At 48.9% G+C, this 138,893-nt stretch overlaps 5 protein-coding genes across 13 annotated transcripts in view; 4 read left to right on the forward strand and 1 right to left on the reverse strand.

The window, feature by feature from the left end:
- The window catches only part of HDAC7 (histone deacetylase 7), a 36,445-nt gene extending 22,263 nt beyond the window's left edge, over window positions 1-14,182 (forward strand). For 3 of the 4 annotated variants that reach the window (XM_046658046.1, XM_046658027.1, XM_046658036.1), the window contains exons 8-25: window positions 1-36; window positions 175-355; window positions 569-765; window positions 1,014-1,184; window positions 2,359-2,578; window positions 3,956-4,089; window positions 4,256-4,376; window positions 4,641-4,690; window positions 5,958-6,065; window positions 7,088-7,143; window positions 7,321-7,408; window positions 8,531-8,650; window positions 8,885-8,982; window positions 10,174-10,292; window positions 11,014-11,147; window positions 11,460-11,544; window positions 12,744-12,882; window positions 13,054-14,182. The exon at window positions 1-36 is cut by the window's left edge and continues 75 nt beyond it. In XM_046658046.1, the coding sequence (XP_046514002.1) occupies window positions 1-36; window positions 175-355; window positions 569-765; window positions 1,014-1,184; window positions 2,359-2,578; window positions 3,956-4,089; window positions 4,256-4,376; window positions 4,641-4,690; window positions 5,958-6,065; window positions 7,088-7,143; window positions 7,321-7,408; window positions 8,531-8,650; window positions 8,885-8,982; window positions 10,174-10,292; window positions 11,014-11,147; window positions 11,460-11,544; window positions 12,744-12,882; window positions 13,054-13,099 (2,103 nt within the window). In that variant the 3' untranslated portion in view covers window positions 13,100-14,182. The remainder of the gene's footprint in view (window positions 37-174; window positions 356-568; window positions 766-1,013; window positions 1,185-2,358; window positions 2,579-3,955; window positions 4,090-4,255; window positions 4,377-4,640; window positions 4,691-5,957; window positions 6,066-7,087; window positions 7,144-7,320; window positions 7,409-8,530; window positions 8,651-8,884; window positions 8,983-10,173; window positions 10,293-11,013; window positions 11,148-11,459; window positions 11,545-12,743; window positions 12,883-13,053) is intronic. The other variant, XM_046658054.1, reaches the window with a different exon arrangement.
- Window positions 14,183-15,195: 1,013 nt separating this feature from the next.
- SLC48A1 (solute carrier family 48 member 1) lies at window positions 15,196-22,967 on the reverse strand. The gene is made up of 3 exons (XM_046658066.1): window positions 22,758-22,967; window positions 17,067-17,234; window positions 15,196-16,474 (listed from the first exon to the last, which is right to left on the reverse strand). Exons 1-3 carry the CDS (start codon window positions 22,891-22,893, stop codon window positions 16,338-16,340), a joined length of 441 nt encoding a protein of 146 aa, XP_046514022.1. The 5' UTR covers window positions 22,894-22,967; the 3' UTR covers window positions 15,196-16,337.
- Window positions 22,968-34,451: 11,484 nt separating this feature from the next.
- On the forward strand, window positions 34,452-57,556 carry RAPGEF3 (Rap guanine nucleotide exchange factor 3). Of its 3 annotated transcripts, none has more exons than XM_046638762.1 (28): window positions 34,452-34,771; window positions 36,162-36,374; window positions 41,857-41,910; window positions 42,000-42,106; window positions 42,311-42,432; window positions 42,585-42,753; window positions 43,344-43,428; window positions 43,747-43,807; window positions 43,915-43,991; window positions 44,182-44,328; window positions 44,852-44,964; window positions 45,256-45,344; window positions 45,640-45,718; window positions 45,919-46,069; window positions 46,154-46,236; window positions 47,077-47,116; window positions 49,814-49,895; window positions 50,223-50,369; window positions 52,270-52,367; window positions 52,843-52,968; window positions 53,059-53,240; window positions 53,516-53,606; window positions 53,749-53,799; window positions 54,750-54,837; window positions 55,210-55,274; window positions 55,985-56,039; window positions 56,143-56,214; window positions 57,122-57,556. In XM_046638762.1, exons 2-28 carry the CDS (start codon window positions 36,282-36,284, stop codon window positions 57,238-57,240), a joined length of 2,646 nt encoding a protein of 881 aa, XP_046494718.1. In that variant the 5' UTR covers window positions 34,452-34,771; window positions 36,162-36,281; the 3' UTR covers window positions 57,241-57,556. The 3 variants fall into 3 exon arrangements, with proteins under 3 accessions (XP_046494718.1, XP_046494711.1, XP_046494727.1); XM_046638755.1 differs by lacking the exon at window positions 34,452-34,771 and adding an exon at window positions 34,814-35,703; XM_046638771.1 differs by lacking the exon at window positions 34,452-34,771 and adding an exon at window positions 35,813-35,848.
- A 1,437-nt stretch (window positions 57,557-58,993) lies between these two features.
- On the forward strand, window positions 58,994-84,060 carry ENDOU (endonuclease, poly(U) specific). 2 transcript variants are annotated; one of them, XM_046638794.1, is made up of 11 exons: window positions 58,994-59,130; window positions 65,242-65,321; window positions 73,200-73,322; window positions 75,784-75,855; window positions 76,366-76,500; window positions 76,924-77,095; window positions 77,476-77,675; window positions 80,514-80,627; window positions 81,267-81,373; window positions 82,121-82,263; window positions 82,910-84,060. In XM_046638794.1, exons 3-11 carry the CDS (start codon window positions 73,205-73,207, stop codon window positions 83,028-83,030), a joined length of 1,182 nt encoding a protein of 393 aa, XP_046494750.1. In that variant the 5' UTR covers window positions 58,994-59,130; window positions 65,242-65,321; window positions 73,200-73,204; the 3' UTR covers window positions 83,031-84,060. The 2 variants fall into 2 exon arrangements, with proteins under 2 accessions (XP_046494750.1, XP_046494740.1); XM_046638784.1 differs by lacking the exons at window positions 58,994-59,130; window positions 65,242-65,321 and adding an exon at window positions 67,780-68,624.
- A 4,019-nt stretch (window positions 84,061-88,079) lies between these two features.
- RPAP3 (RNA polymerase II associated protein 3) lies at window positions 88,080-119,518 on the forward strand. Of its 3 annotated transcripts, none has more exons than XM_046682072.1 (17): window positions 88,080-88,155; window positions 90,686-90,844; window positions 91,599-91,739; window positions 95,412-95,534; window positions 96,364-96,491; window positions 99,578-99,699; window positions 100,427-100,497; window positions 101,495-101,617; window positions 102,604-102,731; window positions 107,170-107,291; window positions 108,789-108,859; window positions 108,973-109,074; window positions 111,696-111,937; window positions 113,204-113,390; window positions 114,198-114,295; window positions 114,774-114,874; window positions 117,568-119,518. In XM_046682072.1, the coding sequence occupies exons 2-17, from the start codon at window positions 90,692-90,694 to the stop codon at window positions 117,651-117,653; spliced, it is 1,998 nt and encodes a 665-aa protein (XP_046538028.1). In that variant the 5' UTR covers window positions 88,080-88,155; window positions 90,686-90,691; the 3' UTR covers window positions 117,654-119,518. The 3 variants fall into 3 exon arrangements, with proteins under 3 accessions (XP_046538028.1, XP_046538038.1, XP_046538034.1); XM_046682082.1 differs by having other exon boundaries at window positions 114,234-114,295; XM_046682078.1 differs by having other exon boundaries at window positions 88,122-88,155; window positions 90,661-90,844.
- The last annotated feature ends 19,375 nt before the right edge of the window (window positions 119,519-138,893 follow it).

The raw sequence follows: 138,893 nt of genomic DNA on the forward strand, positions 1-138,893 counted from the left end.
CCCGCAATCACGCTGGGGCTGCCCGCCCCTGCCAGGGTGAGTGGCTGAGGCGCCCTCCCCCACTCCGAGCTCCCGGCTTCTTTTGCCCTCTTCTCCTACAGCCTCACCCCATCACCTTCATGTTCTCTCTGCCCGAATCTTCTCCCCTGTGACTTCTCCCCACCTCTCCCCCAGGCGGATGGTGACCACAGGACCCATCTAACTCTGGGCCCTCGGGGGCCAGTCCTGGGGAGCCCCCATGCTCCCCTCTTCCTGCCCCATGGCCTGGAGCCTGAGGCTGGGGGCCCCTTGCCCTCTCGCCTGCAGCCCATTCTCCTCCTGGATCCCTCAGCCCCTCACGCACCCCTGCTGACTGGTGAGTCCCACTGCTTCTCCAGGGGAGGAGTTGGACCCTGCCTCCTGCTGAGGGTCCAGCTTGGGAAGGGTCCCGTGCTTCCTGCCCCCTCCCTCTGCAGCCCCCCATCCAGTGCATCTCCCTGCTGAGTCCCTGCCCCCCACCCCACACCCCTGCTTCCTCTCATTCCTCCCTCTGGTTCCTTCCTTATGCCCCACCAACCATTCTTTCCAGTGCCCGGGCTTGGGCCCCTGCCCTTCCACTTTGCCCAGTCCTTCCTGACCACCGAACGGCTCTCCGGGTCAGGCCTCCACAGGCCGCTGAGCCGGACCCGCTCAGAGCCCCTGCCCCCAAGCGCCACCGCCCCCCCACCGCTGGGCCCCCTGCAGCCCCGCCTGGAGCGACTCAAACCTCACATCCAGCTGACCAAGGTGAGGAGAACGGGGGAAGGAGGTGGGGAGGAGCTGCGGAACTGGGGCCCTGGGGACCGAAAGAAGAGAGGAGGCTTAGGACGGGCAGGGACCTAGAGGGCTAGAGAGAGGGTGTGGCTCCTGGAGGCCAAGAGCTGCATGGCCACTGGAGTCCCACCAAGATGAGCGGCCACCCCGCCAAGCCCACATGTCCCAGCCCACAGCCTGCACACCAGCATGGCTTCTCAGCGGGCATCTCCCCTCCCCAGAGGCCAGCCAAGAGTGAGAAGCCCCGACTGCGGCAGATTCCCTCGGCTGAGGACCTAGAGACGGATGGTGGGGGAGTGGGGCCGGTGGGGGATGACGGCCTGGAACACAGGGAGTCGAGCCATGGGCACCATGAGGCCAGGGGCCCTGTTCCTCTCCAGCAGCACCAACAGGTATGGCAGTGCCCAGGTGTCTCTTGGAAGGCATGGTCAGGAGACTGTGGGGCCTGGCACAAATGGAGAGGAGGGAGATAGGCTATCAGTACAGGGGACAGCTTTGAGACCCATGGTTGCCTTCTAGATCCACACGTAGGCGCATGCATACATGCACACGCACACACATACATGTACATTCCAGCAGCCTGCCAGCCTCGGGGTGAAGCCACGTCCATTGTCCAGCAGTGAGGCTGGCCTTTCACAGGGCCACACACATGTCTGTCCTAGTACTTCTGCCCTGTGAGTGGCCGTGCTGTCTCCAGGCAGGTGGTGAGGGCAGGAAGTGGAGCAGAACCACGTTCCCTCGGAGCGCTCTCCGCGTGTGAGTCAGGCCATGGGAATTGATTCGCTAGGGCTGCTGTGACAAGCACCACAGACTAGGCGGCTGAAACGACAGAAACTTGTCTCACAGCTGTGGAGGCTAGACGTCTGAAGTCTAGGTGTTGTCAGGGTTGGTTCCTTCTGAGGGCTGTGAGGGAAGGAGCTGTTCCAGGCTCTCTTCTTGGCTTGTAGATGGCCGCCTTCTCCGTGTGTCTTCACCTGTCTTCCTTTTGTCCACATCTGTGTTCACATTTCCCCTTTTTTATAAGGACAAGAGTTGTATTGCATTAAGGCTCACCCTCATGACCTCATTTTAACTTGGTTACCTCTATAAAGACCCTATCTTCAAATAGGGTCACATGCTGAGGTACTGGAGGTTAGGATTTCCTTCATCAATATGCAGTGGGAGGGGGACGCATTTCAGCCCATAACATGTGGTAGCAGACAACCCACGTGCAGTGACTCCCCCAGGTCCCCATGTCCTTGGGCAGTCCAATAGTCCTCGGAGACGAGGAGACCCTGGTCAGAGCTGGGCTCAAGGCCCTTCACCTGGGTTCTGGCTTTGGAGTCCCGTGGGCCCAGGGAGCTCTGGTGGAATGGGGTGGTCAGTCTGGGGTGCAGACCTTGGGGGAGCTGGTGGGACAAGGGGCTCAGATAGTCAAAGGCCAGAGTCCTGCTGGGAGGCAAGGCTAGATGCATCCTGGAATCTCTCCAAAAAGGGGCCTGCCTAGAGGTTCCCAAGACCTTGGGCAGAAGCAGAGGGCAGAGGATCCTGAGCACCTGGGGACTGAGGGCCCCCTGTGTCCCTCAGGTGTTCCTCTGGGACCATCAGCGACTGGCTGGGCGGCTCCCCCGGGGCAGCACTGGGGACTCTGTGCTGCTTCCCCTGGCCCAGGGCAGTCACCGGCCCCTGTCCAGGGCTCAGTCGTCCCCAGCTGCGCCTGCCTCACTGCCAACCCCAGAGCCTGCCAGCCAGGCCCGCGTCCTGCCCAGCTCAGAGACCCCCGCCAGGACCCTGCCCTTCACCACAGGTAAGAACCAGACAAGCATCGGGTGGGATGATGGGGCTGGGGGCACACGGAGGCTCGGGGCATGTGTCCAGGTCTGTGTTGCGGTGTCAGGACATTTTTTCGAGCCACAGAGCACTCTCTTGGTCTTGTTAGATCCACACAGCGTCCCATGAAGCAGGTGATGATTCTCATTTCACAGGTGAGGAGACCCAGGCTCAGGAAATCTAAGGCGACAAGCTCCTGGTCACATAGCAAGCTGGCATGGGGCCAGGCAAAGAATTTGGCTCTCTTGACAGCTAGTTCAGCCTTTCAAAAATGATGTTTATTATTGTTGTTCTGTTGTCAAAAGAACTCAAAAGCATTTTAGAAGTTTTGAAAAATACAGAAAAGCATAAGAATATCATAAAAATCACCAACCAGTATCTCACCGCCCAGAGGCAGCCGCTATCAAATGCTGCTCTCTTTCATCAGTCTTTGTTCTAGCCATAGGTACACGTACGAATACCCTAAACACGTGGACTACGTTTTGTCCCCTGCCTGATTCAGTGAACATATTATGAACACATGGTGATATAATTAATCTTTAAAAATGAGATTTTTATAGTATTTCATCATGGTATTTTATTTTTACTTAAAGATTTCTTCTTGGTTGGGCAGTCAGATGATTGCTCGTTTCCCCTCATTTGGATTTTTATTGTACATAAATCTTCACTCATCACTGGGATTGCTTCCCAAGGGTCACTTAAGGAGTGGCCTCCCTGGGTCAAATGGTGTGAGGGTTTTGAAGATCCCTGATATCCGAGACGGGCTGAAAGGGACCCTCCCTCCGGCAGAATGCAGGGCCCTCCTCTGGGCGTCCCGCTGGTCAGGCTGAAACAGTCACTTCCCCAAAGCTGCGTCTGTCTTGTCACATGGGGCCCAGTGTCACTGTGGACTTGCCAGCGCCCAGTTTGGGAGTTTCTGAGGGATTCTTTCTCCTCTCACTCCCCCTTGCTAGCCTAATTGGGTTGTTACATCCAGGGTGAGACCCTGACAGCAGGCCTCCCTTTGTTAGGCTCTGAGCTCTTGAGGTCATGGTAGACGTATTGGGCCTCGTGAGGAGGTCAGTGTGTCGGGAAGGCAGTGGCCATGTGGCAGTCGTGTTGTCTGGGGCTGTGTTGGGGTGTGTGTGAGGTGCCTGAGGCTGCCTGGGTAAGCGGCTGGGGGTGTGCGTACGGGTGTGAAGGGGCACGATGGGGTATGCGGGACTGTGCGGGTGTAGGGGGGTTGCCAGGCCTGGCTCCATGTGGGCGCTGGCTGTGGGGTACTGGCATGTGCTCCGTCTGCAGCCCATGGCCCAGAGGGGAAGGGTGGAGGAGATCCCTCTGCAATCTGGGCCCTGACCCCTGCTCCCGGCAGGGCTGGTCTATGACTCCGTAATGCTGAAGCACCAGTGTTCCTGCGGAGACAACAGCAGGCACCCAGAGCATGCTGGCCGCATCCAGAGCATCTGGTCCCGGCTGCAGGAGCGGGGGCTGCGGAGCCAGTGTGAGGTGAGGAGGCAGGATGTGGGCTTCGGAATCGGGAATCGGAAGAGGGGAGAGTGAGGGCAGGGAGGGGGTGGGAGGCCCTGGAGCCAGCATGAGATGAGGGGCCAGGCGGGTGGCGGTCGTGCAGGCAAGGGGCTGAGCGGGGCTGAGCTCTGTGGGCCTTCCCCAGTGTCTCCGGGGCCGGAAGGCCTCCCTGGAGGAGCTGCAGTCTGTGCATTCCGAGCGGCATGTGCTCCTCTATGGCACCAACCCGCTCAGCCGCCTCAAACTGGACAACGGGAAGCTGGCAGGTAGGGGCCCAATGGCGTCTGGGGCCCCCCACCATACCTCCCCAGGCTCACCCAGTCCGCCCACTCCCTGTGCGCTTGTGTCCCAGCTCTGCCCAGCCTGTCCCTCCAGCATCCCGGACATCCCCAATCCTCTCCTAGGCCCCTGCTGCCCAGCCCCACCCCGCCCTGCGTGCCCGCCCTGGCCCTCCCTGCAGGGCCTCCCTGCTGCCACCAGGCAGGGGCCTGAGAGGGCTCAGCTCACACTCACTGGGCCTCTCCCCGCAGGGCTCCTGGCACAGCGGATGTTTGTGATGCTCCCCTGTGGTGGGGTTGGGGTAAGTGTGCCCGGGGGTCTCAAGCAGGCATTGCCACGGGCTCTCGGATCTCCTCCCTTCCGTTCTCCCAGGCCCAGCCCCTGCCAGCTTGTTCTTGTGCTTCTGCCAGAGCCTGTGGGCCAGGGGCTGTCCCCTAATGCCCCTCTGCTGGCTAGAAGCTCCTTGTGGACAGGTGTGTCCTTGACCCATCAGTGTCTCCTGAATGAGGAGCCCTGTGTCTCGCACTTAGAAGGTGTTTGGTAAATGTTGAGTGAGGCTCAAGAGCAGGGCCAAGATGGGGGCTCAGGGTCATCTCCTGTCGTAAGATCCCGGTGGTCACATGGGCCATTCCACGCTGCCGCCTCCGGGCAGAGTCGGGGTGCCTGAGCCGGGTCGGTGAGGGTGCCTCCAGTGTCCTTGGTGACGCAGGCACTTCCCTCCCATTCCCCAGCTTTCCTCCCTCCCTCCTCACCCTGCTTGGGGGCTTCCTGCCTCCTCTGGCAGTGCTCTCCTCTCCTGGAAAGGCCCCCGCAGTGGTTTCCCGGCCAGGTGTGTGGAGGCAGGGCTGGAGGCCCCGTTCTGGAGGGAAATGGGAGCTGTAGCTGGGGGGCTGTTGGGAGCCAGTCAGCGCCCCATTCACAACTTCCCATTTCTTGCCACTTTCTGATTTTTCCAACTATTGTTGCTTCTGTTTTCTCCTCCCACCTCTCCCTCTCTGTCTCTCTCTCTCTCTCTTTCTCCAGCCTCTTGCGACTCTCTCTGCCTTCCTCGCCTCTCTTGGTCCGCCTCGCCCTCCCCATCTCCCCATCATGCCCCCCGGCCCCTCCCTAGCCTTGAGGCCCAGGGACTGGGTTTGGGGGGCCCCCCAGCCTGGGCTAGGGGCCCTGAGTGGAAGACAGTGGTGCAGACGGCCCCTCGAGCTCCGACCGTCCCGCAGGGCCTGAGCAGAGTCAGCTGGGGCTTAAAACCCCCTCCCGGCCCAAACCCCAAGTCCCGCCCAGGTAACGCCATGCCCCCTCCTCTGACCGGGGAGGCAGGCACGATGCTGCCTGCAGAGTGCTGGCCAGAAACAGGCCAGTGATGTGGACTGAAGCTGGGAAGGAGAAGTCATGCTGGGATTGGGGGACACAGGAGGCCTTGCCTTTGGGCGGTGGGGCACTGGGGAGGCAGCGCTGTCTGCCCAGCTCCCTGCCCCTGGGGTCTTGGCCGTGGGATGGGCACCACCCCATGGGCCCTGGCTCCTGTGGGAAGCCTTGGATGATGCGGGCCCTGACTCTGGCCCCCACAGGTGGATACTGACACCATCTGGAATGAGCTGCACTCCTCCAATGCAGCCCGCTGGGCCGCCGGCAGCGTCACTGACCTTGCCTTCAAAGTGGCTTCCCGCGAACTAAAGGTAGGAGGTTTGGATTGAAGATGGGCAAGCCATGGAGGAGGCAGCAGGATGGGGCAGCAGGGAAGGCCAGACCCAGAACCCCAGGCATCTCATTCCTCTTGTATATCACCGCAAAGTTTTAGAAGGGAAACCAAGAGCTTTGGCGACAAGATGAGATTTGAACCCTTGGCTCATGTTACTCGGTGAGAGTCAAGCCACTGTGACCCTGGACTTTTGCTCTCTAAGACCCACAGGGTCGTGATCATCCAGGATCATTTAACACAGACCTGCTGTGTGACTGTAGGCAAGTCACAGGGTGTCTCTGGGCCTCCATGCATTGGCACATTGGTTCTTTGCAGTGCTGAGGTTACATAGATTAGGTTGGTGCCCGTGTTCGTTTGCTCTGGCCTGGGCACCTGACGGGGCTTGTCCTGAGGTCCACATACCCATTGTTTAGGAGCTCATAGCCCAAGGCCGTTGCGGTGTCCTCCGTATTGTAGCTTCTCGGTGGGGCTTTGCAGTTAAGGGCAGAGCCCTGGGTTTAAAATCCTGGCCCCACCATTTTTACATTTACAGCCAAGCAACTGCACAAGTTGCTTAATCCACCAAAGCTCCAGATTTCCCCTCGTCTGTAAACTAGAGCTAATGATACTGTTTATTTGATGGAGATATGAGGGTTGGATAACATTTACCTCCAAGACAGGTGGTGAGGAGGAAGTCCAGTGGTTATAAAGTGCTTAGCATAGTGCCAGGCTTGTAGTTTGGGCCCAACACACAGTAGCTGTTGTTATTACAAAGTGACAGCAGCCAGGACGCACCGCAGTGGGGGGTTTGTCTTCAAATCCAGTCTAAGAGCAGAGGATGCCCAGCCTGCGGGCCGAGCACCCAGGCACCTCAGATCTGGCCCAGCCGCAGTCCAACACAATGGCAGCTGTTCTCTGTGGCTCCTTCTAGAGGCAGGAGCCTGGGGCTGGGGGGAGGTTCATGGAGATGTGGGTCAGAGGGCTGGCCATTTGGTTGACAAGCATTCTTTCTGTTTCTAGAACGGTTTTGCTGTGGTTCGGCCTCCAGGACACCATGCAGACCATTCCACTGCCATGTAAGGCCTGGGTGGGGGGAGGGGCAGGCCCCTAGGGCCTTCCCATTAGAACATTCCCCCTCCTTGCCCTGAGCCTTCTGAGGCTGGGCCAGCCAGGGGTCAGGGGAGAGAAGAGGCTGGAGAGGTGGAGGCGCGGGGAGGGGACAGGCTGGCAGGACCTCTCTCCCCTCCTCCCAGGGGCTTCTGCTTCTTCAACTCAGTGGCCATCGCCTGCCGACAGCTGCAACAACAGGGCAAGGCCAGCAAGATCCTCATTGTGGACTGGGTAGGTCCCTCTTCCTAGCCCCTTCAGATCCACGAGCCCTGTGGGAAGAGCCCTGACGCCGGCGTCAGAAGACGTGGCTTTATGGCCTAGTTCTGCTTAGTCTTCCCAGCCTCAGTTTCCCCTGTGTAAAATGCAGGTGATAGTAACACCCACATCACAAGGCTGTTGGGAGGCCCAGAGGAGGTGGTGCATGGGAAGGCCCTGGTCCATAACAACCTCCCACAGTGGGAGGAGCCACTTGAGTGTTGTTTTTTGTCCTCTATTGGCTTCTTTCTGCAGATCTCATCATTTCTGCATTTCCCCTACAGGTAGCGATAATACCAATAATAGCAGATAACATCAGCACACCACTAATCGCATGCAGACACTGATGGTTTTACATATGATGTATTTAATCCTGACAATAACCTAGTTTACAGCTGAGGAAAGTGAGCACAGAGAGGCTAAGTAACTTTCACACAGCCACACAGCTCGTAAGCCCTGAGACTAGGATTCGAACCCAGGCCGGTACATGCATCTAACAACTAAGCTGTACCACTCTGTGCTGACATCTGTGATTCCCACTCAGAAGCTGAGGAAGGTGGAGGCACTTTCCACTCTAGCGCCTGTACACGGTCTGGGGGTCACCAAGTGTAGGGCCATAGCTCTTCCCAGGAGGGGCGGCACTGGGGCTCACGTACCTGCCCCTCTGTAATGGAGCTTGGTCTCTGATGTCCTGCGTCACTCTGTGACCTTGGGCAAGACACAGAGGCGAGGGTTCCTGACACCTGTGAGCCAGGACTCTTCCCTCTCCTACCGAGAAGCCATCCTACATGCTTACTCTCTCCGGCTGGCTGTCCTGCCCATGGCACGCCTCCTCCCCTTCGGGGTCTCATATGATAGCCACTCCCATCCAGCATGTTATGTACATATCTATACATACGTGGGGAGACTGAGGCTCAGAGTGGGCCAGTGGATTTCTTGGGGCCACTCAACAGTTTAGCTCTAGTTTCCTGACTCCAAGTCTAGGGTCCTGACCTTCACAATGGTCACTGACCTCAAAACCCTTCCCACCAGTCCCGGTCTCCATCTCTCTGCTTTCAGACCTTCCCTGACCCACTGCCCATCTATCTCCCTGCACAGGATGTTCACCACGGCAACGGCACCCAGCAAACCTTCTACCAGGACCCCAGCGTACTCTACATCTCCCTGCATCGCCATGACGATGGCAACTTCTTCCCAGGCAGTGGGGCTGTGGATGAGGTAACCCCATGTCCAGTCCATCCCTTCCAGCCCCATTGACTCTCCCTCGCTGCCCTTCCTCTGCCTCTGTCACAGCTAGCTGTGTGATCCTGGGCAGATCATTTAGCCTCTCTGATCCTCAGTTCTCCACCTGCAAGTGAAGAGGCTGGATGAGCTGGTCTTGCTGCACTGACATCCTGGGCTTCCTCTCCTGGGACTGCTCTCCTCATGTCTCTCCTGCTTCCTGTTTTCCAGGTGGGAGCTGGCAGCGGTGAGGGCTTCAATGTCAACGTGGCCTGGGCCGGAGGTCTGGACCCCCCAATGGGGGATCCTGAGTACCTGGCCGCCTTCAGGTAAGTGTTCTGGGGGCCAGAGAAGGCCTGGCCCAGCAAGGCCACTCTCTCCTGCCCCTTTCCCAGCAGCACCACGTTGGAGGTGATCAGCTGGCTTGTCAGCCTGTCATCCAACGACTAGACATTATAAGTGAGCCCCGGGCTTGGCCTTATGGACTGAGACAAACAAAAGGAAAGGCACTGTGACTGGCATCTGGGCCTGCAGTCCTGATGGGAAGTCAGGAAGCACAGAATGAAAAAGTCAAAGGATGCTTTATAAAGTCACGCATTACCAAGAGCCTCTGCTGAACTGAGCACTGGCAGATGGGCAGGGGGGACTGAGCAGAGCTGCCTCATTCAGTCAAACAAGGCTGCCTGGAGGAGGTGGGCTTTTCACAAGAGATGAGAAACTTAAAAAAGCTGTGGAGAAAGAGCGAGAGCAGGTGATGTCCATGGAGGGGGGGAGGGGTTGCTGAGGAAAAGTCATTCTAGAAGAGGGGCTTTGGGCTCTGGCAGGAGCCCTTACGGATTTCACTCTGGGGTCCCCGAACACCATTTGGGAAAAAAGAACCCTGGAAGTAGGTCTCCAAGTGCTTTTCTGGAGATATTCTCCGTGAGAGCTAATTCTGTAGGAGCCCTGGACTGGAGTTCCTGGTGTCTGCGTGCCCAGAGCTCAGGACTTGAAAGACACCAAAGTGGACCCCAGAGTTGGGCCAAGGATGGCGGGAGGCAGCTGTGGGGAGCTGGCAGGGGCAGAGGATGAGAGAATGGATCTGGGTGGCCCAGGACCTCAGAGGGTCTAGTCGCCCTGGTCAGCTCTCAGGAGAGTGTTGAGGGGTGGTGCACGTAGTCCGAAATGAGTGGCAGCTACGTACAGAGTGTTTCCAGTCCCCAGGGCTTAGTGACCCGCCCCTCCTGTGGCCCTGCCCCCTGTGCCCCACAAACATACATGCACATTCACTCCTTTCATTGCCTCTGTTGCCCCATCCTTGGCTCCTTCCTGCCTCTCGCCAGTTAAGAGCCCTGGGCGGCTGAGTCCTTGGGCTGTGCAAGGACGTGGACAGCCAGCAAGGTCAAGGAAGTCGGAGGGATCCCCTAATCCTGCTGGGAGATGGGGTGCCTCACAGTAACATTGGCGGGGGAGGGCTGGCCCCTCCTCTGCCCCCGGCCCCCTGCAGGTGTGGTGAGCCCCCTCTCCCCGTACCCTCACAGGATCGTCGTGATGCCTGTTGCCCGAGAGTTCTCTCCAGACCTGGTCCTGGTGTCAGCTGGGTTTGATGCTGCCGAGGGTCACCCCGCCCCGCTGGGTGGCTACCATGTTTCCGCCAAATGTAAGGAGGGCCCAGCCCAGGGAGTGGTGTAGAGAATGAGGGCCAGTCTGGGCAGGGAGGATGGTCTGAGTCAAGGGCAGTGGCCGGCCCAGGCTGTGAGTGTGCGGACTGGGGTATGGCAGTGCTATGTTCTTGTCCAGTCCTGTGGCTGGAATCCCCTGGGCTCTCCTAGCCAGGCACAGCCCAGGGCCCTTTCTCTGATCAGGTGACCAGTCGGTTCACCATGGAAGGCTTAAGTCACACCCTGGGGACTTAAGTCCTATAGACAGGAAGCTCAGCCAGAGGACTTCCTCCCCGGATTGTGTCATTCTTGGCTGCTGGGCGGGCAGCTTCTTCTGAGGGAGATCAGGGAGGAGCAGTGTTCTCAGAGCAGGGAGCCCACTCAGTGGGCCGTGGGGCCTGGAGAACAGAAAGGTAAGACAGTGTAGCCCAGTGAAAAACACGCAGGCTGGAGTCGATGCCCTGGGTTCAAGTCCTAGCCCTGTCACTTACCAGCTGTGGGGCCTTGGGCAAGTCCCTCCACCGCTCTGAGCCTTGAGTGAGGCATACTAATAGTTTTTACATGGGGTTCCATGTGAACGCACCTGGAAAGCAGCAATTTATACATCTGAGTCATTATTTGTAAGGAGGAAGTGAGCAGGGAATTAACAGAGGTAGAGAGGTAGGGCAGGTCCACCTCTCCTCCACCCCGCCCCCCATGCCTCCCCACCCGCCCGTCTAGGTTTTGGGTACATGACGCAGCAGCTGATGAGCTTGGCAGGAGGTGCCGTGGTGCTGGCCTTGGAGGGCGGCCATGACCTCACCGCCATCTGTGACGCCTCCGAGGCCTGTGTGGCTGCTCTTCTGGGCAACAAGGTGAGCTGCCTGCCCCCCATCCATGCCTCTGGGGAACAGGGAGCCCGGTTCTCCCAGGACTGCCCCAAAGAGCAGGCAGATGGGGCGTCTCCCTGAGGGCTCGAAAATAGGGTGGGGGTGGCCAGGCCTGGAAGGAGGGGGAGAGAATGGATGCCTTCCTCAGGTCAGCTCTTGGGCCAGCATCTCCTGGCCAAGGCGGAGCCAGGAATACATGCCTGTTTGTGCCTGGAAAGCCAGGGCCCTTGCGGTGGGAGAGAGCTGGGCCTGTGGGTCCCTGAAGACTGCTGGCTGAGGTACTGTTTTCTTCTGTAGGTGGATCCCCTCTCAGAAGAAGGCTGGAAACAGAAACCCAACCTCAACGCCATCCGTTCTCTGGAAGCTGTGATCCGGGTGCACAGTGAGTGTGGAGAGAGGACACCCCCTGACCCTAGACTGGGGAGACTCGGGGGTCTTGCCCCCAGCGTCCAGGGCCCTTGGGCTTCCAACGCCAGGCAGGCCAGAGGCTCTATTGCTGGTCTGGAGTTGGCTTCCTGTAAATCACCCCAGCAGTAATGGTGGGACAGCCCCCATGAGTGGATACCCTCGGAGCTCTCCAGATGGACCCCATGGGAATACCAGATGGTGGCCTCCTCAAGGCAGGACTGGCTTCCCATCTCCAGCCACAGCCCCAGGCCAGGGCCAGGCCAACAGCAATGCTCAGACCTTGTTGGCCAAAGGGACTGACTGGTTCCCACCTTGACCCTCAGTCCTGGCTGCAGGGTCTTGAGAGCTCTGCCTGCTTTATGGTCTGGGTCTTAGAATAACCCCACACTTGGAAAGCACTTTAAATTTTCAACTTCAACTCAGCATCTGTGGAGCACTTTATGTAAAGACCGAGGAGCTATGCTAGGGATACAAACATGAATAAAATAGATTTCCCCACATCCAGGGCTCAGCAGGGGAAGCGTGCATGCCAGTCAACATGCTGCTGCATTTTGAATGGAACCCTCACATGGGCCAGGCTCTGGGCTGGGTGTGTGCCATGGATGTGTTTTCTCACCACAGTAGGCAGTATGGCCATGGCCATGGTCTAGGTCGGGCAGTGGAAGCCCAGGGTGGGTAAGTGGCCTGCTGATGGCCAAGCAGAGCAGCCGTGGTGACGGTAAGCTCTCCCGGCGCTGTGTCCTTCCCACCTCCCACACGCCCCTGTCCTGTGTGCGGGGCTGAGCAGTGCTGGGGGCTGCAGATGAGTGGGACCATGTGTTCCAGGAGGCCGGGGACCTGTGAGGTCACTCTGATACACACGCCATCCAGGGGAAAGTGGCCTTTCAGCCAAAGTGGTGGGAGAATGGCTTGGGCACCGGCTGGGCCCCCTGACAGCCACACTGCATCTGCTCTGCTCATTCTGTCAGGGCTTCCGGGGGGCCAAGTTGGGGAAGCTGTTGTGTTGAGGGGGGAGGCAGGTGAGAGAGAGCTGATCTCAAACTGAGAACATGCCTGCTGCTCTCGGGCTCTTGGCCTGAGATGTGCAGCCTCAGTATCAGGCCAGGATGCGTGGTGGGGGCAGAGTGAAGCAGCTTGTTTTCCAACCCCTTCTGACTCGGCTTCTTGCCCCAGGTAAATACTGGGGCTGCATGCAGCGCCTGGCCTCCTGTCCCGACTCCTGGGTGCCCAGGCTGCCAGGAGCCGATGCAGAAGAAGTGGAGGCAGTGACCGCACTGGCATCCCTCTCTGTGGGCATCCTGGCTGAAGAGAGGTAAGGCCAGACGCCTGGCCGATGGCCTCCCCACCCCTCGGACCCTCCCAATTTGAGGACCCCAGATCCCGGCACAGGTACCCCAGCCTTCTCAGGCTTCCTAGGAAGCTGGGCAAAGGCCCTTCTTGCAGTCCCTGGCCCTCGCATCCTCCCCCTTGTCCCTCCTGGCAGGCCCTCAGAGCAGCTGGTGGAGGAGGAAGAACCTATGAATCTCTAAGGCCTCGGAACGGATCTGCCTGCCCACTCTGCCCTTTGGACCTGGTTCTCTGCTAACCTCTGGCAACAGTGCTCATTCCCAGGGTCTTCAGAGATCCTTCGGGCAGGTAGTTGGGGCCAGAGAACAGCCCCTTGGCAGTCACCCCAAGGAGCCTCTCCTGAGAAGGCCCTGGGTCTAGGATAGGGACCAAAGAGGACCCCGAGAGGAGGCAGGCCGGGCAGCCAGCCAGGCCCCAGTAGGGCTCGCCCAAGAACAGAGTCGACCCATCTGGGGTCCAGGCTCCTGGCTGGGCCCCCATTCCTCAGGACTGCGCAGAGGAGGACTGGCCCAGTCGGGCCCACCCATAACCACTATTCTTGGCTCTGTAGACCCCGGTCTTTGCACACAGCCCCAGGCTCCACACAGAAATGTGAACATGGCCTCAGCCAGGGTGGCCCTTCTTAGGATCTGAGGGCTGCACTGGGTTGGGGGGAGTCCCTCCTCTCGCCCACTTCCTCAGATGACTCTGGAAGCTTCCCCCCACCACCACTGGGCAGTGAGACAAAGCTCCCTCCGAGAGCAGTCATGGGCAGCCAGGCCTCCTGTCTGGTCCCTGCTCCTGCCACAGGCCACCCTCCGTCGACCATCTCAGTGCCCTGGGGCAGCGAACAGGTGCTCTTGGAGCTCTGTGCTTCCTGATCCGATGGTGCCAAACCCTTCATCTCCCCTCAGAAGCACAGCACGACCCCAGGGATCCCTCGGTCACTGCCCCCGCCATGAGCCTTCTTTATTTTTGGGGCCCCCCCACCCACGCTCTGACTCTTGCCCCACATAGGACTAGCTTGGCTGAGAGCTAAGGGGGTGGGAGAGTGGTTGCAAGACATGGGGGAGGGGAGGCCGCCCTGACAAAGTCTTCAAGGCTTCTGGGGTCCAGGCCTGGGGCCAAGAAGGAAAGTATTTGTGTGTGTGAGAGAGAGAGAGTGTGTGTGCGAGCGTGCGCGTCTTCCCCAGGACCACCATACCCTGTGTATGTATGCATGTTTTTGTAAAAAAGGAAAAAAACAGAAAAAAAATCTGAACAATAAATGTTTTATTTGCTTTAAAGGTGTGTGTGAAAGGGCCTCCTGGGGATGAGGGGTATGCAGTGGGCCCACAGCTGCACAGCACAGCGTGCGTCTGATTTGATGTGGAGGAGAAGGAACCAGGTTGGGCAGGGTCGGGGTGGGCAGGCCCCCTCCAGCTCCTGGCCCTTCTGTGGCAGCTGCCTGGCAGGAAGCATCCATTCTGAACACACCCTGGCTGTCCCCGCCTGCCTCACCTTGGGGTAACAGAGGTGGCAGCTTTGGGCTGAGTCCATAGACAGAGGGCCCGTTGAGGGGGTGGGGGATACAGATACTCAGACCTGGCTCACTAAGGCATCCCCAGTCATGAATCAGACCTACCCGGGTTCAGGTCCCTGCTGGGAGCTCAGGTAAGTCAGCTCACCTCCTGGGGGCCTCTGTTGATTGGTTAGAAACTCCAGAAATAGACACTGTTTATAGTCCCTTCCTGTTTTAATGCACCGTGACTTCTTAAGCACATATGGAGCCTAGAAGAGAGAATGGGCGAGGCAACAGGCCCAGACAAGCTCATCCAGTCTCAGCAGAGACGAAGGTGCCAGGGCTGCCGGTGCCTGTCTTTACGGTTCTGAGTTCGCCAGGCCGCTCCAGCCAGTGGGAGTAGCCGCCTTGTTACCTCAGACCTGGTCCCAAGCCCTCACAGCCTGGGACAATACGAAGGGGAGCAGGTTCATCCCCTTCCCCTCTGTCCTGGCCTTGTGAGTGACAGGCACTGAATCCCACAGGGGCTGCTGAGGCTGTGCTCATGGGCATCCTCGCCCTGGCTGGGGGGGTGCTGAGAGAGCCCAAGGAGGAGAGCTGAGCTGGTGGGTTCCCCCACACCAAGAGGGACCAGAGGGAGACGGCCTCCAGCCCGAGACACTGACCTCCCCCTGCCCGCCAGGGCACACTGTGAGTGAAGGAAATGGCATAATGAGACAACCAGAGACCACCCACCACCCTTCCTGCCCACAGCCCACCCCTCCAAGGTCCCACCCCACAAGAAACGACCAGAGGCTGTCTGATACAAATGGCCGCTGTATTTCTGCTAAAGTGACAGTGACACAGATAAGGCAAAGAGCTGAGGGGCAGGACATGTCAGGTGGGAAAGGAGTAGACTGTGCAAAATGGCAACCTAACATGGGGACAGATGTCACAAGAGCCCCTTCCCTCCTGAGTCAGGAGAGCAGGCCAGGGGACAGGCAGGAAAGCAGATTTTGTTCCTTCAGAAGGGAGATTATAAAAGATAACAGCTCTAGTGCAGGGGCATGAATGGGGCGGGATTGGGGAAGGTGTCTCCTGGCCTGGGGGGATCTGGGAGCCACGAGGGGTGGGTGTGAGGAGGCGGAGTGGAAATGGAGAGCTGGAGGTGCACTGGCTCAGGCTGGAGGGGTCCTTCCAGCCTATGCCGTGCCGCCCAGTTCCCCAAAGCCCTTCTGGGGGCAGGAGCACCTTCCCCAAGACCCTTAGTCTGGCCTCCTCTGGGGAGCCCTGCTCCGGGGTGTGTGGTGCATGTGGGAGGGAGGATTTGGGGTGTGGTGAAGGAGGTGACAGTCTGGCACACTCACGGCAGACTGGCCCTGGGTGGAACGGGGTAGGAAGAGGGACAGTGAGCTTTCTGCTCAAGTCTCCAGGCATTGGGAAGAGCCAAACGTTGCCATCCTGGGACCAATGAGTTAAGCTACCTGACCCTCGGGGGACAACAGGATGGGGGTGCTGGGTGGGGGTTGAGAGGTCCCTACCGCTTACTTGATCTGACCTCCCCAGGTTCCCACCCCAGCCTGGGGGAGAGCACCTGGGGCAGCAGGGACCAAGCTGCCGCCCACTGCTCCCTGCCCCCAAGTATAGGTCAAGGCCCAAGCTTGCCCTGGCCCTACTGACAGATTCCTCACTGAGTGCTAAGAAAATAGATCCATTTGCAAAGGTCTAAAGCTGCCCTCCAGCCAGGCCAATGAGGAGCAACACGGCAGGACCCCTTTCCACTGCACCCGGGTCTCCCCCAAAGGGGACAGGACAGCTTCCGGGGAGGCTGTAGTCCTTCTGCTGTGTATTTTCTGCTGCAGTTCTGGGGTCCCTAAGGGGTGGGGCAGGCCCACCCGATGTCTCAGAGGCTGAGTCCAGGTCCTGAGGACCCCAAGGGTGCAGAGACCTCACCCCCTGCGTCAGAAATCGCTGAGGATGCTGATGTCGGCAAAGTCAGCCCGGTAGCGGTGGGCGTAGAGGCTGAGCAGGAAGGCCCACTTGAAGGAAATGAAGCTCCAGACGCAGGAGAGGTAGTAGCTGTTGGGGTCTGTGAGGCCTGCAGGGAGAGGAACCCAACAGCGACTTGACCCCAGCCACCATGCCACAAACCCAGGGCCACCCCACTCCATGACTTCCAAGAGAGGCTGAACCAATCCCATGGAGAGATGGACCATGATAGAGCATTCAGGATGTGCGGGCAGGAGGCAGTGAGGAGCAGGAAAGGGCAGGGCTGAGCAATCACAGGTCTATATCATCTGCTCTGCTTTTGCGACTTTTACTCTCGCCATTTCCAGCCTGCTTCAGTATCAGATTCCCCGGCAGGAAGGGCCTTTGGCTACTTGCTGGTTTCAGCCACCAGGGGGCGCTCCCACCCCAGAGCTGGGCGGAGAAACAACGGTGCGGCTAATAACCCACTCCCAGGGGCCGATCTGCAGCATCCACCATGCGCACCACCGCCCAGGCATTAGCCCTTCCAACCCCAGGGCGTGGATACTCTCATTCTGCCCACTTTAACAACGAGAAAATCCCGGCACGGGGAAGTTAAGGGATCTGCCCAGTCCGTTGGACATAAGCTTTGGAAGCAGAACAGGAATCACGGGTCTGCTCCTGCGGCCCTCCCACGCCCTCGCTCCTGGCCCGGCCCTCACTCTGGTGTTGGGTGATGGCCAGCACGAGGAAGGTGCAGAAGGTGGCGACGGAGAGGGCCGAGAAGAGGATGCCCACGAAGAAGAAGCCACGCAGCCCCTTGAGCCAGGTCCTCCAGTAATCCTGCATGTACATCATGTGCGTCACCAGGACCCACAGCGCCAGCACACCTGCCGGGACAGACTCGGTCAGCCAACGATGCTGCAGCTCCCCCCTCCTCTCACCCAGTGACCCCGGGACCCCCAGGCCCTTTAGGTCCGCTAGGCCAGACTTATTTGCACAATAATACTAAGATAATGTTGGCCTTTTCACCCTCCTTCTCTCATGACTGTGGAGTGTTTTCCAGAAGCTGCATGGCCTGGGGTATCACAAGGATTTGAACAGAAAAGCAGATAAGAGAATCTAGCTGCTTTCTATCAAGCAGATATTAAAGAGAATTGCAAAAATATAAAAGCAGGCCATTCTCCGTCATTTTTCGGTTTTGGAAAACATGAATATTTCTCACAAAAAAATGTTACTGATGTTAATGCAGTTATTTTTAATATTACTTTAAGACTTAAAAATACCTTAAGAGCTTAAAAATGTCCTCAGTTTTCATTTCTAGTACGGTACGTATCAATAGATATAACCCACATCAACAAAATTTCCTTGAAGTTTCACTACTTTTCAGGAGTGTAACCAGGTCCTGACATCAGAAAGTTGGAGAACCCTGCAGTCCAGCCTGCTTTGCGCTGGACCAGCCCTGAGGGCCACAGGTGTGGAAAGCGGCTCCCCTATCCTGTTCCTGCTCTACCAGGCCCTCAGAGGCCACAACCTCCTCATCTCTAGGCCCATGGCTGAGCTCCTGGGCCGCGCGCGGGCTCTTCCCAGACTCCAGGCGTCGGTCTTGCGGGATGAGGAGGCCCAGCAGTGAGAACCCCTGGGCCACCCGGTACCCAAGTGGCCTTCTTCTTGCTCTTGCCCAGACTCCATGTCACTCGCTCCAGTTTGCTGAAAGGGCAGGCCAGACACCCCCAGCCTTCCCTAGGCCTGCCCTTTGGGCCTGGCTGGGCACGTCCCCCTTGACGCCGCCTGCCACTCAACCAATACAATGAGTACCCTCTGTGCCAGGCTGTGCCTGCCGGCCCAGACAGAAGAATGGAGCAACTATCAAGCCCACTGGCAAGGGTCTGGAGCAGGGCCCCAGGGTCTCTGCAAGGGAGGAATGAAGAAAGGGGCAGAGCCAGCTGCAAGCTCTCGGCCTGTGTGTGGGCCACACGGGCAGCTGGATCCTAGAGTCAGGAGACTTTTCGAAAAGGAAGGCGCATGCACTACATGCAGAGTACCAAACGTGCACAGGAAAGATAGACATCTGCTCGGGGAGAATGGTTATCTTTGGCAAGCAGGAGAAGGCAGGCAGGCTGACAGGGAGAGGTGGGGTGAGGGCTCTGACCAAGGCTACGATGTTTTATGTCTTAGGCTAGGTGGTGAGTACAAGGAGTTCGTTAAGGTGTCTATCCTTTTTTACATGCCCAAACTATTTCATAATTTTTTTTAAGTCAGGCGGAAAAAACAAGGCAGAGCGGAGCCTCATCACAGGGCTATGCTTTGGTTACCAGCTCAGAAGCTGTCACAATTCATATGGCCTGGCAAGGGACAGAAACCCAGGGACTTCAAGCCAGGAAGCGTGGGGCCTGGCACTGCTGGGCCGCTCGTGACCTCTCAGAGCCCTGGTGCTTCCACGTCTGAAAACAGGTGAGCCCAAAGCTGCCACCAGCCTGGAAACCTGGTGACCACAGGGTTCCACCCTTGTGAGGGCACAGGCCCGCCAGCCCCCGCAGCTTCCCTCCCACTGTCTGACCCACACTTTCCCAGCTCTGCCCCTGCCCACCCATGACTTTCTGCAAGGGGGTGGATCTCTCCCCCGCTGAGATCAGGGTGAGCCAGGACAAGCATCTCTCCATCACTGGAGCAGGCCAGAATGGACAGAATAACAATCCCACAGCTCCAGCTTCCTTCTTATGTGATGGGGATGTGTGCCAGCCACCTTTCCCAGAAGTCTTTCCCAGTCCTCTCTCTTGCATCCTAAGTGTTCATTTGGGGAAGCTGTTTGGTTCCTTAACGGACCCCTTAAAGGGAAAGAGGCTCATTGGCACTGAGTACATTCAACGAACAATCAGATGGCACCTGTCTGGGGCAGCTCCACTCGCCCTCTGTCCCCTCGATATGCCATGGGGGGGTTGGAGTAGATGAGCTCTGATACCCTTTACCACTCAAAGATTCTGGAAGCCAGCTCAGGAGGAAAATGAGGTCAAAGCAATTCCTCTGTGACTCAGCAATTTCTGGGTTAGGCAATGCTGAAATAGGGGCCTGTGGAGATGCCGTCCCTTAGTCCACTGGCCAGGCTCCAGTGGTTCCCCCAAAAAACCCACCTCTACATACCCCCACGCACCAAAAGGGGCTGAGCCGGAGGAAAGGGAAGATGGCCATCTTGGGTGTTCCAGGTCCTGGTTCTTTGTTAATAAGCTGACACAACCTTACCCACCGCTCACTTCCCCTGCACACAGGCCTCGCCTCCAGATAAACACAAGCCAAGTCTAGAAGCAGGCCCATTCCTGCCCACCCTGGCTCCCACCACCGTCCTAGGAAGAGGGACCTCCTCCACCAACTCCACTCAAGGTGGTCAGCGAAGGGAGCCCCCTTCACTGGTCCCCCCACTGGTCCCCTCCCACACCTCAGACAGGAGGCAGCTGTCGCTCAGCCCTGCACACTTCCCTAGGACACTCTGGGTCTCCAGGAAGCCTGGTCTGCACAATTCAGGGCAGAATGGACAGTTCCCAGGCCCACTCGCTGCACACCCATGCCAGCCCCCACCCATCACTCCACCCAAGGAGGGCAGGGCCCCCACTCCACCCCAGGCTCACAGCTGGCAGGCTAAGGGAAAGGAAAGCACATGGTTGGTCAGCGAGTGTACCTCCAGCGGCTGGGTTGGAGCTGAGGCAACAGGAGGAGCCCAGGGGAGCCGAGAGGGCAACACAGATGAGCCTGGGTCTGGGCCAGGGCCCCGCCGTGTCCCTGCACCCCTGCCCGGGGGAAAGAAAGCCCCAGCACCCCAGCACGCCTCCTGCCTACCCTCGGCTCATGAGGGAAGACCACGGAGCTATTTGCACGCAACTTTTCTGTTCTTTTTCTCTTTCCTTGGTCTTTCAGACCCAGAGCAAGAGCCTGTGGGTTTCCCCAGGGTTCCCACAGCAAAACCATTTCTTCTGCAACTGCCCTTCCTCTGAGCCACTTCTTCCCAGACGCCCACCAGAAGTTCACGGGTCTCCACCCATGAACACTCTTCCCACCTATCCCAGGGGCTGTACGGCTGCCCCTGCTCCAGAGACCAGCGCCCCCCTACCAGCCCCTGCCTGGTACAGAGAGAAGGAGCATGCTGGGGCTGCCCACCGGTGACTCAGCAGTTTCTGGGCTGGAAAATGCCAAGTCAGAAGTGGGATGCTCACAAGTCAGTAAATCCGCTGACCCTTCACCCCTAAAAGGGGAAGAAGGCTGACTGGGTACAGACTCCCTCGGAACCCATTCAGGGTGGAGGGGGTGTGTGGCCTTGGCCTGCAACTCCTCCCCCACCCGCCACACCACGGCCGCCACCGCCAGCGCCACCACCAAGCAGCTTTGGCTCTTCGATGGCCACGTCCTGGGTGTTGAAGGTCACTGTCAGGGAGGCACCAGCACCCTGCTCCAGCTGGTTGCCACCCTAGCGCCCCTCCCTGCAGGCAGCTCCACAGCTGGTCTGCCTCAGAGGCCGAGGGAGGCCCGCGAGGAGGGACAGAGGGCAGAGTGTGGGTCAGAGGGAAACCCTGGGACTCCCTGGAGCACAAGCCAGAGGGCCTTCTTCCACTCCAACAGGCAGCTGTGAGACGACAGGTTCAGAGAGGACAGACATGGCAACATTTCAGACCTGGAGGGGGGTCTCAGGGGTCGTCTCTTTCAGCGGCATCTCCTCCCACTCCATACAGATGAGGAAACTGACACCCAGGAGGCCACACGGCTAGGTAGGGCTCACCTCCCCCAGGCCGCCCTCTGACACACCCAGTTCTGATCCCAGGGGTGGCCTCCCTCCTCACCCCCAACCAGCGCCCTCGTCTCAGGTCTCATCGGGGCAGCCACAGGGCCTTGCCTGAAGACACCACCTTCCCATGGGGAGAGCAGGACTGACAGGAAACAGAAAGACTGCAAGGAGAAGATAACCAAGAGAATCATGGGAGGGGGTGGGGTGCAGAGGGGAAGGGCCAGGGTCTGTAGATCCCTGAGCAGAGGTGGGCTGGCTGCCCCCAGGGAGGACAGGAAGCCACAGGCACGAGAGCAGCCCAGCCAGGGTGCCCACCACCCTTCCTTGGTGCCCCCAGTGCTCTGCTGGGCCTTGTGTGGGCTGTGGTCACCTCTGCCCCTCTCATGAGGCAGAAACCCGCCCCCCCTTCCTTCTCTACCCAGGGGTGGCACTCAGTAAGCTCGGGGGCAACAAGTAAATTGAATTATTTTTTAGTTAGTCCATTTAGGGCTCTCTGGTCAGGAGGATTTTAGTAATGGAATAAGACCATCACATGTAAAAGTATTATCCTAACATGTATTTTTTCCAAAGTGCTTTTCCCACACATATTATTTCATGTAGCTGTGTAACTCTGTACAAGCTACTTATTTACTCTAAGCCTCAGTTTAAGCCTTATCTGTAAAATGGGCACAATAATAATGCCTACTTCATATGACTGATGTAAGAATTGAATGAGAGGATAGAAGCAGATTGTTGAACACAGTGCCTGACACACAGAAAATAATAGAAAAAAAATGTTAGCAAGTAGAAATAATGTTTTGTCTTCACACCAATTCTACAACACTGAGAGGTTAATTATGTTCCCAAAGGTGCACAGCAAGTGCCAAGAACTGGTGAGCATGGGGCCTCCACCAGCGCACTGATGTTTTTACACGAGCACTTGCCTCCCCTTCCCTTGAGACACAGGAAGGGCGGCCAGTGGGGTTTAGCAGACCTTGGCAGGGGAGCCAAAGCAGAGGGGTGGCAAAGGGACACCAACGTGGTAGAAAGAAAATGTCCAGTTCCTGTGAGATCCCTAGGATGGTCCTCCAGATCTCCGCTGAGGCCTGTGCTGGGGTGGGGTCCACACTGGCAGGAGGCACATGGGCTTCCCCAGGAACCCCCCCCTCCCCCTTTCCACTTACTCCTTCTCTGCCCTCCCCCAGCCCCCAGGGAAGGGGCGCTGGAGGGGCAGGGATCCCCCAGAACAAGTGTGTGTGTGTTTGCGGGGTCTTCACACCCAGCAGTGTGAAGGGGGTGGGGGGCGAGAGAAGCGGGCGCGCAGGGAGGACGCTGTCCTGGGGCAACTGTCACCGGCGGAGGGGCCGCCGCGCTAACCAGGGCGGCGCGGCGGGCTGTGCCGACGGCAGAGGCGGGACGTCGGCGCCCCGGGAACGCGCCGGGGTTCGGGTAGCATCGGGTCCCGGAGGCACCCGGGGAATGCCCAGGAGCCCGGGCCCGCGCGGGGCCTGCGTGGCCAACGGATGTTTTTGGGTAAACACCCCCCTCCCCCGCTCCCTGGGAAAGCGCCGCCCGCGAGGAGGCTCCCGGAGCGGCTGCCAGCGCCTCCCCGCCGCCGCGCGCCCGGAGCCGGGCCCCAGCGCCCCCGCGCGCCCCGGGGTACCTGCGAGCCCCCCCATGGCCGCAGTCCCCGGCTGCCTGTAGACCACCGTCCAGACGAGGAAGATGGAGAAGCCGGCCACGGAGCTGAGGCCGGAGTAGACGGCGCGGAGGCCGAGCTGCATGCGGGTCGGGGCCATGGGGCTGCGAGCGCCGGGCCGGAGGGCGAGAGCGGCTGGGAGTCACAGGTGCAGGGCCCGGAGCCGGGAGCCGGAGCCGCCGGCCGCCCCGCGCTCCGCCCCCGGCCCGCCCCCCGCGCCGCCGGCACAGCGCCCTCCCCGGCCGGAGGCCGCCCGCGCCCGGAGCCGGCCGCATGGTTTGGCCAAGCCTTTGCCCAGCGAGGTCCTTGGGCCGCCTCATCGTTTGGGGGTGCCTGTAAAAAAGGCAGGTCCCGGCGCTCATCCTCACACCAACCGTATGAGGACACTTGGGCCTTGGCGGGGCTCGGAAATATACATGTATTTGTATACATGTATAAGCCAGCTGCGGTGATTACTTTTAAAATTTAATCTCTGAATGAGGCACATTCTAGTTTAAATTTTGATTCAAATATCTCATTACAAATAAAGATGTAAAAATTAAGAAATACGAAAGTAGACAGTGAATAAGATTCCTTCCACCCTGCGTCTCTCAACCAGGTTCCATCCCCAGACATCTTTATGCACATCTCAGAAGATTCTTCACGCTGAAGTTTGAGAACGCCTGCACCCAGCACCCTCTACCCCCAAACGCCTTACCTTCACTCACAGCTCCTCTTTCCTTTCATCTCCATAGGCCTCAGCCCCCCACCTCAAATACTTACCAAACATCACCCCTGCCCCCAGAATCAGACCATTCTAAAATAGAGACTGGAAGCGAGAGCAGGAGCATATGGAGCTTCCACGTGGGCCCAGCTTCCTGCTGGGAGCTGGGAGGGAAAACCAAACATAATCCAGAGCCGTCAAGTAGTTCTGATCTAGCTGGGGAGGCCCATGACATACTGGACAAAAACGGAGCCAATCTCCCTCCTATTGGTTTTCTTTTGCTGCTATAGCAAACTACCACAAATTTAATGGCTTACGACAACACACATTATCTTATAGTTCTACAGGCCAGGAGTCCAAAAATGGGTCTCCCTGGGCTAAAATTAAGGGGATGGCAGGGCTGCCCTCCTTCAGCAGGCTTGAGTGGAAAATCCATTTCCTTGCCTCTTCCAGCTTCTAGAGCCAGCCACGAGCCTTGACTCATGGCCCTTTTTCTTCATCTTCAAAGCCAACAGTCACGTTATTCTGACCTCTGCTTCTGTTGCCACATCTCCTCCTCTCTCACTGACTCTGCTGCTTTCCTCTTTTCCCCTCTAAGGACCTTTGTGATTAAGAACCTGGATAATCCAAAATAATTTCCCCCGTCTCAAAATCCTTAACTTAATCCCATTAGCAAAATCTCTTTTGCCGTGTAAAGTAACAGTTCCAAATTCTGGGGATTAGGACATAGACGTCTTGTGGGGGGGGTGGGGAGGGGCATTATTCTGCCTACCACACCCCGCAGGATGTAAAGTCTGTGGGCAGGGACTGTACCATTTCATTCACGCCAACCCATAGGAGAGTGCCTGGCACATGATAGCCCTTAGTAAGCATTTCTGAATGGATGAATGTGAGTGGATGGAAGTAAGCCTTAAATAAAGATAAAGGTGGTCATACACAAGAAATCTAGGCAGGGCATGATTAGTTACCAAATGAGTGAGTGATATAAACCAGTGTAAACTACAATTGCCTCATTTCAGAATAGTCTGGGAGCTTCTTTAAAAAAAAAAAAGCCCCCCAGACTCCACCCCTGGCCTATTAAATTTGAATGTTGGGAGTATATTTCTTAATGAGAAATGATTTTAATGTGGTGAGCTCAGCACGCAGCCCTCCTTAGGGAGCCACTGATGGAGAGAGTTAGAGCTGGCCATTTAGAGGAGGGAGTGAGCCCACGGTCCAGAATGCACTGCTGTGGATGGCTTCAGCACCAGGCCGGCTGGGATAACACTGCAGGCGGTGGGAACAGCATGTGTACAGCCCAGAGGAAAGAAATAACATGGCAGGTTCAAGAAACTGTAAGTAGTTTGTGGTCTGTGGGTGGGACTGGTGGGTTTTGAGGTTAGAAATGTTCTGAATGTAAAGGGCTTTGCATGCTCTGCTAGGAAAGCTAGCCCCCTCCCCATGGAGCCAGGGGAGGGAAGTAACCGTTCTGTGTTCTAGAAATGTGGAGGGGAACAGTGTGAGGGTGAACTGCTTACGGAAAGACTAGAAGCAGAGAGATCATTCGGACAAGTCCTTCACGTCTCTGTGCTTTAATTACACCACTAGTAAAATGGGGACAGCAGTGATATCTACTTCAAGTGTTACGTTGAGGAGTCAGTGCTTAGAAGAGTGCCTAGCACACAGTAGGTACTCAATAAATGTCAGCAAGTATGATTAGTAGTAGGAACACGGCTGCCATGTCAGGAGATGAGGAGGGGAATCTGAACAGTGGTTCAGGAGGAGGCAGTGAGAACGGGAAAGAGGGCACTGATTCAAGGCTTAAGCTATTTGAACCTTAAAGGTCAGGTAGGAATTAATGAGCTGGGCAGACAGACGGGAGGAGAGCAAAAATATTATGAGTAGACATATCAGGGGTATTGGAGAGCAGTAAGCAAACTTGTTATGACAGAACCATGAGATTATGCGAGAAAATAATGAGAAGTAACTCTGTAACAGTAGTGTGGGCCCAGGTTGTACAAGAAGGTGAAGAGCAGGCTGAAACTTTCTCGTAATTGCAGAAGCAATATGGAGCTGTTGAAGGATTTTACACTCAGACAGGGTCACCACTTACTGTGTGATCCTGGATAGTTCCCCTAACTCAACAGAACTTTCTGCCAAGAAGAAAATATTCTATATCTGCACTCTCCAAAATGGTAGCTACTAGTCACATGTGGTTATAGAGTATTTGATACGTGGCTAGTGTGACTGAGGAACTGAAATTTTAATTGTATTTCATTTTAGTTTGAAGAGCCACACCTGGCTAGTGGCTACCCTATTGGACAGCACAGGAACCCCTCAGGACCCCTGTTGTGCCATCTATCTAACGGGAATGATGATGACATCCCATAGGCTTGTTATAACGATTGAGATATATTGAGATACTGCAGTTGAAGCACTTGACACAGTAATTCAACAAATTATCATTGCTGTTGTTGAAACTGTCGTTATTGTTATTATTCAACAGGGGTAGCATGACGTAAGCCTTGTCTTAGGAAGATTATCTAGACTGTGATATCCAGGTTAGATTTGACAGGAAGAGAAAATTGTAGAAGAGAAAGCATTCACAAGGCTGTTTCAGTGGTAAGGTGTGGGATAAGTAAGACATTATCTGGAGACAGGTCATGAGAATGGGAAAGAATGGAAGGATTATGGACCTGCAAAGCACATGAGTGTGCACCACACGTCTGTTCTTCCCACATCAGCTTCCTTTCCAAGGTAGTTTCAGAGAGCACGCTCCCATCCCAACGCAAGACAGACACCGCTGCCCCCTCCCCCCAAGACAAACAGCCACTCTCCCTGCCTGCAGCAGAGACCGCTAATGCTCACTATTAGCATCTCTTCTTCTGGCACAGGACCTACTAAATTTGAACTTTGAACACTTTCCAGCTTCTTCGCAGTTAAATTGATGCCATGGGATCGAGTTCTGAGCAATGGAATCAAAACAGAAGCAATGTGTGCCATTTCCAGGCTGGACCCATAAACATCTCCCATGCATCCTCCATTACCTCCTCCCATTCTGTGATGACTTTAGAGGCCACATGTTGAAGACGGCAGCGCCAAAGGATAGAGAAAGCCTGGGACCCTTTAATGAATGAATAGAGCAGAACACCCCCCTCTACCCGCTAGACCCTCATTGGACTGCAATATGAGTGAAAAATACACCTTTGTTGTGCTAAGCCACTGAGATTTGGGGGTTGTTTGTTACAGCTAACATTATTCTGTAACGCCCCATCCCTCATTCCATTTCAGGTCATGCAAGCATATCCTATATGGAAAACCCATCTAAACCATCCATCCCTCTGAAGTCACTTTTGAATTGGGCCCTGCCAATATTAGCAGACTCCTAATTCCCACCCATTAGCAGACATCCTGCCTCCTAAGACATTTCTTCCTCACTCCTCCAGAACAGGCACATTCCAGACATATATCTCCTCCCACAATGCTATGACAAGGATACCCCCACCAAGCTATATTCTAGTTGTTTGATTTTACAGGACTTGTGAGGGCTTCCTCCTCTCTGCTCCTTCTTCCCCACACAGAGGGACCTCTGATGTCCTTTGGGGCATGTTCTTGTTTACTATGGCTCCAGCCCCAAACCTCTGTGTCATTTCTGAGTTCTCCCTTTCCTTCACTCCCTACATCCAATTCATTAGCAGCTACAGTTGGGTCTTCCCTGTCCCTTCTCTCCAACCCCTGCCACCATCCTGGTCCAGCCACCATCATCATCACCTGATTCCGTCCCCCCCCCCCCGCCCCCGCCACTGCAGCAGCCTCCTAATTGGGCTTCCTCTGCTCCTTTTTCCCCACCAGTCCATTCTCCAGCCACAGCTGGCATGATCTTTTAATAGCAAACAGAACATAGTCTTCCCTCCAGTAGCTTCCCATAGCTCTTTGGGTAAACCAATCAGGGCTCGACAACTGCAGCAAGTCTCACCCTGCTCGTTTCACTGCAGGCACACTGGTCTTCTTGCTGTTTCTTGAACGTGCCAAGCTTGTTCCTGCCTCAGGCTCTTTGTACTTTGTATCTGGAACACTCTTCTCTGAGCGCTCCTAAGATTGATCCCCGGTCATTCCAGGCTCAGCTCAAAGGTCGCCTCCTCCGAGAGGCAATGTGTCTTCCCTATCAAAAGTATGATCCTCACTCTATCTTATTTCCTTCACAGCACTTATCACTATGTGACATTGTCTTAAGTATTTGCTTCTCCTTTCCATGCCCATCCCTGCCACCCCATCAGAAAACAACCTCTGTGAGGGCAGGGGCTTATTTGTCAGGTGACACACTCCTCTCAGTTTGCCCCAGACTGTTGTGGTTTTACCACTAAAAGTCTTGAATCCCAGGGCGTCTAGGGCAAACCGTGATGGTTAGTCACCCTACCGCCTGTCTTGATCACTTCTGTATTCTCAGTACCTAGTCTAATGCCAGGTGCAGAGGGAGGAACTCCATAAACATTTGTGCAATAAAGAATGGCTAGCTGTCCACAAAGAATTCTTGGATCCTGGCTCTAGGGGGCAGCCTTCTCCAACCTTGTGCCTTGAGGCCCAGCTTTGCAAAGCTGGGCTAAAATCTCCTGTGCATGAATTTAGGTGGTGAGTTCCACAAGATTCTCCTCAGACCTTACACGATCCCGTTGCCCACCCCCAGCCCTTGTGGAGTTCAAGGCTGAGGACCCTGGTTAACGCACGCTGTGGCTGTGCCTGACACAGAGATGGATCCACTGTCCCCATTCTACCGTGGCTCCCCATCCTGCAGCTTCATCTTCCTCCTGAGGTCAGGCCTGTAGACCACAGAGCAGAAAAGACTGTTCTAGAGAGGGGGAGCAGATGGCTCACTACAGAGAGGAGCTGGCCCCATCACAAGCGTCCCATCAGCCCAGGCTGCAGGAAGGAATCTGGGTTGAGGATTCATATCCAGGCAGTCACCGTGCCCCCCACTCCCAGTGCTGCTCCCCAGCGCTGTGGCTGCCTTCTGCCCCTCGAAAGAGACATCTTCACTTCTCAGGGTTAGAGAGAAACTGGCTTCTCACAGTCTGGCTTCTCAGTGAGATCCCACATCCTCTGCCTGTTCACTGACAGCCTGGAGGTCCATGCAGAGGACAGGATGCTGAGTGAGAAGATGCTGAGCGGAAGCAACAGGTCTTTGAGCTCAAGAGCTAAAAGAGCATCACAGGCAGCGAGCTGGGGAGACGGGGAAGGTATGTGTGCGACCTCCATCTACTGACCTGGACCCCCAGCCACAGGTACCTACTCTAACTCTCTTTCCCTTCCACTGTGGGCTTGTTGTTGTGGGGAGGGGAGAGGTAAAGCCTGCAGTTAACCTCTCCGTGGACTTGCATGTGGTGCTGTGGGGGGTGAGACGATATCAGCTGAGGGCAGGAGGGGAGGGCATTAACTCTTACTAAAGGACAGAGCCTGGCACAAGGATTAGTACATATCTGTCCTTTAGATTTGAATGTGGGCATTGGATTCACTGAATGAGAATGTCCCCAGGGGGCTTGATCAGTACACACAGATCCCCCTCTCATCCAGCTGCAAGGGGCCCAGCTACAGGGACTAGAAATAAGCCTGTCACCTTTGCCTAGTCCAGAGCATGGGGCCCAGGAACAGTATCCTAGGGAGGTTCGAGCAGCCACATCCGAGGGGGCGCTTCCTACAGGAGGAAGGGGACGGACTAGAGATGGACGGAGGCAATGTGAGGAAGGGAGAGTGGTCCAGAACCTGGGTGGAAAGGGACCAGGAAGAAAGATAGATCGGGGGAGCCGTGAGGGAGGTGAAAAGGGCCCACGGCAGGAGAGGGGTAAACTGGCCACCTATTTAATGCAGGGGCCTCTCTTGAGGGCCCCCGTGTCCAAGGCCCCGAATGTGCAAGGCATGTAGCCTTGAGCAACGCAGAGCCAGCTCCTGCTCTCCAGGGGCTTACATTCTCCTGGAGGAGGACTCACTAATAATTAGGCAATGATTGAATTTCGGTTGTGGTGAGTGCCAGGCGTGTGGCAGGGAAATGGGGCTCTGTAGGGGGGGGACCCTGACACAGGCTTGGGCTCTCTGGGGGAGAAGAACCAGGCTAGGGGGTGGCAGCAAGTGAGAAGCTGCTGCTTTGCTGGCATTCAGGACCCAGCAGGCATCCTCAGCTAAGGCCTGAGGAGAACCGAAGATTAGATCAGGATTCAGGCCGCCCACCCGAGGTCTCTGGAGAGTGAGAGAGGAAATGCTGAGTTGGGTGGGAAGTCTGAGGAGCTGGTGGCTGCCTCTCCATCCTGGAGGCCAAGAATGATACCAGGAGGGAGGGTGAGAGCTGCACTGTCTCTCAGGCAGACCTGCAGACTTCCTCTCTCTTTTCTGTTTCTCTCTCTGGACCCCATCTTTGCAGCCTCCCCTGGGCTTTCACTGAGTCTTGTCTGGAGGGAGGAAATGGGCAGTGGGGCTGGTGCCCGGAAGCCTTTGGACTGTTCAGCTTCCTCTCTGGCCCCAGCACTTCCTGAGTGGACTTTGGGGGCAGGATTGGGGTCTGCTCTGATGCTAGGGAGGCGCTTCTCTTCCTGGCCTGCTTGCCTGATTACCCATGTCCTTGCCCCCTCCTTAGCCAGTGCTCTGGACCCAGATAGAACCAGGCATCCCATGGACAGAGGCCAGGGCCCTACTCAGGCTCCTGCAGCAGCCCCTGCCAAGTCGCTAAAATAGGAGGGCAAAGTGGGTACAATTTGAGTCCTGAACAGAGACCATGAGCCCCGGATGGGTTGGAAGATGGGAGCACTTGAGACTAGCATTTCTTGGAAGGCTGGAGATGTTGGGAAGAGGGAAGGAGGAGGTGTGTGTGTTTGTGTGTGTGTGTGTAGTCAGCCCCAGGAGGGGGTGGGTGAGGTGTAAGTTGGGATAAAGACAAGTGCAGCCTGGGAGCTCGGACAGGAGAACAGGAGTTGGGGCAAAGGAGAGATGCTCCAAACCTAAGGGCAAGTGGCCACAACTGGACTGGAGCCACCATTTCAGAACACTGATCACTCCAGGTCAGAGGCAGTGTCTTCTGGGTGTTTGGAACATGCACACACTACCCCCTTGAGAAACAGAAGCTGGAGGGAGAAAGCAGCTACTAATTTATGTGCCTTCATATAACACCAAATCTGCCTGGTAGGCAGGCCTGTTCCCTCCCTTTAGCACAGCTCCAGACCTGCCCCTGCCTTCTCTCCTGCTCTACCAGCCTCTCCTTACCCTCCGGCCACCACCGTCACCACCACAAGCCTGTTCAGTGATTATTTCCTTGCCCCTGTCACACGTGGGTAGCTTGAGCACCAGCCAGAAGAATGTGCCTCCAGGAAAGTGTGGGGTCCCTGCTCTTGCCTTGGTTGGCTCCCCTCTGGTCCACAGCCTTGTCCAGCCCATCTGAACCTCCCTCCAGCCTGTCCACCTCTCCTGCCTTGAGATGGCAGGAGCCCATCTCTGCTCTGCCTGCCCGCTCCACCACTGTAAGCGGCTCATGAGGGACTGGCTGTGACCTGCTAGTCCTGGGAAGCTTTGGCTGGGTGCCCATCAGCGTTCCAGCTCCCTGCCTCTGCCCCCACCCCAGGAATGGGTAGGGAGGAGATGGGGGAACTGAACTGGAACCACCCTTGGGCGAAGGAGACCGGGCAGGCATCAGAGGACCTTCAATCTTCCAGAGCCAGGAGGTAGAGCCCACATGAGGGCATCTGGGTTCTCTTCTCTCCCTCTCCATTGCTGGTCAACCATGGCCATGGTAGAATCTCAGGGGTGCTGAGGGAGGCTGCAGCAGGCCCAGGACCTGGGCACAGCCCAGGCATGTTCTGGTCTCCTTTTCTGGCCCTTTTCTGCAGTCCCACTGGAGGCCAGTTAGTTAAAACTTCCTCCAACTTCCCATTCTCCATCCTATCAACCAACCTCAAATGACACAGCTGAGATTTGTGAGCCATGTTTACAGCACAGGACAGAAGGAGAAAAGAGTAGGGGACAAGGAAGCAGTGAGGATGGAGGGAGATGGCACGAAATGCCCTGAAAATGAACTGGGAAACCAGCCCCTCTCCCTTCCACCCTGCCCTGGGTATAGGCCCTCCGCAGGCACCAGCCGACTTCCCACAGTCTCCATTTCATTTCCACCCAAAATCATTAAGTACCTGCCTTCTTCCAGACTCTGTGCTGGTAGAGAGGCCTGACCAGATTAGTGTGTTAGGGAGAAAAAGGAAATTCCAGCAGACTCTGTGGTCCTAAAGCCCAGTATTTGCTTGGTTTTAGATCTCCAGTTTCTGGCAGAGTTCTGGCACTTAACAATAGATGTTGTTGAATGAATTAAAGATTCTGTGGCGTTGCATAGGAAGGACTGAGGAAGGCAAGGCTGATCAGGGAGGAAGTACAAAATAGTGGTTAAGGGGGTGGACTCTGCAGTCAGACCACCTGAGTCTGGTTTTATCAAACTCAGTCGTGTGACCTTGGGCAAGTTACTTCACCTCTCTCTGCCTCAGTATCCTCACTTGCAAATAGGGATTGTTCTGAGGGTTAAAAGATGATGTCTATAAAATGACAAATACAGTATCCTGCACATAGTGAGTGATAGAAGGAACCATCCTTGGGCTGGAGGATGCAGTGGGGGTAGGGCATAGAGGATGGATGCACCAGATTACTCATTGGTTGAATCAACAAGACTTGGTGGCTGATTGGATGTGGGAGAAGGAGGCACCCAGGTACCAGGTTCCTGCTTAGGCAGTGGTGGGGCTCCTGGAGCAGGGAGCTGAGTGAGGCAGGGCAGGGGGAGGCGCAGGCTGGGGTGGGAAGGGAGTTTTGACTTGTCCAGTGAGAGGCACCTGTGAAGATCCAGGAAGCTGCGGGCTTGACAACTACAGAACTCAGAAAAAAGGACTGGGTGGGAGGAATCCAGCCCAGGTCAAAGCTGGGGGCTGGGAAGCTCTCTCTACCCATTCACCCTCCTCTACTATCGCTTGGGAGTCCCTGCAGTGCCTTGCCACCTGCCTGAAGGGCACGGGGCAGGGTTGGAGGAGGTTCGTGCCTGGCAGGGAGCTCCTTGGATGGGTGGTAGACAGCGTCAAGGGCTCCTGCTGTTCAGCTTCCATCATCTGCCTGTTCCTTCCCTACGTCTGGAGCCTGTGCACCCAGTGTGCGGGAGATGACTCTGGATGTGGGCTTTCCCCTCTTCCCGGGAATGGTCAATATATTTGAGAGGCAGGATTGCAGAGCGGTAAGGCACACAGACCCCTAACCACTTGGGTAGAATCCCTCACTGCTCCACATCTTCCCAGTTGTGGGACCTTGGACTGTGGGTCATTTAAGCTTTTCATGGCAGCTTCCTCATCTGTAAAATGGGATAACAATAATCTCTCTCTTGGGATTGTTGTAATGATTAAATCAGTGAAGGTATATAAACTATCAAGAACAGGGCCTGTGCATGTTAACTACTGTTACTATTATTTGTCTGTCCCAACACACCTGCCAGGCATCTAATGACAATCAGGGGAGGGTGGAGGCTGCACCAGGGCTTGGCATGATTGTCCCCAAGATGACTCGCCGTCTGGCTTGAGATGTCTTCCTCAGACACTCGTCTTGTCCCCTGCTCCCTCCAGGCCTCAGGCTCGATCACATATGAGCCGTCCTTCCACTGGCCTTCCCCATCATCTGCCTTGGCAGGAGGCTGGGGTGGGGGGAGCGGCGAGGGCTTCTTCTGCCAGTGAGACAATGGAAGGTGCAATCCCGCTGGGCCCCGCTGGCTACCAGTGGACAGGTGATCACGCCAGGCCATCTTCTCAGGCTCCCAGGAGAGCGGGAATGAGAAAGAGACAAGAAAGGCAAGGGAGCAGTAGTGTTGAGGGGGACAGAGATAGGGGAACGCGGGTTTGGGACACCTTCATTTTCACTGATTTGAACGACCTTCTTTGGATCCTTGTACTCCCTGCCCCTCCCCCCCTCAATTTCCCTTTCTGCAGCTTCCTCTCTTAGGCATATCATCCAGATTAGAAGGATGAAGACGATGTTTACACGATGCAGTATAGCATGGGGTTAAGTGGAGCCAGGCAACCTGGGTTCAAGGCCCAGCTTCATCATTTACTAGTGGTGTGGTAAGCTACTTCAGACCTCGGAGCCCCCATTTCCCCAGCTGTAGAGTGGGAATAACTGTAGTCCTATTTCCTAGGGCAGTGGTGGAGAGTAAATCCATCTGAAGCCCTTGGAACAGTGCCAGGCACTCAGAGGCTACTGCGACCCATGGGGAGGTCTGTAGGTACCCAGACGTCCTGCCTCACTCCCCTGCTCCTGTCCCACCTGCCCAAAGGAGGGGCAGTGTGAAAAGGAAATGGGAGACCCCTTTTGGACCCCACGGCCAGTCTCTGGAAGCTCCTCTGCAAGAACTTCTAGACTAGGCCACTGGCCCCAGAAACCTAAAACTTCAACTCCCTGCCCCACCCCCACTCCTCAAAGTTCTTCCCCAGGCACAGCTGTGCCCTCAGTGTTATCCTTTCCCACCAATATCCAAGCTCTTCTTCCTCCTTCCAAATTCTCAGAACTTGGGTGGGTGGGTTCGGGCCTGGGCCCAGATTCATTCTCAGGCTCCCCTTCTTCCCTGAAGGGGCATTTCAAACTCCAGCACCCTTTCTCAAAGGGTGGACGCAGCAGATAACCTGAGGGGGTGTCGTTCAAAACACAGATTTTCCATCTCATGCCAATAGGACTGAATCTGAATGCGGGGGGATGGACTTTGCTTTATAAGCTCCTGAGATTTTTTACACACATGAAAATTGAGATTTTAATCAATTAAAATCCACTCCCCCAACTTCAAAAAAATAATCTTCCTTGGAAGATGAAGGCTCCGCGTCCCAGCGCAGGGGAGATGGATTGTCAGCGATGTGTCTTTCCCAATCCTGGCAGGCTCAGCAGCAAAGGGGAAGGGAAGGAGACCGGGCAAAAAGGGAGAGAGTCCTAGAAAGCTGGGGGCGGGGCGCGCGCCTCGTTCCACAATGCTCATCTACGTCCTGGGCCATTCCGGGGCGCCGCGGGAGTCGCTGTCCTGGAGTGACTGTCTCTCCGCCTTCTCAGAAGCCGGAATGGGGCGAAGAGGGCGGCGCTGGGCTACCGGCGCGGCGGTGGCAACAGGCCCGGGGAGGCGACCGGCCTTGGGACAGAGCCCTCATAGGACGCTGGAATCCTAGAGCTCCCTCCACCCGCCTGGTCGCCGCGAAGCGCGCGGCGGGGGGCGTGGCTCTCTAAAACCCACTCCTCTCGAAGCTCAGCCCCACCTCCGACCCGGGTGCGTCCCGAGCGCGGTCTTTCCTCTCCAGCCTCCATTTCCCCATCCGCGCCCAGCGTGTGTGTAGGGCGGGGGGGCAGGGGGTTGAGGGGTGTGTAGGGAGCGCAATGGTGGGAGGCTCGGCGGCGGGATTCCCCGCGGGAAGGCAGCCCAGCCCTCCCCCCGGCAGTCGAGACCCTGAACCGAAACCGGAGGCAGGACGCCCCTGGCCGGGAAGTGGCCCCAGCCCGGATTTCCCTCCCGGGTGGGGCCACAATGACTCACCCCCTCCCCCTTCCCCCGGTTTCCTTGTTTGCATTTCTCCTCCCGGCCACGTGGCGGCCGGCGGAGCCCTGAGCGCCCCTACCCCGCCACCCCGGCCCTGCGGTCCCCGCGCACACTCCAGGGCCGCTTTTGCCCGCTGGGCTTCCCAGGGCTCCGGCTCGTGCCCGCTCCCGATATCCCCGAGCCCGGACTCCACCCCTGCCCGTGCCCGTCTCCTCCCCTACGCCCTCCCCTACCGGGAGGCCGGGCGCCTCCTCCCCGCCCCCTCAGCCCGTCCGGGGAGGGGAAGAGGGCGGGCAGCGCAGGGGGTGTGACAGCTCCCGCCCGGACCGGTGCCAGCTGCAGCTTCGCTTCAGCGCCCGGTGCCAGCTGGCTCTTTCGTCTGGGACGGAGGGGGAGGCTCAGGGCTCCTTGTCCCTGGGGGGGACTCCCCCCCACGCCCCTAGCCCTCCACCCACCGAAGAGGAGCCTCTCCACCCAGCCCTGCCTCTGGCTGACCTGGCAGCTGGTCCAGCTAGGAATTGGCCCTGATCACTGCGCCTGGGACTTAGAGCCCTCACCCCTCCAGGATCCCCCTATTAGAGCTGACTGGGGGCTCTCTGGCGCCCCCACCCCCAGCTTTTTGCTAGAACCTACCCGGCTGTGCAAGCTTGAGAAGGAACATGAAGGTGGGTAAGGTGGGGTCACGGGGGAGGAGGAGCAGGAGGAAGCTGACAGGGTGGGGAGTTCGGGTGGGAGAGAGCGGGTGGGTCAGGGGTGAGGGAGGAGGGGAGAAGAAGGGTTTGAGCTGAAGCTGCATTTCTAGGGGATCCAGTGAGTCTATAGCCTCATACTGGGAAGGTTGGAGATCCCTGCAGGGACATGGGCAGTGGGGTGGGGCAGAAGTCCAAAGAAGACTCGGAAGAAGGGCTCCATCTCCCGTGGGCCAGCTGGAGACCCCTAAGTGCGCCAGACCGGCAGGCCCTAGGGAAGGTCTTCCTGTCCCTCCCCCGGCTCCTGGCAGGCCTGCAGCACCTCCTCCTGACCAGTCCAGCGGACTCTAAGGAAGTGGTTCTGCCTGAGGCAGTCATGCCCTGGTCCAGCTGCCCCAGCCTCATGGCTGTCCACCTTCCTCCCTGCCTCACAGGTTGGCTGGCCAGGTGAGAGCCGCTGGCAGGTGGGCCTGGCTGTGGAGGACGGCCCAGCTCTGGGAGCACCGCCGGTGGGAGGCCTCCCGGACGTGGTGCCGGAGGGAACACTGCTCAACATGGTGCTGAGGAGGATGCACCGGCCCCGAAGCTGTTCCTACCAGCTGCTGCTCGAGCACCAGCGCCCCAGCCGCATCCAGGGGCTTCGCTGGGTGAGTGCCCATTGCCTGCCTGGGCCAGGGCCAGGAACCAGGGCCGGAGTGGGGCCTGGATTAGGAGCACCGGCATCCTGCTGGTAGCCCAGCTTGGTCTGGGGGCATAGAGGGTACTTCCCGGGTGGTCGGTGAGTTGGGCAGCTTGGCTGCAGTGTGCGTGGGTGGCTCACACAGCTGTACCCTTTGTGTGTGTTTGTGTGTGTGTGTGGTGCCCAGGTGCCCCCATTTGGTCATGGGGGGAGAGGAAAGAGATTTGTCATTTACCTGTCACCTGTGTGCCTTGAGTTAGGTGCTTGTGTGTTCTGCAGGTAGAGGAGGGAGGTGTGTGTGAAATACTGGGGGCCAGGTCAAGTGGGGGGTGAGGTAAGCTTGGTTATTGTTCTTGATACATCACCGTGGCAACATTCTCCTTTAGGGAGCGACGGAACTGCACTGATTCTGCTTTTTGATTTTGGGGAGAGGTGGCTTTGGGGAGCTCAGGGAAGGATTCTGAGAACTTTGGAGAGTCTGAGGTGACCGGAGCTCCCGAGTGAAGAACATCTCTGGAGCTGCAAGAATGAAGGAGAGAGCAAGAGAGGGGAAGAATGGGGTGGGGGCAGGGTCTACATCAGCAGGGACCCTCCCCCCAATCAGCTACTCTTACTAGAGTGACTTCACCTGAGGTTCCATGTGTCTTTTCTGTGTGCCCACCGGTGGGGGAAGGGGCGTGGTGCTGGGAGGGCACTTGGTAAAGAGTGGAGGGGAACGCAGGAGCAGGTGACAGACCAGGGAGAGCTCGGCTCTTGTCGGCAAGTCCCACTCAGTAGAATGACTACCACTTTTGCCTCCCTTCTCTGCCGACCGCTGTTCATATTTGCCAAAATATGAGGCCGAGTTGAAAAAACCAAGGCCCAGCAGCAGGAGGGGCTCCTGCTCACAATCAGAATCGGGAGGACAATGTCAGTCCCCAGCCCTCCCCCCAGCCCTCCCTCCCTGGGTCTTCCTGATAAGGGGCCTCTTGGGCCTGGGTCCTGCTCAAGTTGGGGCTCTGGAGGGGCAGGGAGCTGGTCCCTTCTGGGCTTAGCCGTCCCCCTGACCCGCTCTGGGTCACTGGCAGTAGCTACTGCTTGGAGCCAGTGGGCTGGAAACCTCCCTCCCTCCTTCCCTCCCAGGCTATAATTACTTGTGCATTTCCTGTCCCCTTCCCAGCTTGTAGAGGCAAGGTGGGGCGTCAGGGGAAGGTCAGGTGTCAGGACAATGAGGTCACTGGAGGATCCCCTGGGACCCAAAGTCTGGGAGAGGGTGGAGGAGGCCGCCAGGCTGTCTCCTGACTCTCCCAACCCCCCAGAATTGGAGGGCTGGTGTGTGGTGGGGAGGCAGGAAGGGTGGGGGTGAGGGTTGCTGGAATGTAAATGGGGTCAAAGGCACAGAAACAAGGCCCCTCCCCTGCCAGGTGCAGCAGCACATGAGGACGGGAGGTTAGAGGCAACCCAGATTTTTAGGGCGAGGGGCAGGGGCCACACCCTCTCTGATTGCATCTCTGGGCAATGGGGATGGGTGGTTGCAGCCCATTGTGTCTGTGTTTGAGAAGCTCTGGGTACCTGTGAAGCGGCACCTCTCGTCTCTGGCTGATGCCTTTGGCCCATGAAGGGCTCACGTGAGGGAACTGGGCAGGAAGTGTGGACACACAGGGTGAAGGGTGGATGTCGTAAGGGAGTGGAGCCCAGAGTCCTGGGAGGGCAGTGCTGGGAGTTATTCAGCCCATGCCTACCTCTTAGAAACCCATCAACCTCCTGAGGTCTGAGGAGAGTGCTTTCTGTTCCTACTAGACCGGGACAAAAGACAAGGAAATCAGGTTAAAGCAGGAGAGCCTGAGGTTGGATACAGAAAGGACTTACCATCTGTGGCAAAGGGGACGTTGGAATGGGGTAGAAGAACATGTCCTTTGGAAAACATGGGAGGGAGAGGAGACTGTCTGATGCCAACAGAGGGGTCAATCTGTCTAGAGACAGGGGCAAGATGAGGATGGCCTTGGTGCATCCCACATGCTCAGAGAAGCCTGTGATGCTTCTCTTTGAGTGATTGTTTTGAGGGAGGTAGTTCTATTCTTGAACTCAGAAAACAGGCTTTCATCCGGTCTGTCCCAATAGAGCTAATAGTTATCCAGTACCTTTCCTAGGCACTCTTATAAGAGCTTTGCCTCTGTCTTATCAAATAATCTCACAACAGTCCTGTGAGATGGGTACTGATGTCATCATCTCATTTTACACATGAGAAAACAGAGGCACCGAGAGGCTAAGTGACAGGTCCAGGGTTACACAGCTGCAAAAGCACAAAGCTGGGCTTTGGTCCTGGGCAGTCTGGCTGCAGAGTCCAAGTTCATGGTGTACTCTTTCCTGCTGCAGAAAGTAACCCTGACACCCCCAAAGCATCAGCCCACCCCACATGTCCTTTCCCTGTCCCTCCACGCACAGCCTTGGCCCGAGACCCTAGCTGGGGCTCAGGGGAACTGGTCTGACGGGTCCCCACGCGGCTGTTTGGCTCTGTGCCTGTCCCTCAGTCCAGCCCTGACGTTCAGCGACAGGGAGGACAAGTGGGGCAGGCTGGTTCCAGGGAAGCTAGCTAGCACCTCTTCTTCCCCCCCACCCCCAGAGTCCCTCCTGTCCAGGCCTGAGAGGAGGCAGTGGGCCAGGGCCTTCACCCCAACCCATACCAGCCAATTCCTTTCCTCTGAGAACCCCTAAGCTGACACTCAGGGTCATCGGATCAGGGACAGGGTCAGCCGAGGTCCATTTCTTGCTCTGTGTCCACATAATAGGTGTCCATCATGAAATAACAAAGTTTAATTCAATTACTTAACATTTACTAAGCAGTTACCAAAAGCCAGGCCCTGCTCCGAGGGCTTTATGTTATTAACTTGTTTGATCATTACCCTATGGGATATGTATTATTACCATCAACCCCATTTTACAGATGAGGAAACTGAAGCACAGAGAGGTTAATAAGTAGTGCAAGGTCACACAACCAGTTGGTAATGGAAGAACCAGGATTTGAACCCCTGGCTCCGGAGCCCACACACTTGACCCCTGCCCCATCCTGGGAAGTTCCCGGTGCCCAAACTTTGTTTAACCCAATGTTTTCCAAACTTACTTGCTCATGAAGCATTCCAGAAGGCAGAATACCTCTACTATCTCGGCTTCCATGGCACGCAGTTGGGGAAGCACGGGGTGGGCGCCCTGGGCGATGCAGGGCATGGTGGCTAAAAACATGGGCTTTGGAATCAGCACGGTGTCAGTCCTGGCGCCCCTGTTTGCTGGCTCTCAGGGCAGGTTATGTAACCTCTGAGCGTCCCCCTGTCAGCTGCGAAATAGGAGACAAACCCCTACTTCCAGGGGCAGCGCTGGTGGCAGAGTCTTCAATAGAATCTTACATTTCCAAGCAGTCGTGTGACTAGGTAAGTTCCTTCATCGCTCTGGGCTCCTGCTTTCCTTGGCAGAATGGGAGGGTGCCTTCAGGTCCCTTCCTCAGCTCTGATGGGCCAGAGCCCCCGTCCTCTGAGCCTCGTGCTCATCCCCTGGGGCAGGACAGGAAGTGGTTTAAGCAAGGCCTGTAGATCTGGGATCTGGGATCCAGGATCCAGGTCGTGACCAGCCTGGCCGCGTGACCTGGCATCTCCCCTCCTGATGTGCCCTCCAGGGTCAGAATAATACCAGGAAGGGAGTGTGTGCTGGAGCCTGGGTCGTGGGCACCAAAGGGAGTTGCGGCCACCTGGGCTTCTGGACATGAACAACAACAAGTTGTTAGCACTGGGCACTGTTTGTTCCGACACAGGGGGCTGGCTGGGTAGCATTCCTGCCCTTCCTCCTTCTCTGGCTCCTCCTCCTCTTCCTCATTTCCTGTCCCTGAGTCTCCAGGGCTCTGTGTCTGGCACCGGCCTGGGCCCCATGACCCGGGCAGGGATACCCTTGGGACACCTAGTGACTTCCGCACCGTGCTGGTCCAGGCGCCTACTCACGCGAGGCCTCTGGCCTCTGCCTGGCACAGTGGGAAGGTGCCAGGACTGGGGGAGGGAGCTCTGGGTTTCAGCCTGATTGCACGCCCCCCCACAAAAGCCAGGTCCTTCGCAGGGCCCTGAGAGTGGCTGGGAAAGCAGGAGAGAGCGCTGGTGAGGAGGAGGAGGAAGGAGAGGAGACGGGCAGGTGTGGTGGGTGGAGTGAGACCAAGAATGTGAGCACTTGAGGATAGGAACTGAGTTTAACCCTGGCTGTCTGGCTCTCCCAAGTAGGTGTGACTGAGTTACACAGGGCACTTCACTCAAGACTTTTGTTCCTTCATGAGTCAAAGAGGACAGACGATACCTGCTCTGCCTACTTCATACCTGATCACCTTCTCTGTGGGATCAGGGGAAATCATGGCGGTGGTCATGCTGTGTGAACTGTAAAATGCTCTGCCTTTGGGAGGGCGTGGGGAGGGGAGGGCATCCTGTCCAGAGATGTCCACAAACTCCTTTTCTCAGGTGGCAGGAAAAGAAGGGCTGTGAGGGGCTTTTGGGACCCACACCCCAGGACATAAGGGCCCAGGAGTCCCGATGGCTCCATTGATACCCAGGGTAGGGAAACGTTGTTAACCAGTTTCTACATAAACCCATCTTCTGGAGCCAGGCCTGTGTGCTGCCAAGTGTTACTCACTCTTACGGAGTTCTGAGCTAGCGGCAGCATCTCGAAGGAGCAGGGCCGCCCTTTGCCTCACCGATGAGCGCTGACAGCTAACATGTCCATACAACTCCGTGCCAGGCAGTGCCTTAAACATTTGATGTGTATTGACTCACACAATCCTTCTAAAAGCCTGAATTGGCATTATGAGTGTTTCATAGGTTTTACAGACAAGGAGACTGAGGCAGGGAGAGGTTAAGTCCTATATTTGGGATCCCACCGCTATGGAGGCACAGGGATTTGAATCCAGGAGTCTGGCTCTGTGGTTTGTGTTTTTAACTCCCTGGCAGCCCCGAGGCCCACGGTAGGCAGGAGACTTGCCCACAGCTGTGTGGTTGGGGACAGACCCTGGCTGGGGATCAGGAGCAAGTGTTCCAGGCCTCTCAAGCCTCTCACTGCCTGGCCTTTCTCCTTCACATCCTCATGCTCTCCCAGCTCCATCACGCACCACCGCCCCCCGCACCCCCCGCCCCCGAGGTGCAGTTTACCTGGGAGCCTGGGTATACCTGGGACCTGTGTAAGTGGAATGGGGATCTCATCTGTGGGCATGCCGTGCTTGGGTCTGGAAGGAAGACAAGGGTCTGGTGAGAGGGTGGCAGGGTGGGAGGAGGTGAGTGCCTGGCACACGGGGGTGCTCAGTGAATATTTGTTTAGTTGTTGAATGAGTACCTAAATGGATGCATTTGGAGTCGGGATGGGGCGAGGGTGGAGGTGATGGGGGAGGGTCAGGTCCAGGAGCTGGATTTGAAGCTGGGTCCTCATGTGCAGACCCTCCCCTCTGCCCTCAGACGCCACTCACCAACAGCGAGGAGTCCCTGGATTTCAGCGTGAGCCTGGAGCAGGTACGAGCCTGAAGGGTGGAGCTGGTAGGGGGCAGCATGACCTGGGGCTCAGGGCCTGAGCCAGCTGTGCCCCTACTCCCCTCCTCCAGGCATCCACAGAGCGGGTGCTCAGGGCTGGGAAGCAGCTGCATCGACATCTCTTGGCCAACTGCCCGAACCTCATCCGAGACCGAAAGTACCACCTTAGGCTCCATCGGTGAGTGGAGGCCTTGCCTCCTTGCCCACCCTTCTGTTTACTGTCCCTTCACGTCTCTTCCAGCATTGGTCCTAGTCCTCCTCCTAGCAGAACTGAGGCTGGGCCTAGGATAGCACCTTGCAGATGCAGAGTTCCTCCCTCTCCCCTCCACCCTCCTGCCGCTTGATTCTCTTTCCTCTTCCCTGTCCCCTTTACCTCCCATAGGCAATGCTGCTCCGGCCGGGAGCTGGTGGATGGGATCTTGGCCCTGGGGCTTGGGGTCCATTCCCGGAGCCAAGCTGTGGGGATCTGCCAGGTGCTGCTGGATGAAGGTGCCCTCTGCCATGGTGAGCCTGAGCCCAGGGTGGGTCACCGGGGCTGAGCAGTCCTGGGGAGCAGGCATCGGAGGTGAAGAGAGGATGGGCATTGCAGTGGGGGCCTCATACCCACACCGCCTCAATCTCCTCTCTTCTCCCATGCTTGGGCCTCTGCCCCCCAGTGAAACACGACTGGACCTTCCAGGACCGAGATACCCAGTTCTACCGTTTCCCGGGGCCAGAGCCAGAGCCTGCAGGAGTCCATGAGCTGGAAGAGGAGTTGGTTGAAGCTATGGCCCTGCTCTCCCAGCGGGGGCCTGATGCTCTGCTCACGGTGGCGCTTCGAAAGCCGTGAGTTGGGCACCCTGCAACCCCAGGTCCCACATGGTGGTCAGTCTCTGTGGTTCCTTGGTTTTATCTCTGAGGGGTTCCCTTACTCTTCCTGAGGGAAGGGACCCTGGCTGGACCAGAGACTGGAGCTCTGGTCTGCATTCTGCCAGGGACTCATTGTGTGGCCTTGAGTCCTCCCTTCCTCCTTCTCAACCTGTTTCTTCCTCTGTACCTGAGGGGGTGGGGTGGGGCAGACTCCGAAGACCCTGCTCCCTCTGATCTGCAGAGGTGGCTTTTGGCGTCTAGAGGCAGGTCTGGGTTCAAATTCCATTTCCACTGGCTACTAGCTGGATAACCTTGGGCGCCTCCAGGCCAGCTTCCTCTTCTGTCAAAGGAGGATAACAATACCCACGTCGTGGGGTTGTTGTGAGGTCAAAATAAAGCGTGTGCAGTGCTAGCTCGGGGTCTGGTATGTGGTATGCATTCTATAAAGGCTGGCCCATCATTGATCGCAGCCATTGCGGAGGCTGGGGCTCAGGGGGTGAAGTGGCCCCCGCCCGGCCTTGGTCCCACAATTCCTTGTTTGCTTCCCGGCCCTCCTGTGCCCGCAGCCCGGGACAGCGCACGGACGAGGAGCTGGACCTCATCTTTGAGGAGCTGCTGCACATCAAGGCTCTGGCCCATCTCTCCAACTCGGTCAGTCCGCGCGCCGCCCCCCCCCCGTGACGGCCCGGAGCCTCCAGCTGCTGGGCCAGAAGACACTTCCCTCCCCGGCCACCTATGACTTGGACATTTCCCTCTACTTTCCTGCCCCAGCATCCTAGTCTGACTATCCTTTGGCCTCTCTGAACCCGTTTCCTCCCTTGCTTTGCCTCCTGCAAATTCCTGGCCACCTGGCCCAGCCACATATCTGTCCCCCGAGCACTCGTGTCTTTGGACCTGACCCCCTCACCCCTAACCTGGCCCCTCTTTCCTTGGACTCGCCCCTCTGACCCTCTTCTCCCTACCCCACAGGTGAAGCGGGAATTGGCTGCAGTTCTGCTCTTCGAACCACACAGCAAGGCAGGGACCGTGTGTAAGTCAGACGGGACGGGAGGCTGGGCCCCCAGGGCCTGGAAATGGGCAGAGGCCCCCGGGAAGCAGTGGGTGCCTGGGAGCATGTCTGACCTGCACTTCTCTCAGTGTTCAGCCAGGGGGACAAGGGCACCTCGTGGTACATTATCTGGAAAGGATCTGTCAACGTGGTGACCCATGGCAAGGTAGGTGTTCCCTCCCTCCCTGCCCTGGATTATAACCGCTCCCTGGTCCATGTCCTCATAATGGTGCTTTTAATGGACCAAAGGCTGTCTGTCTCCTGGGTCTTCTCCTGCCTGGTGGGTCTCCCACCATGGGTCTGTCCTTGTGAGGGGTGGGGCGCTGAGCTGGGCTCTGACGGAGGCCTGGCTGCAGGGGCTGGTGACCACACTGCACGAGGGAGATGACTTTGGACAGCTGGCTCTGGTGAATGATGCACCCCGGGCAGCCACCATTATCCTGCGAGAAGACAACTGTCATTTTCTCCGCGTGGACAAGCAGGACTTCAACCGTATCATCAAGGTGCTGTGCCTGGGGGTTGGGAGGGCAGGGGACAGGGAGGGACGCTTCTCTGAAGAAGTGATGCGGGGCAAGGAGGAGGGAGCAGAGAAAGCCCGTAAGGAGCAGGGAGAGGGAGGAGATGGAGGAGCTCGGAGAGGATGGCTGGAGGTGGGAGCACAGCCCTGGGTGTGTGAGGAGGTCCAGTGAGCCCCGTGAACTCTGGCCTGGAGTGGGAGACAGGGGTTGGGGGGGTTATGGGGCAGGGGACTAGGGTACATGGGAAGGCAGTGTAACGGAGAGTGGGCTCCGCAGAGGGAGGCCGCAGAGGGATGGGTGGAGGAGGGGCTCAGGCTGTGTGATGAGCAGGAGTGGGAGTGGGGAGCAGATCCAAAGCCGTGGGCATTAAATGGGGTGGGAGAAGGGCTGAGGGTCCTTGTGGGAGCCTTGTTGGGCTCGGTCTAGAATGGGGGAGGTGGGCGGAGAGACCCTAGAATGGTGGAAAGAAGTGGTGTGTGCTGAGCCCTGGGTGTGGCCTCTTCTCCAGGATGTGGAAGCAAAGACCATGAGGCTGGAAGAACATGGCAAAGTGGTGTTGGTTCTGGAGAGAACCTCTCAGGGAGCTGGCCCTTCTCGGCCCCCGACCCCAGGCAGGAACAGGTAACATACCCACCACGCTCCCTCTCCACACCTTCCCTCTTGCCCACCTTTTCTCCTTCTGTTTCTCAGGCTTTACTCAGTTCCTCTGTGTCATACCCCTGCCCACTGGCCCCCTGGGCATGGAGAGTCATCCAGGCACTAAGTTGCATCCCCTGAGTCAGCCTCCCCTCCACCCCAAGGGGGGACCGTGCTGGCAAATAGGGAAGAGAGAGATGATGGGTTATTGATGTCTTCCGGGTTGTGGGAGTGGGGATGGTGGCACAAGTTCTATGGGTTGGCCATTTCTGCCAGATACACAGTGATGTCTGGCACCCCGGAGAAGATCCTAGAACTGCTGTTGGAGGCCATGCGACCCGATTCCAGTGCTCATGACCCAACAGGTAGGGACAAGAGACACCCCACCTGCTCTCTGACTCACTGGGGGTCGGCGTGGTCTGGGGGAAGGCCAGGCACCCTGCACCTGACCTCATCAGGCGCTGGATTGGTCCGTCCAGCCAGCTGGCAGGGAGTCCTCATTCGTGCGCTCTTGGCTTGGGTGGGGTACTATCGCAGGGGCTTGGCATTGCGGGTACCTTGCCCATGATGGACTTGGGGGAACGGACACTCCAGCTGTGCATGAGCTTGTGCTCAGTAGACTTGACCTCTGAAGCCTGTCCCCTTGTCCCTGCCCTACAGAGACTTTCCTCAGCGACTTCCTCCTGACCCACAGTGTCTTCATGCCCAGCGCCCAGCTCTGTGCTGCCCTCCTGCACCAATATCCTTCCAGCCCCAGGGTGATTAGGATGGCATGTGGAGCAGGGAGAAGGAATCCCTCATAGCATGGCTGTGCTGAGCCCTCCCACCTTATGCTGGGCCCAACTTGTCAGCGGGCCCTGGGCATCCTACTCCCCCTTTTGCCTGTGGTGAGGTGGGGAGCCCCTGTTGGATGCTGTGTTTCCCTTGACTGGTACCCACCTTCCACGCGGAGCCTGCGGGAGGCAGCGAGCAGGAGAGCAGCAGCTACATCTGCAACAAGAGGCAGCAGATCCTGCGGCTGGTCAGCCAGTGGGTGGCCCTGTATGGCCCCATGCTCCACAACGACCCCGTGGCCACCAGCTTTCTCCAGGTACCTGGGAGGGAGGCAGGGCTGGAGTGGGCCGCCGGGGTGGACACAGCTATAGCCGTCTCAGTGAATCTTGGCTCCTCCCAGAAACTCTCAGACCTGGTGAGCAGGGACGCCCGGCTCAGCAACCTGCTGCGGGAGCAGTGGCCGGAGAGGCGGCGACACCACAGGTGATGCTTTGACATACAGTTAACCTGTCATAGGCGTGACGGGCGGTGCATCGGGGCCTGAGAGTGCCAACTTTGGACTCAGATGCGGGGCTTTAAATCCAGGCGGCACCACTCACAGCTGGGCCGCCCTGGGCACGCTGTCCCCTCTCTGGGCTTTGCCTCATGATGAGGATGGAATGAGTTATGGTCCCTTAGAGCGCAGGGCACAGCCTTGCACGCGGCGTACACTGCGTGAGGGTGGGCTGCGGTGGCCCGTTTGTCTAGTCCCGCTTATTTCAGTTCCTTGTTCTTACCAGTCCCCTGGCTGTTCACCCTCACATCACGTGATCCTCCATTCTCCTACGTCACACAGTCATTCAGTGTCATTCTCGCACGTCACACAGTCACTCAGTGTCATTCTCACATCCCCGGGTGTGCCTGGATGTTTCTCACTTCCTCCATTCGGGACATATTTATTACCAGGCACTGTCAGTGCCAGTGCCGGCTCTGCCCGGCAAATTTTCTGGAGTTCACCCTGGCCTTCCCAATCGTGGGGCAGCTGAGGTTCGGGGAGCCCCCACCTGCTGCAGCGCCTGCTCCATCTGATGCCCACTCCATTTCCCCCTTGCACTCTTTTCCCTCCCCCGCTGGCCTGGGAGAATCACGGCATCCAGGGCCCGGCTTCAAGCCCCAGCCTTGCTTCTCTGTGGGCCGTATTCCCCGAGTCGTGCTAACCTCAGAGCTGCTGGTGAGGGAGGATGGAATCCAGAGCCCCGGGTGCCTCCCTGCTCCTGACCCTGTGCTGTGCTGCCTGCAGGAGCCCTGGCTCCAGTCTCACTTCCCTCTTCTCTTGCTCCACAGGTTGGAAAATGGCTGTGGGAATGCGTCTCCTCAGATGAAGGTGCCTGCCCCCAGTTGGCTCCTGTCCTCTCCGTTGGGGCCTCAGCTTCTTCCCTCGGTTCCTCCGGGGACCTCACAGCTCCTCCTTCAGCCCCTGACTAAGGGGCTCTGCGTGGGAAGGTTCCCCATGTACAGACGCACCCCTGAGTCTATGATAGGTGTTCACATGGCTGCTGTGGGAACACAGAGGTCTAAGGTCACCCCTCTACCCTCACCCCCAACCCCAGGGGCCTTTGTTCTGTTTAGGAGGTGAGTCCTGCTCCCAGTTAGGGTCAGTTAGCAATTCGTCCTGGGAGATAAGGGATGGGGCCTGAAGGCAGCCTCTGAAGGCCCCTGGTTCCTGGCCGCCAGTGCCGGGAGCAGGCCCCTCCCCAGGCATCAGCCGTGGCCGGTGCCATTCCTGGAAGGGGCCCAGGGGCAGCAGAGGGGGATGGGAAGATGTGACTGGAGCTGAGCTTTGGTGAGGAAGGGTGGGAGAAAGGACTGGAGAGATAGATTGGGGCTGGTTGTAGGGAGTGTTGCATTGCGAATAGAATCCTAATGCCCCACCTAGGCCTGCTGGGCCCCCTGTCCAGCTGCCTCTCCCACCTCATTGCATCCCCTTGCTCCCTGCCGGAGGTTCTCACAGGCTCCTTTTCTTCTATAGGCGAAGCGTGTTCCTACCTCAGGGCCTGGAACTTTCTTTCTCTGGCTCTTTGCCTGCCTCGATCTTTCTTATTGTTCTGATCTCAGCCAAAATGTTGGGTTCCCAGGGAGGCACCCCTCTCTCCCTATCCAGAGCATTGCCCCAGCGCTGCCCTGGCTGCTCTGCTCCAAGGTGTCCTCTCTGATTTCCTTCAAAGCATCATCACCGCATGAAATTATTTTCTTTGTCTACTTGCTTATCGTCTGTTAGTAGCTGTCATGCCTCCCTAGGATGCCTAGAATGAGGGTCCTTGACCTCTTTTTCCCCTCGCTGATGCTCAGGAGCCAGTGCGGACTCGTCCTCCCGTGCAGGGCATTGTGCTCAGTGTTGACAGGGCAGTAGTGGGCTGGGAGAGCCCCCTGGGCCTGCAGGGGCTTACAGTGCAGGGAGGGACAGAGCTGCTGAGCAATCTCATGCTGTATAAGGACAAGGACAGGGGTCTCTGACAGCAGGGAAGGGAAGGGCTGCCCCAGGGTCAGGGAGAGCATCCCCAGGAGGTGACCACTGGAGCTGAGAGCTGCCAGGTGTGAGGTAGAGGGAGAAGGGGCCTGCAGGCAGGTGTGAGGGGGAGGGGCGCCCGCCCATCAGAAGCCCTGGAGGAGGGTGTGAGAGCTAGGGCCAGAGGACGCTGGGCAATGGGCGGAGGCCCGAGCATGCAGCCGGGGGGTTTGGTCTTTGTCCTCACAGCAATGAGAGCCATTGGAGGTGTTTGAGCAGAGGATGGATAAGATCAGATTTGTGTCTTGAATAGGTCAGCTCCTGAGTCTGTACTTTATCCAGCGGACAGTGGTGGCCTTGAAGCCTTTAGGAAGCCTAATCTGGCTCTGGTCAGGCAGATGGGAGGAGGAGGGAGGCAGGCCCCCGAGGGCTGAGGGTGGAGAAGAGCTGGGCCATTGAAGTAGGTGAGGAGTGAGGTGACCTGGCCAGGTGGAACTTGGGGGTTGGCCCGGGCTGGCGAGGGCATGCAGGGAGACCCATTTCAAAGAAAAATCCCCAGAACAAGTGACAAGCTGTGAGGAAATGGGCAGGGGGCGGGGCCTCAGCCCAGAAGAATGGCTGGGAGGAGCGGTCTGGGAGGCAGGCTGAGGGGCCGAGGGAGGTGTGGGTTTGGGCTGAGGGAGCACAGACGTGGACGGATCCAGGAGGTGGTTAAGACCAGGGGTAGGAAGAGGAGTACGCACTGCGGGTGAGGTTTTGAGAGTCTTCTCTGTGCAGGTGGCGCGGGAGGCTGTGGGGAACTCGGAGGAGAGCTCTGAGATTTGGAAATCTGGGGAAGAACCAGGGCCTGAGTTCTGAACCTGATCGCCACAATCAGAGCTGGGAGGAGGAAGAGAGTCAGGACCCGCATTGGCAGAACAGTCGGGATGGGTAGAGGAACCGGGGTAGGGAGGCCTTAGCCCGGCATGGTTTGCTGCATCAGCCCACTGTGGTTGGGGTGCACCGAGAAAGGGTTGTGGGGTTTGACGAGGTGGTGACACAGTTGAGGGTTGGTGGATAAGAGCACAGTGGGAAAGAGGAGCAGGCTAGCATTCCAGCTGGGCCACTTAGCGGCTGTGTTGCCTTGGGAATGTTACTTAACCTTTCTGAGCCTCATTGATCTCATCTGTAAAATGGGAATAATATTTTTGTCAGAGGGCTGTTATGAATATTTAGACACTTAGAATAAGCATGTGCTTAATCTGGTATAAGGCAAATAGCAAACTGGCAAACAGCAGCCAAAGGAGGACGAGAGAGAGAAACCAGAACCACAGCTGAGGTGTGTTCACATCGGAACTCCTTTGGACCCGTTTGGCAGAGGGGCTGACATACCTGGAGAGGGGTTCTTAGCCCTGCTCCATCTTTTCTCCTGGAGCCTCGGCCCCCAGCGCCTTACCTGGCTCAGGTTCATGCAGCAAGCAGAGCCTGCTGGTGGTGTGCATGCTGTGTGGCTCCCATGCCACTGGTAACAAAGGCCCCTCCCAGCCCTGCACTCTCCCCTCTGTGTCATCGGGCCTTACTTTGTCTCCCTCTCAGGCCCGGAACATGCCTGTTTGGCTCCCCAGCCAGGACGAGCCCCTCCCCAGCAGCAACTGTGCCATCCAAGTTGGGGACAAAGGTTGGTGGTCCGAGCCAGCGAGGGCATAGTCGCATCCTGCTGTTGTCACCCTTGACCTTGGTGTGCCTGGTCAAGGGGGGCATGCTGTACTCCTCGGGTCTCTGTTCCAAGCTGTCAGGCAGAGTCGGCCTCCTGTGCCGCCTCCTCGGCTCAGAGCCTCCCACCCGGTCTGCACAGTGTGCTGCCGCCCCCTGATCCCAGGCTTCTCCTTAGTGCCTTGCCCGCCTCCTTGGGACCCCTCCCACTGCTGCAGTTGCTGCCCTCTCCTTCCTGGGGTGGGGAGACCAAGCAGTGGCTCCCCCAGCCCAGCCCGGTCTTCCTCTCCAGTCCCCTATGACATCTGCCGGCCGGACCACTCGGTGCTGACGCTGCAGCTGCCTGTGACGGCCTCAGTGAGGGAGGTGATGGCCGCGCTGGCCCAGGAGGACAGCTGGACAAAGGGGCAGGTGCTGGTAAAGGTCAATTCTGCAGGCGGTGAGTTGAGTCTCTGAGTAGAGTGGCCCCAAGGGAGGGGGCCCCCTCAGGGCCATGCCCAGCTCCCCTGAATTAAGATCTTTATCATCTTTATCATCTTGATCAATGTTAATGATGGTTAACATTTATGGGAGGTTTCCTCCGTCTCTTCAAAGTGCCTTACATGTGGTGCTTGAGAGCATGGACTCTGGAGCCGGCTGCCTGCATTTGATCCTAGCTCTTTACGTCACTGGCTGTGTGTCCCTGGGCAGGACAGTTAATCTTTCTGTGCTGTTTCATCATCTGTAAAATGAGGGTAATACGAGTACCTGCTTCATAGAGGAATTGTGAGGACTCAATGAGCCAGTCTATTCAAGTGTTTAGAATGGTGTCTGGCACATAGTCAGCACTACGTGGGCGTCAGCTGCGACTATTACCATCCTCACGCTTATATATTCATTTAGTCCTAATCACCATCTTATGAGACAGGTACTTCTTATCCTATTTCCAGACAAAGAAACTGAAGCTCAAGGGGATTAAGCAATTTTCCCAAGCTCACATAGTCGGAGTGTAGCTGGCCTTTGACTTTAGGTAGCCTTCATTCATTTAGTCAGTCAGCAAACATCATTGAGGGTCAGTTATGGGCCAGCAATGTGTTAGGAGCTAGAGGTACAACGGCAGGTAAGGCTGAGTGGCTTGATGATTAAGAGCGTAGACTGTAGACTCCCTGACCTGCTGCTTACCAGCTGTGTGATCCTGGGCAAGTTGCTTAACCTCTCTGAGCCTCCGTTTCCTCATCTGTCAAATGAGCACTATAACTGTACCTATCACACAGGACTGCTGCAGCTACTGAAGGAGACGCTGTGTATAAAGCAGTTAGCGTGGGGCAGCGTGAGGATTATGAAGACCTGCCGTCAGGAAGTGCAGGACGTTAAAAACCACTGTTGTCTGTGAAGGACACAGCCCGGGTCTGACAGCAGGAGCCCAGGGTGCACAGGAATTAGGGGCATCCAGAGAATAAGGGCAGGGAGTGGAGGGGAGAACAGCAAAGCCTTCCTCCTCCAGGAAGTGGGGAGAGAGGAATGAGGTCACCTGTGCCTGTGCCTGCTCTGGGAAGCACTGCCCTCTGCTGGCCACCTGGAGAGTTGCACTTGCCCAAAGGTGGTATTTATTGAGACCCTACTCCCGCGCCAGGCGCTGTTGAGAGCTGTGATCTCCACGTGGTTTTGACTGACGCCCATGCATAACCAATATTTCATTACAAACACTCTACTATGTGTATATTTGCTTATAAGTTATATACATATATTCCTACACTAATGTTGTGTAGTTATAAAAGCTATACACAAAATAGAAATGCAAAACAGATGAGAAAAACAAATATAAGTAGAAGAGCGAGTATTTTTTCCTGGACATATGGATGGCTGTGTGTACTTTACTCTGGAGTCCCCTGGTCTAGGGACTGGGAACTCAAACGTGACTCAAAACACAGTCCCCTTCCACAGGAGCTGGTGAAAATCAATGGTAAGTGTTCTGTAAGGCCTTCCCGATTTTCAAAGGGCTTTTCTACGTATCATGTACTTATAGTTACTATTTATATAAATTATTTCATTTGACTTGTGAGGAGTCAGGGCAAGTCTTATTGTCTCTGTTGGACAAAGGAGGAAACTGAGGGTCAGGGAGGTTCCCACCTTGCCCAAGTTCTGCCTGTCACACGAAAAATCCCCTTTCATCCTCCTGGGGCAGTGTGGCTGCGTGGGCAGGTGCACCTGTGCATTTAGAGCACCTGCCCAGGAATGCAACCTTCCCACTGGGAGAAGGGACCTCCCCAGGCTCGCAAACAGGGCCTCCACCCTGCCTCCAGTTGCTCCCTGTCCTCCCTCTCTGTCCCCACCCAGTGCAGCGTCTTCTCTCTTTGCAGATGCCGTTGGCCTGCAGCCAGATGCCCGTGGTGTGGCCACATCCCTGGGGCTCAACGAGCGGCTCTTTGTTGTCAACCCACAGGAAGTGCACGAGCTGGTAGGGACAGGCAGGGCGCCAGGGCCCAGGGAGGAGCTGTGTTTGGGGAGTGATAGGAGTGGGTGCGGGGGACAGTCACAGAGAGAAGGGAGAGGGGCCTGGCTCTGGCTGCTGCTGGGCCTTAGAGGGGAAGAGGAAGGAGTGGGCCTCAGCTGATGGGGGGATTCCAAAGGTTGGCAGAGGGGGAGAGCTGCTTGGGAGTTCTCAAGGAGAAAGAGGAAGATCTACCCTCATTAGGGGTTCCCCAGGGGGCAGGAGCCCTACAAGGAGGGGTCCCAGCATTGGGGAGCTGGCAGGACAATGCTCCTTGGGAGGTCCCATCCTTTAGAGGCCCCTCCACTCGCCGCAGCACCCCTGCCTACCCCAACACTCCTCTGACCACAGGCATAGGATCTTTGCCCCAAACTCTCTCCTCCCACCCTATACCTTTCCCTGGATTCCTCAGGCTCCCCCCTGAGCACTCTCCCACCTGCAGACCCCACACCCCGAGCAGCTGGGGCCCACCGTGGGCTCTGCTGAGGGGCTGGACCTGGTGAGCGCCAAGGACCTGGCAGGCCAGCTGACGGACCACGACTGGAACCTCTTCAACAGTATCCACCAGGTGCAGGGGCAGACCTCGGGAAGGACCTCAGGCAGCGGGGGCGCCCCCCACCCCCAGCACACACTCATCTCTCATGTGCCCTCTGCCCAGGTGGAGCTGATCCACTACGTGCTGGGCCCCCAGCACCTGCGGGACGTCACCACCGCCAACCTGGAGCGCTTCATGCGCCGCTTCAACGAGCTGCAGTACTGGGTGGCCACGGAGCTGTGTCTCTGCCCTGTGCCCGGCCCGCGGGCCCAGCTGCTCAGGAAGTTCATCAAGCTGGCGGCCCAGTGAGTGCCTGTGGGGTGCATGGGGTGGGGGGCAGAGTCCCGAGGCTGCCTTTTCTTTAGCCCCCCGTCCCTGGTCAGTATGTTGCCAACTCTGCCATCCCCTTGATTCCCGGGCCCCCTGGAGCCTCTGCCTCCCTACCCCATCCAGCCCCAGTCCCCGCAGAGGCAGTGCTGGCCTGGCCGGACCCCAGGTCCCAGGCCCGGCTGTGGTCTGGGTGTAGGGCTCTGTGGGTGTAGCTGCTTCCCTTGAGGGTCTCTGGGTCTTCCACTCACAGCCTCAAGGAGCAAAAGAACCTCAATTCCTTCTTTGCCGTCATGTTTGGCCTCAGCAACTCAGCCATCAGCCGCCTGGCCCACACCTGGCAGGTAGGTGCCCTCTGGATGGGGAGCCCAGGCCCTCCCCACCCCCAGTCCTGAGGTCGGGCCCTGTGCCCATCCTGGGAGACCTGGCTGGGGAGGGGGCTCCCATCACAGGGCAGTGACAGCTCCATCTGCCTCTCCTTCGCAGCGGCTGCCCCACAAAGTCCGGAAGCTGTACTCGGCCCTCGAGAGGCTGCTGGTGAGTGCTGGGCCTCGGCTGCTCCCTCCAGGAACCCTGATTCTTGGCTTCCCAGCAGCCCCTCTACCGGTCCTTGGCCACTTCCTGGGTTTCCAACCCTGGTCCAGGGCCTGGTTGCCTTTGGCCTGGGAGTTTGGGGAGCTGGCTGAGGAATGTGGTGTTCAGCATTATGGTGGGGGTGCACAGTGTCTTATATCGCTCAGTGTGTGCCAGGTGTGGGGGGCATTTGCTTTGGCTGTGAAGTCCTGTGTGAAGACCAGGACAGGCCTGGTTACTGGTCCTGGGGTCTGAGGTGCCAGGGGACCATCAGGGGGACACTGACCCACCTCAGGACTCAGGAAACATGTCCTGGCACCAGTACCCATGGTGTGTCAGGGCCTATGAGGGGCCCCTCAGGAGACTCAAGGAGCCTGTGGGCCAGACTAGGCCAAAAGATGAGGCAAGAGTTGGGGAGCTGAACCCTCCACCCCCAGGAAAGGTTTTGACGGCATTCAGGAGAGAACTGGCACAGAAGTGTTTTCATCAGTGTGATTCTGGGAGCTCTTGAGAAAAAAGTTCACCTCGTGGGGCTCAAGAGGTTCACAGGAGTTCACCCACCAGAGAGAGAGAGGCAGGGACAGAGAGAGAGACAGAAACGGAAAAGACAGAGACGGAGAGAGAGTTTTCCACAAAACCTCAGGGCCCCTGTGACTAAGGGCCGTGAAGTTTCCTTGGGGCTAATTGGAGGCTGGGCAGCCACATGCGCACAGACTGGCAGTCGTGCCTTCGGGTTCCCTCCGCCGAGCCTGCCTTGGTGAGATCTGGGCTGAGAGGGAGCTGAACTCCGAGGGGATGGGCGTACGGCCTCTCCTTGGCGGCGCGGGGAGTTTGGCTGTGCTGTGGTATGTGCTATGTGGTGGGTTATGGTGTGCGGGACCCTCCCTCTCTCACTGTGGCTCCCTCCCGCTCAGGACCCCTCATGGAACCACCGAGTATATCGACTGGCCCTCACCAAGCTCTCCCCTCCCGTCATCCCCTTCATGCCCCTTCTTCTCAAAGGTACGAGGACCAGTGCTTACCTTCCTGCCTCCGTCCCATCCTTTCCTGCACCTGTGTGTGTGTCCACCCAACCCTCTCTGAGTGATTCCACTGTGCTGATGCCTTGGGGAGCACAAGCGTGAATTAGGAGGTCGCAGGCGAGAAGCAGAGTTAAGACGTACAGACAAATAGTGGTGACATTAGATGGCCTATGATATGAGGCCTACGAGATACAAGGAGATTGCTCCAGGAGGTCAGAAGGGAGCCAGAGGGAGAGGGCTGTGTGGGGGTGGGACAGGCCTAAGGCTCCCCATTATTAGCCCTTCACCTTTCCAGGGATGCAGGAAGGGGAAGGACTTTGGGGCGCTATGAACAGAACCCGTCTCTTTGCAGACATGACCTTCATCCACGAGGGCAACCACACGCTGGTGGAGAATCTCATCAACTTTGAGAAGATGGTGAGTCCCAGGGGAGTGGGCATCGGCACTAGAGTGGGTTGGGGGATGTCACTGTGGCCTTGGAAGGGAGCCGGGGTGGGAGATGTTCTAGAGTTGTTATTAATAATATAAATATGAATACTTCTGTTAAAATAGCCGCTGCCTAATTCAGAGACAGGAAGTAGGTTAGCGGTTGCTTTGGGCTGGTGGGAGAGACTGGAGAATGACCACCAACGGATACAGGATTTTTTTTTGTGGTGATGAAAATGTTTTAAATTTAGATATGGTGATAGTTACACAATCCTGTGAATATACTAAAAGACCATTAAATTGTATACTTTGAATAGGTGAATTGCATGGTATGTGAATTTTATCTTAATAAAATTGTTTAAAAAAAAAAAAAAGGAGCCCCTGCCTTACTCCTTTGCATACCAGAGGGCCTGGTCTCTGTTAGGGGGTGCTGGGGTGACAGCCTCAAATGCCTCCCTTCAACAAGAGTCCCCTCCAGGGCTCTTCCTCTCTGAGCCCTTCTTGACTTCTGTTCTTCCCACTGCCTGGTCCCCGCTGGGCCTCTGGGTGTGCTGGGGCAAAGCAGACACGCCCCCATCTCTTACAGACCCTAGTCCCTGGGAGCACCTCGCTCAAAGGGAGCTCAGGTTCCCAGCTGCCCCACAGGCCACACCAGGGTCCTGCTCCTCAGGCCCGGTCTCACATCCTTGCCTTGCCTGCAGAGAATGATGGCCAGAGCCGTGCGCATGCTGCATCATTGCCGCAGCCACAGCAGCGGTGAGTGGGCTGGTCCCCCTGGGTGGGAGCCCCCTGAGCAGTGTCCCCTTCACGGTTCCAGCTTGCCCCTGTCTCCCTAACGCCTACCTCTCCCCCGTCCCAGTGCCCCTCTCGCCCCTCAGAAGCCGCGTCTCCCACTTCCACGAGGACGGCCAGGCGGCGAGGATTTCCACGTGTAAGTGGGGGCGGGGGTGGGTGCTGACAAGTTTGTCAGGGCCGGCGTGCACAGGCGCCTGCACATGTGAGGCTGATAACGCCTCCTTCACAGCACGGCTCTGCGGTAGGCAGAATGTCATCCCAGCTTCAGGACGTGCAAACAGGCTGGAGTGTTGAAGGGACTTGTAGAAAGCTGCGCAATTAGTTAGTGGTAGAGCTGGGACTCCTGCACTCTTACTCCAGGCCTGCATTATTTTAAGTGGCCTTCAGTTGAATTAAATGGGATTCATTATAATCCATGGTTCATGCCACACTGTCCTCATTGGCCCTGTATGTCATGTTATGTACGTGTATATTCTGATGACATAATGAGCACCACGGGACCTAAGCCAGGTATGAGCACCCTGACATTAACTTGCAACTCCCTGTGCAGTGTGTCCCTCTCCTGTCCCCTTGCGTCTCCCCACCCAAGGTAACCACTATCCTGAATTTTGAGTTACTCCTTTTCTTGTTTTTTAAAATAGCTTTATCATGTGTATTTACACCCACACATACACCCACACATATATATCTTTAAAATGCCTTGTATTATAATATGTATATTATGACAAGATATTCTTTCGTTTTAGTTGTTTTTGAACTTAGTAAAGGGGTATTATGCTGTATGTAATCTTGGAGACCTGCTTTTTTCAATCTGTGCTCTTCACCCCGGTGCTCTCTAACCCCAGTGCTCTCTGCCCCCCGGGGCCGTGGGGGTGGGGCAGCAGTCTTCTGAACTGGCCAAAGGAAGTGTCGGGGTGGGTGGGGGTGGGTGTCAGAGGGCGGAGGGCCGGAAGGCTGATGTGCTCCTTGGAGGGGGGAGGGGTGGGCTCTACAAAGTGGCATCCGTGACCCGCCCCCCCCCCCCCCAACTCTCCCCCGGCCAGGCTCGGAGCAGTCGCTGAGCACCCGGAGTCCAGCCAGCAGCTGGGCCTATGTCCAGCAGCTGAAGGTCATCGACAACCAGCGGGAACTCTCTCGCCTCTCCCGGGAGCTGGAGCCGTGAGGAGGGAGCTGAGGCTGGAGCAGGCACTTCCCGTCGGGAAAGCCAGGGCGCGCCTGGGCCCAAGAGGCCCACGGGCTGGCCACAGCTGGGCAGGGCTCTCCGTGGAGTGGACTCGAGGCCCTGGAGTGGGCAGTGTGGACGCAGCTGTCCCCTGTGATGACTGGCAGCCAAGGAGGACCTCAGGGTGGAATGAACTGGGGCCCAAGGCCAAGGAATGGGGGACAGAGAGGCCCTGGAGTGGGTGGGAGAGCAGAGCAAGCGCTGGGACTCTGTGTTCAATAGAGAGCTCTCCACACCAGGTTTCTTCCAGACCCTGTGCCTTGTGGCTTTGTTGTCTGGCCATCTCCAGGCCCCTGTGGTTTGTTTTCAGAGTGGACCAAGAGCGTCTGCATGTGTGTGGCATGTGTGTGGCAGGGGTGGGGCTGGTTGCCTGGGGAGGGTAGGGGTGGGATGGGTGGTGACAGTCCTGCTTTTCTTTCCATAGCATATGAGATAAACATTTGGGTGTGGTCAGGGCTGTTTGCAGGGGAATGGTGGTCCCTGAGGAGCCTTATTGTTACTGTCACTTAGCGGAGATGCCTGTGTTCTGAGGCCAGCCTTGCAGGGTGTGGCAGAGAAGAGACAGGAGCTGAGGAGGAGGGATGCCTGCCTCCCGAGTGGACGCAGAGAGGCCGACGGCGCAGCCCCACTCCCGTGCACGGTCTCTGGGATCCAGGCAGGGCTCGGAGATGGCTGACTTCTGTCCACATCTTAATGCCTGGCCATGGACCTGCTGGAGCCTGGAGCCCCTGTCAGTGGCTGGCCAGGGTGACCCTGGGCTCTCCACAGTGGTCTGAGAGGACTCTTACAGCCCAGCTGCAGCTAGCTCCTTCTGCCGCCCCTTCCTGGCTCCGCTTCCAGTCCCTCTGCCTCCAGTGCATCTCAGCCTTTGGCTGGTGCTCATGCTGAGCTGAGGCCTCTGAGAGGTGGCCAGTGACAGAGAGGAAACCGAGGCAGAGGCTTCCAAGGGCAGCCCATGCCTTGCTCATGCCTCGCGGACTTCCCTGGAAGTCAGATTTCTTATCAGTGATGAGCATGGTCCCAGTAAGCTCTGTCAGCATTGAGTCCTCCTTCCCCTGCCCCTGCAGCATGTCCCCTGGGAACCAGTGACTGCGGGGACCCCTCCTGCCAGGCCACTCACTTGAGGAAGCTCCAGGCGGGGCCTCCCTCCTCTCTATTCCCTTGCCAGGAAAGGGGAGGGGCACTGTCTGGCCCTGGAGGGACCTCTGGGCCCTAGGGATGACCCCAGAGTAGGCATTGAGCAGCAGGGCTCCAGGGCACGTGGAGGAGGTGGGCTCATAGCTGGAGGGAGGGGAGGGGCGGGTGTGGCCCTGCCCTTGCTCAGCAGGTGCATGTGTGGGGCTCAGGCTGGATGCACCCCCACCTCCCCTTGTCCCTACACTGCCAGACCTCTCGTCTTGGTGGTCATGGACACACGTGCAGACTGCCTCCAGAAAGGTGGGAGTCCTTGGCAAGAGGTGGCACAACCGGGCTCAGACCTCAGGTTTAAGTGAATCCGAGCAAGTCAACGAACAGTTCTCTGCCTCCATTTCTTCATCTGTAAGATGAGTGTGAGGATCTCAGTCCAGCTCTGAGTGACAAACAAGTCCAACTGTAGCTCTGGTTCCACAGCTGAGGTGACAGCTGTACCAGTCCTGTGTCCCCAGCCTGACAGAGGGGCAGTATCGCTCTGGGGAAGTCAGGCACAACGCACTCTCCCAGGATGATCCTGGGTTGGAGCGGATGGCAGGGGTGATCAAGCCAGTTCCTTTGCCCATGGACTGAGATGGAGGACTACAGGGCACGGAAGCTTCCAGAGCTGAGCAATCATGACATGAGGCCTACGCCTTGGTGAGTCAGGCCTCCCAGGAGCTTTCTTCTCTTCTAAACCCATTGTCTATCGGGTTTCGGCAAGACCCTCACCTGGCCGTGGCCCTCACCATCCTTTCAGACTCAAGGGCGAGACCAGCCCTGCAATAGCAGAAGCCAAGCATGGTGGGGAGGGTGTCTTCCATCAGCGTTTCTTCTTTTCTTCTCTGTGACACCTACGGCCCGACAGAACTTGGGCTACTTTTGAATCTCCCTTCAGCGCTGGACGGCCCTGCAACCTCCCAGCTGCCTGTCTCTTGGGCGGGACACCTTTTGGGCCTGTTGGAAGGGGTCTTGCTGGGAGAACAGTGCCCAGGGTGGCAGGAGGCCACCGACTGGGAGCTGGGGTCCCCGGTGACTAGGCTGGGTCACCACAGAGGGGGAAAGGCTCCAGGTTGTGGTGGCCTCATGCTCTGAGGGCTGTGTCACTTTCTGTTTCCCTGAATACCCAGGTTGGGGGAGGGGGTGCCATCCTCTTGTGTCCTAGCAGCCCAGACTGTCTGCAGGGGGCTCCCAGTTTGTGTCCCAGCTTCAGGACAGCTGTGATGGGAGGAGGAATTTGTGGGACTGCTGAGAGAAAGAAGTATGAGATCAGACCTTAAAAAATCTCTTTTACCTGGAAGGAGGTAAAGCAGAGAGGGAATGAGTGTGTCCTAAGGTGTGTGTCCTAAGAATGGAGGGGTAATTCCTCCTCTCAGATACATACACCCTACCCCTCCCTTAATCCCTTATCCTTAACTTCCTTGAGAAGGCCTGGGGCAGATTAGGGGCCAGGCTGGGACTCTAGCTGTGGGATGCACACCAGGGAGGGTCAGGCCTCTCCAGCAGAGTGAGCACGATCTTGTGCAGGGGTAGGGCAGGCTGGGGAGCCCGACCTCCGGCTGCTCCAGCTTCTCTCCCTGGGAGCCAGTCCTCCCCTCTCCTCAAGCCGCATCCCACAGGACTGACACGGAGCTGGTGATCCAGCCCCCTCCACCCCCACTGCATTCAGCAGAGAGTTTGAGCTCATGGGGGGAGTGGGACAGACCTGCTTCCCGACAGCCTGGGCCAACGGCTACTCTGCTTCCCAAGTGGCAAAGGTTCATCTTCTTACTATTGCTATTATTTACAGTATTTATTGTGCCGATAGAGTCAGATATGAATCGTGGTTTCATCCTTTCCAGCACATCTATTATCTTATTTTTACCCTGGTGATAGGGCAGCTCTTTTTAGCCCTGTTTTACGGTCAAAGAAACTGAGGCACAGGAAGATTTGCCTAAGGTCACATAAGTGGTTAATAACAGAGTGACTGCTGAAGGACCTGGGTGTGTGTCAGCTATGCCTGTGCCACGGGCCAGATGCAATCTCCCTGAACCCCAGCATTTTCTTCTCTTGTAGGAATAGACCCAGGCATATAAATCCCTCCCTCCCTCCTTCATTTGGGAATCCTTCCTGTGGGCCTGGTGGGGGCTTTGTGAACGGGACAGGCTGTCCTGGCCTCCTGGAACAGACCACCCGGCCAGGCAGATGCACACAGAACAAGGCCATCAGATGGGACAACATGCCGCAGAGGACAAGTCCAGAGAGCAGTGGACGCCTCAGGCCACAGGGTCTCTCTGCTCAGCCCCAAGCATTAAGGCCCACAGCTGTTCCCACGTTGGAGTTCACAGCCCCAGCCATCCAGCTCCCTGGAGCCCTGCACACCGGCCTACATAGCTGTGCCCGCCAGGGTTGGGGGTGCTCTCAGCTCATCCCTGGTTCAAGCCACTCAAACATCCTGGGTATCAGGCACGTGTAGTGGCTGATGTTTGGGGCAAAATCTCTGACCTGGCAGTTGTTCTTGATCCCTCTCTCCCTTCCATGGACCTATAGGCCAGAACATAAATGCATTTCCAAAATGTATCCTCCCCCTTGGCCCCATACACGAAGTTCTGGGCTTCTCACCCACCTGCCAGGGCTGTGGGCTAGAACTGGGTAGGTGTCCTCTCAGGTCTGTCCAATTGCCCAGCCAATCCAAGCACCACTCTCTGGGCTTCTGGATGCTCCAAGACCCAAGCCTGTCTCTCCTGCAGCCCAGCCTGACAGGGCACCTGAGGGTGAAGGGGCCTGTGGCCCAGGTGATGGGCTGCTGTCATCTCTCCCAGTGGTGGTGAAACCAGATCCCTCTGAGAAGCAGCTAGGCTGGGAGAGCATCTTCTCTTCCAAGCCTGGGGCCTTCTTGGAGCAGGTGGCCTTGATGGGGCCAGAGGGGGCTGCTGCTGGTGGTGGTAGGTGGAACACTGAGGCAGGAGATGGGCCCACGGATCCCCAGAAGAAGGAATAAGGCTTTTTTTGTGTGGGAAGGTGTGGGATTCTGGTTTGTATGTGTTTAGACTCTGACCAGTGTGGACCCTGGGCCTGAGGGCTGGATACTTAGGGCCTTGCCTGACTCTACCTCCCATGCCCTTGGCCTTGGGGAGCGCTCAGGGCCTCAGTTTTCTCACTGGGGGTGAGTTGTGGGCAGCCAGAGCTGTTCCTGGGCTGCTGAGTGAAGGAGAAGGCGGGTGCTCCTGGCACTCAGGGGACTCAAGCCAGCAGAGGGGTAGAGAGAGGGTGACTTTTTGGCTGGGGCCATGACAGCAGGACATTTTAAGCTCACTCTCCCTTCCAGAAAAGAGCCCTGTAAACCAGAGCTTGGGGCAGCACAGACGGGGGTCAGGGCGTCCTCCCTCGGTGGGTAGTGTGTGGGGCACGAGCAGCCTTGGCCTCAGCAGCTATGTGGCCTTGGGCAAGTCCCTTCCTCTCCCTGGGCCTCAGTTTCATTGTTTATGAACAAGGATTTGGACTAGAAGGTTTGGGGATGTTTTCCTGCTCTTAGTGTCTATGACTTAGGCATCTCAAGGCATCAAAAGGGGCGAAGGAGCACAGATCCCTTTTGGTCATGAGGCTGCAGACCTCTGCAAGCATCTTCCCAGCAGTGGCCTCCAGCCAGACTGCCTGCAATAGGGAGAGCCAGCTGCAAGCACAGTTCTATTAGAAGGTTCTCAGAGAGTTCCCTGCCCCTAATATTGCCTCCTGCAGCTGCCTGAGTGCATGGCTGCTCGTCTCTCCCCCTTAAGTTCGACTTGTCTCTACAAGGGTCCTGTTGTGTAGACACATAACCTGGGAAGAGTCTGATGGTCACTCTCAAGAGAAGATAAGGAAAGGAGGAGCCCAGAGGCAATGGTGTTAGGGCAGTTTTCACACCATGGCGTCAGGGGCATGGTCCAAAGTATTACCTAGGGGAGCGCAGGGCCCCCTGAGTGCAAGTCAGAGGGAGAGGTGGTGGCCAGCTGCCCCAGCTCAGCTTTGCTGGGGCCAGGCCCTGCAGGACAACCTGTGTTGGGAGGGAGAGCCTCCTGCAGGTTCAGGCTGGACCCTCTGGCAGCCCACGGAGGAGGTCAGCCTTTGCTGTCCCTCCTCCCTCTCGGTTCTTGGCTTCTGCAGCAGGCAGCTGTTGGCAATCTCATCAAATAGAGCACAAGGCTCGGGAGGCCAGAGCTGTGCGTTTGTTCCACACTGAGGTGCTCAGAGTCCTGCAGAGAAAACCCCGCTCCCTAGGCTGCAGCCGCACCCCCAGGAAATAGGTGGTCACCTTTGGCAATCAACCCAGATGAGCTAGACAGCGTGTCTCATTAAAGGGTCATCCCCAAGACTCGGAAATACTCAAACTGTACATTTTGACAATATAAATTTATTTTTGAAATTGTAAAAGCAATCACATTATGGAGAGTTTCAATTAGAAAGCCACCACTTTCTCATGCTTCGTGTCTCTGTTTTAGATGTCGTTCTTTCAGGAAGGGCTTCCCTAAGCATCCTATTGAAATTAAGTCTTCTGCGGCCTTATTTTTTTTTAAACACACACTTATCTGGTCTTATTATTTACCAGGCACTGTTCTAAGAGGTTTGCAAGTATTAACTCATTCAATCTTCACGAGAGCCCTGTAAGGTACTCTTACCAGCTCTATTTTACAGTTACAGGGGACCCAAGGCACAGAGAGGTCAGGGAAACTGCCCAGGGTTGCACAGCTGGTGAGTGGCAGAGCTGGGATTTGAACCCAGGCAATCTGGCCTTTGAACCAGTGGCCTCAGCATCGTGTTCTGTCCCCATCATAGCTTTAAATGCACTTCGTCCATCATCTCGCCCCCATTTCAGGTACTGAGCTCCTGACTTTGCATCCACTTTGCTTAGTACAGTCAAGTAAATGAACAAATGAATGAGGAAGGGGAAATTGCTATCATCCAATCACCATAGCACAATAATTATGGTAATTTTGACAGATTGTAGATCTCCAGACCTTGGGTAGGAGTTGCTCCTGCCAGTCTGGTCCACTTCTTTGTGAAGGCAGAACAGCCAGCTGTGCCCACACACTTGGGGCGAGAGTTCCGCCAGATGCCTCGTGGCAGCGCCTGGCTCCTGGCTGGCCTCCGCCCGGCTCCGTCTTGACCTTGCCCTGGCTCACTCTGTGGCTGTCTCTCTGAGCCTCCTTATCGCTGTCTGCGGTCTCATCGGCTCCTCTTTGTTCCCGTCTGTGCCTTCAGACCCTCTCCAAAGCCCCTGGCATTTGAGGATACGAAATAGAAATTTTATTTTGTAATCACTAGTAGGCAGTGTAAAACAAACATTAGCATAGGTGGCAAAAAATGGAGGCAGGTGATTCTTTGGGATCCTAAAAAGCAGGATAAAGTTATCTGTTACATTGTGGATTCAGAAGCTGCTGTAATCTCGGGTTCTGTCTGATCCCCGAGGTGGCTGCCCCTTGCAGTGGTGATGCCAAAGGGTGCTTTGGGGTTTAGGTCTGCCCCAGATTTCCATTAGTCCCAAATAAATGTACAATATAGCCAAAATAGTGTATTTGGTATGAAAACAGAACTACAAAATGAACCCCTACACCTACAGCCCTATACACACTTCCACCTGCTGCCCATGAGCCGCCCCCGTCATGCCTGAACTCTGGAACCTCCAGAGCTCAGGGAGGGATCCATTTGCTCTGCTCTGCTTGTCACCTTCCCCTGAGCCTTTGTAACAAGTGGGGCTGGAAGGCTCAGTTCTCCCATTCATTCATTCATTCATTCATTGCTGGTCCTGGCACATGTTGACAGTTTTCTAACACACGTTGGGTGACAATACAAAGCAGTAGAGGGGACCCATGAGGCAGGGTCCCTGTCTCAGGAATTTTAGAGATGAGCTGAGGAAACAACTTGTATGGATGAGAAGTTAAATGGAAGTTCAGGGGTTAATCTACACTACGTTGGCAGCGACATCTATCAGAGGTGGCTGTGATGTGTCAGAGGCACACAGGACAAATATCAAGAACTGAATCTATAGGCAGGAGGGATCCTGTGGGTTGGGCGGGTGAAGTCAGGCTTTGTGGAAGATGGGGCTCCCCCCTGGAGCTGGAGGGTGAGTAGGAGATGGACAGTCAGTGAGTGGGGGAAGGCGTTCCAGGCAGAGGACTGGCGTGGGGTTGGGCTAGCAGAACCAGAAACACAGCCTGGGACTCTGATGAATGGGCCAGGCAGCATCCCTGACTAATGCATCCAAGGCAGGTGTTGAGCATGATGCTGAATGTCGGGCTTCCCACAAACTTAAGTACCTGGAAACACAAATTTGGTACCCAGCATACCAACCAGTGTGGGAGAAAATCTCACATGGAGCCATTCTAAGACACTTTCAATAAGAGGACACTACGGACTGAGGTGGTTCACGAGTGATGAGATGTGGGCGACCATCTTGGGCCTCTATCCTGGGGTACTCCCTGGCCACAGTGGGATGGAGGCTGGAGATCCAGCATATTCTGGTGCCAGGGTCCCCTTGGGAGGTGACTCCAGGCCACACCTGCACTGGGCCAGCTGCAGGGTCTTTCCAGTCTCTGGTCCTGTGCTAAAGTGACTCAGCCTTAGTTTCATAGAGGACAAGGGTGGTAGGATAGGCTGGCCTGGGCATATGCCCTCTTTAGTAGCTTCCTGCATCAGTCTCTCCCATAGCCTCTTGGTCCTGACATACCCCTGACCACCTTGGTAGTCTAGAGATGAGTGGAGTCTACTTTAAACAGCAGCCTAATGCTGGGGCTTCTCTGTCCTCTGTCCCACCAGAAACCAGTCGGTTCCAAGAACAGTTTTCCAGCCCAACCTGAACGCTGCCAGTTTGAGAACAGCATAGCACCAGGCATATGGTGAGCACTCTAAATATTTGCTGATGGAATTCCCATTCTCCACATCCCGGACTGCTGACTGCCTCCTGGATCCTTGCCCAGGCGGCTTCACCCTCTTCCCCACCCTCTGAGCCTCCACGGAGGCACAGCTGCACCCTCTCCTCACTTCCTCATGCTGAGGAGGCATCTCTGCTGGTGTTCTCATCATGAGTGTCCATCCACCATGCATCTTTCACAACCCTCTCCCTGCCCCAGGCCTCGGGGACCCAGCCTTCTGGGACTCCCAGCTTGCTGGCTGGCCACCATGGTGGCTGCTGGGGAGAGCTGTCATTAAAGGGTGGAAAGTCGATGTGAGGACCTAACTGTGGGAGGACTTGGAAAGAGGAACAGCAGTTTTCTATCTAGACCAGGCCCATTGGAAAGAGAAAGCGGTCTGAAATATAATTTAATGTGTCTATCTCTATAGACATATGTGTGTGCATCTAAGCTTATGAGGCATCTCTGCGTAAATGTAGGGATGGAGGTTCATTTATTGGCTGAATGGAATTTTCCCTACCGTCCTGTCTGCTTTTGTCCACGTCAGCACATCTTAGATTGTGAGGTCCTGGAGGTTGGGAATTGGCTCTGGGAAGGGCGATCCCTGAGCACCAGAGGCTGTCACGTGGAGGCAGGACAACCTCTTAGGATTGTTGAGGGCGTTGCAACATCATTTGAGAAGTGGAACTAGGTGACACTGAGGTCCTTTTAATTCCAGTGAATCTCATTCCAGACCACTTTGCATAGTAACCCAGACAAAATTAAGTGGTCGTTGATGCTTTTTGGAGGTGAGATGTTTGTGGGGCCATGTAGCACCATTGCTCATCAGGATGGCCTCTGGTCAGAGGGATCTGGGTTTGAAGCCCTGCTGTATAACTTAATAATTGTGTGCTCCTGGGCATATCTCCCAACTTTTCTGTGCCTCAGTTTCCCCATCTGTAAAATGAGGATAACAATAGTACCTAGAGGGTTGTAGTGAGAATAAAGGAGATAGCACACAGGAAGCTCTTCATGTGCGACACGTGGTAAGTGCTCCATCAGGGTTGGTGGTTTGTGTCAAGGTTGACATTGTGGTTCTTGTTGGAAGACCCAGTCTGAAACTCTCGGGTCCTTAGATGACCTGTCTGGCTCTACGGGGTCTGTCTCAACCAGCTCCCAGCCTTGCTCCTGACCTAAAATTACCCTGATGGAGGGTAGAGGTCCCACCCTCCAAGCTCCATCCCACAGTCCATTCGGCTGGACATCAGGGCAACTCTGGCCAGACCCCATTCTCACTCTAATGGCTTCGGCCTCAGCCAGGGTCCACCCAGATGGAAGGGACAGACCATCCAGTCCCAAATTCTGGGGCGTCATTGCTTCCTGGCCCAGCCAATGATGCTCTCCTTTATTCCCTAAATCAACTGGAGTTGGAGATATGTTCAACGTGCTGCCAATCCAGGGAGGGTGGATTCTGGCTGGCAGTGGCTCGGCAGCCCGCCTTCAGGTTGTGCAAATGAAACTTGTGCAACAAAGCAGCCATTTCTGCCCCTCCTTCCTTTATCCAGGCTTCCTTCCTGGAGAGCAGGGCCAGGCTCACTCCTCAGTTGTGTTTCTGGTGTGAGTCCCTTACGAGGTGGCTTGCCTAGGCTGTCCTCCCCAGCCGTTACAGCCCATGTCTGGTCTCATCTCCACACAGCAAGGGTTTGTGGGATTCTCCTTAATCCACCGCAACTGCTCAACCTGGGGCCTGGACAGGAAGCCTCAAAATTGAAGTCTGAGAACTTGGAAGGGATGGTCAGATCCAAACCCATCATTTCAAAGATGAGAAAACAGAAGACGAGAGAGAGGAAGAAAGTTCCACTGTTCGAGTAGCCTGGTTGAGAAGGACATGCTCCCCCCACCACTTCTGGAAAAAAGTCCATTATAGAGTGGTCTCAATTGTTCATCAATTTTGCCTGTTTATATGAGACTTTTCTTCTTCTTTTCTTTTCTTGCTGGGAAAGATTCACCCTGAGCTAACATCTGTTGCCAATCTTCTTCTCTTTTTTTTCTCCCCAAAGCCCCAGTACATAGTTGTATATCCTAGCTGTAAGTCCTTCTAGTTCTTCTATGTGAGCTGCCACCATAGCATGGCTACTGACAGGTGAGGGGCGTAGTTCCACTCCTGGGAACTGAACCCGGGCCGCCTAAGTGGAGTGTGCCAAACTTTAACCCTTAGGCCATCAGGGCTGGCTCGAGACCTTTCTTTCTTGAGAGGGCTGAGAATCCCCATGCAGTGCTCTCTCTGGAAAAGACATTTTGCTTAGCAGATATCACCTTTATTAGGAGGGGAAAACGTGGCAACCCCGAGTTGTGGCACCTCTGCTCTTGGACTTGGGAAGAAGGGAATCCTGAGAAGCCTCATCTCTGGGGAGGGGTCCTCAGGGGGGGAGAAGCGTAAGTGGGGATGAAGGGAGGGGGGCCTTGGGCTCCCAGGAGAGGAAGGGTGGACCCTTTGGCTGCCTTTGAGAGGCCTCTTGCCCTTCCCTGGCCTCATAAACCTGGAGCCTGTGAGAGCCTGAAACATATAAAACCTGGGATGCTGACTCAGTGAGTTAGAGGCCCATTTGCAAGATATTTCTAGGGTGGTTTAGCTGTGGTCAGCTTGATGGAAGTAAGAACAGCCCTCATTTCTGTCCTGTGCCTCCTAAATCTCTCCTTCCCATGACCCCAAACCAGCTTGAGCACTTACTGTTGGTCAAATGTGTCACGATCGTCTTATTATGGTCCTCATGGTAAGCACCAGGAATTCAAAGATGAAGCCAGCCTGTAGCCCTTTGGAAAGTCAAGCCTGTGGCTTGCAGGTAAGTGGGTATTTGGAGGGCCTCATCCGAAGATAAGCCCATGGGTGCCCCTAATTTGGACAGGGAACCCCCAAACTAGGACCATCTTCCTACCTGATGCATGACCTATTTTCTAGCTACCAGCAGCTAGCATGACCTGTTCTGGACATCTGGCGTTACCTGCCTGCTTAGTCACCTTCCCTCTGGCTTCAAACAGCTGTAGGGCCCCACCCTCTCTCCACCTCCTAACCACCTGGGATCCTTCCCTCCCCTTTTCCTTCCTGAAAGGATGTGGAGGTACCAGATCCACAAGCTCTGATGTCTTTAAAAGGATCAGCCTGGGAAGTAAGGCTCATTTGAGAGCTGTGGCATTCACCTTGACTCTAGTGAAAGTCCAACAGCCAGTCTCCTTTTGGCCTCCAACTGGGCACCATGAGGGCCTGCGTCCCCCTGATAGTGGCCCTGCTCTGCAGCCTGGCCTGGGCTGGTAAGTTGCTGTCTGGTGGGGATGAAAGGGTCCTGCATAAAGAAGCAGAGAGTCGGGGAACTGGGTAGAGGGTGGGGGTTGTGGGACAAGGGAAGGTCAGCTCTGTCCTAAAGGCATGGAGCACCTTAGACCTGTCCTCATCTGAGGTGCAAGGGTTGCCTCTGGAGGGGAGTGGACTGTGTGAGGGGAGTTGCAGGCTGATGGTCTGATGTCATGGAAGTCCCTTCTTGACATGTTGGAAGACTAGCTGCAAACCTCCCCTAGTCTAATCTGACTCTTGATCTCACACAGGTTTTGTTTTCTGGGGCCGCTGTCTGGTGTAAAGCTGGGGCTGTGGCCTGCTGGGTTTGTGTGGCCTGGGTGCCCTTGGTCACTCCTTCTCCTGCCTGGGGATGGAGCTTGTTTGGGATGGGACCTTTCTGTAGGTAAAACCTTAGAGGATGGGCATGCTCAGGGGAAAAGCGGAAGAGCCCCTGACTGGGCCACGTGCTCTCTGGGGCTGAACGAATAGTCAGAGCAATTGGTCTTTGTCCCGGTGTTAGAGGAACTAAAGTACAGAGGAGGGTCCTGGCCCACAGTTATTAGTGGTGCAGAGGATGACACCGGCAGAAGAACGGGAACACTTTCCTGTTTAGTCGCTGTGCACAGTGCTGACGCTGATGTGTTAATTGGTGGTGAATGGGTGAGTGGGAACGAGTGCCAAGGGAGAGGGCTGGGCTGAGGGGTGTGGGGAGAATCCTCCTCTACTCAGAGGAGAAGGAATCGGAGCTTGATACTCATCCCTCCCAACCCAGGTTGTCTCTCATAGGACTGGTGTAAAGATTAATAAGATAATGTATAAGAAGCACCCTACATGGAGTGAGATCTCAATGAACCGGGGCTTTGATTATGATTATGATTGTAAATATTCCTGGGAGAAACCTACTCTTGGAGTCACTTCCAGTCAGGTTGTGGACAAAGTGACCCCTAATGGGACTCCTAAATGGAAAAAACTTTGGAGGGGAAAGCTGTTCCCAGGCCCCCCAACACTGGATGGGATTGTGCACCTGTATGCTGGCAGCCACTGCGGCGCCACTGGAATCAACTCTGTCTGGGCCCTGGGTGGTGGAGAGACAGTGGCACAGAGGGAGGGAGGGCATGTGTGAGAATGTCTAGCTTAGCGTGCAGGAGTAGCTGCTGGGTAATGACAACCTAGCCTCTGGAGGGGAGGGCAACTTGAGACATTCGGTCCCTGGAGGGACATCCCTGAGGGCAGAGGCAACAGTGCCTTCAGAAGTGCAGGTGGAATCCTGCCCCTGGGGCTGGTGATGGATGGAGGAGTGAGGGTCCAGTGGATGATGCCTCCTTCTTTCCTAAGGTGGGAGGAAAGAGGCTTTGCTCTTGTCCATCCTATTCCAACATCTCAGAACTTAGAAGCAAGACTATGAATCATATGGAGGAGTCATTGGCAACCTCAGGTCCTTGATTGTTTCAAGTGAACTGAGGCAAGAGGCTGGTCCTGGAAATGAATCTTCTTGGTTGACTAAGTCTCCATGGAAACAGCATCTGCGTCCCCCAGAGAGGCACAGCTGTAGGATGCCCCAACTATCAGAGGGGCTGAGTGCTGGCCTAATAGGGACATTGAGGCTTGGGATGAGGCTGTCTTGGTGGGCAGTATGGATAGGAAGTGGGCGTTCTGGTATATTCAAGTCTTGGAAGGTGCAGAGAAATTTAGCATTTCATGGGCGAAGGGAGGCCCTAAGCTCTTCATGGGGAATGGAGGGAGAATCTTAGTCTGAAAGAGGAAAGACCATATGAAGAAAGGCAGCAAGAGAGAGAGAAATGAGGCAGAGGGACAAGGGGCAGATGGTTGCTGGAGCAGTGATTCAGGCACATGGCTGGTGCGAGGGGCAGACATAGAGTGTGTGAATTGGAGGTGCAGGGTTGGGGCACTGGAGGGAAGAGTCAGGGTGACTAGTTGTCTGAGGGTCCCCAGAACAGCACAGCCAGGTGCCTGCAAGGAAAAGTCCCTCCCACTCCTCCCTTCCACCCTCAAATCCCAAGGTCGTCTTGAAGCAGACCAAGTTTACATGGAAGCGTGAAGAACCCCTGGCCCAGGGTTCTTCCTGGGGACAAAGTTGTTGAACAGAGATGAAAAGTCCACTCAGTGAGGGCCAGTGGGGGGTGTTCTCCTGAGCTCCACAAGCTGACTATTCACTTGTAGCCCTTCTCAACTGGCGCCAGCTGCTGGAATGGGTTGAATTCTTTCCTTGGACTCTGCTGATCTGGCCCATTAAAAACGTTGCCCTGATTTGTCTGAATTCTCTCCCTTTGGATTCTGGGTGTACTGCCAGGCTGGCTGAGCAGGCAGCTGATGGCGCATTCCTCCTGGGCGGAGAATTTCTCCTGAAGATCTTTGCATTCGGGTTCCAAGGAAGCATCATTTAAGATTCAAGAGAAGTTCCCCTGGCCCGGAAGGGACAAATGGCCTTGAGTCTAGTCTTTTTTGGGGACAATCCACTGGATCAGAGGCCTGCCTTCCTGGCCACATTGGAGCCCTGTACACAGCGTGAGGTTGCCTCAGGACCTGGGTTAACCTTGACCTGACACCTCTTTGATGTAAAGAACACAGACCCACAGTGATGATGTCAGCTAGGAAACCAGCATAAATGTGCTGACACCCCAGCCCCAAGGATGGCCCAGCTGAAACCCAGGGAGGGAGTCAGCTAGATTAAGTATGTCGACAGCGAGGACTGCTCGAGGCAGTCTGAACACCTGTCACCTTGAAGTCAGGCATGGAATATTGCCACTGCTCATTTACCTAATAAACACTTCCATAGAGCCACTATGTGTCATGCACTGTACAAAGTGCTTTTAAAATATCAACTCATTTAATTATTGTAAATATTCCAGGAGATAAGCTTCACTATCATACTTTTACAGATCAGGAAACTGAGGCACAGAAGGTCAAGTAACTTGCCCAAGATCACATAGCAAGAAAGCAGCAGAACCAGAATTCCAGCCCCAAGCAGTCTGGCGCCAGAGTCAAGTTCTGGATGTCTCTGCTGTGTCACCCTCATTCGCGTTGTATAAACCCTAATCCCAGAATCCACACCAATAATAAACCCATATCCCTAATATTCACCTCCACCCCACTCCAGGCTAAAGTGAGATACTATACCTGTGTGGCATCCCAGTCAGAACCGAATCCCTAATCAAATCCAAGGCACAAACCATCATTTCTCCTCTCCTAATCCTGACACATGCCTCGATACTAGTTTGCTGCTAAACCAACCCCCCATTCCTTAGCCAGACATCAATATGAAATTGTTACTTTATCAGTACTGTAACTCAAGCCCGAATCCTAACTGTAGCTCTTAATCTAAGCCTAAGTAACCCCAACCCCAGCCCAAATTAGGTGTCAGTTTCCTCGTTCATACACACTCTGCTGCTAATGGTAACTCTGACTCTGATCTTGACATTCTCCGTAACCCACAGCCTGACCCCTAAACCCAGCACTCGCTCCATCCAAACCTCAGGAACCGCAAATGGAAACAAAGGCTCTGTTATCACCCTTCAAGCCCAGAGTGGAAGGAAAGGGCCCCAAAGCAGCCGTCATGCTGGCTTTCCCCTCCACTGTCTTGCCTGTGGTGGCCGTGGGGGGCTTGTTTCTCTAGGAGTGGTGGTGGGTTTGTACAGTTTCTTTCAAAAATTTTTTTTGTCTTAAAAATCCCCCTGTGGCCAAAAGCTTGCTTCTACAAGCCCTTTGGCTGGAGTGAGGGATGTGGTCTGTGGTTACGGAACAGACGCTGTTCCAAAGCCCAGTTCTCACTCACACCCGCCTCATTCCCCACCCTGAGCATAAATGAACCCAAATGCATTCCAAAGACGACAAAGAAACAGAAAGATGTGACATGGGGGAAACAGGGTCCCGAGGAGACCAGATGATGGAGAAGGAAGAACAAAGAAGCAGAAGACATGAAAGGGATGGGATGAGAGGCAGGCCGTGGGTCCAGGGGGAGAGGGCAGGTGGGATCACTGAGCAGCAATGACTCACCTTCATCTGTGTGACAGGTGAATGGTGGCCTATGGGCCATGTCCAGCCCACAGACCTCTTTCTTTGTTCTGCCTGAATTTTCTAAAAGCTGGAAAATTTCACATAAAAATTAAGGCTTCTCTTGAAAAACTGGAGGCTCTGGCAACACCGAGCCTGCATCCCAACATGGCAGCAAATGGCTGGAGCTGAGGAGTGGCTGCCAATTTCAGGCAGGGCATGGCTCCCAAGTTTGTCACAGTCCCCACCTCTTCCTTCTGCCTCCCTAATTCTTTACTTGTTTGTGTTACAGGTCAATCCCCGGTGGGCATGTGAGTTTGTGATCCTCGTCTGTATTACGAGCTCTGCACTACTTGGTGGGTGGTGGGGATGAGGCTTATGTTACTCACTGGAGGCCGTGCATGTATTTCTCCTTCGCAGATAGCAATGACCTTCCCTGCCAGGAGGGGCCCCCGCCCCTGTCTGTGAACCCTCCCGCAGGGGGTACCTTGATGAAAATATGATCCCCCTCGAGCTGACTTTGTGACCTTTACTGCCCATAGGAAAAATGGAGTCGTGTGTATCTCGCTGTAATGAGAAATTCACCCGGGGTGCTGCCTGCCAGTGTGACCGCCAGTGTGCCCGGCACGGGGACTGCTGTGAGGACTATGAGGACCTGTGTACCAGTGAGGCTGCTTGTGGGTGAAGGGCCTGGGAGACACGGCAGGCCGGGCCATGTCCGCTGCAGCCTGCCCGAGGGGCCCCTGGCTCGGTCGTCCAGCTGTCCAGAGCAGGGTTCAAGACAAGGATGCTGAGGGGCAGAGCAGGGCTCAGGGATGTGGCTGCCAATTGTCCCAGGTTTTCTAGGATGTCCCCAACTTAAAATACAGTAGAAGTCATTTACCTGGATTACCTGATGTATCAGGATTAATAATATCTTGAAAGTTTAATTCCAAAAAAGCAAAATGATAACAATGATATTTTAGCATGTATTACGTTACCAATTGTTATTTAATACTTTAAATTACAAAAGTATAAAAGTGGCCGTGAACTTTCTCAACTTGCCTGCCACCAGGAAGTCTACATGGCATCACAGTGACAGTCACAATTCACACCACTCTTCCTATAGAGAGTGCACCGAGTGGCCACAACTTCTCTAACCTGTCATTCCCAGTCCAGCAATTAAAATGAGACACACGCTGCCCTCAAAAGCCAATTGTTGGGGCTGGCCCGGTGGCGCAGCGGTTAAGTTTGCACGTTCTGCTTCTCGGTGGCCCGGGGTTTGCCGGTTCGGATCCCGGGTGCAGACATGGCACTGCTTGGCTAAGCCATGCTGTGGTAGGTATCCTACATAGAAAGCAGAGGAAGATGGGCACCAATGTTAGCTCAGGGCCAGTCTTCCTCAGCTAAAAGAGGAGGATTGGCAGCAGCTACCTCAGGGCTAATCTTCCTCAAAAAAAAAAAAAAAAAAAGCCGATTGTTCCTCTGCTACTCCAATGGCAGTTTTAAATGAATCATTTAAAAAAAAAATAATTTTTAATGATCTCCTTGTTTGGATGTTTCCAATGTTTTAAACTCCCAGATGAATGATCTTCTGCTTTGTGACACACAGCCTTGCCGGGTTCACTGTCAAACCATGTGCCCCAACTCCTAGTTTGGAAAACATGGTCATTGATGCCATGGTAGATAATGGCCAGAAAGACCACTACATATGGCTGTACAGGTTGTGCACTGCACAAGGGCACCTGGCTGAGAGGACAAGTTGGACGAAAATCTAACCTGCACTCTTCTCGCTAAGCCATGTGCCTTGGTGCAGAGCTGTGTCTGCCAAGAGAAAGGAGTGCCTTTTCCTTATTTGCCCAAAGACGGTATCTGCTGGCCCAGCCATGTGCCCACAGAGCTGCTTCCACCCAGAAGGAAGCTTCCTTCATTTACACAAAACTACCATATGTTCCAGCAGAGGACCTGATGTTCAGGCCTGGGTGGGGAGACCCAGGCTCCGAGCTCAGTGACAGAAGCAGAGCCTAGCCTTTTCTGCTGCCCACGTGCCCCATTCAGCAGACACAGGAAGGCTTGTTCACCTTGGACCATCAGGTGGCATTTCAAGATAGAGACAATACCCAGCTTAGGAGCCATTTCGTCTGTAAGTCTCTGATTTCCAACTCAGAATCCTTTTCCCATACAAAGAAATATTATAAATGATGGTTAAGACTCCAGATCAGCTCACAAAAGTCTATTTAGCGTAAAATGTGGATGAATTAAGAACCCTGTGGATTGCCAGCACTTAGAACACAGCTTGGTACAAAGTAAGTTACCAGAAGATGTTTACTGATGGAATGAATAACCTGACTTGTGGTTCTGAGGGTAATAACACAGTACCGTCCAGCAGCCTCACTAATAGATTCTGAATCACTTTGTACTAATGTTTCTTTGGGGGGTGTTATTCCACTGTGTGATGAACGAAGAGCTCAGAAATGTGCCTCCGTCCTCCTCCTTCCCCACCGCCACCCCACCCTCCTCTGCCTGGAGCCCAGGCTGCAGTCACCCAGCTTGCAGGTCCAGGGAATGCGGCCTCAATAGGAATGTGCTTTTCTGAGCACGCCCTCGCAGACACAGTCTTTGTGACCGTTGCCAAGTGTTGCGAAGAAAGAAGGGAAGTTGGTATCTCAGGAAACAGTTCTGGTTCCTGGAGGCCTTGGGAGGGGTTCACCCTCGACCCTGACTGGACTTATTATAGGTAAAGGACGTCCCCAAGTGAGGGCCTTGTCATTTGGTCAGCCTATCCATCTATCAACTTTCATTAAAGAAAAGTCATAACCCAAATCAGAGTTTTCAGTCCAGAGGGGACCAACTCCTGCCTCCTCTCCCCATCTCAGGTGAGCAGACAGTAGCAGAGAGGTTAAGTGGTAAGAAGGGTTGTCACGGGGGGAAATCCTTATCACTTTTTATAGCCGTTTTCAATAACTGTCCCTTTCTGGCTCCCATTTCCAGTTTTTCTCCTCCCTCTCTTGGTACTTGTTCGTTGTACCCTAGCCTCAGTTTTGTATTTACTTCCCATGCACACACTTGTCCCTGGGGAGCTGAGACTCAGAGATAAGTGGCAGGAACCCTCAGGATGCTTGGTGACTTTACTTCTCTGACCTACAGCTGAAGAGGACCCCAAAGAGCCAGAGCCATTCCTGGAGCTGGAGGGAGAGACGGAGGAGGCCCCAGCTACCAGTGAGTCTGCCTCTGGGGGTGGGGTGGGAGTGGGGGAGCTTCAGGATAAGGGAGGAGGGATGTGAGAGGGTGACAAGGAGGGGGCAGCCATATCAGCAACACAGGCCCAGGCCGAAGCCAGATGGATCCCAAAGGACCCCTTGGAGGTGGTGAGAGGGGCTGGCTGGACTCTTGGGGCCTGTGGGGGAAGACAGCTGAGGGCCCCAGCAGCCTGGGGGCAGGCAGGAAAGAGATTCTGAGGCCTGTGGAGAGGCCAGAGAGGGAAGTGGAAGAGATTTTATCTTTAGAGTGGGAAGATTATAAAAACAACAGGCCAGAAAGTAGAGTTCGGCATCAGAAAGGACTTCCGGACTGTGAAGGAAGCCTGTTTGTTTAAGCTTGTTTGTTTTCCTGACCTGGAGAATTTAATGGGAAGAGTGAGGGGAACAAGGCCCAAGGGGGGACTGGCCTTGATGTGATGGAGCGACCTCTAGAGGTCTGCCCGGGACATGCCTCCCCCTGTTCTCTCAGACTTGTACTCCGCACCCGACTCCTGTCGGGGCCGCTGCCTCGAAGCCTTCGACAAGCACCACCAGTGCCATTGCAATGCCCGCTGCCGGGACTTTGGGAACTGCTGCGAGGATTTCGAGAGCCTGTGTGACCACGGTCAGTCTCCTGCCCCCTTTAGCATCGCCTCAGAGACAAAGGAACTCTCTAGAGCATGAGTTCTCCGAGTGGGGTCCCTGGACCAGCGGCATCACTCTAGGGCTTCACCCCAGACCTACTGAACCAGAAACTCTGAGGGTGGGACCCACCCATCTGTCTTAACAAGCCCTCCAAGTGCTTCTGAGGCATATCAAAGTTTGAGAACCTTCCTAGAGGAAAGGGACAATGTGGACATTCTGTGGGCAAGGCCATGTGCTGATTTTAAGGATCCTTTAGGCCCTAGGCCCCTGCCCTCCAACCCCTAGGACGCCTAATTGCAGCCCCTCTCCCTCGAAGGTGCCCAGGAGGGGGTGCACATAGACAGCTGCCTCCCCCTGGCCTTCCCTCTGGCTCTGAGACCACCGCTCCCCCAATTCCTCCCAGAGGGCTTCTCCCACAGCAGTGACGCCATAACCAAGGAGGAGCTGCAGAGCATCTCTGAGAAGATCTACAGGGCGGACACCAACAAAGCCCGGAAGGAAGACATCATCATCAACAGCCAGAACTGCATCTCCCCATCGGAGACCAGAGACCAGGTGGACCACTGCCCAGAGCCGTGAGTTCCCTTCCCTCCCCCTCCCCAAAGTCTCTCCCGAAGTTTTGCTCCTTTTCACGCCTCAGCTCTTTTCTCAAGGCAGCAGGATCAAAGGGAGAGAAAAAAATAGGTCTCCAGAGACAAATAAAGCCATCTAGGGAACTGTGGGTATCCAGTGGGAGGGTTTCTGTGTGGGCCAGCCTGAGACTAGAACTAGCCTTCCAAGAGATGAAGTGGCAGAAAAGAGAGACCTCATGCATGGCCTTCAAGAGTATCTGAAGTCCCCCCTCTGCTCCTGAGCCCAGCCCTTGCCTGCCTGCCCCTGGCCCATCTGCCAGTTCCTGGAGGGGGTTCTGCTCCACGTTCAGGCCTCTCAGTGGGCCTCGCTCCACCTCCCCCAGGCTCTTCTCGTACGTCAACGAGGAGCTGTTCTCCAAGCCCACCTACACAGCCTTCATCAACCTCCTCAACAACTACCAGCGGGCGACGGGCCGTGGGGAGCACTTCAGTGCCCAGCAGCTGGCTGAGCAGGATGCCTTCCTCAGAGAGGTCACGAAGACGGCAGTCATGAAGGAGCTCTACAGCTTTCTCCGTGACCAGAGTGAGTGAGCCCTGCCAGGCCCCATGAGGTGGTGCTGAGGACTCAGGTCTGCTTGCTGAGAGCCAGGCACCTCTGGGTGCTCCATGGTGGGGACTATGTGGAGGCCAGTGCACATCTGGGAGGGGGCAGGGAGGGGGCCAGAGAGGTGCCCAGAAGAGATCATGGGCCCAAGTGGGAGCTGAAGAATCCTGTCTGACTTGGAGATTACCCTACCTGTTGACTTGCTTTATCCCCCTACCCCACTGCTCTGGGTTCTCTGCAGGGCAAGCAGCCACCCTACTCCGCCCCAGGGTGCTTCAGCTGGTCCCAGAGTCAGCACCACTTTTCAGGCATGTCGAGTCCCTCAGTGTTCTCCCTCCTCCTGCACTAAGTCCAGGAAGGAGCTCGGCCCACCCCACATTTTTTGCTGGGGAAACGGCAACAGAAAATCAACAAAGGTTCAGAGAGGGAAGTTCTACCGGGAAGGGTTCTGGTTGGAGGGGTTCCAGAGAGAGAGAGACATTCCAAGCAGACCAAAAAAGGTTTAGGCCACAGGACTTCTTGGCACGGGGCTGTGTTTGTTAGTGTCCTCCAGATTCCTCTCCTGACCTCCAGGCCGCTGGGCTCTGTTTCAGGGGCGCTCTGTCCAGGTCTTTCTCCCATGGCTGTGGGATCGCTAATGCTCAGAGCTGCTGCATTCCATCCTCTGGCCTCCCTTTAAGAGTTAGGAACATGCTGTTTTTAGGTAAAGCCAGTGGCACAAAAATAATCCGTGTGAAGAAGACCCAATCCTGCACCGCCCCCTGGTGTTCTCTTTGTAGTAAATAAATGAGAGAATCTTGGAGGTCCAGACGGAGGCCCCCAACATTTCAACTTAGAGAAATAGAGGCCCAGACAGGCTAGGTGACTTGTCTGAGGCCACAGGGGAAGTTGTAAGCAGAGGCAGGACTGGAGCCTAGGGTTCTGATCCCAAGGCCAGGCTGTTCCATTTCTCACCCTGTCTTCACCTCTCTCCTGTCCAGATCCCACATATTCTTAAAGTTCTAGCTTGCATCCCGCCACGCTGATGAAGCTGCTCCTGCCCCAGCTCACAGCTGGCCTTTGGGTCTCTTCAGAGGTGAAGGGTTTGGGGTGTGGCCCAAAATAGCCTTGGGCCAGAGAGACTTGGTTTGAGTCCGGCTCTGCCACTTGCCAGTGTTTCTACCCTGGGCAAATTACCTGCCCTGTGCTGAGCCTCATCTGTGAAATGGGGTCTTGGAGGTTAATGCATGTAGCTCACCCAGTGGAAAGCCTGGCACCTAGTCAGTGGGAGCCATTCAGATTGTGCAACCATTTTCTGTTATTTTGTGTAAATTTAGTCTTATTTTCCAACTGTGTTTTAAGTCCTGGAAAGGAGGAAAGATGTCTGGTATCTCTTTTGTCTCCTCTGCACACAGTTCTGGGCAGTAAACAGTCGATGTTTGATGGCTCCCTAATTTAGATCCCCAGCCGGGAACTTTCCCTGGGGTCCAACTGCCTTTTTGACTTCTCTACTTGGCTGTCTCACTGGCGTCTGCTCAGAGCTCAGTGTAAAGAGAACTCATCATCGCTGCCTCCTTCTGCAGACCGTCCCTTCCTCAGTCTTCCTCGTCTCGAAAATGACACCACAATTCATCCAGCTGTTCAGGCCAAAAGCCCAGGAGTTATATTCAATTCTTCTCTTTACCTCACTGCTCCCCACCCCATCTTCTCCATCCATCAGTAATGTCTGTCACTTCCACCTTCAGAATCTATCTCTGATCTGCCCGCTTCTCGCCCCTCCCGGACAGTTGCCACTGCAGTCTCAGCCGCCACCACTTCTGACCTGGACAAAGTGTTAGTCTCAAAACTGGGCTCTCTGCTTCTGCTCATCTGCCCCATTGATCTTTCTACATACACAACCAGAGTGAGCCTTTAAAAAACAAAGCCCCTAGGACGTAATTCCCCTGCTTAAAACCCTTCAGCGGCTTCCCCACCACCAGGAAGCTATAGAGTGGCTAGGAGATCAGTTTCTGGAGCTAGATCGTACGGGCTCAAGTGCTGTCTCTACCTCTTATTAACTGGGTAGTCCTCGAGCAATGTAACCTTTGTCTGCCTCAGTTTCCTCATCTCTAAATTGGGGATAGTCAATACCAACTTGATAAGAAGATTCAATGTAAGGACTGAGGCACATAGAAGGTACTCAGTAAATCTAAAATATCTTTGTGATTTTTACTGTTTGCCTGAGACCCAGCCTTCTTGCCATGGCTTGCATGATCTCGCCCTGACTACCTCTCGGACCTCCTCTTCTTACACTGCCTCCTCCTGCTCATGATGCTCCAGCCACATTGATTTTCTTTGAACACCAAGTTCCAGTCATCCTGGAGCACTTGCTGCTCCCTCTGTGTGGAAGAATCTTTCCCCAGACATTTGCATGGCCGACTCCCCATCCTTCAGGTCTCTGATTGGTGCTGCCTTCTCAGAGAGGCCTTTCTGAGCTTCCTTTCTGGAAGAGCCCACACCCCCATCCCCACCATTGTCGTCATGGATAATCTGCTTTATTTTCTTCTTAGCACTTGTCTGAAATCATGTTGTTTGTTTATTGTTTATTTGTTTATTATTTGTATCCACTAGAATGTAAACTATAAAGGCTTTGTCCCTGAGGTTCCCTGCTGAATCCTCAGCCTCTAGATCTGGGCCTGGCACAAAACAGGAGCCCCGCAGATAACTGCTAAATGAACAATTGGATATCTTTGTCGGTTGAACCTACGTGTCTCTGGCTGGAGCAGGTGGCCCTTCCTTGCTTCCCAGGATCTGGCCCTGCCTTCCCCTCTCCTAAGTCCTCTGTGTTCCTCTCCCCAGACCGCTACAGCTCGGAACAAGAGTTCGTCAATGATTTGAAGAACATGTGGTTTGGGCTCTATTCAAGAGGCAATGACAAGGGGGATTCAAGTGGCTTTGAACACGTCTTCTCAGGTGGGGTCACTCGACTTGGAAAGAAAGAGTTGGGGGGATAAAGAGAGACAGCATTCCTAAGGAGCAGGGCAGCCTCTGGCTTTGATGAAACAGCAGCCAACCCAGCTAGCAGGGAGAGACATGTCTACTCCCAGGCCAAGAGGGAGGGTCTGAGGAGTCTCTTGTGGAGGCTCTAAGGGAGAAAGAAGACCAGATACTGAGGCTTCCAAGGGGCACATGCAGGAAGGGAGACGTGTTGGGGGGCATGTTGTCTACCTCTGAGGGTCCTCGGCTTCTAGAGCTTGGTCAGCTGCTTCCTAAGAGGGCTGTGTTCTTTCTCCCCACTGCCCCACTCCATAAAGCTCCGCTTAAGTCTGGTTTGCTCCTGGGGAAATGGCTCAGAGGAGTATCTCAGATTGGAACCAGGGTCAGCTGGGAGGAGGAATTCTCCTAAGGGCTTTAGTTGAAAGGTGGGGGGGGGGGGGCACTTCCTGAGGTGAGAGTTAGGGATGAGAGGTACTCTGGGAAGTTGGGGCAAGGAGCTGAGCTGGTGAACATTCTAGGAGTCAGAGACTGGAGAAGGGGGACAGCTTTGGCATGGGGAGGGGAAGGGAGTGGGATGGGAGGCCCAGGTCACCCACCTTGGGCTCTTTATTATAGGTGAAGTCAAAAAAGGCAAGGTCACTGGCTTCCATAACTGGATCCGCTTCTACATGCAGGAGAAGGAGGGCCTGGTTGACTATTACAGTCACATCTATGACGGTCCCGTGAGTACTGAGTGCTGACCCCATGGGCTGGAAAAGCCTCGTTAGTACCCAACTTCCTGCCCTCATTCAGTATTCCAAACAGTCAGGCTTGTCTCTCACACCGACCCTCAACGGCAGCCTAACGGGGATTGTGAATATAGCTTCCCTATCTGCTGGAGAGCAGGTTCAGCCATCCAGGACTCTGAGACTCCCTTCCAGACAGTGAAGGCTCCAGAACTGCAGGAGACAGGAGGCAGAGGGCACCATCTCTGGATGAGAGTCAGGGACGGCGGAGGATTCTCAGAGGGGAGAACCAGAGACACGCAATTACCCACTGCCCAAATTTCCTTAGAATGCTGTGTCAGCTGGAAGTCTCAGCCTGGGTAGTTTGAGTTAAACTCCTTATATTTGATGAAAAAGAAACTTTGCTGCCCTGTGCCAGGCGATAATTTGGGGGCAGTAAACTGTCCTCTTCCACATGTGAGGGCCACAGGGAACAGTTATGCCCGGCTCCCCAGGCATTGGTCATGTGGTGATGCTGACTCTGGCCTCCTTAGGAGATGCGCACTGGCAGCTCCAGACAGTGTCCAAGCAGGGCTTAGACACCTTAGCAGGGCAGACTGTTTCCTCGGTCCATTAAAGAAGCCAGCCTCCCCAGAATGCTCACAAGACCCCTAATGGGCCCTCAACAAATCCATTTGGCACCCCTCGGTCTCACTCCCCTCCATGTCATTCACCACACCCCCTTTGCCACCCTTCTCTCGGCAGTGGGATTCTTACCCCGACGTGTTAGCCGTGCAGTTCAATTGGGACGGCTACTATAAGGAAGTGGGCTCAGCGTTCATTGGCAGCAGCCCTGAGTTTGAGTTTGCGCTCTACTCCCTGTGCTTCATCGCCAGACCGGGCAAAGTGTAAGTACTGGGCCAGCCAGGCCTGGGGAGTAGGCCAGGGCTGTAGGCTGTCCTCATGCAGGATATTCAGGAGCCCTGGCTTAGAGGGCTCGGACAAAGTTTTTTTCACTTGGAAATGAAGCTGTTAGATTAGCTTGATGGGGGCCAAACTTCATCCTAGCAGCAGAACCACCTCCCTTCTTTCTCTCCAAGTGAAATCTTATGCAGGACCTTAACATATTGAAGAGTTAGAAATGGAGTTGTCCTGGGGCTCCAAGCCTCTCGAATTGGCCCCCAAGGCTGCTTAGGGGAACCCTAGAGCCCCAGAGAGTACAGTTTGAAGCTACTGGGTCTCACATTCTCTAACAGTTGAGGACTCTGGGTCCTACTACTTCTGAAACCCTGCGTAGACATTTAATTTCTGGGGGTTTCAGCTCCAGAATCTGGGATTTTAGAATACTTCTCTGGGAAAGATGGGGAGAAGTGTTCTTTAAGGAGATAGAAAATAAGGCATAGATTTTGAAAGGGCTGCTTGCATGTGGGGAGCTGGAGGCGGTGGCTGAAGCAAGCTGTGGAGCCCTTCTGTATGGGTTTGGCTTGATCCTTCCAGCCTGGGAACAGAGGTGGAGTGAAGCAGCCCCTATAGTTTCATGATCTTTCCTCACAGGTGCCAGTTAAGCCTGGGTGGATATCCCTTGGCCATCCAGACCTATACCTGGGACAAGTCCACCTATGGAAATGGCAAGAAGTACATCGCCACAGCCTATGTGGTGTCTTCCACTCAATAAAGTTTGGAGCCAGAAAGGGGCATGAGGGCAGTGAGAGCTCATGCAGGACTGAGGTGCTATCTGCTCCAGGCTGGAGAGGCGACGGAGGAGACTGGGAGGGATTCCCAAATCCAGAAGCACCCATATGGGAAAGAGAGAAAAGATACAAATTAGAAAAATGCAGAGAAACAGGCAAATCTTTGCCCTCCAGCATTTTGGAAAGAGTTCAGAGAAGGTGGGAGCCCTCTATAGCTCTTTGCCCTGATGGGAAGTGGAACCATGAACAAGTCGTTGACCTCTCCAGGCCTCATGTTTCCTTTTAATGTAAAGGGAAGGGGTTTGCCCCCTTTCTTCTTTTGGGGGTTGGTAAGAGGGCAAACCTGATGATATTATTACTGTGAAGGTGTTTTCAATTGTTCTTAGGAAGAACGGCTGATAGAAATTCAAGATTACAATAATGGCTGTTATTGTACACAGCCCTGCAAACTGCAGTTCAGCCCTATGTTGGGGCCTCCAAAGAAATCAGGCCATGGGAATCAAGCAATGGGTATTTGGTCTTTTCTAGGGTTAGATCCTCTCAGAACAGGGTCTGGGAGAGCTCTGATGCTGATGGAGAGGGTAATGGATTAGCACAGTGAGTGGGCTGGAAGGGAGTGGACTTCTCCAGGCCTAAGAGTTTTTGTAGCCAGCTCAATAACTGCATCTAGAAGCTTCCTGCTTATAGATATTTAGTGCAGTTACAGAGCCATATTTGATCCCAAATAGTTTGTGAAAGAGTTCCCTTCCTAGGAGGAAGATTTTGCATCAGAAGAAGAAAGGAACCCAGAGCTTGGTGTCATGAACATAATTATTTTATGTCTTATCCAGCAGCCATAATTTGCATAAACTTTAGAACAGAAGACCAGGGAGTTGGGGGCTCCCTACTTCAACCTCAGTTATGCATTTCTTCCCTGACCCCATTAGGAACCAGATGCTGTCTCACAGAGCCAGGCTTGAACTATGGTTTAGAGGGTTTGAGTCTTCAATTAAAGTCATTTAAGAAAACTTGAAATGTGTCTCTTCTTTGTATATGGCACCCCTCAACTGTCTGTCTCCCTGCCTTTTCCCTGGAACAGAGCTGGGAGTGATGCTTCTGGCTTTAGTGTCTCGTCCGGATGGCTTGAATAATGTGGTATCTCGGTGAAGTCCCTGAGGACTCACCAAGTCTCTCTAGCCAAGAGGGAGAGGCTGGGGCTGGCCCGGTGGCACAGTGGTTATGTTCGCACCTTCCGCTTCGGCGGCCCAAGGTTCGCTGGTTTGGATCCCAGGTGCAGACATGGCACTGCTTGGCAAGCCATGCTGTGGTAGGCGTCCCACATATAAAGTAAAGGAAGATGGGCATGGATGTTAGCTCAGGGCCACTCTTCCTCAGCAAAAAGAGGATTGGCAGCAGATGTTAGCTCAGGGCTAATCCTCCTTAAAAAAAAAAAAAGGGAGAGGAAATTCTTCCTGGTGGACTTGTAATATGAAGAGTGGAAGGAGTGTACTTCTGGCTTCTGGTTCCACATGTAAGGAGCTTGGAAGTCACTACTCCATCCCAACAACAAGTCAAAGACTGAGCAGACTGAAAAATCAACACCACTTCTTGGATCCGTAAGAGAGGGGAGGACACAGGCAACTACTGCCCTCAAGATCGAAGAGATAGGCAAATATAGATCGGAAATAAGAATATAGCTTGGAATAAGACTACAAAGACACGGCTTCCTGGAGCAGAGACTCTCAAGCAGGAAACACTGCAGAAACTAGTGCTGGGGTAGGAAAGCCTGAACCGTGATTGAGGAACTGCTGGACGCTCAATGCAGACTACTCCAGTAGGTGTTTTTATCTTCACCATTTTAATTTTACCTAGACGACTGAGGCTTACATTAAGCCACATTCTCAGCAAGTAGGCAGAATCAGGAATGCAAAATTCTACCTTTGCCTCAGGCTACAGTGAGTCTGGATTTCTATCAGTATCCACTCATTTATTCATTCATTATTCTCTCAAAGAATACTTCTTCAGGCCTGTGATAGAGGTTACTGGTTGCCCCTCAATATCTGCTCTCCTCCTGTTCTTCCTTAATCATTGAATCCCCAGTTTTCAGATGAGCACATGACTACCAAGAGTAAAAACTCTCAATTGAAACAGGTAATCATTGATGATTAGGTAGCTTGTAACTAAAGTTTTTTTCTTTTTGCAATTACTGATTATAGCTTTTAGTTGTTCACCTACCCATTGTTAACTGTGCTGTTCAGGCAATATGCTATCTGACTCCCACTACGTTCCCACAGGTAACATCTCCCTGGTGCCTGGGTCACCATGGTAATGGGTGTTTGAGCTGTTTTTCAGGAATTAGGACCCCTTCTCTAGTTCGGGCTGGTTGAGACTAACAACCCATCAACTGGGCCCATGAAGATGACTGATAACTGACCTTCAGATGTCAAGAGGCTAAAAAATTCCACTCTCAGATCATGCTAATGCCAACATTTTGTGAACATGTGTCCTACGAAGAGGCATGAAGTTTGATTATGCTTGTGCAGATTGTCAATTACCTCCCCTCCCCTCCAATCACCCACCTCCACATTTCAGACCACCTTGCCCCCATCCCATAAATATCCCTGAGGCCCCATTTTCGGGGAAGCAGATTTGAGACTCATTCTCTTACTTCCTCACTTGGCTGCCTTGTGATTAAAACACTCTCCGTGGCAATCTTCTCTCAGTGTCTGGCTTTCTGGGCAATGGGAAAAAACAAACCTGGTTTGGTAACACCATTTCCCTTGCAGCCAGGAGTGGACATATGTGTAAGTTCTGGCCAATGGCATGCAAGAGGGAGTGTTCCCTTGGCAAGGCCAAGGGGTGCCCTTATTTCCACTCTTGCTCCTTTCTGCTGACTGGATTTCAGACAAGATAGCTGGAGCTTGAGCAGCCATCTTGAACCCCCAGGGGAAGCCATGTGCTGAAGGTGGTGGAGCAGCAAGCAGAAGGAGCAGCAAGGTAGAAGGATACTGGGATTGTCATACCAACCCTGAATTGCTTATATTCAGTCTTCTTTTATACAAGGGAGAAATACTATTCTGTCATGTTTAAGCCACTCTTATTTTGGGCTTTCTTTCACATGCAACCAAATCTAATACAGTTTCTCCATAACAGGAAGCCCCAAGGTTCATTAATGTTCTTGCCAAGGTTACTTAACTAATATTCCCTTCCTTCAGATTCATATTAACCGTCAGAATCCTTCTTTAACTACTTGAAAGTTTGCAATAATGTTTTGGACATTAATACCATTCACAAAATTAACATTATTCACAATTATTAATTGCAGTATTTTACTTTTGTAATAACATTCATATATATTTCCACTGACCATTAGAATTCAACATATAGAACATATAAAGAGATTGTCTCTTTGAAAATGACTATTCAGATATTAACAATAAGTCCAACTGCGATGTCTGGGGTTTATTCTTAGTAAAATAAATAAAAGAGACATAAAAGAAAGGTATACTTTACCAATCTTGTTGAAAACTATTTGAAGACAAGTGTCAACAGAAGTGGGGAGGAATGCATGGAATCTCGAAAAGAACTTAAGATGGCCCATGTCCGAGCTAACGGGAGAGAAGGCTGCCATTACAGGCACAGTTTTTTTGTAGGATAATGGAAGCCTCCGAATTAGGTGACGATGGCCATCAGGACCATTCGGCTAACTCCTCTCACTTTGATTCTGTACTCACCAAGCAACTGTGTGATTATTACGTGACTTGAGAGAGAGAAAGAGGAGAGAGGATTCACCCGAGGGTCTATGAGGTTTTACCAGAGAAGCCAGCTGACCTCCTTCTCTCTCATCTCAGTCCACTCTGCCAGAATCAACTTAAAAAATACATTGCTTTTCTTAAGAATGCCTATAAATCAATGTGTGTTTTTAAATTATTTATTTGATTAATTTTAAAACACAAAAACTCTTAAATGGCAGTTATCTTTCTCCCTAACACAAAAACCAAAAGAATCATCCCATTAGTAAATATTTTAATGATACACTTAATGATTTCACGGCTATGACTTTAAAATACAAAGATACCAAATACAAATACAGTGGGAAAGATGTGCTAATGATATGACCTTGTAAGGGAGGACTGAAAAATGGTTATTCATGGACAATTACGTGGATTAGTGGTTCCCAGTCTTGACTGCAGAGCTGTATCCTGTGCTTTAAAAAGTCATGATGCCCAGGCTGCAATAATTAAATCAGAATCTCTGGGAATAGGATGTAGAATTCAGTATATATAATATTTCAAAGTTCAGCCGAGCTTGAGTGCCACTGATCCGGATTTTGGGGCTAACATTTGAGATCACAGAGCCATTTCAAAGTGAAAGCTCTGCTTATTTCTGTTTTTGTGGACTTTTAAAATTATTTTTGCTTTATAATTTTAGAGTTAATGAAAATGAAAGAAAGCTTACTCATCGAGGATGCAGAAATAAGAAGTGTTCATATTCATATTCTTTCCCCTCGCAAGCTAGTGCACTTCCAAAGACAGACCTTAACAGTGACACACGCCCAAGAATGGTAGAGATAGATATATGTATAGCACAGTTTACTTGCCAAGGTGCAAGGGAGTCAGACTGAAGAAGTGGTTTGACAAATAGAAGTACTTAAAGGAAAAAGAAAACCTGCAAAATCTCCAGGTTACGTTTACCTAGTCTGTTCGTGGTGGAGAAACAGTCACTGTCTTACATGACTATCATACTCATGAAGGTCGTGACGCACAGTTGCAAACCAGCAAGGCAAATATTAGGGATAAAACTGTTTGAGGAAATATTCAAGGCGTTACTATTTTGGGAATCAGAACAAGTCAGGATGACCCTGCGGTTTTTGGGTTATCTCCGGTGAAGTTTAGTCATCGTGGCAACAGGCCAGGCGCCAGGTTTTGCTTTTCTTTCAATTCTCTAACCTGCTTCCATCCGGAGGAGGAAGGCGCGGGGTTTCTGACCTTCTGCGCACGCTCCAGACCAGGCTCCAGGGGGCGGGGCGAGGGCACGCGGGGACTTGTGGGAAGGCGCAGGAGGGCGGGGCCGGCGTGAGTCGCCGCGGGCCTGGCAAGGCGGCGGTGCGGGCGGTAACGGGCTGGTGAGGTGAGCTGCTGTCGCCGTTACCGCCGGCAGCGGCAGCCGAGGAAGCTTCTGGGGTCTTCTGGCGGGAGGAGGGGGCGCGGCCGTGGGTCCCGGGCCAGGCGGAGAGGGCGAGGGCGGGCGGCGTCCAGGGCAGCGCGTTCCGGAAGGGGCTCGCCCCGCGCGGCCGGGCCTGGACGTGCCGCTTGACTGACCATCTCTCCGCCCCGGCCGCCGGGGCAGTGGGCGGGCGGTGGGGTGGTCGGGACCCAGATCACCTTCCGAGAAGCGCGCGGTGGGGCGCGACCGCTTTCGGCGTGGGTGTGCAGTGTTCGCCCGGGTATCGAGGATGGAAGTGGTCCCCTAAGCTCTGGAAGTTTCTTGTTGCTGCTCGGACCCCAGCCCTGTCGCAGGTTCCATGGGAGACCCTGGGCTTGCGGGAGCAGCAGAGGTGATGAATGACACGGAAAAAGGTTTCGACCTTCTGCAGCATCTCAGTGGCTTGCTGCGCTTTAATTCGTACTTTTGAGCCCCCAGCAAAGCATTGTACTAGTTTTGTTTTGTAATGAGATACACATAGGTGATCAGATATGCGCACTGCCCGAAAGAAGCTTAAACCATGTTTAGTTTCTGACGCTAGGTTAGGGGTCAGCAGACCTATCTGCATTTGCAACCATCTCTTCCTCCTCCGAACGAATCCTTTTTCTCCTCCGTTCTCTCTCTCTCCCACCCTGCTGCCTTCTCCCATCACCCCTTAAGCTTTGAATCCCCTCCCAATTTGTTGGGCACCTTGCCGCATTATTTATCCTGTTTCCTCTGTCTTCTTTTACCTTCTCTTTCCACGCCCCCCTCCACCAGACTGTACTCGTGAGCAATTCTACCGTAATTAAAGACACAATTACGCTAATCTCCATATAATCTCATTTATTCAGCTCATTTTATCTCCATCCTTTTTTTTAAATCCCACTAAAAACCTCAGTAATCTTTATATGACTAAATATAATGCACTTTCTTTTTCCCATGTGGCCTCTGCTTTTGGCACTGCTAACCTCTCCCATTTTCTTGAACTCTATTGAAAATTCTCCCCCATCACAGTACTCTCCAGGTTTTCCTCCCAGCTCTCTAGATGCTGCTGCCTAGGATTTTCTGTTAGCATCTCTTCCTCGTTTGTTCCCTAAATATTAGTGTTCTCCAGCCCCCCCCCCCCCCCCCACCCTGTAGTCACAGTGGTGAAACGTGTCCAAGTCCCATGATTGTAGCCTCCACCTTTATGCCAGTGACACCCAAATTTGTATCTCTAGCCATCTATGGTTGGGTATCTCCTCCTGATGTCCCATAAGCACTCAAATTCAACATATTCCAAACTGAAATAATCTGTCTTTCCATTTCCTCTTCAGTCTTGAAATCTCTTTTCCTTTTTAAATTGTGATTCCTGGCAACACTAATCTTACCAGGGTCCCAAGCCAGAGCTCTGAGACACTGTTTGAGTCCTTCTCTGTTCCCCAGCTCCTCAGTCCAGCCAGTCATCAAGCCCCTTTTATTTTACCACCTTAATACTTAACACATAGCCTTCAGACTGTAGGTCCTCATGGCCTGGCATTTCAAGATCTGTCCCATGTCCACCTTTTAGCCTTCTCTTCTATCATTCTCCCTCATAGTCCCTCACTCTGCTGCCCTCTCCTCCATGTTCATCACTTTCCTGGCCCCTTTTGAAAGTAGGTTAGAGTTTTGGCACCTCTGGGACTCTTCCTGTGAACCCATCACCTTGCTGTCTGTCTATGCCTGTCCTTTGTGGTCAGTCCATAGCACCTGACCATAGCATGTGTATGTACCTCTAGCATGGTGGTTCTCAGCCAGGTGTTGTTATGTCTCCCAGGGGACAGTTGGCAATGTTTGGAGACATTTTTATTGTCACAGTCCAGAGGGGAGGGACTAATACTGGTGCCTGATTGGTAGAGGCCAGGGATGTTGCCAACCATCCTACAATGCACAGGACAGACCCCATACAACAAAGAATTACCTGGCCCAAAATATCAATAGTCTCAAGGTTGAGAAACACTGCATAGGATAGCATTTTGTTACTCAGAACTTAGATTATTTTGTCTTCTTCTCCACTACATAAGGACCTTCTCTTACTTGTTTTTGCATACCTAAATCTTGATAACAGGGTATATCACATAGCAGAAGTCCAATAAGTCTTGAAAGAAAAAGAAGTAAAGGAGGTAATTAGGATATACTTAGAAACTCTAGAGATCAGCAGCTAATATGCTGCCATGGGCTGCTTGTTAATTTCTGTGATGTCCTCCCCATTGCCTTTCCTGCATATTGCATTGCAGGGTTGCCCGAACTTGTCTATTTTTCATTTGTTTATTCAGCAAACAGTTCATTTTAAAAATAATATACAGATATCTTCAGCATCACTTTAGGCTCTCTTCTATCCGTGTAACTTGGCCATTTATAAAGCGGTAAAAAAATTGTTAGCTAGATTTCAAAAAAATAAACCAAATAATTCTATTTAATTCTTATCAGAGGTTGGTTGGTTGGCACTCTGCAGGGCATAATGACTTCAACAAATAAAGCAATTGAGTTACAACTACAAGTAAAACAAAATGCAGAAGAATTACAAGACTTCATGAGAGATTTAGAAAACTGGGAAAAGGATATTAAACAAAAGGATATGGAACTAAGAAGACAGAGTGGTGTTCCTGAAGAGGTAAATTTCTTAATAAAATTCCTACTTTACCATCCAGCAAAACTATTTATTTTAAAAGAAAGCACAGCCTTTTAAAATGTTTTGTGAAAATACTGAAATTGAAGTGATTTGCTTCCTGCCTTTTAAAGTTTGTAATAATTGTATTAACTATATTAAGACATTTTAAGGCTTAGTGAATAGTTACTGAAAGGAAGACCATGTGATAATTCTTAAAAGTAAATGAATAGCATCATAAAATATGTAGGTGTGTACATTTATTATATATCATATATAATTATATGTTTAATGATGTCTTAAGATACAGTGTTGCCGTAAAAGTGTAGATAGTACCTAGGTTCAACCAAATGTTTTTCTTAAGACAGTGCACTTAAATGTGGATAGCTTTTTCATCCTGTGTGTAATGATAGGGAGGCAGTTCAGTTTGCCCTTGTACTACTGCTAATTCTTTGTGCTAAGGCTGAAGATAAGGAAGTTTTTGAAGTTTGAATTTAGGATTGCAAATTAAATGTGTAATTAAAATTTCTAGGTAATACTTTTCTTGTGACTGAATAATGTTCAACATTCGTCAGAGGATGAATTAAACTTTTCAAGTGTAAATCATCATTGGAAGTGAAGATGGTAAATTGGTATCTTAAGCACTTGAAAATTTAAGAATTACTTACTGGAAAATATGTGGTGAGAATTTTAAACACTGCTAGTTATACAAAAAAAGTAAGAGAGCAGTGCTCAAAACTTTTTTTTTTTTTCTCCCTAGAATTTACCTCCTATTCGAAATGGGAATTTTAGGAAAAAGAAGAAAGGCAAAGCTAAAGAGACTTCTAAAAAAACCAAAGACGAAAACACAAAAAACAGGATAAAATCTTATGATTATGAGGCATGGGCAAAACTTGATGTGGTAAGTTAGTCTCATTATGTGCTTCTTAGTATTTGAGTGAAATTTTCTTGGAGTTAGCTAAGAGTCATGGATTAAATGGAAAATAATGTAGAGTTCTTATGACCTCTGTCTTTCTCTTATAGACTGTTTTATGTAGATAAAAAATCTAATTACATAGCTCTTCAATTAACTAGGTTATCTTTTCTTCTGCAGTCCTCTTTCAGTGAATAGTGACTAAAACAGCCAGGATTCTTTTCTTTTTTTCTATTTTTTCTTTCTTTCTTCTCTTTTTACAGAAGTAGTATGTAGAGGTCCCGTGTACTCTTCACCCTATTGGTTACATCTTACTTAGCTATAGTACAGTATCAAAACCAGGAAACTGACTTTGGTACAATGTGTGTACAGTTCTCTACCATTTTATCACATGTATAGATTAGGGTAGCCGTCATTGCAATTAAGATACAGACATACTGCATCACTCCCTTCTACCCACCAGCCTCCTCCCTGCCATGTCTAACCCCTAAACAGCCAGACTTATAAGATGGTGGTACTCCCAGAAGATTGACTGTGCCAGTACTTTTTTTAATAGACTAACGGACCTATCGAATACTGCTAAAAGAGATTGCCTTTGTGTCTGGTCTTAGACCTGGGGATGTGTGACAATAAAAGTCGGCTTGTCTTGATCCCAGGAAGGTGGATTCACTCTTCTAGACCAGGGATAGCAAATGTGTGGCGTGTGGCTCCCATCTCTCACATGTGGCACACAGCATAACTGGAGAATTAATTACCACCAGTATTCTGCCCCAGAACCCTCTACCCAGTGCTCCAAGCAGCCACTGTCAAGTCAGCCTGTGAAAGGGAACCTATTGACCAGCCTTATTCTAGACCCTGACCCACCATAAGGGTTGATTTGGTTAGATTGATTTGGAACATACATTCCCTTTTAGTCTTTTTAAAGTGCTTATTATGTAATATTTGATTTATGCAAAAGGATATGTGGAGATGTATGTTCTAAAGCATGATAATAAAATGAATACAAGAACCCACACCATCTAACTTAGAGAATTTTTCCAATTCCAATGAAGCTACCAGTGTGCTCCTTCCCTCTCCCGTCTTCTTTTCTCTCTCTACCCCAGAAGTAACCACAATTCTGATTTTTATGTCTATTATTTTCTTTGCACTTTTCTGTTTAACGTTTTTATTGAGGCATAATATAGATACAATAAAGTCCAATAATCTTAAGTGTACAGCTTTATGAATTTTTACTTACGTATATACCTGAGAAACTACCATCCAGATCAAGATACAGAACATTTCCAGCATCCCAGAAGCCTCCCTTTTCAGTTGATAACCTTCCAAAGGTAGCCACCTTTGTGATCTCTGATACTGTACGTCAGCCTTGCCAGTTTTGGGATTTCACCTAAATGCATCATACAGTATGCACTCTGTTGTGTTTGTCCTCTTTTGCTAACGTTGTCTTAGATCCACATTGTCAGTAGCAGTAGTTTGTTCTTTTTTATTGCAGATGAGAATTCCATTGTGTGAGTATATCACCATTTGTGATGCAGTCTCCTGTTGACATACATTTGGGTTGTTTCCAGTTTTGGGCTATTATGAGTAAACCTGCTGTGAATGTTCTTTTTTTTTTTTAATGTACTTTTAATCTTTATTAATTTATTTTTTTTTGAGGAAGATTAGCCCTGAGCTAACTACTGCCAATCCTCCTCTTTTTGCTGAGGAATCCTGGCCCTGAGCTAACATCCATGCCCATCTTCCTCTGCTTTATATGTGGGATGCCTACCACAGCATCACTTGCCAAGCGGTGCCATGTCCGCACCCTGGATCTGAACTGGCGAACCTTGGGCCACCGAGAAGCAGAATGTGCACACTTAACCGCTGTGCCACCAGGCGGCCCCTGTGAATGTTCTTGTACATGTCTTTTGATGGGTATAAGCACCCGAGAGGGGATTTGTGAGTCATAGTTTATATATACATTTGGCTTTAGAAGATACCGCAGAACAGTTTTCCCTATTAGTTGTATTTTTCTTAATGAAACCAAGGCTAATAAACTCTAGAGAGAGCTGGCATTGTTATTAAAGTAGTTTGCCATCTGCTTCAGTCTTTTCCCAATGTAAGAGATGTATGATTTAGGTCTTGAATTTATTGTCATTGGAAATGATACCCTCTGGTGAGCATTGTATAATGTGCTTTCATTTTTTTGTGATTTTACCCCTTATTATATAGCCTTTTCCTTTTATAAGTTGATATCTTCTTATAACGCCCTTTCTTGAAGGGAAGGAATCATCTCATATGATTTCTTTAGAGGTACCTTCTACACAGTCGTTTACGCATTCAACAGATAGTGGTAGAGCTCCTGCTTGTGTGGCCATTGCCAGCATGATTGTGCTGTTTTGCTTGATATTGTTATTTTAGTGTGTCTGTACAAGATACAGGTGTTTATTTACCATTCTGTTCTAGTTCGGATCTGAGCAGCTGTTTTAGTGTCCTGCTGCTGTTAGTTTTCTACACGTGTCAGCATAGCAGGTTGGACAGTCTTGGCTTTAATATTGGTAGGCTCATGGTGTTTCTAAAATTTTCATGTTAAAAGATATTGCTAAATTAGGGGCCGGCCCATGGCTGAGTGGTTAAGTTCGTGCGCTCCGCTTCAGCGGTCCATGGTTTCGCCGGTTTGGATCCTGGGCGCAGACATAGCACTGCTCATCAAGCCACGCTGAGGCAGCATCCCACATGCCGCAAATAGAAGGACCCACAACTAAAAATACAGAACTATGTACCGGGGAGCTTTGGGGTGAAAAAGGAAAAATAAAATCTTTAAAACATATAGCTAAATTAAATTTTTGTTTAAATGAGCTTTAATGACCTCTTTAATGCTTACTTGCTTAAAATATCTTAATAAAAATCATTCTTTTATCATATATGATAAAAAAACTGTCATTTTAAAGAATCTTGATGGGGTCCATGAGATTATTACTGTGAAAGAAATTTGTGAGTCACGAGATTGGGAATTACATGACTAGCATGTTGTGTATTTTCTTTGGTAGAGGCAGCTATGTTTTGAATACCTGGAGAGAAAGTATGACGTAGTAATTGAGAGCTCTCTGGAGAAGAACCCAGACTGCCTGGGTTCAAATCCTGACTCGGCCACTTACTAGCTGAGTGACCTTGAGTAAGTTAACTATTGTGTTTCAGTTCCCTCAAGTGAAAGACGTGGGTAATTACATGTGCCTCAGGTCTTGTGAGGGTCAGGAGTTAATTGTGCTCTACAAGCAGTTATTTTGTGTGTTAAAATAAGAAGGGAAAAAGGTTTTTAGAAAAAACCCTTTCTCTGCTATTGGTTGCTAATTACATTAGTTTGGTTTATTTGCAAACTTCTCTTGTGTCAAGACATAGTACCTTTGCTAATAGTTGGCTCTGTGGGGGTGATTTGTAGACTCTTGACTAAGCTTACTTTAGGAATTCAAAGCTAGACTCTTTAAGTGGTTTGGATCTTGGTTTTCTAAACAGGGACACCTTTTTCTCTGGATATAATCTTAATAATGAGAGTTTATTTGGGTTGCTTTTTTAAGCCTTTAGGTCCTTGGATCGTAACAATTGAAGTTCTGTTGAGTGTACTTTTTTCCCTTCTTAATGGTCATGTAATTATGAGCACTGCTCTCCTGCTTATGATTTCAGGACAGTATCCTTGATGAACTTGACAAAGAAGAGAGTACTCATGATTCTGTGTCTCAAGAATCAGAGTCGGAAGAAGATGGGATTCATGTAGATTCACAAAAGGCTCTGGCTTTAAAAGAAAAGGTACTCTTTAGTTCAGCTTTAGCTTCCTTCAGATAAGCAGGATATGTAAAAAGTCATGTGGATCCCAAGATTTCTTCAACATAGTTTAGAAGGTGTTCCAACTTTAGTTATTGGCGATATCCCTGTCAGGAGGCAGTATTGTATAGTGGTTAGGGGTATGTGCTCTGGAACCAGATTTGCCTGGGTTCAGATCCTCTGATAAGTTCTTTAAATTGCCTGTATCTCAGTTTTCTCAGCTGTAAAATAAGATTACTATTCTTATGAGACCTCAGTGGGTTGTTGTGAATATTAAATGAATTGTTATATGTAAAGTGCTTGGGCCTTACAGAGAGTTGTTCCAGGGTTTTTAGTAGTAGTTTGAAATAGCTTAAAAGCAGCGTGTGATTCTTGAGATGAATATAGTATTCCACTCCTTTGTATCACAGGCGATCTTTAGTTACTTTTTGAAACATTCAGCATCTCCCTGAGGGATGCCTTATTATTATAATACTATATTGCTTTTCAAAAAGCTGGAATTCATTTCAGGTTAAACTTCATCTTGACCTCTGTCTTTTGTTACATTTCTATGAGATACTACTATCAATAAAAAGTATACAATGCTAGGTATTTTATTCAGTTTTCTGCCAGGGATTTTGCTCTCGGATTTTGCCCATACAATGACTATCTAGTAAATTTTAGTTCTTGTTGAAAGACCATTTTTCTTACTTCTCTTTTCTTTCCTGGTAGTCTTGATTACCCAGCTAATGAGTTAGAACGAGATGTGTAATATTGAGAGAAAATGGCTGTGGAATTCTCTGCTGGTATATATCTGACTCATATGCTTTTTCAGGGCAATAAGTACTTCAAACAAGGAAAATATGATGAAGCAATTGAATGCTACACCAAAGGCATGGATGCTGATCCCTATAATCCTGTCTTGCCAACAAACAGAGCGTCAGCATACTTTAGAATGAAAAAGTGAGGGATTTCGATTGTGTGCATATTTATGTGTACTGTATATGGAGTGTGTGAATATTTCATGTGTGTACGGAGACTGATTTTTAAAAAAATCTTACATGATAAAGTGTGTGGGAAAGATTAAAAATGTATTATATGTCTTTTCAACTGTAAATTCTTAGAGCTCACTCCCTTTTATTGAGTTATTTTATTTAAGCCATTTTAAAATTCACATGCTCAAACTATGCTTTTCTGGCCCACTTTATGGAGGTGTTCCTCCTCTAAAAATTGAGTAATGATGTTCTTAACCTAATTCGCAAGAGAAAAAAAGAGTTACCTGGGTAAAAACTTTTAGAAATTAATTTCCCTCCATTACTTTGAAAAACTCTTTTTCCACTATTTAATGTAGAGAGTTTTCATTATGGTAAACTTAAAATATGTTCCAATGTTTGTTTATCTTTAAGTCATACTGACCGTGTAAATACATAGTTAATGTTGAAGGATGTAATGTGTTATGGTCGTATCATAAGCAGGGAGCTGGCCTATCATAAGAAGTTTTAAAAAGACAAATACCATCAAGGAAGACATTCTTAACTGTTTTAATTATTATTTGGAAATACAAATTATATTGGTATCTGAGTTTTTACTATTTAAATAGCATATTTTTGGGTCTTTAAAACTTATGATATTAATATCCTGGCAAATTCAGAGAACATTTAGATTTTATAATATTTGATATCTACAATATATTTAAATTATGAATAGTAATTTTAAATAAATGGGTGTAAACCCACCACCCAACTTAAGAGCTAGAACGTTACTATTTTTGAAGCTTACCTCAATATTTCTTCCCATATCCCAATCCTTGCCTCACTCCTAGTTAACCACTCTCTTGAATTATGTTTATTTTGATTTTTAAAAAAGTTCATTATAGATGTATGTGTCCCTAAATAATATATTGTATAACTTTGTATAACTTTGAGCTTTAAAGGTATGCCATACTGAATGTAGTCTTCTGTGGCTTGCTTATTTTTCTGAATGTTATATTTCTTAGATTCCTTCATGTTTTGCATATAGCTGTAGATCTCTCCTTTACACTGTTACGTAGAATTCCTTTCTAGGAATATACCATGATGTATCCGTTCTTCTGTTGCTAGATTGTTGGTTGGTTCCTTTTTTCCTCTTTCCTTTCCTTCTCCCTTTCCCTCTCCCTTTTCCTACCTCCCACCCTCCTTTCCTTCCTTATTTGAAACCCTGATACCGTGAACATTTCTGTGCTTTCCTGGTGCTGGATCATAGGGTGTGTCCATGTTCAGCTTTCCGTGGTGATGCCTGGCTGTTACAAAGGTGGTTGTACAAGTTTACATTCCCATTAGCAGTGTATAAGAATGCCTCTTCTGTGTCTTTACCAACACTGGTGTACTTGGCTTCTCAATTGTGTTCAGTCTAGCTGGTGTAAAGTGGTAATTCATTGTGGTCTTAATTTTGCATCTCCCCAATTTCTAGTGAGGTGGAGCGTCGTATTATTTGTTTATTCACCACTTGTATTTTTTTCCTGTGAAATGCCTGTTTTGCTTTTGGCCATGTTTCTGTTAGGCTGTTTTTCTGCTGATTTTTAAGAGCTCTTTATTCTGGGTACTAATGCTTTAGTGTTTATTTCTAATAGTTATCTTCTCCCAATTTGTAGCTTATCCTCTTTTCTTTACTTATGGAGTCTTAATGAACAGAAATTCTTAATTTTAATGTGTTTCAATTTATTGATTTTTAAAAAGGTTAGCACAAAAATATGACTTTAAAACCATAGTTTCCTTCCCTGAGCTCATAATAGTCTCTTATATTTTCTTCTAAGAGTTTTGGTTTTACTTTTCACATTTAAGTCGTCTTATATATACTGCAGGTAGGATTCCAGTTTCATCTCTTCCCATGTGAATATCCCAGTTGTTCCAGCCCTATTTATTGAAGACCCGTGCTTTCCCCATGGATCTGCAATTCCACCATTGTCATATGTCAAATTTGTGTGGATCTCTTTCTTATCACTCTTTTCTTTACATTGGTCTGTTGCCTACCCCTATACCAATTCCCCACACTATATTTGATTACTATAGCACTCTATTTATAGTAAGTCTGGATATTTGGTGTAAGACATGGTCTCTTTATTATTATTAGGAATCTCTTGGGTATTCTTGGATTTTGCTTATCAATATACATTGTAGAATCATCTTGTCACATTCCTAGAAAAATTCTCTTGGGATTTTGATTACAATTTCATTGGATTATAAATTACTTTGGAGAGAATAATGTTATGTTTGCGTGCCTTATTATAGATGAATATGAAATATCTCCACTTACGTCTTCCTTAATGTCTTTGAAGACAGTCTTCCATGTGGGTCTTATGTATCTTTTACTAGATTTGTTTGTTTTTTGATCTCTAGTAAAGCAACTACCTTGCTAAACTTGCATTATTTCTAACAATGTCTAGATTGTTTTGAGTTTTCTAGGTAGACCATCATGTCATCTGAGAATGTCAGTTTTATTCGTTCCTTTCCAGTCTTTTTAACTGTATTTCCTTCTTGTGGAACTGCATTGGCCGGGACCTCTACTACAATACTGACAAAAAGCAGTGAGAGTGGGCACTCTTGTTCCTTGCTTTAAAGGGAGTGCCTCTGACATCTCACTGTCAGGACTGATTGCCTTCAGTAGGTTTTTTTTTTTTTTATTTTTTTTATAGGAAGATTAGCCCTGAGCTAACTGCTGTCAATCCTCCTCTTTTTGCTGAGGAAGACTGGTCCTGAGCTAAGCTCCGTGTCCATCTTCCTCTACTTTGTATGTGGGATGCCTACCACAGCATGGCTTGCCAAGCAGTGCCATGTCCGCACCTGGGATCCAGACCAATGAACCCCAGGCCACTGAAGCGGAATCTGCACACTTAACCGCTGTGCCACTGGGCTGGCCCCTCCTTCAGTAGGTTTAACTAAATAAAAGGAGGTGGGAAACGTACCTTCATTTGGGAAGTAAATCCCCCTTTCAGGGATTTCAGAAACAAATTTTGAAGTTTTGGTTTAATGAATGATTTTTATTAACTTCACTTTAACTTTTTTAAATTACAGATTTGCTGTTGCTGAGTCTGATTGTAACTTAGCAATTGCCTTGAATAGAAGTTATACAAAGGCTTATGCAAGACGAGGTGCTGCTCGATTTGCGTTGCAGAAATTAGAGGATGCCAAAAAAGGTATCAGTATTTTCCAGGTCATCATTATCTAAAAAACTCTTCAATAGTTTAACAGAACCTGTACAAAAAATACTAGGTAATCACAGTTACTACCTTCAGAGAGCTTTCTATATTTGAATAAAGCTCATTTTTGTAATTTAAAGGTATCTTGATATCTTGGGAAAGAATGCATTATTTGCCACCGATCTGACTTTGGTTCAGATCTCACTGCACCGTGTATTAACTCTGTGACCAGGGGAAGGTTATGTATCTTCTCTCACTTTCAGTTTCTCATCTATAAAATAGGAATTAAGACATCTTGTTGGCTGTTGTGAGGCTAAAGGTAATACATGTAAAGCTTTTAACACATTTTATTTATTTATAACTTCTAAGCCTTTTATTATTCCTTAAAATAGCTTTGTGTAGTATAAATCACAAAATCTGAATAAAGCTGGTATCTGATAGGACTCTCCTGCTTCTTGGTTTTATGATGTACAACTTATGATACCAAGTGTCCTTTCTGTGGCTGCTGGAAGAAGGTGGTTTGCCACAGGAGTCTGTCAAGATTTTGTCTGTCCTGGGGGAGAGTGGAGAAAGTTGAGTAGCCTTATGGTAGTATTTCCTGGTTCCTCTTAATTTTGCTATAGGACAGTTGCTTATTAGTCACATGTATTGGATGATTGTTGTTTTATACAGATTTTTAATATCATATATTTTTCAAAAATTCTTTATCTTCTCTTTTACTCAGATTATGAAAAAGTATTAGAACTGGAACCAAATAACTTTGAAGCAACAAATGAACTCAGGAAAATTAATCAGGTAAATTGTAGTTATTTAAATTCAGTGCATTTATTTGATGAAATAAAGCTTTTTGCATAGACTTTGTACTATAGATTACTTACTATAGACATTTTTCTAATTCTTTGTACTATACAGTTTTACTCAACAAATTTGCGAGCTAAAGATAATATAATGGTGTTTAAAGATCCTTAATTAATCATCATCTTAAAAAGTTGTCTACGATCTTTGTAACTACTGCTGCCTTACTTTTTCCTGGTTGACTGAATTGTTTTTTCTTTATCCCACTGATTTTTCTTTCTTGGCTTGTGCTTTGATTTACGCACTAAACTTTTGTTTATTTCTTTGATGTTGTAATTTTTAAGTTCCTCCAACTTTATATCTTAGCAAAAACAGTACTAATGTTTTAACACTAAGAAAATAGTTATTACTTAGATATAAAATTTGCTGTCATGTGCTACTGAACAGTTACATATTCCTTTCATTTTCCTGTTGAATCAGTTATATTTTGCCACCATTGAAACTTTGAGGAAAAAGTGACAATGGTTAGAGAAAATCTGCTTTTAAATATTGCCATTACTTACTGATTATAATTGTGAACTGTATTGTATATTTTTATATTTTGTCTTAGGTCAGATAATGACTGTGAATGTGAAATTTGAGAAGTTTGGTAATATGGTCTTAATTACCTGTTTGATCTTTGAAAATAGTTCCTAGAGTGGTGCTTGGCCTGTGTAGAAATTCAGTAAATATTTGTTGAATAAATAAATGAACAGCTACCTTTAGTGGATACTACTTATTTTAATTGGAATAAGATGCACATTAAATTTATTATCCTTTTTTTTTGTTTTTTACTTTAATAAGTATAAAGAGTTTGAATTAGAGTAAAAACTATTTCAATGATTAATTTGAAATATGGCAGAAATTCTAATACATTTGAGTAATTTAATATTTTAAGTCAAATATGTATGCATCTGGCATTACTTGTTTTATTTTCGCTGAGTGCTTTATCTCCTAGGCTTTGACATCCAAAGAAAATTCATGTCCAAAGGAAGCTGATATAATGATTAAGTCAACTGAAGGAGAGAGAAAAACTGAAGAGCAACGGAATAAGCTGCAGGCCATTTCAGAGAAAGATCGGGTAATCCAGAGGGATTCCAACATATACATGTTTTGCTGAGAGTTTACTCTTAGTTTCTTGTGTATCAGTTAAGTTTCTGTCTTCTTTAATAATATATTAAAATTCTTCTTCAGTAGGAATTGGAAATTAAATATACGAAAACATCTGGAGCCTACTAATTCAGAATTTAAGTAATCAATGACTTAATTTTTTAAAAAACATATTTAACTTTAGGGAACAAATTACTTTTGAGTGTTTTAACATATATTTACCTAAAGATAGTTATAAATTAACATAGAAATAAATTAGAATTCATTCTTACTTATAATTTATCTTTTTGTTAATCCACACGACTATTTCTGATCAAAATTTATTTAGAAATCCTGAGTTGAGACTTAATTTAATATATTTATAGCCCTTCATGGACCCACAGAGTATTCCTAATAAACACTTATGGAATGATTATTGATTGTACTATATATGACTTTTGACTATCAATAAATGTTACAATGAAATCTAGTATACCCATTCCAATACAGTTTAGTTTATACTATGTTTAGGTATATTAATGTTACTGAAGAGTGAGCTGTACGATTCTGGTGCTCTGTTCTTTTACGAAAATTATTTGAGTTAAATTCTTTTGTACAGCTTCTAATATAACTTAAAGACTTTGTATAATATTTGGGCCCATATTTATTAAAATGTATTTTTAAATTTAAGCTTTATATAATATTTAATTCGAAGAATAATGGTTAATACTGCAAAGTAATATAGTAGTATACATTTTTTTCTTTTTAGTGCTGAATGGAGAATAACACTATTAAAAAAAAAAAGACCCCAAATGAACAGATTCTAAAACATGTATCGTGGACTAGATATTTAAGAATTAAAATACATTTTACTGATATAAGGTTGATGTGTATCCTTGTAGTGTTCCTAAGGTTTGAATTCAACTAATTATTTTGCATAGTTTTTGATTTTTCTCCATCTTCTCTCCAAAATGATAGGGGAATGGATTTTTCAAAGAGGGCAAATATGAAAGAGCAATTGAATGCTATACTCGAGGGATAGCAGCAGATGGCGCTAATGCCCTTCTTCCTGCTAACAGGGCAATGGCCTATCTGAAGATTCAGAAGTAAGTGTTAGTTACATTTGTTGCTTCTCAGGATGAAAATGAAATTTACTGTAGATTGGCTTATTAGCTAAACAGTAAATGAAAATTTAATGTATTTACCCTTGAGCATTAAAGTTAAATGAGAGAGACAGAGTGTGTGTGTGTGTGTGTGTCTGTCTGTCTTAGTATCAGGCACATGGTACCTATTCAGTAAATGTTAGCTCTTGTTAATATTTTCCCATTTTTAATAGTTTGACAGTACACAGTTTAATACTTCGTTAATTGCTGTATGCTTTTTATTCTGAATTAGTGACTTAAAAATTCTTTTTAACCTCAGAACCCTTTGGGAAAAGTCTTATCTTGAAGTATTTTATATATACATATATAACAAAAAGGAATTGCTGTCATTGAAACGGCTGGTTGATCACATGTAAAACTAAAACTTGACCCTATGATATTAACCAGCTGTTTCTAGGTGTGCTCAGGGGTTTAAGGTGGACAATCAGCAGGATAATATCTGATGGCTGAAACTGTCTTAGACTTTTTTGTATCTCTTGTAATAATACTTTATACACTAGTCACAGAGTTAAACAAAAAACACCATAAATATTATAAATAGGAATTCTAAACTTTTTTGGTGCCGTGATCCCCGTGGCTGCATGGTGAGCCTGTCTCGGAATAATAGTTTTGAAAGCATAATTATATCTTTAGGATTACAAAGGAAACCAATTTTATTGAAATACAGTTCTGAAAGTATTAAAACTTGTGATATAGTGGTTTATATACTTTTTCTAATTAACACTACAGAATTAGGAACATTTAAAATACAGGCAAGGCAAAGTTAAAAATCTTTTTTAAGACATGTTAATGTGAAGGTTTGAATAGGGACACTAGAATTTGGGATAATCTTTGGCATATCTTCCATGTATTGATCAACTAATGAGTGTGGATAGAGAATACCCAAAAGCAATATAGGTGATTCCGTTACCAGTGTGATAACATGTGACTTCACTCTTTGGCTCTGAGTGACTAGTAGGAGCAGAGTTGCCCAGTAGTTGGAGGAGCATCTCCAGACAGGGATACTATGATTGCATGCAAACAGTAGGTTAAATTACTACTGTAATTCTGAAATAGTGGTGAGCATAAACAACATTGTGAGAGATTTGTAGGAATTACAATGTGATATGAAAATATCTGATTTTTATTGGTGACAAACTCATAGATACTGCTTTCACTACTGTGGTTTGTTGTCTACATTTATAATTGAAAGAAAAGTTGAAGTTCATTTAAAAGTTAGTGAAAGTAAGGATGTAATATTTTTCCCATCCAGGTTTTCATACCTCTCAAGGATTTCAGGTTAGGAACCCCTGTCATAGAAGTAAATTTTGGTTGTATATTTAACCTCATTTAAACTGATAGACACGGCTAGAGATATATTATTTTGATTAGTCAGAGTAAAGATCATTGCATGTCTTGCCAGCTTATGAAAATTCTGCTTTTTGCTCTTCAAGAATTGTATATTGATTTAAAAATTTTAAGGCCTGGTTTCTTAGGTTTGACTAATGCCAAGAATATTACCTTCTAGTAAGTGAGAGATTATGTCTACATTTATGAGAGCTTTATTTTATTGTATTAGTTTTATTGCTTTAGTTGATAATTAGATTAGTATGTTACAGCAAGCTGGCAGAGTATCTTTTAAATGAAAAGAACCATGCTACTCTTATTTGTTTCTTTTTCTGCTGTATCTTTTAGATTCACACTTAGTATCAGAAGTGTTCTTTGGAAACTTGTCAGATATTACAAACTAGATGAGGAACATAAAAAGGAGCAGTTTTCAAACTTGAATAAATCTTAGTTTAGGTAACCAGCCTGTAGCCTGAGTTCCTACAAATTCTGTCAAATTAGAGCTGTAGAGATTAATTGGTTGTGTGAAAGGTGAGAACCAGTAGTTCAGTCTTATCTCCTAGCTTGTGGGGTAACAGTAGGGAGTAGGAAGGAATAAATTTGCCTAGTTAGGTGAAGCAGGGTCTCTAGAGAACAAACATCATTTCTGGAGATGATAGTCGATGTTAGTAGTCGGCATCAGGGGGATCAGCAAGAAATCCTTGAGTTATACTAATGGATTGTCTGTGGCTGGCAATTTTCAGAAGTGTATGTCAGTAGACGGTTAGCTTCAGAAGGTCCGAAGAGGTAGTAAGCTATCAGAGATGGGGCCAGAAGTTTGGGGCAGCGCTCAGGTCCTTTTGGTCAATAACAAATCTGGGTCTCCTTCTTAGAGGGAGTGGAGCATAGATGTAGAGATAGGATAAGAAAAAAGGGATCTAATAGTAGTAAATATTAGATCTGGGAAACAACATTGAGAGTTGGTCACAAAAATAAGGTAGACTCTTGCTTGCTAGAACTGGAACCAGAGCAAGACGTGATTTGGCAGAGGGTTCACTCAGTGCGGATTAGGGATGGGACTGCCACTAGATGGAGTAGAGCTAGGGCAGGTGGGCCTGACAAAGTCCGAAGAGGTTCAGGGGCTACGGAGTTAGGCAAGGGTTATACTGTGTTCTGCATTCATGATCTTTATTATTTCCATTTTTGATTAGTATGTCTTTTTTCCCCACCATCTAAAAGGTGTTTATAGATTGGATTTTTCTAAATCCTGTTTATACTTGGAGTGCACAAGGGACACTTAACAATTTTAAAGGACTTAACGTGAGCGCATTGTCAGAAAATAATCATCTTCTACCTTTGTGGGAACTTCAGATTTTTAGAAAAGATGTGCAATGGAACATACTTTTGAATATGCACTTAAACTGGCTTCTAAACATTATCTTCCAAATTTTCTTTGAATTGACATTTTTGGAAGTTTTCTAACTTATTCTGATTTATTTTTAATTTATTCAGCAAACATTTATTGAGCTAAAATGTGTCAGGTGTTCTGGTAGGCACAGTGGCAGGTATTAAGTGTACAAATATTAAGGATACAGTTTTTAAGAAAGTTGATGTTTGGAGGGAAAGACAGAAAGGGAGGTCAATAATTATTTAAAATACACTGCAATAATGCTATGAGGGCCATATGCATGGGAGTACGTATAGGGTGGGAAGAACACTGTGGCAGACTGAGTCCAGACTGAAGAATTCGTGGAAGGCAACTTGAAGGAGTTTGGACCGAACTGAAGTCTAAAGGTGTACTATGAGTGAGTGAGGTGAAAAAAACAGGCTGAGTGTCCCAGTGCAGGCCCAAAGGCCCAAGAGTGGGAAAGTTCATGGTGCCTTCTGGAAAGGGCAAGTGGTCCATAGTATGGTTGTTATGCAGGGGATAGTGGCAGAGAGGCTGGAGAGTCAGGCAAGTCCCTGACTTTGTGCTCTGCCCAGGAGCTTGACTTTATCCTGAAAAGTGTGGCGGCCATGCAATCATCTTGAATGGGAGAATGATATAATCAGCCAAGTAGAAAATAGATCAGTAGGGGCATAGACACACACGTGTTCACATAGACATGTTTGTTCTCTCTTGATGAAAAAGAATTAGGGAACTCATATTTTTCATTAGAAATTCTGATTTTGTGCACATGCGGTCTTGTTTTGAGGGTGGGTAGCATTCATTTAGGCCTTGGGGAGAGTGTCATCACAGAAGATTCTTTTGTTAAAAAATATTTTTATTATGAAACATTTCATGAAAGTAGTATAATAAACCCCATGTTCCCAGTCATTAATTTTAACAAGCTATACCTTTTTTGTCATATTTAATTCAGCATTTTTTGCCCTGAATTATTGTAAAGCAGATTGCACTCATTATGACATTTTATCCCTAAAGAAAATTTCATATGTAACTACAATACCATTACGACACCAGATAAGTTCATAATAATTTGTTAACATCATTTCAATATATAGGAGAGTCTCAAGTTTTTGTTGTTTTTTTAGTTCTTAGCTCTTTGTCGTTGTAGAGTAGTCAGACTGAAATGATTGCTGGTTGCATGGCTGAATAGAATTTATGAACCATTAGATGATATGCTATCACAAATATAACAGTCCTAACTTTTTTGTGGGTTGGTTTTCCGTAGGTGATGTATGCTATGGGTAAATATTAATAATATTAATTAATATTAATGAAGTTTATTAGACAATTAATGTCAGTTATAATCGTTAACGTAGTACCTATGCGTATTGCGGGTTGGAAGGGAGGTTGGCTGCAGCAGTGGCATTCTTTTGTCTGCTCTGCTCATATTTTACTGTCATTAATTCCATCCTTCCAGCAGACTCTTGACTTTCCTTTAATCTGGTACCATCTCCTTACCAGATGACTCTAAGATTTGGTGAGAATGAAAAATAGAAAAAGTCTTTTCCCTCAAACACAGATTTGGGAGTTGATAATTGAAATTAAATGCATGCTTTTTACATTAGAAACTCAGTTTATATGAAATTTTTCTGTTAGTTTTCCATTTGGTACTTTTATCATGTTTAATAGATATGAAGAGGCTGAAAAAGACTGCACACAAGCTATTTTTTTGGATGGCTCATATTCTAAAGCTTTTGCCAGAAGGGGAACTGCAAGAACATTTTTGGGAAAGTTAAATGAGGCCAAACAAGGTACGACTATTTTTATAACAACTATCACTCATCCTGATGATCCTCCCAAGTTAAAGAGGCAGGGAGTTGTGTAGCCTTCCCATCGTGGTTCAAGGATACAGAGCTTAGAGAAGTACATTTTTTTTCACAGTTTACATCATGAATAGGTTTGCAGATTTGAAGGAATGCAGCTTCCACAGAGAGCCTGATTATCTTTTTCCTTTAATATCATACAGTACAATCTGGGTAAATGCTAATCAAAATTAATGAAAAATGGGTAAGAAGGAAAAAGGCAAGAATGAAAGGGAAGGGAATCAAGAGCTGCAGGTAGAGGATAATGTGAGATCTGTAGTGATTGCCCTTTTTATTCTGGATTCTGGTTATTTGTTCTTTTATTTTTCCACGCTCTGTCTTAAGTATTCATCCTATTAGTCTTTTTGAAGAACCAGCTTGGTTCTATTGTGTTTGTTTTCTATTTCATTTCTTTCTGCTCTGTTTCCTTCCTTCAGTTTTCTTTTTTAATTTGCTCTTTTTCTAACTTCCTGACATCAATACTTAAGTAATTGATTTTCAGCCTTTCTGCTTTTCTGATAGGTGCTTAAATCTGGCAGTTTCTTCTTAAGCCTCGCTTTAGCTGCAGCCCGAGCATTTTGTTTTTAATGTGGTAAAATATACGTAACTCCAGGACTTTTTCATCATCCCATTCTGAAAACTCTATTCATTAGCAGTAACTGTCCATTCCCTCCTCTCTTCAGCCCCTGGTGGCCACCGCTCTACTTTCTGTCTCTATGAATTGAGGTACTATTCTAGGTCCCTCATATGAGTAGAATGATAGGATATTTGTCTTTTTTTTTTTTTTTAAAGATTTTATTTTTTTCCTTTTTCTCCCCAAAGCCCCCCAGTACATAGTTGTATATTCTTCATTGTGGGTCCTTCTAGTTGTGGCATGTGGGACGCTGCCTCAGCGTGGTTTGATGAGCAGTGCCATGTTCGCGCCCAGGATTCGAACCAACGAAACACTGGGCCGCCTGCAGCGGAGTGCGCGAGCTTAACCACTTGGCCACGGGGTCAGCTCCAGGATATTTGTCCTTTTGTGTCTTTGCTTATTTTACTTCATGCAATATCTTCAGGATTCATCCTTGTTGTAGCATGTGTCAGAATTTGATTCCTTTTTAAGCTTGAATAATATTCCGTTATATAGACTTCTCTTAGATTCTTACATTTGGTGAGTTGCCCTGTCGTGTGTTAATAGTGTGAGCTTTGTTCAGTTACATGACTCTGGGCCTCAGTTGTATCATCTGTAAAGTGGGATCACAGTGAGGGTTATGTGAGAATTCATGTAAAGCAACTAGCTCTAGCACTCGTAGTAAACACAAGTTCTTATTATTGCTCATCTGTTTCCTAGCATCCTGAGTAAAACTTCTTGAGATAATCATTGCTCATTAACTAGATGTATCGTGTCTTGAACTCCCTCCAATATTTTCACTAACATACTGTATTTTTAAAAATTCACTTTAGATTTTGAAACTGTTTTACTTCTGGAACCTGGAAATAAGCAAGCAGCAACTGAACTTGCCAAAATTAAAAAGGTAATGTATTCTTTTCACCAAAACGTGGCCTCATTTTCTGAAATAGAAACATATTTATTGCCTAGTTAACTTGAAAATATTTTGATAGTCATAGTTACAAATTTATTTTCAAGGAATTAATTGATAAAGGACACTGGGATGATGTCTTTCTTGATTCTACACAAAGGCAAAATGTGATAAAACCCATTGATAATCCACCTCATCTTGGATCAACTGTAAGTAAAGCACTTTTCTGTTCTTTGATTTTTTCCCTTGCTATTTAAATATCAGTGTTATATTAATAAGACTTGGAAAAAAACTATTGAATTAATAAACTCTTGAAAGAATTGTTGAAAGCTCTTCCTGGCGCCATTTTTAGAATTTTTAAAAAATATTTCTTAGGATGATTGATGTTTAAAATGGGGCAAAATTCAGCTATTTAGAGTTCTGGGGTAACTTTTTAAGTGACTATTTTAATTTAAAACTACGAATTTAAATATTGCTCCATATTTTCTGATATTAAAGGAATTTCAAGGAGTTTTACATTCCTAATAATTATTTTTTATTTCTATTGTTACCATTCTTATTTGAGATCAGAGTTCTATTACAATACCATCTAGTATGGAGTTAGAGCTACAATCAGCACGTAAGGCCAAAATCTAGTGTAGGCAAAATTATCCTTAAAAATAGACATTGCACATTGTTTTTGGTATGCCGTACTGTTTTTCATTAAGTCCAGCAAAGCCAGTTGTTTTCCTGCAATATTGGAACAGAAAGAGTAGCTGGCATGAGTTTAGCAATTTGTTTTGTGCTGAACCTTTAAAGTTGAATTCATTTAAAGCAAATATATATATATGATGTGACTCTGGCAATTTCTAACGTTTACATAGTATTATATATATAAATTATGCAATATAAAATACGTACAGAAAAGTACACAGGACAAATTAAGATGTTAAGAATATTTATAAAGTGCACACCCATGACACCACCACCAGGTCAGAAAATTAAAAGGCGTCAGCCCCCAAAATCTCCGTGTGTTCCTCCCTCTGATCATGATCCTGTCCCTGTCCCCTGGGTGTAACTGTTATGCATGGATGATGCTTTGAGAGAAGTATCCATTTTATAAGGAAGTCAGAGCAGATATTTTTATTCTCCTTTTACAAAGGGAAAGTGAGGCAAAGAAAGTTTGTTTTTCTAAGTTCATATTTCAGATTAGTAGCAGATAGAGGATTCTTTAGTTTAATGCTTTTCCAGTGTTCTTACTGTGACTTCATACTTGGACTTTCTGAAACAATACTAGTTTCAGGTGTTTCATGTGCCAGGCATAAATCTAGTTGCTTTTGCACATAATATTCATTTTCATACGTTATATTCACTTGTTATTATTCTGTTCTTTTCAATAAAGGTGATTAAATGTTTAAGTGTGATTTAAACTTTTAAATCTTTGTAAGACTTCACAGAAATTAATTCACTTCACGAGTTTAAAAAAGCCTTTGTCAGACTTTGCTGTCCATAATTATAAAGATATTGCCATATAGTAAATCAGATATCTGTATAATGTCCCATGGCCAGTACACCCTAAGCAGCTTTTATAAATTTGTTGGGTTCTTTTCTCCCTCACCTTAAAAATCAATTTGTGTTGACAGTTGTGAAAAAGCAACATGTCATTTCCCCATTCCCCTCAACCATCACTAGCTCTTAGTACCCGCTGGTCTACACTTAACAGAGACATCTATTAGGAAATTCATGAATTAGGATCATGTTTACAAATTTGTTGTCAGTGAAAGGATTTGGTTTTAAATGGGACTGCATTGATTTCATTCAATAATGATTGCCTGTCAGAAATGGTGGTCTATTTTTTAACACTAACACATGTTCATCCTTGGTATCTTGATAGAAAACTGTTGCTGATCATAGTTCTCAGCAAAACAAAGGCCTTAGTTTAACATGATTTTCCTTTAAATTAAAGCTGCTAACAGGATTCTGTTAACAAATTTACTAATAGCTTTTTTATTTATTCATTCATCCAGTAACACTCAGTTGTTACTGCTAGGTTTTATCTTAATTATATTAATAGATATCTGGTTTTAATGTTGAATTTAAGATATATGTTGAAGGTTTTCATATTTACAACTTTTTGACTTAAAATTCAACTGTTAGTTGGAGTGAACACTTGAGTATATTGAAGAAAGTTTTTTATTAAACATAAAAGTACTATATCTAAACTTAAGAAGAAATTGAAAATGTTTGACACTTGTAATGATTCAAATAAACAGTGAATGCCATTTATTTTATTAGGTTAAAAACCATTATGGTTAAATCTTACCAACTTTGTGAATATTGTTTGGCAGATCTTTAATCCTAGGCTGGTTTTATCCAGCTGCTACACACTTAGAGAATGTACTTAGGTTTTAATTTAGTCTGTTTCATACAGAAAGCTGGCTATTGCCTGGCTTCTGTTTGCCTTCAGTTAGCCCACAATACTGTTGTTGGTTTAGTCATATTTTTTCTTGGCGTTGTTGCCTCTTGGACTCCTTGACATGCCACAGAAGTCCCTTTGTAAGATGTCTTTAAGCAACCTTTCAGGCTTTGTCTCCAGCACTCCTCCCCTTGCACCAGCCCCCCTGGACTTCTCACCTTTCCGCTGACTGTGCTGTACCCTTCCGCATTGCTGTTCATCTTTTTACTCTTTGTTATCTCAGACAGGGTATGACTCCTAAGTCTGTCTGGCCATCAAATTGAATTTACTTATAACTGGGATATTGGCTATAAGAACACTGCAACTTTTAATTTGTGACCCTAAAATAAGAAACCTTTATATGTTGATTTAAAGAATTGATTTTAATTGTTTTAGAAACCACTCAAGAAGGTTACTATTGAAGAAACTGGTAATTTGATAGAGACTGTTGAAGTGCCGGAAAGCAGTACTGTTGCTGCTGCTCTGGAGAGTGATCCCACTAATCTAGCAGGTGTAATAGCAACCACAGGTGCTGCAGCTAAGAAGAATTCGAGCCAAGATGACCTTTTGCCCACAAGTGATTTTCCAAAAGCAAAAGTATTGAAAATCGAAGAAATTAGTGATGCTTCAGGCCCACAGTGAGTAGAAATAGTCTTATTTGATGCTTATCCAGAATGCTAATAATTCCACTAGAAAGTTGATATTACTGATGAGACTTGTGGTTTATACTCAGATCACCATAAGTTTTTGAACTGCTTAACTTCATGTTCTAGTTTTTCTTTTTTCATTTGTACTTAACCGTAAGAGAGGTTTTGCTTAAGGAATGATCACCATTCCTTTACTGTAGTAGGGAATTTAGAGGTAAGAAAGTATTTTAAACAAGTTGATTTTGTACATTTTGTTTTCTAGAACTTCAGTGTCTATGTTTCACTTTTTCAATTTAGAAATTTTTAATTTTCTAAAAGGAAGCTTCATAAAAAATGTAGACTATAGGCATTATCCTTATTCTAGCCATTAATATTTGAAATTATTTGTGGGCTTTTTAAATTTTGTTTGGAATTTTTAAAAATAGTCATGTGTTTCCTTAATGATGAGACTATAAAAGATACAGACTAATTAGGTTTATTTGGGGGTACTGAAACTTTGTTTATATATTCTTGTATTGCCACTCAACAATCCTGAGTTTTTTTTTTTAACTTTGAATTTTAGTAGTAGTTCTATTTAAAGTGATAGTATGGATTATGGGAAAACATTAACTAGGTAGATTTTTTTGTATGTGTATGAGAAAGATTGGCCCTGAGCTAATATCTGTTGCCAATCTTCCTCTTTTTATTTGAGGAAGATTGTCACTGAGCTAACATATGTGCCAGTCTTCCTCTATTTTATTGGGATGCCACCACAGCGTGGCTTGATGAGCTGTGCTAGGTCCACACCTCAGATCTGAAACTTTGAATCCTGGGCTGCTGAAGTGGAGCATGTGAGCTTAACCAGTACCCAACTGGCCTGGCCCAGGTTTTTTTTAAAGGAGGAAGCACTTCTTTCCTCTTGGAGTGTCTTTCTTGAAGCTGTGATGGTTGAGGTTTCTGAAAGCCTGAGTCAGTGTGGTGTAGTAACGCAGCGCGTGGAAATGGTGTGCTTCCTAAGGTGGCTGGGCTGATCGCAGCCCGACATGAGAGCAGTCCTTACAGAGCCAGCACGCGAGCGTTTGCAAGGGTGGGATCTGTCTTTCCAAAAATATACGCAGATTATCAGCTGAAAGAACTCACTACTTGCAGAATATAAATAGAAAATACAATATTAATAAAGTCAGAAATTTAAAAATCTTTATTTATGTTTCCCTGTATAAGCTTTGACTATTTGTGGTCCTTTTCTCATTTTTGACTGATGCCTCTAAAATATTTCAGACCTCGGATCAATTTGAAACAGGATGTGTGCCAGTCTTTCAGTGAGAAGATTTCTGTAGAAGTAGACAAAACACCTGCTCAGTTTACCACAACTGTTCTTCCTCAAGTTCCTGCAAACTCATTTCAGCTTGAATCTGATTTCAGACAACTGAAAAATTCTCCAGAAATGTTGTATCAGTATTTGAAGGTAAGAAAGAGGAAGCTGGTAGTTCTGTTGTAAGTAAGAGGTCAAAGAACTTCTTTTGTCACTGTGTAATAATTGTGCTATATTTGGTTTTTGTACAATATGATTGTAGAAAATGCTCTTATCCTCTGCCTGATGTCACTTGGCCAGATCTTTTTAAATATTTGCAACCAAAGAACTTTTGGAAATAGATTCTGTGTTAAATTCTGTTGTCTAAAATAAGTTAATCTGATTTCATATATTATAACAAGCTTAATTCTTCATCCTTCAACATGGGGAAAGGAGCTAAAATACGTTGAGTGCCTTCTGTGTTTGCCAAGAGTGCTTGCAATATTTAGGCAGTCATTCTCCTGAAAATGAGCTTTTATTTGCTCCAAGAAAAAGAATCAAAGCATATGAAATTTACCAAATAATGGATTTTAGCATTGTCTTTTTCAAGTGTAGTTACAGTAATCTCTTACAATTATGCAGTATACAATTACTTCCAAATACGTTATCTCATGTAATTCTATTTTTAAATTCTCTAGTTATTTTTATTGCTCCTTAAGAGCTTTCTCAATTATCCTCTCTTAGGTTGTGTACATCTCTCTGTTAGTAATATTTTTCTCTGACTTGAACAGAATGATTATTTTTCAGTTTCTCTTTCATTCTTCTATCATAATTACATTTCATTGTAACCCCATCATTCATTAAGTACTAATGCATAGTAGTTATTCTTTCCTCTATTCACCTAAGCAGTTCTTATGTAAATTACTTGTGGTATGTAAATGTTGCCATAATTTAATTTTTTAACTCTATATTTTTCCCAAGCAAATTGAACCATCCTTGTATCCTACGTTGTTTCAGAAAAATCTAGATCCAGATGTATTCAACCAAATCATTAAAATTCTGCATGACTTTTACATTGAGTAAGTTAAATATTTTTAGTTATACTTTCATGTTATAGTGCTATGCTATTTCTAGTGATTTGGGGAATTTATTCTCTTTAATATCATATTATTACCTTCTATATAATAAAATTAGCTCTCTAGTAAATTTTACTGTTGTGGAAGTTGTAAAGATACAACAAGTGCAAACAATAACAAGAGAAGTGATTAGGGGGAAAAGGACTTTAACGTGTTTTTAGAGAAAGGTAGAGTTTGTAAGTGACAAGTATTATAACAGATTAATAGCATCTCTGCTAAACCTCACATTTAAGAATATTATAATTTCTTGAATTAACTTGAATTCATAAACTTCTTCATTTGGGCAATTAAAATATAGACAGGATCTAGGGAAAAAAGGTAAATGAAGACCTTATTTGTATATAACTAGAAATATTTTATTAGTAAACAGAATTAAATGAGCTACTTTTAATTGATCATTTGTTTTATATTTGAATTTTAGGAAAGAAAAGCCATCACTCATCTTTGAAATCTTACAAAGACTTTCTGAACTAAAAAGATTTGATATGGCAGTGATGTTTATGTCAGAACCTGAGAGAAAAAGTAAGTTTTGTGAAGAAAGCTTTACCATATCTCTTTATTCGTGCATGTTCCTTTATTTATTCAACAAATAATAGCAAACATTTATTGAATGTTTACTATGTACAAGGTACATATACTTAAATTAATTACAATTAAGTTAGTTAAATTGAATTACCATCAATTAAAATTAGATTTTTTAATCCTGACAATAACATTATAAGGTAGGTATAATTATCATTACTCTTTTACAAAGGAGGAAACTGAGGCATATAGTGGTAAGGAGGCCAGACCCAGGATTTAAACTTGGGCAGTCTGGCTGTACAGTCTGGGCTGTTCTGCTTGAAAATGCAGTAATGATGTAATGGTTGGATCCCTGCCATCGTGGAACTGGTAAAGGGTTCTTGCCACAGCAGTATGTGAATGGGTGTGAGCCATGGGAGGTCTATCTCCTTCTGTGAGAGCTGATGTCCTTGAGTTTGTTAGATTTGAGCTGAATCCTCGAAGGAGTACTGGAGTCAGTTAGATGAACTGGGTAGGGAAGGGTTTTAGACCGAGGGAATGACGTGTGCAGAGGTTCTGAGGCAGGAAAGAGCAAACTGAGTTCGGAAAATTAAAAGAAGTGCAGTGTGGCTGGATTGTAGAGTAAAGGGTAGCAAGTGACAGTTGATTAGAAGAATTTAGATTCCTTATTTATTTCTACATCTCAGTCTTTGGCATAAAGTGTCATTTTTGGGAAACCTTAATTTAAGCAAAATCAAACTATGCAGAAACTTCAGTTACTCAGAGTTTCAGGTTATACTTTAAGGAAAAAGAGAAAAATCATTAGAATATAAGATTACCAGCTTTTTAGTTTTAAAAATGGCAAAAACTCGGTACCATTTTCAGATACCTCCTGGACTAAACATACTTTGGCCTCCTTTTCTTATGTCTCATTATGTTTCTAATAGCGACATTGAATTAGTCTGAATCACTAAGAAAAATACTATTTACATTTTACTTAGGGAAGTAGACATGTAGTTTAGAGACATTTTTAATAGAGTTTAAACCAAAAGAAGTTTCTGCTTTATCTTTAATCAAAAAACAGTCCCTGCAATTCCTTGAAAAATGTTGCTCTTTCTTCTTAGTATTCTGATCTTACCTTCTGCCACCTTTTTCAATCACTCCGCCCGCCACACTGACTTTGCTTTTTTTAATACACCAAACTGCCAAACTTCTTTTGGCCTCGGGGTTTGCATTTGGCTGTTCCCCCAGCTTAAAATATCGTCCTGCATGTCTTCACCTTGCCTGCTTCCTCACTTCATTCAGTTTCCAGCTGACAGTCACCACCCCAAAGACACCTTTCCTCACCAGACCTGCTCAGAGTAACTGCCTGCCTCTCATTCTGTCTTCTTACCTTGCTTTATTTTTCTTCATAATGCATAACTAGCTGACAGTATTTCAAGTATTTATTATTTCCCTCTCCCTAATAGAATGAAAGCTCCCTGAGAGCAGTAACTACCTGCCTTGTTCCCTAGGCCTCAGGGTGTGGAACAGTGCTTAGTACATAATAACCTCTTGAACAAATGAATTTCTCGGCATTATAATGTGATAAGTTCAAGTGTATTCAAAGAATGTGAGTTGGTCTTCTAACTGGCCTACTAACCATACTGTCTTTGTTGGATCACCACTGTCAGCTCAGTCAAACATGGGAATTACCTAGAATGATTCCTGGCATGCAACTAAGCATTCACTAAATATTAGTTATCTTTTGTTATTGCCATTATCGTTAACAATTCTTAGCTGCTTTTAATGTTGAGTATAACAGTGTTTTCCAAAGTGTTGAGTGTGGACCATTCAGTGGTATGAAAAATAAAGATTTACATGACTCATAGGTAAATCTTTTTTTAACTTTTTTTTTTTTGCTGAGGAAGATTAGCCCTGAACTAACGTCTCTTGCCAGTCTTCCTCTTTTGTTTGCTTGAGAAAGATTGTCCCTGAGCTAATATCTGTGCCAGTATTCCTCCATTTTATATGTGGGTTGCCACCACAGCATGACTGACAAGTGGTGTGGGTCTGTGCCTGAACCTGTGAATCCAGGCCGCTGAAGTGGAGTGCGCTGAACTTAACTACTATGCCACAGGGCCAGCCCCTTTTTTTAACTTTTAATAGTTATATATTTTATTTTACTATATGTTATAAAAGTGTATAACTAGCTCATCAAAAATGATTTTGTAGGTGTTATTGCTAATTTTCAATTTATAGTAGCAATATAAAATTTTCTTTTAAAATAAAATGATTTAAGTTTGAAAAACAGTTGAAATATTAATCAAGTAAAAGTATACTTGTTACACAGATAGGACAGAAATCTTTAAGGTAGTATATACTTGTTACACAGATAGGACAGAAATCTTTAAGGTAGTATATAATGAATTAAGCTTAATTAATTAAGCTTAATCTATTAATGTCAAGATTAATGTCATTGAGAATGTAGGGGAAATTTTTCACTACTAAAGCAATGTAATTCTGGTAAGAAACATCATTGGGTTGGTGTATAATTTTGTACTCTCAGGTTGGCTTTTTAAATATCTGAGTTAGAATTTATAAATAATCCTAATAATTATTGCTTTAATATGTAAAAAGTTTTTATTTGACAGGTCTGATCACTCCCTTTAAAATTTGTTTTACTTAGTTTTTAAGAAAATGGAGATTAAAATGAATTTTTTTTTCTTTTTCAGTTGCACATGTATTATTCAATCACATAGACAAATCAGGATTGAACGATAATTCTGTTGAAGAACTCAAGAAAAGATATGGGGGTTAATTTCCATTTTTACTGAAATTATTCTTTGACTTTCATATGTAAATTTTTTTCTACTGAAAATAAAGTGTTTTGTTGTGCTTTTGAAGCAAACGAAATCTTACAGGAAAGAACGTCTGGACATGAGTTAACTAACTATAAAGTGAATTGTGATTTAACTAGTGAGAAGTTACTTAAGTGAACTATTTATGTCTTTCTGAAAATAAAAATATAAATAATGAGATATACTTGATTAAAGATCAGTATTTTGTTTTATAAGTCATTTAAAATGTTAGATTAGGTATATTCTTCAGTGGATCCTAGTGTTATATTATTTTTATATTTTCATGACTTTTTGTAACCATGTGACAAGGTTGCTTCATTAGCATATGCATAAAGTTGTATGGTATATTGGGAGTTCACTAGATAACTAGATTGTTTCTTTATAAAACTTTTTCATATCGTTGTGTCAGTTCACTAACGTAAGATTATTTAGTTGCAGGATATGTGTTTTTGGTATTTATGTTGAAAGGAGACTTTTAATTAAACTTTTTAAATAGGTTAATTCAAGTCACTGCATCGAGTCACTGCATCCTTAACTTTTAATGCTGCATTTTTTTTTCCCTCATGATATCCATGTTATGTGTCAACTAAAGGCAGATAATCTAAAGCAAGCTGTAAAAATTTTAAAAACTAATAATGCTTAAAGTAGTATTTAGTGTGTAGCGTATGTGGTGTGTGTGTGTAGTGTCTGTAAACTTTTGAAAGCTAGTATTTTGCTCATGCTTGTTCTGCATAGTACCTTACAGTCCTTTGAATGTCGTTAGGTGCTCAGTTGATATTTATAATATTTAATTGAATTTGGCAAGAATCAATTTTAGTAAATGTTTAAAGTAGCAGCCTAGCAAATTTTGGGCATCCTGTAAATGTTGCTAAAACCAACTTAATTTTAGAGGCTATCAAGTTGTTAAAGTGTTAGATCGCCATCCTATAGCTGCTATCAGCATCAATAAGACGGTCAAATTTAAGACTTATTTTATACTGTTGGTAATTTTTGTTGCACCATACATGTTATTATGCTTACAATTGCTTGAGGAATAATCATAATCTATTTACAAAGATAATTTCCCCAGTTCATGGTATAAATTATTGAAATGATCATACTTTGTATAGCCTTAGTGTTTTACAATACACTTAGGATAGTTTATTAATATTATACATTACTGAGTGTATTGTCTCATGGTATATGAACAATGAAATTTAGCCTTTTGTGTATAATTTATACATAAGCTCTATGTATTGAATTTTGAATGATTTGAATTTTCTCAAGTCGTTCATAAGGAGGTGGTTTTGATGTGCAGACAGGCATTCTAAAGGCGAAAAAGTTGTTTCACATGTTTTCTTATGTGATTTTTAGAAGAAACTTACAAGATAGTCAGGGCAGGTAGTGTTATTGCTGTTTTTCACATAAGGAGACTCAAGAGAGTAAATGTTTCCATGATTATAGAGCTAAAAAATAGCAGAGCATGTTCAGAACGTGGTATCTTTTCTTAATCCACAGCTATTTGACTACTCAAAGCTGCAATATGTGTGTTGTGTTTCCCCTCTAGAGACTGTGTACTGAAAAAGTATAGATCCCAAGATTTACTTTAGAATGTGCGTGTAAATGTTTTTTTAATGTTAGCCTGTTTTCTCCCAGAGACAGTTTCATGCAATGGTTAAGACGAAGGCTCTGGGGTCAGACTTGTCATGTTTGAGTTCTGGCTCCATCCTTCCCTGGGGCCTTGGACCAGTCACATTTCTGTGCTTTGGTTTCCTGATGTGTAGAATGGGTGTACTAATGCTTTCTACCTCCCTGGATGATTGTGAGAATTAAAGGAGTGGACACATTCCAAAAAAAGGGAATGTGTCCTTTATTTGGAACAGGGCCAGATGTATAGTTACCACATCCTAAGCTACTGTTGTTATTATTTTTACGATTATCTTCATTTCCTAAAAGTTGTTGGGATAAAGTACAGTCTTTAGGGAATGTCATATTGTTGCCTTACTGCAAAATAGCATGGTGGTAAATAGAGTCATTTTGAGTCAAATGACCCGAGTGTACATCCTGTTGCTCTTGACTACCTTGTGACTTTGGCTACATTGCTCAGTCTCTTTAAGCCTCAGTTTCCTCTTATATAAAATTAGAATAGTAAGTGCCTACTTGAGAAGTTCTTGGAAAGATTAAGTGTGCTAATACATGTAAGCATTTAATACATTGTCACATACTACTCAGTTATTTTTGTTAATAATAATAGTAATATTAATTGACGTAAAGACACAAAAGCAGAACTTTCCCAGGTGATCGCTTTCTAAAAATCTAGTTATTCACTGTTAGTATGAATCTTCTTACTTGATAGCAACATTTAGATCATAACCATTTTTGCATTATTGACAAAAACACCATGCCTCCCATTTATTGGCTTCTTCCCAGTCTTTTATTTGCACTAAGTTAAGTAAATTGATAGAGTATACCCAAGTACCATTTCAATGCTTCATGCTAGTATATTTGAGAAAGATTTTACTCCCAAGCTGCAGATCCATTATCTGTTAACAGAAGGCATTTTCGAACCCAGTACCAAGCCTCAGTTTACCTTTTTACAGTTTTTTTCTTGATGTTTGACCTTTATCAGAGTTCTATTTAAAATAACATTAAAAAATTTAATGTTAATGAAACTTTTGTTTGATTCATTCTTTTAGCAACTTAAGTATTTATTGAGTCCACATATAATGCAGGCACTGTTAGGCACTGGAAGTACAAAATGAACAAAGTAAATATGGATTCTGTCCTCACAAAGCTTAAAGTGGAGTGGGGGATACAAGTCAACAAGGTGATAAATGCTGTGACAGGTAATCCAGGGGATCACGGGAAATAGCAGAAAGAGCAGATGCAGAATACAAGACATGTTTGAGAACTTCAGGTTTAGTTTGGAGCATGGAGTGGAAGCATACAGTGGTAGGAAATGAAGCTGGAGGAGAAAGTAAGGTAGAGATCGTAGAGAATTAGACTATTCACAACTTTTTCAGAGTAATCACTTGAAAAGCAGAAGAAAAATGAGGCTGTACATGGTATGGATGATCCCCAAATCAGTTTGATTATATTTTGTCAAATGATAATTTGGAGGGCAACACAAGAACTTGATTAGAAATCCTTTTTAACAGGGTTGTTTATTGAACTTATCTAGGTTTAACAATTCACTGATTACCCGTCAACATGAGGGTGGGTAGCCTCGCTTTAATTTAGCTCTAACAGCAGCCCGGCCAGCTCTAAGACTTGTGACAAGATTCATGACATCTTTTATACAGCAGTCCTTGTACCCTCCTAATTCTAACCTGGTAGTGGTGAGGAGTCAGAATTCCGTGTGTTCCCTCCTCTGATGATGGCTGCTCCTGAAGTAGGAGCAGCTTGAGAATCTGGAATCCTGCCTTAGCTGCTGCTTACTGAGGAGTTTGCAACTCAGCAAAAAGGGCTTCTGGGTAATTTTATTTAATAAATGTTTACTACATATGTTTCAGAATGTCCTTATTTATAGTAGAAAGACAAAACAAACACACCTTCACTAAGAAGAAAAACAAGGCCTGTGTGTGTGTGAACCCCTGCCTTGGTTTCCCACTGGATGCAGCTCTGGAGGGGACTGCGTTAGCAGTGCCGAGGACCTGCAGAGGGCTTGGGCTCTTTGTTCCTCTGGGCCTTCCCTATCCCAGGATCTGGGGCGATGGGCAGCATATCTAAGAAGATGCTCCTTCAGTTTGTGTGAGTTCTCTGATCCCAACCAGCCGAACACAGGCAAGGTATGAGGTGGTTGATTTCCTTGTGGCTGTCATCAGTCCTGGGCTTTTGAGGCATTGGGCGCTGTGTTGATAGCTGCAAAGCCAACATGACTGTGAGTGATGAAAGGCTTGATGGAGGGGTGTGACTGAGATTCTGGAACTGGAGATGTGGGGCATTGATAGGGAAGGTTGCATGGAGGAGGTGGGCCTGAGTGGGCCTAGAAGGGCGGGTTGGGTGGAGGAGCCGTGAGTTACAGATGGAGAGCAAAACGGCAGAATGGAAAGTGCTGTGACAACAATTCCTGAGACGCAGTAAGACCCAGTCCTGTTCCCTCAGGAGAGATCTCGGGGGGAACAGTAGTAGAGTATCATTTGGTTTGTCTCCTGGAGAATCTTATATTTTATATGATGATAATGCAGCATTTAAACTTTGTGCTTTTGAGATCACAGGGAGCAGATAGTCACACAGTTGACGTAGACAAGACTAAATGTTTAGGCCTCAACAGAACCCTTCTTTTGGTTTATTATCTCTTCAGGGAATAGTGTAAATGAAGATAGGCCTGACTTTCAGCAGGTCTATTTTAACCTACTACTTACTACTCACTTTATTGACCTACATTTAAAATCGCCAAAGCTGGTGAACACACTGATGATGACCCTGAGGCTGATGGTCGAGGAAAATGTAGTTTCATAAAACTAGGGGCATCCTTTGGGTGGTGTGGGGCAGGTGAAATCAGGACAAAATGAGCAGATTACTAAAGGTGAGGTATAGGCCATAAGAAATATTGAGAAGTATGTAAAAATGTTATCAATAATAAAAGATTCTCAGCTGTTAAGCAGCTACTGGAATGCATCAAACGTTCTGACCCCTGGTCTGGCTCGCTCTCAGTCATGAGTGTCTCGCGGCAGTTGCTTCCCGCCACAGGATGGAGACGGATCTGAGCAGAGTGGGCACTTGATGAACGTTCACTGAATGAGGGGTGAGTCCAGCTCGAGACAGTCGGCGCTGTGTATTGTCCGCGAACACCAGGCAAAGTGATTCTGAATTAATTTACTCTTTCAAGAGGAGACTTTAAAAATAGCCACTCTGTAGCCAGAGTAGTGGAAACACACGAGGGTAGATGACTCAGTCATCCCACTGGTCATGTATCAGAATGGAATTTGCAGTACTGTTCAGAATACGTCTGGAACTTGGTCCCAAGAATCGGAGCTGTAGTAGAAGATAGAGTTTTATTTGTAATGTGCTCTGTGCTTTATAGTTTTCTTGAGAATTTATCTTATTTGACCCTTGAAACTTTCCAGTGAGATATCTCAGGCAACTGTTAGGAAAACAGAGATCTGGGTAAATTACTTGCACAAAGTCATGCGAATAGTGACATTACTGAGAACTCTGTGTTGGTTCCAGAAGCCTTTACCAGGTCCCCTCTCATGGAATCCAGTAATGATACAGACTTCACTGAGTCAACTCTTAGCACCACAAACCATTGAGTGTGGGTTCAACAGGAACTGAAATTAGTCTGCGTATCAGTAGCATTACAAACATGAAATGTGTTTTCAAGAGATGACTTCCAAAGCATATTACTTGGCACGTAAGATGAAGTTGTTAAATATTTGCTGAATGATGAATGAATGAATGAATTCACGCACTATAGAATGAGATGAAGTATCCAGATGAAGAAGAGCCTTTTCAGTTTGGCTCCAGGAACTTGCCTAAATGTTTAGAGTCTTTTCATCATCAATGGGGATTATTTTAATTCTTTTTTTACAGGCTTGTATTCAGAGAGCTCTTCCCTGCCCCAGATGGTTTTTGAATACTAAATGAGTGTGGAAAGGGAATAGGAATTTTCTGTTTCTCATGCAGAACTCATAACAGTTCCAGCAGCCTTAGTGATCATATTAGCTAACATTTATATGCACTCTGTTGTGCTAGGCACTGTGCCAGGGGCTTTGTGAATATCATCTCACTTAATCCTAGACACAGCCCAGAGAGACAGGTTGTCCTGTGAAGCTGGGAGTCAAGCAGAGATTAGTCTGTTAGACACTCTTCCTTCTTTGCTACAGTCACTGCTGAACAATCCGCATGATAACAAAAGCAGGATAGCTGGCAAAGCAGGCTGGCAGCTGGCATTTCTTTGGTTTTACTGCAACCCACTGGATCTTCAGAAAATAGCATGTACATGGGCAGGAAGCATGCTGATAGGAATCAAAATGAAAGTGAATTTTAATTTCTTAGCAAGATTTTGGCTTTTCAGTATCTGTAGAAGTCTCCTTCCAGCACGTACAACAAAAGCAAAAGTGTAATCTTTGATCGTGTTGTCCAGTGTTGAAACCTGGGGGAGGAGACAGTGAAAGGAGGGAGCGTGGCCAACACAATTTGTTATGGCAGGTCTTGCATGAATTCTTTAGTTTGTTCAATCAACCACAGGCATGTCCTGGAGGCCTCCTCTGCGCCTGTCACCGTGGTGGTTGGCTTGGTTAGTTGGCACACAGGAAAGGACGTTAGTGTTTATTTGGGCCCTCCTGTGTATGAGCCATTGGATTCACTCTGTTCTGGCTATAGTTGCCTGACATCCCTGGCCATGGTCACACAGGAAGGCCGTGAGGTCCAGACAGGGAGCACACCTCAAAGTCGGTGCCCAGCCATGGCTGCGTCAGAAGTTCCATCTTCCTATACCAAGCACAGCCCCCTGTACTAGTGTGTCACAAGGTCTATCTAAGGGCTCGGAGGGTATCTGTTGGGGGCATTCTTCCCCCTCTTCAGTATTTTAGTGCATGGGATCTGGATCTAAAATAAGTATCAGACTGGACTTTGAAGAGGGAGAGATTTCACAAAAATGCAGTGAGAAAGAAGTGTGCAGAAATATCTGTACGTCCTTGGTATGGAGAGGGGGGAGGTGTGTGTGTGTGTGTGTGTGTCTGTGTGTGTGTGTGTCTGTGTGGTCAGAAATGGCTAAGAGTCTGTATATGGCCTTCAGGTCTGTTTTAACTACTGGCATACAGAGAGACCCATTTCTCTTATTTGCCTGCCTCCCAGTTTCCGTCATCAATAAATTGTTTTGATGTTTACTTTATGGAGTCCATTTAAGTAATAAAATATGGTGATTTTGGTATTTATTCTCACTGGGATAATTGAATATGTATGTTCTGTAACATCAGAGCAAAAGCTATAACAACTATGAAGTCAAGGCAGATCCTGAATTATGGTAAAGTAGTGTATTTGCAATGGCAAAAAGCCAATTGAGACCAAGTTGTCATAGTTTTGTGGTCGTTGATTTGATAGTCCAAAGATTATACCATGTTCAGTCCTCTCTTTTCCACTCTTTGTACCAAGCCTTTTGTGAGTGCCAAACATCCTTGAGTTCTTTGTTATGACTTACTGCTCACTGGGCATGTGTTAGCTGTTTAGGATGGCGAGAGGACCAAAGCAAAGGACTCACCTATTTATTACCTGGCAATAAATAGAGATGATTGATGAGCCAGTCTGTTTCTCCAGCTAAAGTTGCCGCTGACCTGATTTTAGCTCTAAGAGCCTACAGTTCAAGACCCAGGGCAGTATTATCCCTAGAGTGTGGTGATGGTGGAAGCTATGTTGGTTGTAGACTTGATGTGTCCTTAGCTCTGGCCCTGGATTAGAGAGCCACGAGAATTTCCAGGGGGCCCCGTTTCCAAATACATCTCCCCACTGGCTTGCTGCAGTGCGTGCAAAACCTATCCTCTTGGAGACACAAACATTTTTACCCCTGCCCAGGCGTTATTATAATTTGAAAGGGGTAATATATGAGCTAATTGGTCCATTAGCAGAGATGATTTTATCTAATAAAACCCATACCACCCTCGTTATTTGAAGAGGAGGATTCTGAAGGAGTCTAAAGGCAGGCCTTGGGAGGCCAAAGCCAATGTGGGGTTTAGAGTAATCCAGAAGTGAGAAGGGTGATCTGACTGGGGAGATGGAGAAGGAGAAGAGAAAGGTGGATGGAGCCCCGCCTCCTCCCACTGGCGCAGAGCTTTGCCTGAGTAGGACCTGGAGACACTGAGGTCCCAGTCTCACAGCTTGACGTAAATATCTGTGGGTCTCCAGGGTGGGCATTCTCCTGAGGTGGTTCAGTGCTGGGCCCTCATAAGTTACAGCTCTGGTTACTGTTATCTCAGTAATAACTAGATTGAGGTTTGTGGAGGGTGAGGTTCAGTAGGATGCTGTGAGGCGGCCCCTATCTGCCTCAGCCCTACTGCAAACCAAATAGCAAGGCCATCTGAAGCCCCCAGTATGCAGAATCCAGAGAGATTAGCAGATTCCAATTGACTTATCTAGCTGTCACCGGTATATCCTCATGGGCTCCAGCTCTAGGGGGTCATTCATCCTTTTGATACCTCAAAACATAGCCTGAGTCTCCTTGTGTCACTGGAGATATCAGTCTTTTATTGGGTCCAAGAAATGCCCGCCCCCCCCCCCCCCCCCCCCCCCGGGGAGTGTTTGCATGAGCACAAATCCATCCTGAGTCTTCCTTGTCAGTGTATTTGGGACGGCTGCCGCAGGCTTTCCTGCCGTGCCCATTTCATAGCTTCTCTAGGCGTCTGCTCCTCCCCAGGCCTGCTTAACCCCAAGTGTGGGTACAGGCCCCCTGCTAACCTCCCAAGCAGAGTTTAACAAAACGTTACCCAGTACTTGAGGATGCCATCAGAGCATTACAGGACAGAAAAGAGAAGAGGCGTCCCTGCTCCTGGAGCCCACGGCTTTTTTGCATGGTGCCCCTCAGGTCCAGAATTCTCCTCTACCACTTGGCCTAAGCCGATGAAGCGAAAACCAGGTACGCTCCTCTCACAATCTCTGCAGCACTTCACTGCTCTCCGTGAAGACGGATGCTACCTTCGAAGGCTCAGCATCTCAGTCTGCAGCCTCCCTACAGGCACTTGGTTACCGCTGCTCTTGGGACTTCTCCGAAAGAGCAGGTAGGCATTTACCTTAGATCTGCTGGACCAAAACACAAATCATGTTTCCTAGAACAACGGGAGAATCTTCCCAAAGGAAAAAGAAAATCCGGTAAACATACAGGAATGCAGAAAATGCTTGTGATTCCCCAAATCTTGGCTTTAATCTTTTCTTTTTTTGGTCTTGTGTTATACTTAGGATTTGATTTGCCCTTTTTGCTCACCTTATCACCTTCTTTTCCATCCAAGAAAGCCCCATTTGGGTAATCAGTCAGTCAGAATGTTCAGACTGGGTGTGTAGTGTGTAAGTAACATTTAGCCCTTGTGTCTGAAACATTACACAGTCAGGCTGCCCTGCGTTTGTCATCTCCTTTTTCGTCACATTTGGTTTGTCGTTGCATTTGAGAGAGCAGAGCGGAGCAAAGAACTCTTCACTAACCAAACACAGGACAACATTCACTACCAGAGAATTTTCAATCCAGGCCTGGTAGAAATTCAGAAAACGAGAAAATCGTATAAGGGAATGAGGCTCTTTCGGTGAGCTTGCAAGATCCTGTTAACAGGTCAAATCAACTAGCTGTAAATGACTGGAATTCAGGACTAAGATTTTAATTACTATAGTGATCAATACTGATTTTAGTTACATTATCCTTAACACGTGTTAGAAGGAAAGCAAAGAGTCTCATTTTCATGTGTAATTACTTTGCATAGACCTGCTTTGACTTGGAGCTGTTATTACTGTCATTTTTTAAGGGGCTGCATTATTAACTTTGATCCAGGAGATGGCAGTGTGCTTTTCATTTTGGGACTCTGACCTGGAATCTTAACAACATCCTTCTCCCGTAGCTGTCTTGTATAACAGGGTGGTGCGTTGTGAAATCCATGACGTAATGTGTTCATTCATCTACTACATTAAAACATTAATTAAAAAAATTGAACCTGAATTATAGGAATGAGGTCATATTGTAAATTCATAGAATTAATCTACTTATTTTTATCAAATATTGAACACAAAACTGTACTAGATATACAGTGGATAAAATAGAAATATAAAATGCCATCATTGCCCTAAGAAGCTTCAAACGTAGATGTAGACTCATGGGCTAATGAAAATGAAACAGAAGACAGTCATGTTAAATGAATTAGAAGTTAAGAGAAAGGAGAGATTACTGTGGTGTGACATCAGCAAGAGGACTTCTCAGAGGGAGGTGGTAATCAAAGTGATGGGTAGGGATTTCTGGATAAACATGGTGGATTAAGCACATTCATTTTTCTTCCCTTCTCTCCTCAGATCCCACTAAAATAATAGTAAAGGATTACAAATGAATAAATCATAAACAGGAAAAAGCAAGGCAACAGGGCATTAGGAAATGAGATAATTCATTTTAGAAAGATGAAGGTGGAGGGAGCTACAGAGAGGATTTCCATGAAGGAGCATAAAGAAGGTGTTACGGGCTGACTTGTGCTCCTCCAAAATTCATAGGTTGAAGTGCTAACGCCTAATATCTCAGAATGTGACTGTATTTGGAGATAGGGTCTTTAAAGAGATAATGAAGTTAAAGTGAAGTCATTAGGGTGAGCCTAATCTAATATGATTGTTGTCCTCATAAGGAAGAGATTAGGACACGCACAGAGGGAAGACCATGTGAAGACACGGGGAAGAGATGGCTATCTGCAAGCCAAGGAGAGACTCCTGCAGAAGGAACCAGCCCTGCTGACACCTTGATCCCAGACTTCTAGCCTCCAGAATTGTGAGAAAATTAATTTCTGTTGCTTAAGCCGCATAGTCTGTGGCACTATGTTGTGGCAGCCCTGGCAAACGAGTACAGAAGATGCTCTACATTCCAGCACCCTGAGAAGCTCTGGGCTAGGGGACAACAGCTACAGTAAAGGGTGGTGTCTATCATTAATTTTGGGAAATTCTCAGTCACTATTGCTTCAAGTATTTCTTCTGTTCCTTTCTTCTCCTTCTGGTCTTCCTATTACATGTATGTCACACCTTTTGTAATTGTCCTACAGTTCTTGAATATTGTGTTCTGTCTTTTTCATTCTCTTTTCTCTTTGCATTTCAGTTGTGGAAGCTTCGTGTGCTAGATTTAGGTCTCTGATCGATTTTGAGTTAATTTTTGTGAAAATTCCACTGGCCAGATCTCCCAGAATTATGCTGAAGAAGAGTGATGAAAGTGAGCGCCCTTGCCTTGTTCCTGGTCTCAGGGGCAAGCATTCTGTCTTTCACCATTAAGCAGAATGCTAGTTGTTGTAGTTTTGTTTGTAAATACTCTTTATCAAGTTGATAAAAGCCCCCTGTTTCTATTTTTATGAGAATTGTTTTTTTTGTCAAGAATGGATGTTAAATTTTTTCAACGGCTTTTTCTGCACTGATTGATAAGATCGTGTGATTTTTTTCCACTAGCCTTTTTATATGGTGGATTACATTGATTGATTTTCAAATACCAAACTAGCCTTGCATCCCTGGAGTAAACCCCACTGGGTCATGGTATGGAATTCTTTTTGTATAATGCTGAATTCTATTTGCTAAGAATTTGTTAAGGATCTTTTACATTTATATTCATGAGGGATATTGGTCTGTGGTTTTCTTCTCTCTCTTTTTTTTTTTTTTTTGGTACTGTCTTTGTGTGGGTTTGGTACCAGGGTAGTAATAGCTTCATAAAATGAGTTGGGAAATGTTCTCTCCTCTTCTGTTTTCTGGAAGAGATTGTGTAGAATTGGTGCTAATTCTTCAACCATTAGATCAAACTCTCCAGTGAAACAGTCTGGGCCTGGAGATTTATTTTTGAGGAATTTTTGAGTTACAAATTAAATTTTCTTAATATTATAGGGCTATTCTGATAATCTATTTCATATCGAGTGACTTGTGCTTTTAGAGGGATTGATCCGTTTCTTCTAAATTGTCAAATTTGTGGACATAGAGTTGTTTGTAGTATTCCCTTATTGTCTTTGAAATAATAATTTCAATTATTTAAAATTTGTTGAGGTTTGTTTTATGGCCCAGGATATGGTGTATAATTTGTGGGCACTGGAAAAATGATGGATTTTGCTGTTTTTAGGTGGAGCATTTCATAAATGCCAACCTGTTGGTTGATGGTGTTGAGTTCTTCTGTATCTTTGCTGATTTTCTATCTAGTTGTTGTATCAATTTTTGAGGGGAGTTTGGAGTCTCCAACTATAATTGTGGATTTGTCTCTTTCTCATTTCAGTTCTATTAGTTTTTGCTTCACATATTTTGCAGCTCTGGTTTTTGGTGCCCAACACATTTAGGATTGCTATGTCTTCTTAGTGGATTGGCCCCTTTGTCATTATGTAATGTCCCTTCTTGTTTCTAGTAATTTTCTTTGTTCTGAAGTCTACTTTGCTTGCTGTTGATATAGCCTCTCCTGCTTTCCTTTCATTAATGTTTGCATGATATACCTTTTCTCGTCCTTTTACTTTCAGCCTTCTTATATCATTATATTTGAAGTATGTTTCTCATAGACAGCATATAGTTAGGTCATGTTTTGTAATCCAATCTGCTAATCTCTGTCTTTTAATTTGTATATTTAGATCATTTATATTTAATGTAATTATTGATATGTTAGGACATGTCTGCCTTTTTATTTTTTATTTTCTTTTTGTTCTTACTGTTTTTCATTTCTGTTTTCTTTTTCTTGCCTTCTGTGTGTTACTGGGATGTATTTTAAAATTCCATTTTGATTTATCTTTTTTAAAAAAAGTCTATGTTTTAATATAGCTTTTTTTATTGGTTGCTCTAAGTATTACATTGTATGTGCATAACTTACTACTGGTGTTGTCATTTTGCCAGTTCAAGTGAAATATAGAACCCTTACCTCTCTTTATATCTCATTTACCCTCTGTTTATAATATAACAGTCTTAAATATTTCCTCTACCTACATTTAGAATCATATCGGACAATGTTATAAATTATGCTGCAACTTTCAAACATAATTTAGAAAACTCAAAAGGAGAAGGAAAGGGGCTGGCCCAGTGGTGTAGTGGTTAAGTTCGCACCCTCTGCTTTGGTGGCCTGGGGTTCACAGGTTTGGATCCTGGGTGCGGGCCTAGCACTGTTGTCAAGACATGCTGTGGTGGCATCCCACATGAAATAGAGGAAGATTGTTAGCTCAGCAACAATCTTCCTCAAGCAAAAAGAGGAAGATTAACAATAGATGTCAACTCAGGGCCAATCTTCCTCACCAAAAAAAAAAGGAGAAGGAAAGCATAGTGTATTTGCTTAGTTTCCTAATATTCTAAGGGTCCTCCCCTAATCATTTTCTTTCTGATTAGAGAACTTCTTTTTACCATTCTTTTCGGATATATTTCCTGGTGAGGCCTTAGTTTTCCTTCATCTGAGAATTTTTTGATATCCATGTCATTCCTGAAAGATATTTTCACTGGATATAGAACTCTTGCTTGACAGTTCTTTTCCTTGATCACTGAAAAATATAGAGAAATGTGAGGTCATTGTTATTTTCCTGTGGGTTAGTTGTCATTTTTCTCTGGCTGCTTTCAAGATTTTTTCTTTGTTTTTAGTTTTTAGAAGTTCAGTTATGACGTGTCTTGGCGTGCATTTCTTTGAGTTTATCTTGTTTGAGGTTTACTCAGCTTCTTGAATCTGTAGGTTTTATTCTCCTGCCAAATTTGGGAAGTTTTCAGTCATTATTTCTCTGAGTACTTTTTCAACCCTGCCATCTTTCTCCTTTCCTGCTGAGACTCAAATTACATGAATGTTAGATCTTTTTTATAATCCCACAGATCCTTGAGACTATTTATTTATTTATTTATTGTCTCTCTTCTCTGTGTTTTTCAGATTGGGTGATTTCTAATGTTCTATCTTTCAGTTCCCTGTTTTTCTCCTATGTTTCCTCCTTCTGCTGTTGAGCCCATCCACTGAGATTTTTATTTCAGTTATTGTATTGTTCAGTTCTAAAATTTCTATTTGCTTTTTCTTTATATCTTCTATTTCCTATATTTTTATTTGTTTCAAGCATATCTGTAATTGCTTGTTGAAGTATTTTTATCACAGCTGCTTTAAAATCTTTGTCAAATCATTCTAATGTCTCTGTCATCTTGGAGTTGGCACCTATTAATTGTCTTTTTCATTCAGTTTGAGTACTTTCTATTTCTTTGTAAAATGAATGATTTTTTAAATTGAAACCTGGACATTTTCATATTATGTATGAGATTCTGGATCTTATTTAATCCTTATTTTTAAAACTGATTTAATCTGATGCTTCTCTGCCAGGGGAGAGGGGGCACCACCACTATGTTAGTGTCAGGTGGAGGTAGAAATCTGAATTCCCCGCTCAGCTTCTGTTGACACTCAGGTGCGAGGGGGGGTGTCTGCACCACTACTGGGTGGAGAAGGGAGTGTTGTTTCCCCATGTGGTCTCTACTGACACTGTGGTAAGGGCAGTCTCCTTATTGCTGAATGGTGGTGAAAGTCCTGGCTCTCCATCAGGCCTCCTTTGACACCACCCCATCTGGGAGGGGGATGGGTACCTCATTTAATTGCTGGGTGCGGGTAGAAGTCCAGTTGCTCCATGTGGTCTCCACTGATACCGTGAGGGGCTGATGTGCTTGTTACTGGCCAGTGGGGATAAAATTCCTGGCTCTCTGCTTGGCCCTCTCTTACACCAGCCTCCTTGGGTGTTGGAACTCCTCATCAGAGCCTTGTAAGGGTGGAAGGCTAGGCTCCCTACTTGGCTTTTGCTGGTGTGGATGAGAGTGGAGCCACAGGTTTTTCTGTGATGTTTTTCTGGAGTAGAACAATTGTTGTCTAAAAGTTTCTGTCTCGCTTGGCTGTGCCTTTCCTGGTGTTTTGGTGAGAGAGAGCAGACTTTTAGGGGGTTTTTGTTGGCCTGTGCCCATTGGTGTTTCTAGGTTGCTGGCCTCTTAGTTCCACGTTTGGGATATACAAGGTAAAAAGAAAGCCCGGGGTATTCACCACTGCTTTCTTTGGATCCCAACGTCCCTAGTCGATCTGCCTTCTTCTTTCTACTTTGCAGAGTTTTCTTATATTTAATTTATAAATAATGTCTAGGGCTTTTAATTGCACTTAGCAGGAGAAGTAAGAAAAGTACATCTACCACGAATTGTTTTAAAATATTTTCTGTACTTTCAAACTTAATCTCACCTGGAAGCTTAAGTCAAAATCTCTGCATCATGCTTGGTTCCTTGCTTTCCCTCATTTTCCATCTGTATGTCCTCTGGCTCCATCTCTGAAGCATATCCAGTCCTCTCCTCTCCATCTTCACTTCCTGCAGCCTCAGTCACGTCTGCATCTCCTTCCTAGATTGCTACAGTTAGGAATTACTGGTCTCCCTGCTTCCATTCTTGTTCCCACAGCCTCTGCACTACATAATTGTTAAACTTTTAAAACCATAAATCAGTTCATGAATGTCACTACCTTGATTAAGAACCTCTAAATGGTTTTTCATTGCACTTTGAATAAAATATGAATTCCTTGTCCTAGCCTATTAAGTCCCCAAGTGGTCTACCCCCTGCTTACCTCTCCAACCACATCTCATCCATGCTTTCCTTAAGTTAAAATGCTCCCATTATACTTACCTCATTTTCTCTCTTCAGTCTTGTGCCCACCTCAGGGCCTCTGCACTTGCTATTGCAGAGCCCAGAATGCTCTTCTCCAAGATTTTCACAGGGTTCCTTTTGGTCATGTGGATTCTGGCTTAGACATCACCTCCTCTGAGAAGCCTTCCCTACCACCTCCCTTACCCAAATAACTTTCTGTATCAACAGCCTGTTTAATTTTTTTCAAAACATGTATCACTAATATTTTATGGTATATTTATTTGTTTACTAACCATCAGCTGTCTTCTCCCTCTGAGATATAAACTCCATGAGATCAGGGTCATTGACTATCTTGTTTACCGAGATGCACTGGAGACACAGTATCTAAACAATTTTTACTGAATGGATGAATTTAATCAACTTCTAGAGAACTAATTATGTACAGGGTCTATGTTGGGTGCAAGACAGTATTTAATGTCTGACATGTCACTGAATCTGAGCACTGACCTTGTTGCAGATATCTTTGTTACCTTTTATAAAGGAGGAAACTGAAGCTTGGGGAGGTTCAGTACTCCCCCCAAAATTAAGGAGTTCAATTCCGCCAGCCTTTACTGAGGGCACGCTATGTGCATGATACCAGGAATACACATGTGAATAAGGCAGGACTCTTGCCCTCTGATTGCTCACAGTCTGGTGTGGGAGACAGAGCACAAACCACTAACTACCCTACAGTGTGATGTGTGAATGAACTGAGGTAAGCCTTATTCCAAAGGTAGGAACAAAACACTAAGAGAGAAAGAATTGTGTGACTAATTTTGCCGAATGGTTGGGTGAAGATTTTGAAAAGCTTTACAGAGAAGATGGCATTTAAGCTAGGCCTTCAAACGTGAATAGAATTTTGCCAGGTGCAGAAGAGGCGATAAGAGCTTTCCGGACAGAGAGCAGAGATGTGAAAGCAGAGGCTGGAAGGAGCACATATCCTGGCTGTTTGAGAGCAGGCTGGACTCTGACAGCATCTACTAAAGTCGGCATTAAGTGAATCTGGCTGAAGAACTGCACAAACAGATTTTCATTCTTTTCTGAGTTAGTGAATTTTTTACCTATCTCCAAGAGTCAATAAAAGTTTGCTTTGTCTAAGATTTTACTTTTGAAACTTTATGTGGTTTTTCCTCAATCGGCGGCCTCTTCTATTTGAATGAACTATGGTTGCACCATGTAGAAGTGGGGATAATGGCATGGCAAACTCACAAATCACCCTGGGTTGCTTGTTCCATGGGCTTGGTAGAGAGGGATGAGCTGAGAGTGATTAGGAGGATAAGGATGAATACCGAACATAGGCCAGGTATGGAGCTAGGCACTCTGGTGCTTTATGCATAATCTTCTCAGCACTTTTCTCTTAATTTTTCAGATTGGCTTACTGAAGCACATAGAGGTTGAGTAGCTTGACTGAGGTCACACTGCTGACAGTAGTAACATTGAAATTTGAGACCAAGTCTGCTTCCAAACTCCACCACCTCTACACTACATACACTTCTTGCAGTAGCATGGGTCACTTGGGAGGTGGTGGTGAGCTTGGTGGGGAAGAGTGGTAAAGGTATAGTGCATAGAGATCAAAGTTCACACAGGTCACAGTCACACTTTGGGCTGACCCTGAGAACAGTTCTGTCTCTCCAGTCCAGGAGTTGTCCTTTGACCTTACCCATGTGCTGTCTATCCAGAGCTCTTGGAGGGGTAGAAGGATTATCTGGAAAGGCTGATGAAGTTCTTGGCAGAATAAGAATGTGCCAGGCAACTGTTTAAAGTGGCTGCATGCTTGCTTCCTACGGTGGATCTGTGGCTTGGAGATAATCAGAAAACCTTTCTGATCAGATGGCATATCACAGACGAGAAACGCAGTATGAAGGACGGCAGCATGGGAGTCAGCCGACAGTGTTAGGTACCGGTGGGCTGAAGTCCATTGTCCCCCATCCCTGGGACGGCTGGTGTGATTCTTTGCCAAGTTTCCTTCCTGCTCAGACTCTGGTCTCTTGGAAGCAGCATGCATGACTCTTCAGAATCTGTCACCAAAGATGAGGACTACAGTCCCCAGGAATATGTCCTCCTCCTGGGTGTTACATGCATTTTGTCCTCCAGAGATTAAAGAGGATTGTGCATGCAGCCAGACAAGGAAGCTATTGTGCAGATTGTGAATCGGGGCACCCCCCGCCCCACACACACACCCAGCAATGGCGTGCTCATTTCATACTCCTTGTAGCCGTGCAACAAAATGCAAAAGGCCTTCAATTTGCAGTTCTCCGTTCTGCAGTGTCTCTAGCCACCAAGACAGGCTCTCTTAGTGTGCAGCGGAGGTGAGAAGTGGAACACTCTGCATCTCGAGTCAACATCAGGGTCTCAGTCCCCTACATAAGATGCCGTTTCGTAACTTATTCCTTAGAGCTGGAAGCTGTGTCTTCTTTATTCTTTCACTCCTTTATGCAACAAATATTTTATCCAGTGCCTGTTACATGTGCCTTAAGCACATCACTAAGTGCTGTGGATTCCATGGTAAAGGAGACAATGCTGACTCTGTGTTACGTTGAAAACAAAATCTCACCCCCAGCATCAGGTAGAATCTCCTTGTTCATTGTGCTCCAGCCACATGAGCCTCCGTTCTATTTCTTGCACATGCCTTAGGCCTTTCCCTGGATTCTCGTCCGTCCTCATCTTGCAGGTCTCAGCTCAAAGGTACCCTCCTAAGAGAGGTCCTCCCTAGTTACTCAGACTGAAGTTATACCCTCCCTCCTGGCCCTGCATCTGCGCTTGTCATTCTCTAGCCAGCGTATCTGCTTCTCTTACTGCACTCCTGGCATTTATCACGACCTCATTGATCTTTTCTACTTATTGGGTTCTTGTTTTTTGTCTGTTTTCTAACCTCTAGAATGTTAGCTTCTTGCAAACAGACATCTTGCCTTTTTTATTCCTAGCACTTGGAATAGCTTAGAATAGTCTGTAATAGTTTTTCAATAAATATTTGTGAATGAATGAATAACACTGGTCCTGCCTTTGTGCTGACAGTCTAGAGAGGCGGTACAGCGTCAGAAGTTAGATTTCAGAGTCAGACAGCCAGGAGTTTGAATACCAGCTCTGGGGTTAATGACCCAAAGTCCCTGAACTTCACATTTCTTCATCTTTAAAAAGGAGAGAATAATAAAGCACCTCCTTCACAGAGTGGATGTGAGGAGGAGATGAGAGAACCCATCTGAAGTGTTTAGCATTGAGTCTGTGACACAGTCAGTGGCAATAAATGTTGTGTTATTACTGGGAGCGAATCCAATGAGAATACAACAAAATGTAAGAGAATGCAATAAAGCGTAATAAATAGGATGAGAGGGGAGGTGGAGGGCAGGCTGCCTCAAATAGAGTGGCATCTAAGGTGAGAACTGTTTCAGACAGATTTCATGGAGGAGCCCCATCCAGCCAGTGATGCCTATGAGCAAACCAACCAACCACTTTGATGGAGAGACGTTAATGCTGAGGGTCCTTGTTGGCATCATAGTACCAGAAGGATCACACCCAAGTTGTCCCTGCCCCTCGGCAGCTCTTGCCCACTTTCCTGCAGCCCGAGATTCAGGCTTGTCGTTACGGTGGAGGCAGCAGCCCTATAGCCGTGAGCACCCTCTGGTTAGGGATGCTAATGAGTGACTTTAATAATCTGATGTGGTTGAGATCACCTTCTCTCATTTAGAGTCCGGCTCACGTGTTGGAAGAGACATACTAGCCCTTTATCTGCTGTCAGTTCAGATTTCATGCTTCCTTCTGAGTGGTCTATCTAAATTAAATCTACTCCCCTGGGAAGCCCTGTGGCTTTAGCTCCTATTTTTGGAATAGTGGTCAAGACTTGGGTCTCCAGAAAAGGAGGCCCCATGGCTCCTTCTGTGTTCTGGGCCCCCAGCTCTCCCTGCTCTGCACACACAACAGACCACAGTGGCTCTGAGTGTTTCTGTCTTTCCTGCCGCTGGGAGATTGTTCAGCCAGTAACACGAGCAGTGTCTTGTAGCCAAGCCTTTGTCCACCACTAATTCTCCCATAGGCTCTGAAGCCAGAGTCCCAAGGCCAGCCATGAGGTTCTGCCTTTCACGTTTGTCTGGCTCTCTTTTGGATGAGTAGATAGAATCCCAACAAAGAATGACGGATAGTAGCAAGCAGGAGGTCTGCGGGGGAAGAGATGAACCTGGAGGCTCAGATTTGGGTACTGGATTGAGAACGTTGTCAAAGGCCAGCTGTTGATAGTCCTGGGCCCTGTGGCCATTTTCAGTAACAATTATGGGTAGAGTTGAGGGTGGGGGTGAGGGGTAACTGATGGTGCTTCTGTGGGCCAAGTATGTGGAAGTCTCTTACAGGGCTGAAGGGACCTGACAGACGGGGAAGTGTGCTGGGACCAAGGGGCTTCGGCTTGGTTTTCCCTTGGAGCACTCTTCCTAAGATGGCCACTGCCACCACTGGGCCTGGCTCCCAGGGTGAGGGGATTAAGCTTTGAAAACTCGGGCCCATAAGTGAATACAAACCCCTTTGTTTGGTTCCTGTTAGCAGAGCTTAGACAAACTGGCATTTTCAAGAGGACTTTACCAAATTCTAAGGGCAAACATAGAATGTAAATGAAGAAGATACTAGAGACATAAAAAGTTCAGCTCACACAGCCCAGGTGTCTTATGCCACCCTGGGTAGCGCTTTCCAGGGATCCCCAGGCCTGCGCCATCTGGCTGTGTCCTCCTGAGTCCCCTCGTCTCAGCTCCTAGACTGCCTCCATGCAGAGGGCACTTTCTCTCTTCCCTGATGCCAGAATCTGGTTTCTCTGACACTTTCAGTTCTTCAAGATCAAGGCCAAGGAAAATGCTGATTCTGCCTCCCATGGAGGGACTTTCTGCTCAGTTTTAGATTCTGGTCCAAAGATGGACCTTTCTCTAGCCACCCAAGAAGGTGGTACATTTCAAGTGAGACCCCTTCTCTGCTTAGAGAGAGCAGTTTTGTTCTTAACGTGTCCAAAGGTGAAACAATAAATAGGAACATTCATTCAAGAACTACCCGCTTACAGCTTTGTGGAGGAATTCACTGATAAATGGTGCTCCAGTGGGGCAAATCTGAAGAGCAAAGGCCTGGAAAGACACGGTTTGGAAGACTTCCCCTCTTCCTCAAAGCCTTTCTCAGAGTATCTCTGTTTTGGTGTCATTCATCACATTCACACAATAAATGCATTTATTGATTGTCACTAGTTATGCCTGTGAGCTTTTATAAGCTTATCAGCAGGTTTTCCTGAGGGTTTTCCACATGGTATGGAGTGTGAGGAATGTCACCTTTCACTGTGGTGGGAGGAACCTCATCTCTGACGGGTGACAGGGGTGGTGGAAGGTATTTCCCCAACTGTAAGACGAAGGATGTACTGGACTGGATGGTTTCCACCTTTTCACTCCTAGAGGAGGCTTTTATATCTTTTATATCTCAGGAAGCCTATTATTTTTCTGCCAAACTTAATTTAATAAGGCATTTGCTGTCTCACTTTTTTATGATCCAGAACTCTGCCAACCATTCATTATTATGACATAACCAGTTACCACAGCGAGATGATGCAAATCCAGCGCAAAGAAACTTGGATGAATTAGCTAACTACTATGCTGTGCCAGCACATGTGATTTTTTTCCCCATGTTTTAAAATGCAATGTATCCTTCTTAGGCTCTAAAGGGACACCAAGTATGGTGGTTGATGTGAGCTGAAATGGGTTAGTACAGGCTTGGGTGGCTGTGGGATGGTGGGGCATGAACTCAGCAGTTGTTTTCCAGATTGGAGAGGTGATCGGGAGGAAGGGACGCATTGCAGGCAGGGCAACATGATGGTGGGATGATGGTTGCCATGGTGAGGAGTTGTGGAAGATGGAATAGAGACCAGAATGGTGCCAATTGTGGATATGCTCAGGCACCAAACTGAGGAGCCTGGACTGTATCCTGGA

This window comes from Equus quagga, chromosome 1, assembly GCF_021613505.1.
Source record: "Equus quagga isolate Etosha38 chromosome 1, UCLA_HA_Equagga_1.0, whole genome shotgun sequence".
Classification (NCBI taxonomy): Eukaryota; Metazoa; Chordata; class Mammalia; order Perissodactyla; family Equidae; genus Equus; species Equus quagga.

Bases quoted from the DNA above. Each gene is read 5' to 3' on its own strand.
- SLC48A1 (XM_046658066.1), bottom strand. From the start codon at position 22,893: ATGGCCCCGACCCGCATGCAGCTCGGCCTCCGCGCCGTCTACTCCGGC. The intron at 17,235-22,757 runs GTACCCCGGGGC...CTGTCCCGGCAG, and splicing joins GGCCATGGGGGGGCTCGCAG to GTGTGCTGGCGCTGTGGGTC. The intron at 16,475-17,066 runs GTGAGGGCCGGG...CTCTCCCTGCAG, and splicing joins GGCCATCACCCAACACCAGA to GCCTCACAGACCCCAACAGC.
- RPAP3 (XM_046682072.1), top strand. From the start codon at position 90,692: ATGACTTCAACAAATAAAGCAATTGAGTTACAACTACAAGTAAAACAA. The intron at 99,700-100,426 runs GTATCAGTATTT...TCTTTTACTCAG, and splicing joins ATTAGAGGATGCCAAAAAAG to ATTATGAAAAAGTATTAGAA. The intron at 101,618-102,603 runs GTAATCCAGAGG...CCAAAATGATAG, and splicing joins CCATTTCAGAGAAAGATCGG to GGGAATGGATTTTTCAAAGA.
- RAPGEF3 (XM_046638755.1), top strand. The intron at 53,241-53,515 runs GTGAGTGCCTGT...TTCCACTCACAG, and splicing joins TTCATCAAGCTGGCGGCCCA to CCTCAAGGAGCAAAAGAACC. The intron at 53,800-54,749 runs GTGAGTGCTGGG...CCTCCCGCTCAG, and splicing joins CGGCCCTCGAGAGGCTGCTG to GACCCCTCATGGAACCACCG.
- ENDOU (XM_046638784.1), top strand. From the start codon at position 68,570: ATGAGGGCCTGCGTCCCCCTGATAGTGGCCCTGCTCTGCAGCCTGGCC. The intron at 75,856-76,365 runs GTGAGTCTGCCT...CTGTTCTCTCAG, and splicing joins GGAGGAGGCCCCAGCTACCA to ACTTGTACTCCGCACCCGAC. The intron at 77,096-77,475 runs GTGAGTTCCCTT...CACCTCCCCCAG, and splicing joins GTGGACCACTGCCCAGAGCC to GCTCTTCTCGTACGTCAACG.